Genomic DNA, 143,352 nt, shown 5'->3' with positions numbered 1-143,352 from the left:
TATCAAGGATAGGAATCCTGTCAGCATCGCTGTCCTAGCTATGGCAATCCTAGCTTTCCCACTTATGTTGAAGGTGTTTGGATTTGCTTGGATCGCTTCAGCACTCCGTCTATTTTCGACGTGGCTAAGGGGAGAGGAACAGAGTTTCAGCTCTCGCTTATTCCTTCTGTCTGGGAGTCGCATGCATATGCATGGACCTAGGGAATGCGCGGACTTACCACTCCCCCTTGCGGGGTTAGGGTTTTGTACCTTGCGCTTCCTCTGATCTGGGGCAAGCCCTGAATCTTGACATTGACATGCTAAAATGAAAAATTCATGTTGAATGCTCACAATGTTCAGTGTCAGAATGTTGTGAGTGTGTCCATTATAATTTGAAATATAATCATCTCTTGTCAATCTGACATGCCTTTTTTGGGCGGAAAGCCCATGTTGTTTGCCATCTATACATACTTTATTATCTCTACTTATTTAGTGTCCATCATCAGAGACAGACGGTAGCAAAAGCAGAACAAAAATAAAGGGGAGAATCTGTAGCTTCTCAAAGGTAGTTGGGAGACATTTTTTGTTTTCTGGGGGATGTGGAGGGTCCCAGAAATCAAGGAGCAGAGAGCGGGGAGGGAGCCTTATGCGAGGGTCTGACCAAGCTGCCGAAGACCTTGACATTCAAGGGTCTTCCGGCGTGGTCGGTAAGGACTTGGATGCACTGGAAGATTTTGGGGGCGAGGAGGGTCTAGAGCAGGTTGTCAAGGAAGATGGAACCCTGGACGGGCAGTGGAGCAAAGGAGAGCGGAGAGCCAGCTGGGTTGGTGGTCGGGAGCATGTTGCGCCAGCCGTCCAGCGGCAGGAACATACCTGCAGTGTCTTAAACGTTCACCGTCTGCCCCAACGTCCTGTGCGCCAAATTAGAAGATGTCTTCCGATACCGGGATCTGGGCACAGGCCTGCGGGTATCTGGCAAAGAAGTTGGCAAGGGTGAGGCCGGGGTTGATGTTTGCGTACAAATGGAGCGCCATTGAAAATCAAGGGTCATTCCTCAATCCACCAAAGCCCTGACCAAAAAAGAAAAAGATATCAGGGTTTGGCAAGATGTTTTTTTAATCCACGGTAAGAACTTACAATCTCCTAACAAGTTTCGTAGGGTGGGGTTAACTTGTTGAGGGAAACTGGTGCTGGACATACAAGGGCTGGTTGAGCCAATCGACAATCTCGGCGTAGGTCATGTTGGCCAGCTTGCCCAGCAGGCCATCCTTCATGGCAATCCAGGGCTTCTGGAAGTCCGCGTTGGGCCGCTTGACGACTTACTCCTTGTGCGCCTCGAGCCAGGCCGTCTGTTTCCCGCCAAGAAGCGCAAACATTGTCCAAGGCATTCTTCATCTGTGGTGTTCAAAATTGATTTTCAAACTAATTTCTACATAAAATCATAAGAACTGCATGTCCAATGTTTTGATGGGGTGAAAGTTGAGGGTTCTCTTCATTTCAAACACCTCTGAAAACTTTGATAAATCTTATGATTTTATGTAAAATGATATTCAGAAATAAATTTTGAACACCCTAATCAGCCTGAGGAATTGGAGACCAAAGAAGTATGCAAGGTACGAGTGCTTGCACTTACTTGTCTAACTAGTTCCACAGCTTGATCCCGCGAGTCGCGATCTTGTACATGGGCTCGCCAAGCTTGTAGATGACGGTGATGATCCCGCCTGCCTTTCAACTGTAGGTATCTTCCACAGCTTGTTGGGGAAGGTGGGGGCCTGTAAATGTACAACAAGTTCTTCATGAACATTGTGCGGGTGGTGAAGAGGACGCTTTCAACTGGCATGGGCTAGAGCTTGAATACAGCAGTGCTATTATCTGCTGATAGGTGCTTCTGAATTTGTGGTGTTGAATTTTGGTTCCATGTTGCTGAAGTGGAGGCCAGAAACTAATCAGGTCAGCAAAAAAACAATGATCCGTGTTTGTGCTGGAGCAAAGGTGGGTCAGGAATCACTTGCGTGGCTCCAGGTTGCTTGTGGTGGTGAATTACAAACAACACAATACATAGTCAGGGTCGCAGTGGTTGTCTCGGGGCAGCGGCGTGGCGGTGGCATGTTGTTGTCAACAGTTGCATAGTAGGGTACACGGAGTCAAGGAGCATGCCAGCGGGGTGGAACATATAAAGAGGTTGTGTTGTGTTTTCTTTACCCCCAGGGCGTCCTCTGCCGCTGTACTTCCAGCGTGTGGTTTGTCCTCAACCCCCTCCGCTGTTGCACTTGCGCAGTTTGAGGGGCTCTCTTCGGTGGCCCCCCTTTGCATAATGCCTTTAATGCGCGCGCTGGGGGCCATCCACCCACTATTTAAAACCCTGCTAGACAGGGATGGATAGTGGGTCCAGTTTGTGGTGTTTGGAGCTTGTTTCTGTGATTTTTTTTTCCCTCCAAAAGGGGGAACCCTTGCATATTTTTGTGTAATTTGGTTAATTTGTAGGGGGAACCCTTGATCATTGTTTCTGTATTTCTATGTCTTTAATAAACTTGGATTACATATGTATATCATTAGATACAAGCTTAGGAATGTACCCTTGTTATACATTACTTTATAGATAACCATATTTAAATACAGTTACAATAATTTACTGTTGTTATAAGAGTTAAGTTAGGTGCAAACAGTAAGATTAAAATACATTGTAATATTACTGTTGTCAGCGGGCGTCTCTAAAGTGACGCACCAATGAATAGAACTGAAAACAATTAGTAGAAGATATCTAACTAAATCTAACTACTAAAAGGTGGAACAACGGACAAAGGAGAAGTGCGCAAGGGACGGGAGGGAGAGTTGTTCAAAGAATGGGAATGGAAGAGAGGAATAGAGAGACGAAGAGAGAGAGAGGAAAGATATAAAAGCCCCAATCACAACCTGTAGTCGTAATTGCTTTGGCTTGGTAGGCGAGTGGATCTTTGATTCTTAGTAATTTAAGTCTATCAATAATCTGGGGATCTCTTCGTAGCAAAATCCCTTGGGTTTTAACTTCTTAGTTTTGCGTACTACGCGCAGGGACAATTATTGCCGTAGACACTAGTTGATATATGTTTTAAGGGTACTAATCCCTTATTAGGGAATGATTTCCTGTTTTGAGTTGAGGTCCGTGAATCATTGCGGACTTTCTGATCTCTTAGCCCGTTTAAAGGTTAGTTTTACTTTCTTTAAGCGCTTCTTTGTTTGCGCTCTGTTTCGCGTTCTGGTTCGCGCTCTGTTTCGCGTTCTGGTTTGCACTCTTGTTCTGGTCTGCTCTCTTTGTGGCGCTCTTTCTGGCGCAGTAAGGTGTTACATTCTGCGCAGGGGTTAGTGAAGTAGCCTTTTGGCGTATTGAAGTATCTTCTTCATGCGCTCGAGGCTGACAACTGTAGACATGAAAAACCCCCAAGACAGGTATCACTCATTTATGCCCTGTTACGCCTCAGTCCCTATTTACATAACATATTGGTTATGTAAATACATAAACAATACATGATGTAATCCAATTCAAAGAGCACTGGATGGAATCACTGATTGGTTATGATCAGCTAGTGTACACAGCTACTGATCTAGGATCAGTACTGATCATTACTTTCCCCTCTATATAAACACACCCCCCAGGACTGTTTATCCCTCAGAATATTCTTATCACAGCAAAGTTTAACCCATACTATAGTTAAACAGTGCTTTCATTCTCACCCATCTTTTAATTCAGGAAAAACTTCAACTCTTGATTACCCTTACCTTTCTGCAGGTAAAACCACGAACCCAAGTTGAGTTATTCCTTGGATGCCTATTAACACCCTGCGTTGATCTGAATGCGCCTTCATTGAGCAAGCCTCTTGGTCAAGATTACTGATAGAGTGAAACCTTTTACAGGTCTTACCACAAACCCATTGGCCCATCCTTGGCACTTTACACCATCATCTTTCTAGTAACAACCCTCTCAGACACAGTTAGTTACCTACAGGCTGACACCCCCACTCCTCCCAAACTTCCAGCTAGAACACCTACTCCAGATCTCCCACTTCTGGACATCCAACTTGAACCATGCTTTGAAAGACGCCTTACGGCATCCATTCACGCACCTCAACTGGCCCTGCCGCAAAGTCCCCCACCTCCTCCCAATCCTCCTCCTGCTTCCCCAGTTCTCCCTCCTCGCATTCAGGAACCATCTGCGCTGTTGCAACTTTGCCAGCCAGAACCCACCAAACCTTTGATCCCACCGCGCAAGTCTTCAAGAACTATACACCTGCTACGAGGACTGGACCAAATCTGCGGATGCCACAGACAATGTCAACACCCCCAAGACTTGGAAACAGTTGATGAAGTCTCCCCATAAACGGCAATGGCTGAAAGCAGCCAATGAGGAGTTCTCCTCTTTGCTTGGTATGTCCACGTGGCAACTAGTTCCTTTTCCGCAGAAAAGGAAGATCATAAAGTCTAAATGGGTCTTCAAGGTCAAGTGGTGCGCTGACAAAACCATCCAAAAGCTAAAGTTGCACCTTGTGGCAATGGGATACGTGCAGATACAAGGAGTAGATTATGAAGAGATCTTTGCCCCCACTCTGCCTTTGGTCCTCTTGTTGATGGCAGTAAAAGGTTGGAAAGGTCGTCAAGTGGATTTCAAAATGGCTTTCCTCAACGGCAAGCTCTCAGAACCCGTCTACATGGAACAACCTAGGATCCGGCGCATCCCGACTGGGTCTGTGAAGTGCACAGATCCATCTACGGTTTGAAAAAAATTCCAAAGGAATGGAACATCAAATTGCATTGCAGTCTCACACAATCAAAATATGATCCATCTTTATACTTCAAACTGGACAACAACACATTAGTTGGAGCTGTGACGGTCCACGTGGATGATTTGGCAATAGTAGGTGAACCGTCTTTTGTGGACCCACCAATCACGGCCTATCACAGCTCTTTGAAAAAACTTCAAGGTTGGGGCAGACAAGGATCTACACCACTTCCTGTCAATGAAAATCACACACAACCAAAGTGCCACATCTATATTTCACAATCTCACTACATTGACGATCTACATCAATGTTTTCTTCAAAATCAACACATTCCCGTATCCACTCCAACCAACTCCGTGTTTGAGGCCCTGGTCCCTTGTGCGCAAGTGGAATTATCCTTGCCGGTTCCATACAACCAACTAATCAGATCTTTACTGTGGGTGGTGCAATGCACCAGGCCAGAAATTGGTTTTGCTGCCAATCAATTATCTCAATTCCTCAGGACTCCCACTGGAAGGCAGCGGTTCAAATTGTACTTGATGGCAACAAAGGGTCTCCGGCTTTGCCTGGGTGGTGCACTAAACTGCTCTGGATACAGCAATTCACATTGGGCAGAAGATCGCCCCAACAGGTGCTCAACCTTGGCGTACACTTTTTTGCATTGTAGACGGGGCAATCTTTTTTTTTTTTTTAAAGTGTAATTTTGCCTTTGGCATTGCACACTATGAATATCATGATATCTACCTACAAGCATTTTTGTTATATATGTTTTTATTTTTTTCCAGTATGAACTTGTTTCTATGGTCTCAGCCTTAGAGTCAACACAGTTGACCTAAAACTGCCTTTTATCTGCATTTTATACCTAAATGTGTTCATATCTTTTTAACCTTAAGACATAAGGTTTTTTAGACTTCATATTTTGTTTTTTCATGCAATTTCAACCCTAGTTACAACTTATCATTTCTTTGTAACTCTACTCTTTCTCTAAGTTCCTCCGATTGGATCCCGCGACTCAATGAATTACGATTGAGTCCCGCGACTCAATGAATTACGATTGAGTCCCGCGACTCAATGAGATTTATGGCGCGCATGCGCAGTTGTGACGTGGCAGCGCTACCAGGCGCGCCAACCACTTGTACATGTGTAATTATGTAAGCAAACTGTGAAAATCTTTGAAGTCAGGATCTCCCTTGCCTGGGGAGGATTGACAGACTTCAGACACCCAGAACCACACCCCCAGATAGCCCAGGATCACCACCAAAGAGGATACCACGCTCCCAGTATACCTACCGTCACAGGCGCCTAGGATATTGACAGTAAGTATCACTCTTTCACTGAACCTTGACTATCTCAGAGGTAGAACTCTGTGTCTCTTGATTGCTCTCTCCTTCTGCTTGCTTTTGCCCAATCTTTGATCACAGGTCTGCACCTATCTTGACATCATCAACCAAAGGATTCTGCTGCATCATATCCTTCTTTTTCTGTGGTTTTTGTAAGAAACAAACCACATAGGTTTCCCTTTAAAGAACCTTGACTATCCAGAAGGAAGCTAAAAAATTGTGGCTGGATTAAACTTATCTAATCCAGAAGCCCTCCACGTTTCTTTGGTGAGAGGAGGCTGTTGCACTCTCTAGCACAGCTTGGCAGCACTCTTCTAAAGAGGTATCATTGCCAGTGGACGTGCATTCCCACCAAAATAACCTTGAATATCTGCTTATCTTGATCCCGCTCAGTTTCTCTCTCTTTTTCTCTCTCTCTTTTATATTTGTATTTTCTTTATCCAAAGAAATCCAAATATTCCTCCCCTACTTTCTTGTGTCCTGCTGTCACTATAGAGACTCAGGCTCACATATGGGGCCAAGTTCTGTAGAGGATGTGGTAATCTTAACAACTAGGGACAATAATGATTTGTGATGTGGGTTTGTGGGGTGGATGGGGTGCAACCATTTGTCAGGTTGATTCAATAGCAAGCTTAACAAAGCCTCCCAGTGAGGCAGCCCCGCAGGGTCTCTGTCTCACAGAGAGGCTTACCTGCAAAAACCTGTATCTGGCCTGAGAGCCCCAGGAATATCAGCCTGTATCAGGCTTTTTCACTTTTTCCTTTTTTGTAAATCAATTGTCAGCCCACTGAGGCTGCCCCTCAAGACTTAAGAAGTGCTTTGGAGTGCGCTTCTTCTGGTGTAATTTAGGCCTTGTAGCTGTCAATATAAGGCCTGATCCTTGCATTTGAAGTTTTCAAACACCAAGAAAAGCGGACCATATTGAGAGATTTTTTCTTTTGTAAATGCATTTGGCTTTGTATCAAAAGCTGTTTCAATCTATTGAAACTGTTTCAATCTATTGAAAGGCAGTTGAAGACTGCATTCTTGCTTACATCAGCAGGAATGCGCCTCAAAAAGAGGCCTTTTTCAAACTGATCTCCAGGCCATGAACCAAGTGCTATCAGCCTGTGACTGCCACCAAATTAAAGAGGAGAAGAAGGCCTTTCTTTGGTGTCCGGGGCGGGGCTCAGTTCTTTTGGGAAGTGGGGTTTTTGGGGGCAAAAAGTTAGAGATTGCCCAGAGGTCCAGATGGCCTAGCGGTAACCATCACCTGCGGAAGCTCGGTGTCTCCCCTGTGACAACATAGTATAATCATTTCGAAGAGAGTGACAAGTCCGTTGTTTGAATCCCGGTGGACCCAACCCCTGGCTGCTACCCCTTCTGTGCTTGGACAACTACACACCACCCATTCTAGCTTAACTAAGCCTCTTGAACGGAGGGTCCGGGGTACCCCGCCCGGAGGGCTCTCCGCAGGAGAGGCTTACGCCTAATGTCTGAAGTCTGGCAGGGAAAGAAAGGATATCCAACCCCAAAATCACTAAATAATTGTTTAAAAATCAGCAAAATATGTACAAAAAAAACTGAATAGACAGTTTCATTTAGGGTTCTCAAAGTTGAAAAAATAAAAAACATATCATATTGTGGCATACTGCCATAAACACCTTTTTTGCCAAGGCTTGTTTGACAGCTTTTTACAGTCCCTGCAAAAATGTTTTTATGTCATCATGGCATATGCCGGTATGTCTCAACTTTGAGAACCCTAATTGGCAGTGCTGATGTGCACCCTCACCCAAAATTTTGAGCAAAAAGCTCCAAAACTGATTGAAGGAATCTGTTTTGAAGGTCAAAGGAACCCTGAAGGATATTAAAATGCTGTGAATATCCATTTTTGGATTTTCTGATAATATGCACAATTGAATTTCCTATGGGTCAGCCTAAATGCACTCCAAAAAAATCCCAAAAGCACTCCAAAAGTGAGTGTATGGAGTGTGCACTCCAATGATTGTTGGAGTACAGACTAGAGTACTCCAAGTCAATTGGAGTGCGGAACCGGGGACTCACGACTCTTTGGAGTGCACCACAAAGAACTCCAGTGGCCAGGAAATGTAATGAGTGCCCATGAGTCTCACTCCATCAGATTGGAGTGCATTCCCCCAGCACTCCATTCCTGATATTTTTCTCCTCCTCAAAAGGGGAGTGCCTACAACTTCAACCGGGCTATGTACAAACACACCCCACTTGATCCTCCTGATATCCATGACCGGTACAGACCGGCATTGAGCGGATTAACATCTCCTCTCAATGACCAGTCTGTACCGGACCGCCGGTCATTGAGGGAAATCACCGCAGACCGGTCATCGAGGGGAGTAACATCTCCTCTCGATGACCGGTCTGTGCCGGTCACCGACCTCTCGATGACCAGCGCGGACCGGTCACACCTCCCGATGACCAGCACAGACCGGTCATCGAGGGGACTCACACCTCGATGATTGGTCACACCGGTCATCGAGCCTAATAACACCTCCTCTCGATGACCGGTGATGACCGGTCATCGAGAGGGCTCCCACCTCTCGATGATCGGTCAGTCCGGTCATCGAGGGTAATAACACCTCTCGATGACCGGTCATCACCGGTCATCGAGGTGAGTCACATCTCTCGATGACCGGTCAGACCGGTCATCGAGGGTAATAACACCTCTCGATAGGGGAATAACACCTCCTCTGGATGACCGGTGTGTACCGGCCATCGAGGGGAGGTGCTACTCTCGATGACCGGTCGGTCTGACCGGTCATCGAGAGGAGGTGCTACTCCCCTCGGTGACCGGCACAGACCGGTCATCGAGGGGACTCACACCTCTCGATGACCGGTGATGACCGGTCATCGAGAGGACTCACACCTCCCGATGACCGGCACAGACTGGTCATCAAGAGGACTCACACCTCCCGATGACCGGCACAGACCGGTCATTGAGGGGACTCACACCTCTCGATGACCGGTGATGACCGGTCATCGAGGGGAATAACACCTCCTCTGGATGACCGGTGTGTACCAGTCATCGAGGGGAGGTGCTACTTTCGATGACCGGTCGGTCTGGCCGGTCATCGAGAGGAGATGTTACTCCCCTCGATGACCGGCACAGACCGGTCATCGAGAGATGTGACTCAACTCGATGACCGGTCACCACCGGTCATCGAGAGGTGTGAGCTGGTGTGAGTCCTCTCGATGACCGGTGGTGACCGGTCATCGAGAGGTGTGAGTCCTCTCGATGACCGGTCTGTGCCGGTCATCGGGAGGTGTGAGTCCTCTCGATGACCGGTCATCACCGGTCATCGAGAGGTGTGAGTCCCCTCGATGACCGGTCTGTGCCGGTCATCGAGGGGAGTAACATCTCCTCTTGATGACCGGCCAGACCGACCGGTCATCGAGAGTAGCACCTCCCCTCGATGGCTGGTACACACCGGTCATCCAGAGGAGGGGTTATTCCCCTCGATGACCGGTCATCACCGGTCATCGAGAGGTGTTATTACCCTCGATGACCGGTCTGACCGGTCATCGAGAGATGTGACTCACCTCGATGACCGGTGATGACCGGTCATCGAGAGGTGTTATTACCCTTGATGACCGGACTGACCAATCATCGAGAGGTGTGAGTCCCCTCGATGACCGGTCTGACCAATCATCGAGAGGTGTGAGTCCTCTGGATGACCGGTAAAGACCGGTCATCGGGAGGTGTGACTGATGACCGGTCCGCGCCGGTCATCGAGAGGTGGGAGTCCCCTCGATGACCGGTAAAGACCGGTCATCGAGAGTAGCACCTCCCCTCGATGGCCGGTACACACCGGTCATCGAGAGGTGTGACTGACTGTTGACCGGTCCGCGCGGGTCATCGAGAGGTATGAGTCCTCTGGATGACCGGTCGTGTAAGCCCCCTCGATGACCGGTCCAGACCGGTCATCGAGGGGTGCGATTACTGTGGGCACTCCAAAAAAAAGGAGACTTGGAGTGCACCCCAATGCACTCCATTTGGTATTTGCCAGCTGGAGTGCAAAGCCAAATCCTTCACTGAAAAGGTGGAGTGCTTGGGCTTGCACTCCATTTTTTTTGGAGTGCATCTAGCTGCACTCCCCTATTGTGGTCAATTTTGGAGTACCCAGTTGTGTACTCCAATAAACATGGAGTGCCCATCTGGGGACTCCATGTTTTGGGAGTACAAAATCAAGGCACTCCAACTTTTTTGGAGTGCTGGCCCCCCAAAGCCAAAAATGTGGAGTGCACAAAGTAAAAGTTTGGAGTGCATTTAGGCTGACCCTTTCCTATCTGCAGCAAAATGAAACACTACATGTGTCACATCAACAATTCTGGCGCTGAAGCTCTACAAAAAACCCCGAACATCACTCTTGGACTATAAGCATCTCCACCGCGGGCCCTATATTGGGGGACTATACCAAATTTAGTCACCCGGGCCCAGTTTAGTCCCTCCACCGGAGGGAGTAAAGAAGGTCCTAAACTTGGAAAAACCCTTCCGGGCCCTATACCAGTCCCAGCTTTGAGACCGTATAGCTCCCCAGATAGTCCCCCTCATCCACGTATCACACAGAAAACCTCCTGGTGTCGTGATACTGCACTACATTGCGTACACAACCCCCGATATCTCCACCCCACACCTTGACCCAAATCAGCAAATCCAGGTCATCTCTCCATTTGACTGAAATGCCAAGAAGAAAAAACCACCCCAGCAACATCAATACAGGCGATGAAGATGATGATGAAGGGCAAATTAACAACAATGGCGTGTTGAAGTGTCAATCTAGCACTGCTTAACACATTGTTGCTTACACATCCAATCACCATTGGAGGCAACACCACACATCATCATAAGCATGCATCTACTGTATTCAACTGCAACATAGCAATGTTTACTTAGCTCAATGGTTAGAGCATCCCTCATGAATGCTGAGTATGTGAGTTTGACTCTCACAGTACATGAGGTTGTGGGTTCAATACCCACTTCACTCGGAAAATACTTTTCACTTGTTCAATAGGTTATGAGCCCAGGTAGCGCTTGCTGCTTCAAAATTGAACTTGGAAAGATTGGTGCATTGCGCGCAACCCTGTATCAAGCACAGGGGAATGTTGAAGTGTCAATCTAGCACTGCTTAACACATTGTTGCTTACACATCCAATCACCATTGAAGGCAACACCACACATCATCATAAGCATACATCTACTGTATTCAACTGCAACATAGCAATGTGTACTTAGATCAATGGTTAGAGCATCACTCATGAATGTTGAGTATGTGAGTTTGACTCTCACAGTACACAAGGTTGTGGGTTCAACACCCACTTCACTCGGACCTTTCATTTCACTTGTTCAATTAGTTATGAGCCCACATAGCGTTATGCTGCTATTCAAATGAACTTGGAAAAGATAGGTGCATTGTTTCTACCCCTGCAACTAGCAAGGGGGAGTATTGAGAGTAGATTGTCTGCCCAGTTGCAGCATACCACAATGCCAATGTTAAATGCACTTAGTTTGCAACCTCTCGCATATTATGTGTGTCATCACCTCAAACTCATTTCTATGCAATGTGTGTACTTTAACTTAGCTCACACCACCTGCAAATGGGTGTGGTTTTCTCCGCAGCCACAGCCAGTGGTTTTCCCTTGGAACTCGCGCGGCCCCCGGAAAACTCGTGCGGCCCCCGGAAACCATCATTCGGGATGATGATACACATAACTCACCCGGGCCGTTCATCTGGCTGGTCAAATGACGACCAGCCAAGTTGTGCAACTTGATGACCGGCGAGCCGCGGGTCATCAGGACACACCAATGACCGGACAGCCGCGGGTCATCAGGACACACCGATGACCGGACAGCTGGCCGGTCATCGAGCTATACATGCCTCAATGACTGGTCAGACGGCTGGTCATCAAGGCAGACAGCTCGATGACCGGAGCCGGCCGGTCATCAAGAAGGCAGACACTGATCAATGACCGGTCATCAAGGATACACCTCAATCACCTCAGACCGGCCAGCTGGCTGGTCATTGAAGTGTCCTTGATGACCGGCTGGCTCCGGTCATTGAGGTACATGTATACCTCGATGGCCAGCCGTCTGACCAGTCATCAATGTATACACCTCAATGACCGGCCAACTGGCTGGCCATCAAAATTGTACCTCGATGACCGGTCAGCTGGCTGGTCGTCAAGGTATACAGGCACCTTGATGACCGGAGCAGGCTGGTCGTCAAGGCATACACCTTGATCATCCCTGTCATCAAGGCTGGATCATTGATGACCAGAGCCGGCCGGTCATCAAGGCCTTGATCATTGATGACCGGAGCCGGCCGGTCATCAAGGCCTTGATCATTGATGACCGGAGCCAACTGGCCATTAAGGCATACACCTTGATGACCGGCCAGCTCGGGTCGGTTCATCAAGCTACATTCATACCTCGAAGACCAGCCGGCTGGCTGGTCATCGAGGTACATATGTTGATGGCCAGCCAGTTGGCCGGTCATTGAGGTGTATATCTTGATGACTGCTCAGATGGCTGGTCATCAAGGTACATGTACCTTGACATCAAGGACACCTCGATGACCAGCCAGCTGGCCGGTGATCGAGTTGTATCTGTGCCTTAATGACCGATTAGATGGCCGGTCATCAAGTGTCTACCGTCTTGATGACCGGCCAGCTCCAGTCATTGAGCTGTCTGCCTTGACGACCAGCCGTCTGACCAGTCATCGAGGCATGTATACCTTGATGACCGCCCAGCTGTCCGGTCATCGGTGCGTCCTGATGACCCGCGGCTCGCCGTTCATCAAGCTGTACAACTTGGCTGGTCGTCATGTGACCAGCCAGATGACCGGCCCGGGCGAGTTATGTTTACCCCGAATGATGGTTCCCGGGGGCCGCGCGAGTTCAGTTGGAAAACCACTGGGTGTGGCTGCGGAGAAAACCACACCCATTTGCAGGTGGTGTCAATGGTTAGAGCATCACTCATGAACGCTGAGTATGTGGGTTTGACTCTCACAGTACACAAGGTTGTGGGTTCAATACCCACTTCACTCGGACCATACTTTTCACCAGTTCAATATGGCAACGGTGGGTTTTTTTATTTTCAAATGTTCATCATTTATGGTGTTCAAAGTTGGTTTGCATAATTTTATGCATGCATGAATCATAAAATCATAAAAATATTTTGGTGTGGAAATTTTGTATTACATAATCAGATAGTCATATCCCCTGCAAAAAAGATTTTATGATTTTATGATTTATGCATGCATAAAATTATGCAAACCAACTTTGAACACCATAATTGTTTGTCATGACTAAGGCCCCGTTTGGCACCAATATAATCAGTGATAGGGCTGGACCCCGGGTGATACCTGAGAGCCTCCAGCCCTGCCGTGGTAATACCCGTTGGGAATACCCGAGGAGTAGACCAGAGGTTTTGATCCCATGGAAATACCCGCAGATAACGGGTTGGGTAGACGGGTAAATGCGGGTATTTTTTGCGGCGGGTACCCGCGGATATACCTCAGAACTATAGGGTATACCCGCGGGTACCCGGTCTCTCACGCCTATTTATTGGACTTCGGGTTGTTTATGCCTGAGACAACTTCCCCAGGGCTTTGGCATCAGGTGTAAGCACCCAGATGCCCATTCATGCCGCGCCTTGGGCGGCCAGATGGTGCAAAAAGTTGAGCACACCGGCCTTGCGCCGCTGCAAGGCACAAGGCCAGTGTGCTCAACGCCTGAGACCAAATACCCGTTGGTCCCCGTGAAATCAGCAGAGTGTCCCGGCTTTTATACCCAAGAATACCCGATGGGTATTTTTTGAAGAGAGCACTGCCGGCCCCCGACCTGTTGGGTTGGATATCCGGGTATACCCGTCCACCCCGTCTTTGGGGTCCAGCCCTAATCAGTGATATATTTCACAAATATTTCACAATTATATTGGTAAAATGCCAATGGTGTTTGGCAAACCAGCATATTCAAAACATGAAATAATTTATAATTACAGTTCCTACATGCCAATATATTGGCAGCAAAATCAGACCCACCCTTGCAACTCCCAACCTTGATTATTGACCTCATCGAGTGGATACATCATACAACACTCCACTAGCTTGATGTATCCACTCAATGAGTGGACTCATATATCCACTCAATGGCCCGGTTGGTCATTGAGTGGATTATATAACACTCCACTTGCTTGATGACCCTTGATGACCAACCGGGTCATCGAATGGACTTATCCACTTGATAGCCTGGTTGGTCATTGAGTGGATAAATATTCCACTTGATGGCCCGGTTGGTCATCAAGTGGAGTAGGTATCCACTCAGTGACCTGGTTGGTCGTCAAGTGGAACATACTCCACTCAATGACAAATTGGGTCATTGAGTGGATATAAGTCCCCTCAAACCGTCCTGTTCATCAGGTGGACTACACACCAGGGGGGAATGTGTGGCACTCTTCAGAGAGTGCCAGACCGTAATTTCTTTCAGTAACCTTGGCTGATGTCAACTGTAACTTGATGTTGGTCCCATGTTAATGTTGTGAAGAAGCAAGGCCAATCTCATGTGTTGGCTAAAACCATGTGAATTTGAAGTTCACATCAAGCGTTGGGGAACTCCATTTCAACTCAGGTTGAACAGATTTCACAACTAGTTTGGAATCCACATTGAACTCATCAGCTGCTGTCACCATGAATTTCATATATGGAATTTGGGCCTTGCAGGGCTTGACTCTTATGTTTGACAAGTGACATGATTTCTTGTACCGTTTCCCAGTGGCTTGTTCAGCAACTGTGGGAGGATCAACCACCATGTTTGGTCCCACACCTTCAGGGCAGCAGGGATGCAATGGCCACCAGAGAAGGCTCAGAAGTCTTGAGCCAGCGTTCATGATGACCCATGACATGTTTCAATGGCACATTCACCACCTGAGCTGCACCGTCTCTGAGAACTGTGTAATCATCAGATGTTGCACATCTGGCACATCTTACAGCCCAACATCCTGAATCCCTCCCCACTGACACATCCATATCATTCTTGCATGTATGTGGATCCATGGTGTGTTATTTTTGAACAGTAAATTATGCTAGCTCCTGTTGTGTTATACATGAACCCACCTCAAAGGTTCCCCGGAGTAGTACCTGGTCCCTTGGCCTCCGGAAAAAAATGAGATCAGCCATGCTGAGTGGCTGAGATATGGATGGGTCTGTTTCTCCTTGCAAAAAAAGCATGTCATCTCCCTCCACAAAGGACTGCTCAATCACCATCTACCAAATGCTGGCCCAACTTCAGGCCAGTGCCAGATACACAACTTATTCCCAGAAAACAGTGGGTCTGTAACCAACCACATGGGTCAGTTGGGAAAATTTTGGTCTGCATGGGTCCATTTCACTGCTCTGTGTTTGAGCATGAAACTCGTGAGAATGCACTTCACCTCACTGAAATTGTTAATATTGTTCTTTCAAAATTCCCACCCGCAAATCTCCATGTCATTCATGCTATGGGTTAGGGCTTCCTTGACCCAACTATGATAGGATACACCCACATACCTATTCTGCAGGATGAAGAGCACTGCTGTCACTCCTCAGATACCTGCATTACAGCCACCACTATTGTGGTGAAACAGTGTAGGAGAGCCTGGCTACAACACATCACCTGAAGGCCCAGCAGATCTCCCCTCCAAGTTCCCAAGCCAACCAAACTGACACAATGAGTGTCACACTACCTCCCCAAGATTTTAACCCTCGCCATGGGCGCTATGTTGTGATCTTCAGCTAGCTCCACATCCCATGCACCGTCCAGCCCCAATGAGCCACTCCACTGTACATCACAAAGCTAACATTAGATCTGTCTTTCTTGTGAAGTAGATTGGGTTTAAATGCTGTATTCCATGAGCCATCCTCCCTCCAATCTCATTTCCATGGACACCAGGAGCCCCATGCACCATGCAGACCATGAATGAGCTGTGCTGGTTTATTGAGAGAATCAATAGATGGAATTTGATTTTGCTCCTTGGACTGGCTGTTAGTTTTGTGTATTGCTGCCACATGAGCTCACTGGATTGTCATTATTTGCTCCTCCAATGTTTCCCGCTGTCCCACGGAGTGTCAAAGAGACTTCTGGCAGATTCAAGCCTGCCGACAATCCCATATATCCTGACACCCATGGATGTGTCTGTTATATTCATGCTGTCTCCTTCCCATACCACAAGATCCTGTGAGAGCTGACAGTCTCCTCAGCGCCTCATAGGCTGAATGCAGTGTGGTAAATATTGCGCTTTGTGTGAGTCATCTGCGGCCCTTATAAAAGCCCTTGAGTGACAAGCAACCTTGAGACACTCATGATCAATTAATTGGCAGGATGGCCACCGCCAAACACAGTGTCCTTTTGCCCGCCCCCCCCCCCCCCCCCCCTGTGACGTGCACACCAGGTTCCGCATAACGTGTGAGACTTTTGGGGTCAGGTTCTGCTCCAAAGGGGGGATCTTGTAGTGGTCCCTCATCAAAGTTGGGGTTGCGGGAACCCCAGTGTGATAGATGAATTTTGCATTACAATCTCGATGTCATGTGATAGTCCACGTGCCCGCCACAGGAGGTGCCGGGTGGCTCTCGCGAGCACGAATGAAAGAAGCAACCCACAGAGGACAACTGTGATGTCCAATTTAACAATACCCGCCGGGGTATTTTGAAAGACCCACTGGGTGAGGCGTCGATATCTCTGCGCCGGGAAATGTATCACACAACCTTGATCCCACTGTGCCCGCGCAGAATATGTGCAGCAAGCATTGCCAGTGATGTCAAATGGTGAGGGAAGGTAATTGGCCAACTGCGGTTGTCTTTTGAGACGTTGGAGTAGAGAGGGGTTTAGGGTCCGATGAGCCCACAAGAAAGAACACCTCCTTTTTGGGACACCAGGTGCAGATAAGGCAAGCTGGGGAACAGCCTGTGTACTACAACAGGCTGTTCCCCAGTTTCTGTTGTTATTGGACTTGAGTTCGTGGCTGGGTAGCCCAGTGTGATGGTGCAGCAAGAAGCTATCAGAAGTTTGCCGCCATGTGGAAAACTGCTGGCAGCCGCACCTGCGTTTCACATCTGCACTGGAGCCTGATTTCGAGATGCGGTTGGCCATCCCAGGCAAGGTGGGATGTCCACCACGATGAACGGCCGTACAATTGGGTGGACATGTAGATCTGGAGTACAAAGGCCAACGGTACGTCACCGCTCCAAAGGTGAAAGGGTGTGGGGCCCCGGCAAGAAGCCATCACAACCCCACCATCAACCAAATTCGGGCCTACAAGAGCCAAAGCATTAGTCAGGGGGTGATGTGATGTGACGCAGGACCATGACCAGTGAAAGGGAAATGCAGAAGGGCCAGGATTTCCCCATGCAATCATTCATCCACCTGTTCAGTGACGTACATCAAGGACAGCTAATATGTGGATCTGACCCTTTCTTACCAGGTCAAAGGCACACTTGGCGAGGCTCGGGCATGGGCACAATTTGGTCAGTCTAACCACAAGAGAGAGGTGGGTGACTTATGCCCAACATAAATATTTCGAGGACTGAAGGTCCCACTAATCCCTGATTCTCATCAAGATGATTGAAGTCGCCGGGAATATTCATCTCGCCAACACCGATTGCACCCGGATAGAATGTGTTGGAGACGAGTTACACATCCGAACTTGCCTTGTGTCTCATCAGCTCCCTCCTGAATCCTCATTCGCAGCCTACCAAGAGTATGAGGTTGTCCTCAAGTCTTCAGGGGCAACGGTTCCACCCATACTATACGACTTCTGCACTCAATTATTTTTTTCTGGCCAACTATTTGTTCGATCTGGAGCCAGTCACCCAGTCATTCGTGTGGAGCGGCTCAACTGGCAGGTTCACCGGGGACACTTTCCTCTTGCTCACGAATTTCAACATGCACACGCTGTTGGCACGGTCTATGTTGTCAAGGTCCACATCAATCCAATTGTTGGCTGTGTGGGGTCTGTGGAAGTTGTGGATCAGGCCAAGAGTCAGGTCAGCATTTTCAAGCAGCATATTTCTGGTTATTCCGGAGCTACTGAAGTGAACATGTGCTGACGGTGATTGGGCTAGTCTAAACTTGGTCGAATCATGCTTGCGGCAACCAGCGCACAAGCCCACGGGATCTTTCAGACTACTAGACGAGGTGATTACATCAGGTTTGGCGGTGTGGCAGGTCAAGCATCACTGTCGGGAAGCAGCTTACTTGCGTTGGGTGTGAGTGCAGTCAGCTTTTGTCTCAGAGTCTGTTGGCTGACAGTGCGTTGTTGGCAGGTGGAGCACGCTTCAAAGATAACCCGCTCCCAGAAGAGCCCCTACAACTTGAGGAACCATCCCAGCACACGATTCAAGCTCAAATTCAAAGATTGGCAGAAACCGTCGAGGATCAGGCAAAAGAGGGAGAAGAGGGCGTAAGACTTGGTTGGGATAGGGTTTTTCAGTGGAGGAGTCTTACCCTGCCCGGGTCATTATAATATCTATTCCTACTATCACCCCCTGTTATTGTCTGTTCAAGCTCGACGGCGGGTAATTCAGGCCATGCACTGCAGTTCTGGTTGCATGCGGTGCTCAGACACACATCCAAGGGCTGAAACTACCAGACCATGATTTTATGAAATGGAATCCTCACAGTTCCTTTCGTCTGGCAGAGGCTTACCGTAATCCTGAGCATAGGGCATGTGCCTTGATAGGAAGCGCAAGGACCACTAAGGGTCAGAGGATTTAGTGCGCTGCTGCATTTTGTGACGGCACAGGCACACATATGTGATAAGGGTGGCAGTGGAAAACCAGAAGGTACAGGTCTTGAGAGTATGTACAACGGGAAGCAAATGAGTGAGATAACTGGCAAATACACAACACATGGCCCATCGTGGAACCTTTACTTAGACTGAGTAGCATGCGGGAGAAGAAAAGGGGAACTCGGTTTCCAGGTCTCCCACTGATTGAGGAAATCATTCAATATCACCTCTGCGAGCTCAATTCGTGTAGGCAATTTGATGTGAGCAAGGGGGCAGATCTTGTCCGGTGACTGGAATATTGGAGAGAAGATCTTGACCAGATATGCAGAGGTATTCTTCCAAATAGGTTCTCTGGGCACGTGGATGGTTGTTGAGTGCTGTTTGATGATTGACATCGCTTGGATGAATGACATACATGCCGAAGTTCCTGCAATCCGGTGGTCCCTCGATGTCACAAACAGACCCCGTACTCCCGCAAGGACGAAATAGATAAGTGGCTGATAATTTTGTTTTTTTTGATATAGTTGGAGGTGGTGGGCGGCGTCTTCGGGGAGGCAAGCTACGTCTGAAGGATTGTCGGAAGTGCTAGCAACAGTTGTTTGGGGTGTGTCCTGAGGGGGCTGTTGATTGGCGCGGTTGTTTGCCTTCTTCTGAGCTGAGGTCAAGGGCGCCTCGCGAAGGTAGTGAGTTTGGTATATGATGTAAGCCATGATAACATCTATGATGACATTGTGGAATTTGTGCAGCACATCAACCAAGTGGAGACGCTGCTTGCTTGGAGGCAAAGGGTTATCACTCTCAATCGATGAGGTAAAGGTGGATGAGGAGTTCTTGACAGTGTTGAGATAGCAGAGGGCATCTACAGCCTGAGTGACGTGATCGGTGCTGGGATTGGAGGTGACTAGAGGTGGTTTGAAGAGGTTGTCCGCCATCAACTCCACAGAAGCGGCAATAATCCTGGCCCATTCAATTTGCACGTATTGTGGCGGGTGCAGGAGGCGGAACAGGCAGCAAACAAGGACTGATTCTGGATGATTAGTCTTGGTAACCGTTGAGATGAAGGAGCCTGGTGGGAGATTTTTCTCCTTGTCGCCAAAACTGGTCAGCTTGGGAAAGTCAATCTGATCTGGGCAATACCATTGCTCATGTTGTGACGGCGCTAAAAACTGTGCGGCTGAGAAAAAACGGAGGGTTGTTTAAATGACTGGGCAGAAGGGACCTTGAATCAACTATAAACTCACCCAGTGATGTGATACTCTCAATCCATGAAGTGTACGAGCTGGCTGTGCGTTGCAAGTGGTGGATTGATGGCGCGATGGGACTTTGAGGTTGGATGGCGTGTGCGCAATTGATAAGCAAGGGCGCTAGTGATTCCCAAGTAGTGCGATATTTCGCCCAAGAAGGTTTGGTGCCTTCAAAGGTATTGTGGATGCTGATGATGTGCGCGCGGATTGTGTCGAACTTGATGATTGTAAGCTTTCCCGCAGCCGTGTCTGGGGTGGCATCGTGTGGCTGACCGGCGATAGCGCTGGTGGTTGCGGTGGAGGTTTGTACTGGACGCTGCTCCGAGGCAAGAGGACTAGCTTCGCGACTCGCGGGGTTGAACAAAGCAGGAGATGCACGTTGCCCGCTTTGATTGTCATTTGGTTGCAAAGGTGAATTGGGAGAAGTTTGATTGGGTGATGTCACAGTTCCGATTTGCGGTACCGCATTCCGGGTGGAATTGCTTGAAGCAGGCGACGTGAGAGGAGACCATGGCTCAAAAGTTCTGGCACCTGAAAGTACCGTAGTGCTTGGCGTTTCACCGATGTTCATGTCCGGGAGCGGCGTGCTGGTCTGGGGTGTAGAGGTCAGAGGTTGTCTCACTCCAGCCAAAGATTGGTAGCCAGTCGCGGAAGCTGGGGCCATGCGATCAGGAGGAAGGTTGGAACTGTCACGTGTGCCCGTGTCCGACGCAATCGATGGGTTATTTGGGTTGCTGGCGAGCAGATTCACGGCCTTGGTGGATGTGGAGCGTGGCTTACGGCTTGAACGAGGTTTTTGGCGCGATTTGGAAGTCTTGTTGGCGGTTGAGGGGCCGGCTCGGGAGAGGTCGGTGATTTTGATGTCCTCATCGTCAGAAACAACACCTGTGGCTTCCCATCCTATTGTAGAGAGGTGTCAGTGAACAGCGAACAGCAATGATGCAAGGGGGGATGTTGAAGGGGCTGACGGTGTTTTCTTTTGGAGAGAGAAGCTGCAAGTTCTTCTGCCATACGTTTACAGCTGCGGAGAAGCTTAAGGGAAAGGATCTCTTTGGTTGAGCGGGCGGCAGCTTCAATAGAACGACTGAATTCTTCCGGGGTAATTTCTTGGATTTCAGTGCGAAGGATGGATTCCTCAGGATTTAACAAACGCTGGGGTGCACCAAAGGCCGACTGGAGTGCAAATTGCGTGAAAGACGGTGCGGGGAGTGGTTTGGGCGGGAGGTTCTGCTCAACTTCATATTCGGCTATGACAAACATAGACACAAGACAATCAGGATCGAGTGGCTAGCTAGACAGGAAAAAGTCTCCTTACTCGGAGGTGGAGTGGATGACATTGCGCGAGGAGGGTCTTCAGCAGGAGATCTTGAGGTTGGTAGGCCTGGCTGCTCGGAATCATCCATGGTTGGGTGTGAGAGGTTGGTCGTGTGAAGTTGGTGTGTGCGGTGTCAGGCGTTGGGAAGGCGAGTCGGAGCAGAATGAGACGAAGCGATGGGGGACAGGAGAGGCCAGCGTGATTGGGAGTGGGGCTTTTATAGACAGCACCGGTCCTTTGTGATGTGGCCAAGAGTTTTGTGCGCACATGCAGCCTACCTTTCATTGAGGGTGCAGCCATTGCCACTCTACCCGCCGCTGACGCAATCTCACATGAATATGTTTGGTGGACATTAGAGAAAGGCCTGTTTGGGAGTTGATGACACAGGGCTGACGTGAGCAGCTACGATCTACTGTGTGTAGCTCACAGAATGGATCATCATGAGTGGGTCAGCGCTGGTCCCACATGCGTCGCACGGCTGAGGGATTCACTGGATGTGGTGGGCCAAAGGCCACAGCAGATATGCTCAACATCTCCTCCAGGATTGGGCATGCTGATGGGGATTGATGGGAAGCAAGGCGCTTGATTCCAACCTCTCTACCACACATGTCTACCGCAACGTACGGCCGTACATGACGGTGGACAACACGTGAGTTTCACCAGATACCCGCTCCCACTCACGTCAACGAGGTCCCCTGTGCCACGCAGAGGGGAACCCGTCGGGTCTGGACCGGGAGGTGCTACAGTGAATCGATGCCTCTGTATGCGGCGCAGCTGGCACCACCTATGCAAGGGAGCCTGGCCACCTGCGGTCCGTGGAGAGCCTGGCAAAGTACCGCACGTGCGCGGCAACTGCTGCGCGTATGGGTCCGTCGCGCACGACACGCCCTGTGCACTTGTCCACCGTCATGCACGGCCGTACGTTGCGGTAGACATGTGTGACATGTCTGCACATGTCCACCGCAACGTACGGCCGTACATGACGGTGGACAAGTGCACAGGTACCTCCCAGATGGTCTTCCATCCACAACAGTGACACTCGCGACTCACGGGTTAGCTGCAACTCATGGAAGCCATAACCCAGGCCAGCATGATTGTGCCACTGTAGCAAGCTACAGCCATGGCGAAAGGGAGGTAGACACAAAAGGTGGCAGGCATTCTGAACCTTCCCACTGGTCCTCACTTGTCCACCGTGATGTTCGGCCGAACGTCGCGGTGGACATCCGACTGCGTGCAGGCCTGCTTGTATGATCGTCTTCCACCAGAAGGTTGGAGCCCGACATGGAGCCAGCCAACCAGATCTCACTCTTGACTTAGGGGACAGGGTACATGCTCCTAACATCACATGCATTCAAGCTCAGAGGCACATGTCAGGGCTCCACAGGCAATCGGCCACGGGGGAGCTGGGGACCAGAATTTCACTGTTTCTGTCATCAACCATGAGCGAGCTAACAAGGGACAAGGGGGCATAAGTTGTAACACTGTGATAATCATCAAGACATGTAAGGTTATGGCATTCAGAACACGGAATCAACTATGGCAGTCAGTCATGCATCCATTTGCATGGAGCCGCCAGGTGCGTCGGTCGAATCTCCGCCTGCCCCCCCTCCCCCAGAATGGCGGGGTCCAGCGTTGGATAGATCGGGGTTGTGAGGCGCGCTACCCGGTGGATTACTGGGGCCAACTTGACGGGAGCACTTTTGTTGCATGCTCCTAGCAATCACATTTAGACCGATGGCTGGGACCTTAGAGATGGTCTCTTGTTTGAATGAACCTAGCTTATTCCAGTAGATTGGGCTGTAACAGTCGAGAGGCAGACCGCGTGGGACGCCAACGATCCCTTTAGTAGTTTTGAAGTTCCGTGCGGAGCGTCGGTAGATTTTGTTGTTTGCAGCAATCGTTTTGGGGTGTTCTGCGCGAGCCATAACCATCTTGTCAAGATGGTGTAAGATTGTGGTAAGGTCGTCGCTACGCCAGTCCGGGATGAGTGTAATCGGTGCGCCTTTGTCCGGCCCATCTTCAATATCAGATCCGCACTCTCTCTGCTCCACGATATGCGCCAGTTGGATGTTCTTTTCAAAGACTCTTGCCGCGATAGCACATCGGTTATCCTTAATCTGTCAAAACACCGACATTTAGCTTAACCACCATTTGAGGGGAGCAAGGAAAATGATTGCAAGTCATTATTTACCTTCTTCCGCCATCGCATGTATTGCTCCTTGGTGGATTTAGCGCTCTTCAACTTGTTGTATTCCTCGACATTCATGTTCTGAAAATCTCGCATTTTGCGTGATTTGGTTGCAAGCCACCGGCCAAGGATTCCAGGCGCCTGACCTGCTTGGGTGTCTGTGATGGGTGCCGTGCGCCGCATCCACTCAACGGCCTTTGATGCTAAGACCTCAATGACAGCTGAGTTCCATGACAAAGTATTGCCGGTGTGGCCGACATCCCATTGAAATGTGACTCTGGAGATACCCGACAAGGCCATTGCCCTCTCGACTTCGGATTTAGTGTGAGGACTGATGGGACGAACGCTTTTGCCCGTAGCTTTTGAGACCGCAGGAGTGAATGGCGGTAACGGAATGTTGCGCCGGATTTCCTTCTCAGCGACCCCGACATAATAATTGATCTCGGCTGCTGGTCTGCCAACGAGAGCTTTGCGCACCCTGTTGAGTTGCTTGTTGATGACCGCACTCCTCTTCTCCACCCAATGTTGGCCGGCCAGTTCCTCGGGAGTTGGCGCTTGAGGGTAGTCTTGAGGTTTCTCCGGCTGACCAAGAAAGAACTTGACAAAATTTTGGATACTTCTCGAGAACTTGTCGTAGTGCTCCGGGAGAGGTGCCTTTGCTGCAATTCCCCTCACACGCCGGGATGATCGCCGCTTGCTCTCATGCTCTTCAGCCTGATTGCGAGCTTTCCTGGCGTTGGCAACAACAAACTCGGGATCCAAGCGCAAGGGGTCGTCAAGGTCAGCGGGAAGCTGAGCCGCAGCGGTGGCATTGGGGTCTGCACACAAATAATGAGGAAGTCAGTCACTTTATCCAAGTTTTCTGAACAGTAGAACTCCACAAGCCTTGCTGATCGGTCTGCATCACTGTTTCACCCGGGGCGGCGGTGCTCCGCTGTTGAAATTCAGGGACAAGCCGATCCAACCCTTGTCATGCCCAGGAAGAGAGTCTCCATTGGCATTGCTTCCAGGTTGTTCGGCCGAAGTAGCATCGTTGGTACTCATATTTGAAGGGTCAAAATGGTTGCTGGTGGGCAAGTGCAAAGACACACTCAAAGCAAAGTAGAAGGACTGATCACGTTGGTGTAGACAAATAGGCAGGGGGTGTATAAGTCTACATGTACAATTCGAGTGCGAGGAAAGGATGGAGCATCAGGATGGGGGACGGTGTGTCTGAAGTGGGTCTGAATTTCTACATCTATCGAGATTTCAGACACACGTCAAGCAGGCATGCAATACAACTTGGAGGCCGTTTGGTCTTTGTTGGAGATAAGCTGGGTGCGGGGAACGGGATCCCGTCAAAAACATCACAAAGGGTTGTACCGAATGGCTTGCCTGCATTGCCCAACTGATGAGCCATGTGTGGACACTGCGTAGTTCAACTATCCACTAAGCTGACTCATCACCGAGGCCTTCCCACCCCTAGACCAGGCAAATATGGACCAAACAGCCACAATCAGGATGAGTGCATATCTCTTTGGAAGAATGCACATGCCGAGTGACTTACCAAGGTCCCTAGACCAACAGCACTGATGGTTTCTTGGGCCAGTCCAAATGTTCCGGCAGCGTGCCTCATAATCGCAACATGACCAATGAGAAGGTCACTGTGAATCACCGCGCTTGCCTCCTTGTCAGCCTCAATTAAGCGGCAGTTGAGATCGGGATAGTCGCGATATGGGTCCTGACTCCTATGTAGTTCCCTGATTGGCTTCACTACAAGCCATGTTACGTCTGGTGATTGGTTGGAGCGGAAGATATTCACGACCTCACCAAAACGTTGATCTTTGCCAAGGTAGAACTCCACTAAGGAGTTTCCCTCGTGAACCTCCTTTGTGGTGACTGTCTTCCTGTTGACTCGAACAGTTTTAACTTTCTCCACTGTGGGGACCAATCTGACGTGTGCCGGTTTCATTCCTGGCGGAGTGCGTGCCATAAGTTGTGCAGCAACCATCCTTTTCCATTTGACAAACACCACCTGCTCAAGGTCAAACATCTTCGGGAGCCCTAGTTCTACCTCCTCTGCCACCAACGTGTTTACATAGCTTGGGTCTTGCTGGAGAGAATGGAGGGTTGAGTTGAGATGCCACTTTGTAAGCAGTGTCTTAGGGATGTCTTCTGCAAGAATATAGGATTGTGTGGTTAGCAAAACGGGGGAATCGTCAAGTCAGAGACCAACATAAAAAACAACTGACCAAGATGGTGGTTGGTTGGCAACCTCTGTAGCATGCCATTCATACGCTCTTGAGCCCATGCTGCAGTCGACCGAGGCGGACCAAACCTTTGGATAACGTCGGAGAAATGCTGGGTCATATGCAAATTAGGTTTGCTTGGTTTTGAGGGCCACCCGCTCCGTAAACATTTGCGGTACTGACAGATGAGGCTTTCAAGCTCATTCAAGTCCTGCGCTCGTATTCTGGGCAGGGTTATGAAATGAGCCACCTGAGAAAGGGTGGTGGTCGATTCTAACAGCAGAGAGACTCTGCGGCTGCTTTCTGTGGTCGCAGCACCTTCCAGTGCTTGTACCCAAAGAGGTATTAGGGCGATGGTGTAGTAGACCTTGTAAAGGAGCAGCCATTCTGCCGCCTTCAAGGAGCCATGATTAGCCGATCCCAAGTTTTGGGGCACTCTGTCAATCCAGGTGGGCAACACGGTGTGAAGGATAGTTCGACAAACAATATCCAGTTCTTCTGGCAACAATCGGGGACAATCATTGTTTTCTTCACAAGGAGGCCTCTGTGTGCAGTTTCCCCCCTTCACCGTACTATCGCTTCCTCCTCCTTCTTCTGATTCAGGGTCTTCATCCTCCTCACACTCGGTGTATAGAGTCTTCTTCCTCAGCCGTAGCGAATAGGAATGACTAGATGAGGTGTCTGAGTTTGCGCCACTGCCACGAGTCTCCGCGTGAGCTGAGGGACATTGATCCTTTGCGCTTCCACCATGCACCTCAACAAGAGTTCTACGGGTCCTCTTAGTAGGTCGTTTGTGTTCAGGTGTATAATTGATTTCGCTTGCATTGTCTGCCATTTTTCTTTTCCCCTTGGAACGCTTTCCAGATCGCAGCTTCTCAGCAAAAGGCGGCTCCTTATACACGTCGTCATTCTGCCATGCTTGGTCTAGCTCCTGAATCTTGTTCAGTTGCGCTCCAGCTGCAGGCAGATTCAGGAATCGCATGCTGTGATCTTTCAGGTCACCCAGCACCAACGCGTGCATCAATTTGATTGAACAGTGCTGAACCGGTCGCCAATAGGGGAGCTCGTTGAGTACACTCCATCTTGCACCATTCGCCTTGGCAAATGCCTTCCTCTCTGTGAAGTTTTGGATCTGCAACCACGCGTCTGCGAGTTGCCGGTGGAACTCGTCAGTCCGTGAAGGAAATTTGGCGGGATCTGTCTTGTCTAGGTCGTTTTTATTGAGAAGACAAAAAGAACAGAAGAGAGTGGCGGCATGACTTCCAAATCCAGCCGTCTTGCGCAGGGCAGGTAGGTCCGCAATCAGTGGGAAAATTACAGCACGAACATTTCTACCGGTTGGATGAAGGGGAGTTGATTCAAACCAGACCCCCTTCCAAAATTGCTGCAGCTCCGTGACTAGAGGGCGAAGTATGTGGTTGATCTGTTCCAGTTTAGGCTCCACCGGGCCTGGGATGATCCCGAAGAGAAAGATATTCTCCAACCTGTATCAATGAGTCAGAGGTAGGTTCAGGCAAACTAACGTAATGGCGCCAATTGTCGTGTGCTTTCCAAGATTGGAGCTTCCTTCTGGGATGAACCAGTCGAGATAGAGACTGAACACAAGGTTACCAGAATGTTCCGTATATCTTCCTGTACCATCATTACTATCCTCAAATTCTTGCCAAACCCGGCCATGCCACACATCCTCCATTGGTTCGTCGTTGCGCCGGTGGTTTGCGGCCAAAGACGAATCCAGCAAGGCTTCAAACGGAGGGTGCAGCAGCCGGCTCTTCAGCCACGATTGCAGTGAGACGTAGGAGAATTTCCGGACTGGGACGACAGCTCCGCTCTTGTTGATGTTGACCTTGAAGAGTGCTTCATCACATTTTGGCGTGATATTCTCGGACTTGGCCCACTTGCAAAAACCCTGCTTAGGCGATAGAAAAGGCTGAGTGCATCGTGGCGGGTTGCTCCCAGGCTTTGCATCTGTGGAGTACAGTGCAAAGCATTTTGGGCAGCATATACAGCTCGTGAGGATTGGATTCAACCCCAGGCGGTGGAAAACGGCTTCCTGAGTCTTGGGGATCTGCTGGAGAATTTTGTGTGGATTGATGATAGTTGAAGTTTTCCCACTCCAGATTTGCGCGAGAAGGATCACGTTTGCCCGGACAGCCTTCAAGAAATCCACCGCGGCACCTTTACTGAGCTTGTTTGCAAACACAGAGGACACCAATTGAAGCATCACCTGTTTGCAAAAAGCTTCATTCAGAACAATGGTGGTGACTGCACTGCCAGTCGGTTCGGTTGAGGCAGGCGCAGATTCAACAGGAACGCGCTATGAAGAGGGTAGATCAGTATCTCCTGCCAACAGGAACACCTGACTGTTCAGACTTACAACACTTTCATTTGAAGGTCCCGCGTCTCCGCATGCAGAAGCAGAGCGCTTGGATTCCTCGAAGGACATCTTTGACTGATGGACTTGAAACACCCAATGCGTCAAAACTCGTCCAGGCACAATGCCTTGTCCGTCCTCTTTGTGCTGAGTCTTGTCACAGCCATACTGCGTGCAGAGACAGACGTACACACCTCGGTTGCCCATCGGCCTTGTCGATTCCACTGATCACGTGTCAGATGTCTGGCTATCTTTGTTAGCAATTGAGCAGGTTGATGGAGGGACAGGAGTCTGTGGCTGCACAACCTAACCGAAGTGCTGCAGGCAAGGCAGGGAAGTCTGCACTTCTTGCACGACCACCTCAACTCAACTGTTCTCCCATCACTGTATATCCATGGATCAACCCCGCCACACGCGTGGACGGTGAGGCTTGGCGCAGCTGTGACAACTCTCCCTCTCAATTGCCATTCTTCTCTTGTCTTCTAACACCACAATTCTTTTTCAGACGCCGAACTACATTGGACTTACAAAGTAGGCCGCTGAATTAGTTGCGTGAAGTCAGATCTAGAGCCAGCTTTGCTTTCCCCGCTGTATCCCCAACAGCTCCTCCGCACTCAACTGAGCGGCAAGCATGGTGGTGACGTTCAGGGTTAAAATGTGAGCCACAATTCTGACAAACATCAGCTGAGGACAATCTGGTGTCCGCAAGCCTCCCTGATACCTCTATAAAATCTGCCCCACTGAGCATCATCTATCCTCCTGTCATTTCCACCTCATTTTCCAGCTGCTAAGTCATGCAAGATCATAGCTTTACTCCTCTACAACTACTGTGGCTGCAAGAAAAGCAAACACTTGTTGATGTCGAAATGCAGCGTACTGTGGACGGGTCACATGCTGTTTCGAACTGTGGGATCCATCTTGACCAGGCCTTCCTGTTTCAGCAGAAGTTGTATGCCAACGCCGGTGACATGAAGCTCCCTCGATGGGCCGTGCCAGATGTCTTTGCAACCTGGAACGCCATAAGAAATCGAGAGGGCAAGGGTATGTCTAATCCATAAATTCATCGGTCTCTCCCGTCATCAAGAAGGTCTGATGTTCCGATTCACAGGTCCTGTGAAGCGTCAGACAAGCGTATCTGAGAGTACCAACAGCGCAAACGGTGGCCTCTTGTAGCCGTCGGCTGCGGCCAAATTGTGAGTTCCTTGTGGCATTTTGGTCTCTGGCAAGTCACTGCCCCTGACAGTTTACTCCCCCTGCCACAGTCACAGGGAACACTACATTGGCCTTTCGCGCTCACCCGCTCTGTGTCTGAAGCTATCTCCATAATATCCTATGCCCATATGTAGAACACTGTGACCAGTGGGCTTTGGTTTCCCTGCAACACATATCAGGTGGCGTGGAGTGTATGTAATATGGAAAAGGTGTCTTACAAGACACAGATCTGTCTTCTCCCTGCTCATCTCTCTTCAAGATGATGTCAGGTCCTCCTTCAGGATGTTGGCTGAGCTGGGTGAGAACCATGAGTTTGGGGAGACCACATCCGGTGTGTCACAAGGACTCGGACACTGTGCCTTCATACTTATGGCTGATAACACACCTGCGCTGCAGCTCGAAAGAGGCTTTATGATGGGCCTGCGTGGCTCTTCAGTTGATTTCTGGGAGGCAGCTGCGTTTGTGCATACAGCATCAGGCCAGGCAGAGCTTGATTGGGTGCCCATCTACTAGCAGAGCTGCTTGTGCGCAAGCTATGCATGTGTAATGCCGCCCTTCCACAGGGAGGGATCTGTGAGAATGTCCTCATGCTCGGTCAATGTGGACAATGTCCACCGTGACGTTCGGCCGAACGTCACGGTGGACATTGGCCGCATCACAGCTGCGCCATCTGTCTTGCTTGTGACACTGTGTGGATGCAGCGGTTGATTTCGCCTGTGACGTAGGTCCCCATGTGCAAGATGTCCACCCTGATGTTCGGCCGAACGTCACGGTGGACATGCTTGCTACTCCCTGTCTGCAACGTGCCCAGCCCGCTCTAGCAGCCCAAACAATCCCTCTCCAGTGCCCCTTGTCTTACGTGCACCTTGCGTCCCTTTGACATGGTTGCCCCACAAACTCCTTTGTCATTCCGGACCCTCAAGCGTCGACTGCACTACTTAAGGTGTGCCCCTGCTCTTCCTGCTTCGGGCACAGATCTGCTCCCATCTTTCTCGCCCTATGTCATCATCCACAGCTACCTTGTGGGATGGCAAACCGCCATCCCAGGCAGCAAAGATCAACGCTATCTACTTCACAATTCTGCCAAACTCCCAGTCATCTTCTGCCCGGAGCATGGCAGCTTTTGTACGAACTCTGCTCCAGTTGGTTTTTTCCCCCAAGAAACCTCCTTTGGATGATTGGAAGATCCGTCCGCCGGCCCACAACTTCCATGTTGGCTCAAATCTCCCCGACTCCATCTTGATCCATCCAATAGATGCTATTCCCCCAGAGGCGCTGCTCGCCAAAGCTCAAACAATTCACTCAATATTCAGAACCATCTTCCTTCAAGACCTCTAGAACTCCCATTTCCCAGGTACGACGTTTGCGTGGGATCACCCGTGGGACGCCCACTGGAACCAACTCTTTGCGAAGTTCATCATTAAGCACTGGTTGAATGCCTACGGTGCTGGAGCGTTCAAATTATTCTTCATTGATCCTGTGGAAGCTCACAACTCGTCAATCCTCCTTGGGTTGCTCCATCAATGGTTCATCGGAAGGCAGGAAGGCCTTCGATTGGGTCATTTCTCAGGCGAGTGGCAATCTCAGAAGAAGAAATCCAAAAGCAAAACCAAGATCCGGATGCAGGTATGCTCTTTTGGTACACATCTAATCATGATTGCACACTTATGTTACTCCTGCTCAACACAAGGTTCAGCAACACCGTCAAGAGACACTTTCCACACTTCCGGTGTGGAACTACTCTGAGGGAAGAATAGAGCTTGAGAGGGATTTGGTGCTTGAAGGGCTGCCTCTCAGGGGAACAAGAAAAAGAATATAAGAGTATGGACTCTTAAGGAAAGGTGTGGCTATGGAGATTCTTGAGGTATGTCTAAGGGTTTACTTTCTACTAATCTAATAGCAAGGTAAAGGTAATGTAAAGTCTGTCCAACCTGATATATTTGGCATAGACTTATCAAGCTTGTCCACTCTGATTTAATGGCATAAGCTAGGCTAGTGAATGGTGACCAGTGATCTGGATTGCTGGGACAGGATCTGATGGGGAACAAAAGGTAGGGCCAAAGAGGGCAGACTATATACAAAATATTATGGGGCTGAGTTGTGGTTGGAAGAAAAGATGAAACAGTGAAAATTCTCAATCAAGGGGCTGAGGCTGAAACTACTATGGAGATGGGAAGTTCTGAGAAGAGGCTGAAATGTGGAGAGACAATGAAACATCACAACAAGGGTTTACATATCACATGAGAGTCTGAAAAGGGAAGGGCTGAAACCAAAGGGGACAAGGGGTAACCAAGATGGGATCTCTATGGTTATTACATGTGTGGCTAATCCTAATTGGGGTTGTTATGCTGGTTTGGGAAGGGAAGAAAAGATGGTCAATGTCCAGGGTCTTTCCTAATAGTCTGGCTCTGTCTGATGGGTGACTTTCTCCCACTTGTGCCTAGCTGGGAGCCTGAGAAATACTGAGTTGGTGTAGGTGGGTATCCAGAAGGTGGGGAAAAAGGGTGAAGAGAGAAAGGGGGGCCTGTTGATGGGTATGAGTTGTCCTGGCCTTGATCCTTAAGGGAGGTGGGTGCTTGAGTATTCCAGAGAGGGTTATATTGAGGGGAAAAGACTTTGATTTTGGTGCCATATTCAGGATTGGCTTACCACACCGGTTTCGCCAGCCCTCCGCACAGCGTTTGACAATATCAAGGCCACATCTGAGACTGAGACCACACCTCCCAGAGCTCTATCCAAGCTGCCATTGTCCTGGCGATCAGACGAGTTCACCCGGTTTGCTCAACAGTTGGATACCATCTACACACAGAAAAAGATCAATACCAACGGACGGACCTTTTTCCACGAGTACATTCTTGAAGCGCGCAGAATACCCTCACACATAACACAATCCAACAGCTTCAAAAACGTACCGCGCAACTTGCCGATCAACTGCTACGCTGCAAGTTACTTATCAACTCTATCGAATTCACAGCGGGCACTGTTGAACCCATCTGACGCGGTTGTCTGGCCTAATCTTGTGACATTGTGCTGAAGGTACATATATTCAAGGTAAGGATTTGCCTATGATCCTGTGAGGTTTGTCATCAAGAGCTTAGCACATTCATATTGTTTGTTTCCACCGGTAGGTACACTCAGCCTAGATGGTGAATCCCATCAGCGACTCCTCAACTTGCTCTCATGTACATAAGATAGACAAGAAACCCGCTCACAATGCCAATTCGCACTTGCGTCTTTGTACTTGAAAAATGTTCATCTCCAAGCTGCCTTTTATGTAGTACCGATACACCCAAACTGAGTTTCTCTGGCCCAAGCGGTAGAGTCGATCAATTGCTTGGAACTCCATTGCAGGGTTCCAACTAGGCTCCTAAGTTTTAATGAGGCTGATCAGCCTGGGTCTTGCTCAAAAAAAAAATATGTGGACTTGCCATCAAGTACACATTCTGAGCACATCGCAAGTCAATCCCCACCCCCGCTGCCTGCAGGGACGCAAGCAGGACCTTGCAATTACTGTTGCCTCGAAATGTGTTGAGGTTCTCATCACGCTTTTGCACCTTTAAGTTCCCGGTTAGCCAAGTGAATCCAATGTGGCTTTCTTGCAGAGCGCGCTCAACACTATGAATAGAGGAATCACCATGAGTTATTTATGCACAGTAGGACTTGGCTTGTATGCTCACATCTCCAAAAAACCAACAAAACTTGAGAAGACAACTGCCTTTGGACGCTCGATCTCTCGGCCTCCGCTGAAAAAGACCAAAAGACTGTCAATCAGGTGGACGATCTTTCCAGAATCCTGCCATCGCCATGTTGGTTGGATGGGTAGTACCGCACGTGCAAAGACTGGATGATTGCAGAATTGACGCAGCATTGTCAACTGGCGGAAAAATTCGGTCCCGTCCCATTGCTCTTCGGAGGTTCGAAGTCTTCCAAAGTTTTGGATGAAGCTTTCATGCAAATCTCGTGAGTGTCTTTCCCACTGCGCGCTATATTGCACCACCACTGCCTGCTCGACCTTCTGTGGTAGCTGCAACAGAACATCTTTTGTCCTTCTCAAGCAGAGTGATCGCATCAGCAACGACAGAGTCCTAATAGCTTCAGGTGCCCCCACATTCATTCTGGGAATAAGGTAACTCTTCCAGATGAGATCGTTATCCCACGGCGGCATCTTCAATGTGGTGATCAAGCTTTGGAGGTCCGTCAGGCGATTCTGGACCGGTGTTCCAGTTAGACACAACAAAAACTGGTAGTTGAGTTGCTGGATGTTGAGCGTGTGGTTCGCTGCTGGATTCCTCATCAGGCTGTCAAAATGAAAATCAATCAGATTGTGTGGCGTCTGAGGTACAACGGACATTTTTGACTCACTGTGCTTCGTCCAGGACAATCCTGTACCAGCAGAGATCAAGGGATTCAATGGTGTACTGGTTTGGGTGTCTGTTCCCACTAGTGCCAATCATTTCATACGTTGTAAGAACTATGTGAGCCGATTGAAAGTCCTTCCGAGTAAGTTGGTTCCGATGGGGTCCGTGGAACACATGGTAGGTGATTGCCTGATCTTCAAAGTGAATGTTGATTTCACTTTCCCAGTTGGTCAGTGTTGCTAGTGGGCAGATAACCAATGTTGCAGATGACCGGTGGGACCAACTTTCCCACATAAATTGCACAGCGGAATCAAAGGTCGAAAGGATGAATGCTAACGCCGTCAAAGTCTTCCCTAAGCCCATGTTTTCTGCCAGGATGGATCCTCGGGCTCTTGGTGATGTTGAGTCGCCGAGCGGATTGAAACCGGTTTGATCCACGCAACTGCGAATCCATGCGTTTGTAGGGTGGTTCCAGAGCACCATTGGATCTGCGTCGGCCGTCTCGTTATTGCGGAGGAACGAGAGGGCGGTCAGCTGATGGGGTTTCAAGGTTGTGCGGCATTGGCAGAGAGCTCTTGTGACCCAGGGTTGTCGAGCTGTGACCTCGTGCGCTTCTGTTCTGACAAACTCAACCTGCGGGATGTCAAAGAAGACACTTGGGTTGTAGTTCCATATTGGGGTCAGATCTATGTTGGCAGCCCTAAAGGCCATCTGGACACGGTGAATATCTTTGGCACGGCTGAAGACACAACCTCGCAGCTCAGGTGGAACACCACGACAGCTCACTACGAAGGCGCGCACCTTCATGATCCCGGGATCGCTTGATGAGAATTTGTTACTTGTGACTGGGGTCGAACACAAAGATATCGGTCCGAGCAAGGGACCAAGGTGCTCACTCGCCAGAGAGCTGAGGCGACCAATTTTCTGCCGCGGTGCACGATACACATGCAATTCTTGATGACCTCGTTGGAGGAAGCCCACCTGGGGGTGATGGTCTGTGTTAGAAGAGGGCGGAGACGGCGACACCGGTGCGATGAATTGTCCAAGACAATATGCACTTCTCATGGCTACGGATGGATTGAGGATCGGGCAGGTGATTTGGTTGGACTAGGCCTCTGGGGAAGTTATCTGAAAGTCCGAGTCGTTGTGGGTGGCAGATGTTAGTTCCCACACTCGGCCAGGTCGGGCATATGTGAGTTGGGGGCACTTGAAAATTGTGTGAAGTTTGCTCAACTCCGTAGCCCGAAAACTTCACCTCAGTCAGTGCAAATCTGGGCCAAGGAGAAAAACAAACCTGAGGATCATATCGGTTCCTGTTTGGCCAACAGCACATACATCACCAAACACCAGGCAGTGCTGTGACCGTGCCAGGAGCAAACTTTGATAATACATGCTCACACCCATATTTTTGTCATTTTCTTCAGATTCATTTTTCACAGTGGCTCCACTCCCACCTGCAAGATTCTCCTGCTGTTGAAACATGTGCTGGACAAGGTTGTAGCTCGTGTATCATTTTGGATGACTGCTGTGGTGGTGGAAGTCACCCCAAGTGTCAGTGGGGGCACACAACTCACTGTTGACAGGGAATCCCAATGACCTGTTCATTGTGGTGCACATCTTCCCCATCACCTCTCAGGTGGCACAAGCAAACACTTCTTCAGAAGATGACAAATATGTTGGAGCTGCCAGACATCTGGTCAACCAGGCCGCCTCAGGGGCAATTAACTGATCCACCTTTGGCCACAGTTCACAGAGGCTTTGTCGGTTTTCACATTGCTGAGACACACTCATCAAACCATAGAGCTACCAGGGTACATTACATTATCAACTGTTGCACTGTGATCTGGAGGTGAATGCAAGCCAAATAGCCTAATTACAGTGGATTGTGTGGTGAAAGCTGTCCTAAACCTGCCAAGAATTGTCCCTAATTACCTGCCAGTAATACATTCAGACACTTCAAGTGTGAGTGGTCAATCATGGTATCCACCCAACCATCTCAAGGAGTACACTGAACCACGTAACCGCCACACCACAAAAGAGCAATGTATGGCAGAATGGGGTGATGTGGATGAAGCAAACAATGCACTGGAATTAAAATGACATTGGGTTAAACCTACATCTCATGTCAGCACAAAATCTTCATGAGTTCAGACTGATTTCAGATCAACATATACTCACATTGCTCCTGCCTTTGGCAATGTTTGAACATGAATATAGAAGTTACTTCTTGCTGATCCCGGGCAGACATCAGACTGACTTCAGACATCGTGACAGACAGAATTACGGTCCGGCACTCTCTGAAGAGTGCCACACATCCCCCCCTGGTGACAATACATCCACTCAATGACCGACTGGTTCATCGAGTGGGTGAAGTGGGTCAGCTATAGCCACTCGATGACTGGGTGGGTGGACATCAAGTGGAGGGCGAGTTTGTCCATTTGCTTTCTTGGTTGATCGAGAGGTGGGTGGTTGGCTGGCTGGGTTTATACCAATGTACTGACAAACGCCAGCGATATATTCAATTACATTTTATTTTGGGTGAAATAATCAAAATGTCACAGATTATTTCACCAATTATATCGGCGCCAAACGGGGCCTAATTAACAATTACTGCCGGCTGGACCTTCTTTTTTACCTACATAGATGACATTGATCCAAATCTCACCCTCAACAAGAGCCAAGCCTTGCAGCCCTCAAACCAAAATCGCCTCTGAATCCGAGCGATTCAACAACATCATAAACAATGATTTGCTTTCCCTTGAACGCATTGCGCAAAATGGAGAAACTGCTGCCAAGCTTGCCATCATGAATAAGGATCTTGCCGGTCTTGACAACGAGCAACAGGAATACTTCAAGCTCAAGATGAGGGAGATTCTCTGATCTCTCCACGAGAAAGAAAAATCTACATGAATCTCTCTACCTGTTGCTCTCAATCACTGTTGTGTTTTCTCTCTATCACGCATGATTGATTGTTTTTCTTTTGCTCTTGATCACTTGTCTTTGTTGTCTATCAAACTGTTGCTCTTGATCACTAGTTTTTGGCCTCGATAAAACTCTATTGACCTTGGTAACTCTCTATCAGCCTTGATAACTTGTCTTTCCTATATTGATTGCTCTCAATCACTTACTCAATCAATGTTAATTGCTCTCAATCACTCAATCAATCAAATGGTGCAACCTGAGTTTGTTTTATTGCAATTTTTTTAGGATTAAAGCAAGAAAACTAGCTAAAGAGAAAAACCTAGCTAGCTGAGATTAAATAGCTAATGAGAAATGAATATATAACTGAGATGGATAAAAATTCAAGATAATATTGATAAGGAACTTATTGATAGAGTCAAGGTTCTTCTTCAAGTCAACCTTTGATCTCCCATTGCTGTTTTACTAGATCGCTGCGGAGCTGAAAATGTGTGTTCTTGTAAGATTCATTGTCATTGAGCAGCATTGGCATGACCTGAAGAGCCACATTTGCTGTTGTTCTGAACCTTGCCACTATTTGCCTTTGTCGGATCAATATCTGCAGTATGGCGGGGTCAATGATTTTGCCTGGGTCGTGCAAGTTGTTCTCGATTGTGTCTGGGTTGTTTGGCATCTTGGTTGGTTGCTACTTATTGGATGGTGGGGTAGAGCCTTTCACAAAGCTGGGGTACGGTGGGGTAGAGCCTTTCACAAAGCTGGGGTGCTACTTTTAGGACCTCGCGGTGTGAAACGTTTTTTTGGTGGGGGGCTAAAGCTGCGGCGCAGTCGTGCAAGCTGGGGATTTAGTCCCTCAGATAGTCCCGCGCGGTGGAGATGCTCTAAACACATTGATGCCTGTTTCCATTTTGTTTGTGACTGTGTCAAAGCCAACAGAGTAGTAGTTCTGCACGTATCAACTAAGGGCCTGTACCATAGGGCATGAAAATTGTAATTTTCCAAATTTGTTTGCCTCAAAATTTCTTGGGACAAAAACTGAGCCTGGCCAAAATGTAGGCTGGAGCCCAAATGTGAATAGTTTCAACATTTGAACCCTCCGCTAGTTTTCAATTTTTGTGTACAGGGCAAAAAAAGTTGAAATTTTTCAAAATTGAGGCCCATGGTACAGGCCCTAAAGATATGTTGGCCGACATGCTAATCAAACCCCTTCCCAGGACGGGCCGGAGAATCCTGAAACGTGGAAAGACCCAAGCCCGTTGGGAGGGCGAGGGTCGGGTGAACCACGGAGCCGGTGTCCGGATGTCACGGGCACGGCTACACAGGGCCAGCGGAAACTGCCGTTTGGTAGGCCCATTGTTGCTCGTTACGTCGGCTGGTGTGCGGAGAATCCCTTCGATACGCGGGGTCCCCCCCCTGGTCCCCCCCACATCCGTTTTAGAGGCTTCTGCATATTAGATGTCAGAGCCCATCCCGTACAAGGCAAGAGTCCTCCGTCTAGTCTTTACAGCAGCTGAGGCCCTGTAACACAACTTTGTGTGTGGGCGTGCCAGGGGGACATTTATGTAGTATCTGCATAATCTGGTCAAGTTTATAACCTGGGCTGATGTGACGTTGCTCTATCTAGTCCCTGATTGTTAGTTTTTCGGACGGGCCGGACGGTGAGGCAAGTAACTCGCTCGACGATGCACTTCGGCAGAGACATTCTGTTGCTCAGTATCCTCACGTTAATCGTCCTCATCGGCGAGCTTTCATGCTTGGAGGGATCGCCGAGGGACTTCAGTTGGGTACCACACACCCCCGAGCTCGACGCCACCTTCCGTCCCCCTGCTTCATCGGCGGCCGCGGCGACTGAACACGACGATTACGGTCAACCATTCCCGGCCGATCATTTTCACCGTTTTCCCGCCCAGGTTGCTGCTGGAGAGCATCCCGCTGATTCCCTGGCTTATCGGCAGGAAATACCGTTTGACTTCCACGAGATACATGGATCAGGGTTCGTTGGTGGAGAACCACGCACGTCCGAGCTCGACCTTGACGCCATCTTCCGCCCCCCTGGTACATCGGCGGCCGCGGCGACGGGACAAGCTGATCACGGTCATCCATTCTCGGCCGATGATTTCCGTCCTATACATTTTCCAGCCGGGCCATCATGTGACCACAATTACCTCCCACCAGAATATTATCCTACCACGACTGCTGCTGAAGAACATTCTGCTAAACCCCTAGTTCAGGACGTGCCGGATGAGTTCGCCGAAACATTTCAATCAGCGTTCGGGGGAGCACAAAACTTCGCCGACCTTTTAAAGCTTCTCGCAGGCGGAACAACAGGACCGGATGGCCTCGTGGCGGCAGGGGCTTCACAGGCACATTCTGGTGTGCCGCATTTATTGGATAGTCGTAATCATCCAATCGCAGGCCCCAGTACGTCATACGTGCCCGCCGTCTCGGAGAATACCTCCCCGTCCTCATCCACCTTCGGACCCGATCGAACGCGGAAGCAAAGAGCCGATCTTTTGGCGAACAACCACAAACCTGAGCCTCGTCGTGTCTCCAGCCAGAAGAATCCACAGCGCGGCAGAACCCACTTGCACACCTCATTCCCTCTCCCTGATGTGCCGCATGTATTGGATAATCAAAGTAATACAATTGCAGACCCTGGTCCGTCGCACGTACCCGCCCTCCCGGGTTATCCTTTCCCGGCCTCATCCGACAGAACACCCGCACTCAATCAAAGACCTTCTCGTAAGCGGAAGCAAAATGTTAAGCCTTTGGCGGAAAGTCTCAAACCTCAGCCTCCTCATGTTAACAACCAGACCAAGCGAAGACGCCCCCCAACCACATTGGTCATCCCTCTTCCTGACAGCCAACGGCCGGACCTCTCTGAAAGGTTGATTCGTCAGGGAGGACTAGCGTTTTATTTGACTGACTTTGCCCCTAATGATCCATCGGATGAGATACAAAAGATAGAAGTAGGTCGGATCGTGAAACAGCTCAAACTTGACGCGATCCCGAACAATCAACTCGTCATCCCTGAGGACGACTTCTTAAGGAAGCATCGCTTGTATCTCGGGTTTGTCAAACCACCTCGGTCCGTCACGGCGCTCGCTATCAAGCCACCGGGGTATGTCAAGGGGTCTTCGAAGCCACCCGGGTCTTTCTTGTCGCGCAGCGATAACAAAGTTCAAGAACATCCATATACAAGAGTGCGTAGATTATCGGAAAAACTGCACGACTTCGCGCCTCATTATCTGCATTGGTATCAACATTGGTTTGACGAAACTGGGATAGACTTCGAAAAAAATCTCCTCCAACCTCACTTTATCAGTTTCCAGGACGCCGGTGTCCTCTTCCCCCTCTATCTCTTTTACGTTGAGATGATATCTTCGATTGTCCCGAGAAATAAAGAAGTCACCCTAGAAGATGAACTCTACTGGGCCCAAAATTTCTTCAACGAATGGACAAAGATTTGCAATGACCCAAAATATCAAACTGATCCTCGGTTCAAAAAGACCATCGAATTGTTCATCAGACAGAGAAAGCGTCCAGGACCAAAAAAAATTCTTCCACTCCTGTGGAGTTATTTGGAGCTTTGGATGAAGACCCATAGGAATGGCATTTTCGAAAAGAAGTCGCGCGCTATTTCGAAGGTGGTCAAAGAATTCTTCAACAATGTCTTCACTTATGCCTATTCAGCTCAGCATGAAAGATACATTGCTAGAATAATCACTCAGAATCCTGGAAAAATTGGTATGTTGAATTGATTTGTGGTGTGGTTATATTAATATCAGCATGCTAATTGTATCTTTGCTTGTTGATTCATTCAATAGACTATATTCACAGCTTGACACATAGATTTCATTTTACCTTGTTGGACAGTCAATCACTCCCATCTCCAATTAGACAGTCAATCACTCCCATCTTAACGTTGGACCATCAATCACTCCCACGTCATAAGAATTGACTTTGAATTGCAATTTTGTTTCTTTTGCTCAATTAGTTTCTGCATATGAAGCATATTTTTGTCAGCCTGTCAGTCAACATAAAATAAACTAGACATGCTCATCCAAGTTTATTAGAATCACAGTTTTGTGGAAAAGATATCAAGGATTTCATCCCACATCAAAAGCAACCAAAATGACAAGGTATTCGTGGTTGGTGACCAGACTGTTAGTTGAGGTCACTGTTGTAGCTGAAGATGTCCCCGGCAAACCTGTTGCAGGTACCCAATACCCACAAACACTGTCTGGTACCCATCAGCGGGTGTGGGTACGGGTGTGGATGTTTAGGATTCTGGGAAAAATCCAGCGGGTACCTGGGTATTTGCATGCCCACACACACCCACCTTGTCAACCGGAAGGCCAGATGACTTCCGTTTTCCAAGGTTGTGCAGACTTGGTGGCCCAAAAAACCCTCCTTGTCATTGAGGTCATACAACCTCTTTGACCAGGAGGAACTCCTTCCAGTTTCTGGGGCTGTATTTTGAAGACCACAAGGAAACTCTCCCGGTCACAGAGGTCAAAAAACCTTGGCAACCAGAAGGAAATCCTCCTGGTGGGAGTGGATTTAAACATTGGCAACATCACAGAGGTTAAACAACCTTGGCGTGCAACCAGAGGGCAACCTCCTGGTCACAGAGGTTATACAACCTCAAAGACCAGAAGGAAGCCCTCCTGGTTGCAGAAGGCATCTTGCAACCATAAGGGGTCCTTCTGGTTGCTGATGTTAGACTACACAACCTCTTCAATTGGAAGGGAAGGGAAGGGAAGGGAAGGGAAGGGAAGGGAAGGGAAGGGAAGGGAAGGGAAGGGAAGGGAAGGGAAGGGAAGGGAAGGGAAGGGAAGGGATGGGATGGGAAGGGAAGGAAAGGGAAGGGAAGGGAAGGGAAGGGAAGGGAAGAAGGGAAGGGAAGGGAAGAAGGGAAGGGAAGGGAAGGGAAGGGAAGGGAAGGGAAGGGAATGGAAGGGGAGGGGCTGACTTAACTAAGCCTCCTGGGACTGGGGTGCGGAGCACCCCAATGCAAAGCATCTCCTGTTCCTAATGAGAGGCTTATGAGTTATTCTCCTTTTCCTAATGAGAGGCTTATGAGTTATTCCTATTTTTCTGCGTGAGAGATTTGGCAAATTTTTGGCATTTGGCCAACTTTTTGAATCAAAGTGAAATTGCACAGTGCACACCAACTTTTTGAATCAAAGTGAAATTGCACAGTGCACACTCATTGTGAGACAGCAATCTGAAATGCAGAGGATAGCTGAACATCTCAGCTTCAATTTACTCCGCATATGATCAATAGAAGGTACACCAGAAGGGAATTCTTGCCCTTTCCCAGCAGTTGAGGTGGGTTGAGGGTAGAATCCTGTATCTCAATTGAATCCACATGGAACTTTGTGGAATTTACATACACAGTTCTGGGTATAGATGGCTGTTTTGCACACATAGCGGTTATCCGCTACCCACTGCCGGGTATCTGCTCAGGCCAGCGGGCATCTGCCAGCAGATTAGAGATGGCCACGGGTACCCATTGGCGGGTACCTGACACCCGTGGGCGGGTACCCGACACCCGTGGGCGGGTACCCAACACCCGTGGGCGGATACCCGATACCCGTGGGTGGGTACCCGCTCGGCGGGTGCGGGTGTTGTGTTTTGCCAGGAAAAAATTAGTGGGTACCCGTCCGGGTACCTGCCTGTCTCAGAGTTTGTGAGCTTGTGACTGATGTTTTGTCCTTTCTGTTTGCGTGCAAACGCACAGGACACCAATGTTTTGTCCTGTCCGTTTGCGTGCAAACGGACAGGACGGAGCCAATGTTTTGTTTTGTCCTGTCCGTTTGCGTGCGACCAGACAGGACAGAGCCGCTCTTTTGTTTTGTCCTGTCCGTTTGCGTGCAAACGGACAGGACGGAGCCAATGTTTTGTTTTGTCCTGTCCGTTTGCGTGAAAACAGACAGGACGGAGCCGATGTTTTGTTTTGTCCTGTCCGTTTGCGTGTGAACGGACAGGACAGAGACACTGTTTTGTCCTCGTGCAAACGGACAGGACAAAACACAAAACATTGGCTCCGTCCTGTCCGTTTGCACGCAAAAGGACAGGACAAAACAAAACATTGGCTCCGTCCTGTCCGTTTGCACACAAACAGACAGGTTGCCCCTCCCGTGGTACCGGGCTGGCTGGTGCCAGGTACCAATGATCATCCTTACACCACATACATACATATTCTTCTGAGCAAAAATGGGCCACACCCGCGAGTACCCGCCTTCTGCACCCGGGTACCCGCCTGGCGGGTGCGGGTGCGGGTGTGGGTGTGGGAGTTTACTGAAAATATGTCCTGGGTACCCGCACCCGTACGGGTACCCGGGTGCGCGTGGCCATCTCTACAGCGGATGTGGATGTCTGAAATTTTGGGAAAATCCAGTGGGTATCCGGATATTTGCTGGCCACATCCGCCCACCTCTAGCTTTTGGCCAGAAGGGAACCCCCACCAGTCCTGGGGGTTGTTTGGCCTCAAAGACAAGAATAATTGTTTCCTTCAGGTTTTTGAGGTTTTCTTACCTCTGAAACCAGAGGGGGTTCCTGTTGGTTGCAGAGGTTATGCAACCTTGGTCACCGGAATGAATTCCCTCCAGTTACTATGACCTATGCAACCTGAATGGAATTCCTTCCGGTTATAAAGTTTATATCTACAACTTATGCAGCCATACATGCAACCGGAAGGAATCCCCTCTGGGAGCAAAGGTAATAAATACTACCTTGAAAACCGCAAGGAATTACTTCTGGTTGCAGGGGTCATACCAACTAATTGGGAACTGAAGGGAGTCCTTCTGGCTACCAATTTTGAATAACCTCTGCAACCAGAAGCAACCCCTGAAGGGATTCCTTCAGGTTTTGGAGGTTGGTTGCAGAGAGTGTGAAAAACCTCTGCCAGCAGACCCCCCTCTCAATTGCCAAGTATTAAGGGGCGGGTATCTGCTCAGACACAAGGCATCTGCCAGCGGATGCAGATTTCAAGAATTAGGGGAAAAGGGCCTTGGATACCCAAATATGCGCGGGTATACGGATGCAAAACAGCCATCTCTAGTTCTGGTCAAAAACCCAAAAATGAGAAACTTTGAAAGGGGAAAGGGAGGGCAGTGTGAGGAGGTATAATGTTCTGATTGGCACCAAAAGGAAGAGAAATTTTAGCTCTTTAATCTGGTACCACAGGCATGAAGAAACAGTGGGCAGTTTTTGTTACAGTAACGTGTAATGTAACAATATTATAATGATTTTTGAGTGTTATTGTTATTGTTAACCAATGGGAGAAAAAAATCTAGTGGCTCTATGCTACTTTTTTTTATGTCTTTTTAGAGAGATAAAAACATAATTTTTTATAAGAAATGGCTATTAAGTACTCTAAGAGGTTCTTGCATTGGCAAAACTCAAGTCTTTAAGCCATTTTCTATAGAAGGCACTACCTAGTTTGCCCAGTAACTAACTTCATTGGCTCATCAATTTTATTTCAGCCTTAATAACCTTACACTGCAAGAAAAATTCAAGCAACTGCAATCAGTTGACATGTGAGAGCTCCAATCAGGCTTGTGGTATTACGCAAGCCTTCTTCAAGGCTTACTGTTGACCAAGCCCCAATGCACAGTGACTGTGCAGAAAAAGCTTATGTGTGTTTGGTGGAGCTAGAACAGCATTAACCTGCATTTCAACTGCGGTCTGTTGCTTGACTTTTTCTTGCAGTGTTAAACCTCTGTTTATTTCTCTATTTGCATGTGAACTGCTTGGAGGCAGCAACTGTTTCAGATACAGCAAAAGCATTGGCTTTGTTTTTGTCAGGCCTGAGGATAGCAAGGTGGAGGTCATCAACAGCTGGGGATGTGCCAATGTACAAACACAAAAAATTGGCTTTTATTTCTACCCAAGCTTGGCTCCTTCAATCCTTCAGGAATTTTGCTCCTAACTTCTCCCCATTCCTTTTGGTCTTGCAAGTGCCACACTGCAAAGGCTCTATACTAAGATTTGCCATTGCATATCTGGACCAAGAATGTGCTTGGTAAGGGGGATGCAGAGTTCAGGCAAGGAGAATGAATTGGAAAAACTGGCTCCCTTTGTAGGATCTGACCTTGAAGACAAAAACATCTTCTTTTCTACATAGGGCAGGTAACCAAGACACCTAAGTAGATAGATGATGGGCTGGGCCCTGGGTGCTACTTGAGGCCTAGAGGGAATCCCCCGCTGGTCCCATGTGGGTATAACCTAAAAGAAATGAATCAACTGAAATTTATTGCTGTATCAGATTCATATCCTAATCACAATGTTAGTAATGCAAAGCGTGAGTGGAGAGTGTGGTCCAGTATGCACCTGAAAGCAGTGCAGGAAGCTCCCTGGGTCTATTCTGTCTGGAGATGAGAAGCAGAGAAAGTTTTGGCTTGTGCGCCAGCTTTGCTAGTTGTGTGATCTGCGGCAAAAGCTTCCTGTGCGCCAAACAACAGCCATGCTCTTGGCTTCAGCTATTGTGCTCTCTTTTTTTTTCTCTTTTGTTATTTCTTTCTACTCGCGGTTATAAGCCAAGTTAAAATATTGACTTTTTCTTATCCTGTCTGAAGGGCTCTGACAGGTCTTGCACTGATTGAACAAAGTTCATCTGTGTTAGCTGTTTTTGTCTGCGCTCTATGTGGGCTGGGTTTACTGACGGGTAGCAGGAGCTTCCAATAGTCTGGCTAGTAGGTCTGCTTGTTTCTTGAATCAAAGGTTTTCTGCAAGAGTTCTTTGGAAAGAACACAATAAGGTCAGTCTTATAACTAAAACCAGGGGAGATATTTTCCCACTCCCCAGGGAGTGCCCTACTGTAATGTTTTTGCATAACTGTGCTATAGGCCTTTGTTAAATAAAAATTGGATAGGTATGAAAAAGACTGGAAGTTGGCTGTGGAAATCAGTTGGAAATCATCCTGAAATGAACCATAACTTGCCAAAAAAATCATCCAGAACTCATCTAGAATTCATCCAGAACTCATCCAGAATATAGGCCTTTCTTGGCTCCATGACCAGTGTGTCCTTTTCATGGAGATGTGAAAGGCCCAGCCTGTGATATTGTCCCCCTCATGTACTTGCGTACATCAGGGGGACAATTGGTGTCTCAACACAAAGATTTTACTTTTCATGTGGCCATGAAAGGCCCATCCTGTGATGTTTCCACATCAAAGTACACGCATACATCAGGGTGACTATTAGCAAAGTGCAAAATAATTCAGGCAGCAATTATAAACGCAAATTCGAGATTTTTTTGAAAAGTAACTGAAAAGATTTTCAAAAGAAATTACAATTTTATTTTATTTTCTTTTCTTTCAAATATCTTTTGATTGAATTTCAGATCATTGGGTGCAGTTATAAACACCCAATGCCACGCGTCCACAAAGCGTGTACATAAGACTCAAGAGCCTGTAGCCAGTGTACCACGCAAGCCACCTCCGTTATTGGAACGGACATGGCTTAATCGTGGAGCCTCTCCACCACACTGCAATACATAGCCAGCCTCCTGGGGTTTCTGCAGCGCCAGTATCCTCCTGGGTGGAACAAGACAATTTCTGAGTCGTCTGCCAAAGCCACACCGCTCACAATGCTACCTCCCCCGCTCCTCAACATCAACACCTCGAATCAGTTGATGGCCTTTTGGTTCTCCAATCAGCACCCGCACGAAGAGGTTTATATACGAGCAACCCGGCAGGCGTTTAAGAGACCCCCCCGATGGGAGCCATGGAACGATCCCCTCATGCCACACACGAGATTTGTTGAATATTTCCGGATGTCCTTGGCCAATTTCCACTGGCTAGCCAACAGCTTACGAGATAATTTGCAGCTCGATCCCTTGCGGCGTGGAGATCCGCTATCCGTGGAGGCTCAGGTTGCCGTTGGCCTTTATCGGCTTGGCCACGGGTCCTGTTATGTTAAGATTGGCCACGTTTTTAGCATTGGCAAGGAAACGGCTGATAAAGCGTCTGTGCGGTTTGTTACTGCCGTCCTGCAGACGTTCAGGTTGAATACCGTCAGGTGTGTGCTTCTGTAATCCTCTCCCAACGTCTATGACTGATCCCTCCCATTGATGCCAGCTTTCCTCGTCTGGACAATCATGAACAATGGGATGAGATCAAAGCATCTTTTGAAGAGAAGCATGGAATCCCGGACATTGTTGGTGCGATTGACGGGACGCACATCCCGTTGGCCATGCCGGCAGAGGATCGCTGGAAAGGGTATGTCAATAGGAAAAGTTGGTCGTCCATTGTGTTCCAATGCGTCGTGGACGGTGACGGTAACTTCCGTAATGTACATTCATTAGCTCTATTTTCCCTGCCCTTTGGCTGTTCAGCTTGGGTCACTGATACTTTTGGTTCAGGTCAGCGGGGGTGCCCCGGGCTCCATGCACGATAGCCGACTGTTTCGGCGTTCACAACTGGGTCATAGTCTTTCACCAGCCTCGCCAGTTGCGCCGATGATACCTGAGGGCTCTTACCTCATAGGCGACGCCGGCTATCCATCTAACGTCAGGATACTGGTACCGTATCCTTCACTGGCGCGCGAAGACAATGTGGATTTCAACTTCATCCACTCTTCAACCAGGATGGTTGTCAAACGGGCCTTTGGTCAGCTGAAGAATCGATTCCGGATCCTCCTGACGGCACAAAAGGCCAAGCCCCTTTGAGCCAGAAATAACACGTTTGCCTGTATGATTCTTCATAATCTCTTACAAAGACGAGGCTCTCTCTACCTTCAAGTATGGGACGAAAGGAGCTCTAATGAGGATCTTTTTAACAAGGTACCCGCGGCCGATGCGCGCGCTGGGGACAGAGCTGGCTATCAGCCTAATCCTCCAGTTGAACACATGAACTCAATTAGGGATAGGCTCCGGTCTTATTTAGTGTAGTTAGCTTCTTGTGATTAAAGTAATCCATCAAATCATATGGCGATGCTATTCTTCCAGTGGCGGCTGAGCCGCTGCTTCCAATGCCTCCGCGGCGTCCATGGATCTGATTAAGATCTTATTGCTATTCATCCTGTGGCCGCTGAGCCGCTGCGTCCAATGCCTCTGCGGCTTCCCAAGCCGCCACTTCGTCTAATGCCACCCCCGTTTGACATCCCGCGGCGTCCATGGCTTGGCGGATCCGGGCCATCGCATCACGTGATGCCCTCTGCACGTCATCTGGGGAGTCGTATTCCTCCGATGATATCGTTGAATGACAGGATGACATGGGCTCACGGATGCCCCATGCCGTTTCGGAGGAGTATACCGCCGTGCTCTCATCAGTCCGCTCCGATGACACAAGGACGGGGCTGCTGACGGGTTGGTGATTCTAGCAGTGTTTACCATGGTCAGTGATAGGATCATTGGTGCCCAGCGCCTGAAGATGGTTGCTAACCTGTTCGGATATGGATACATATTCATACCCCTGCTGGGGACGGGTACCATTGCATTGGTCTGCTGATGGGGCTAGCCCGGTCGTGCCAAGGAATCGCGTGTGAAGGGCTATTGTCTCCTGCTCGTTTGAATCCGGGATGCTAGGGTTGTGGGCTGGGTCAAATTGCTGGGAGCTAGAGGCCTCGGGAACACTGGCGGCGTCTTTTGTGTCGCCCATGTCTATGGATGATCCCTTGGCGGTGTCCTTGGGAGTTGGGGGCTGCGCGTCAAACCTAGTAGAAGCCCATGAAACTAGGGATGAAGCGTGGCCCACAGTCCGGGTGGATCCGGACCCCCCCAGCCAGAAGACCTCATCCGGCATCTCCCTGATCAGCCTATTCCGATCCGTCCGGTCAATCCTCTGCCATTGTTCACCCACACAACACATCATCATCAACATTCAAATGACACCAGTCCAAGGAATCTCGTGGAGCTCTGACGGGGTCAACGGTGGGCCTCCTTCAATGACCATACTCATTGATTGGATGTCCACTGGAGACAATTATCAGCGGTGGCATGGATTAGGGTCGCAGGCTGCAAAGCGCGCAATGTCCCAGGAGATACTCAGGGAGTTGGCCGTCTACGGGATTAACAATTGCAAGGCAACAGGTCAGCCCTCCGGCTTATCTGATCATTTGCATGTTCCTCCACTGACGCACCAACCACCATTGTAGAGATATGCCTTTGGATTTTCTTCCTTGAGCAATCCTACAAGGAAGCCGCGGCGTTCCGCCGCGCCTCAGTGGGCTCCCAATGGGGCATTGATCCAACAGGTCGCCGAGTATCCGTGGAATGTCAGTGAATGCCAGTGATCTCGGCTGTCATCATTTTCATGGCAATAAAATCCTGACAATGCCTCTGATCCTCCACACAGCTCATACCCGGCGCATTTGCAGGCACTGGGATCGACTTAACCCAATTTTGGCCCCGTACGAGGCCATCTCAATGGAAGATTGAATCAGAACTTAGATCCCATATTAGAGCTTTTACCAACTTCTTCTGATTAGAGACATGTTCCGAGACACTTAAAAGCAAATAGATAACAGCTATTTTGCCAACAGTATAATGCTTTTCTGATAGAGAAAACAAGGAGAAACCTCGAGAATAATCAGCCAAAGCTACTGGAGAGTTGCAAGGAAAAGCATATGGAAAAGAATATGGTCCATAAGTAATTCTGATGGGGATAAAATAGAGAATGATCTGTAATAATCTGCAGAAGCCACAGGAGGGTGATAAATCTAGTGATTGACAGCATGCGAGGCAGCGCGTAACATGAGGTACTAATTCCTGTTGGCCAGATTGCCAAGCATGGTCAACATGGCAGTCTCAAATAGTTGCCGGGATTTCTCCTGTGCGGCCCGATCGGATGCCATGCGCTCCTGGTTGGCCTCATATCTTTGTGCCTCTTCTTTGCGGGCCTCTTCACGCGCCCGACGATCATCCTCTTGAACCTGAGCTCGTTGTTCGGCATTCTCGCGTTCCAACTTGAGATGGCCCTCGGCAATCGCCCGTGCGGCCTCTGCATCCTTGAAGGCCGCCGCCCGCGTGGCTTCTTTCTGATCCTCGCGCTTCTCGGCGTGTGCACGTTCATCCGCCCGCAACTGGTCCTGTCGCCGGCGATCCTCGTCCTGTCGCCGGCGATCCTCCATCATCCATAGGCTTGACGTCTCCTGGGCCTTTTGCATCATCACGAGCATCCCGGCCGCAGTGGTATCTTCCGGCTTGACAACCTCAGTACGACCGCGGCGTTGTGCAGACAACTCGACAACCCTTGGGGGCTGCGGGGCCGGCGGCATCGGCAAGCTAGTTGGAGGGCGGTTCAATGGCTGAGATGAAGGGATTGGCGGGAGAATTCCCGCGGGCTGAGTCAATGGCTGCAGCAAAGGTAGAACGACAGGGTTTGTGTCAACCCCAGCCGCCTCTGCCGCCTCAGGTTCTGGGTCGGATGGAGGATCGAGGGCTAATTCTGCCGCGGTCAAGCCGGCCTTGCCTTGGTGGTCCCGGGCGGCGGTTGTGGCATCCGAGTTGCTGATTGGGTCCTCCCCACCCCCCTCTGGGCCAATGTCAGCGACCAAGGCCGCCAAGTTGTTTGAGATCTCTTCATGCCCGTAAGCTACCGTGGCCGCGTTGTCACCATGCATCGAGGAGATGTAATGCCAATACTGGAAGAGAGCAGATGGATTGGCCACGCATCCCATAGAGATAATGAGCACGAAGGGAAACTTACCGATGCAGGAAAGCTCTTCTGAGTGAGTACTACATATAGCCCACCACTGCCCAAATGGGATAGCATTCGTACACCTCCTAGGTGCGCATCATGGCAGAGAGTGCATCAGTTTCCATGTGCACGGATCCAGTAAGAGCTGCCTACTTACTTTCCAAACTCCCATAACCACTCGGTAACGCCGGGCCAGGCTGTCCTTAACCCGGTCCGCTATCAAGGGGTAAGCCTCGCGCGCTGGATTGCATTGGTTATAGTAAGTCACCCAGTTCATGTAGCCTGGGCGGACATGATCGAGCTCGTCAAACTCCGTTTTGACCTTGTTGTACCACTGCAATAGTTCCAGAGTGGCTTCCTCCGTCCACAGCGAGCGAGGCGTCGGCGGAGGCGTTTCTGCGGCTATGATGGCCGCGCGAACACCCTTGTGTAGGTTCTTGAGGCGCACCGCTTCAAGCCGCTTGGCCGTGATCCTGGCGCGATCCGCCTGCTTTTGAGCCTTGAGGGCCTCAGCAGCGTCGATTTCCGCCCGGGTTCTGTTCTGCCGGCGAGTCGACGATGATGCCACTCGGGCTCGAGTCGACGATGATGCCACTCGGGCTCTGCCTCTAGATCCCCCGCCACGAGATCCACCGCCACGAGATCCGCCACCACGAGATCCACCGCCACGAGTGGTGCAGGGGCCCCTTGCAAAAGCATTAGTAGGGCTGATACCTGCTTGCAAACCTGTGATTGCCTGCGCAGATTGGCCAACGGTATTGTCATTCGAAGACCCCAAAGAACCTGGGGTCTGGAGCAATCCGGCCGGGGTGTTGGAATTGACAGGTGTGCGCTGTCCACGGTTAGGCAAGACCGGTTCGTGGTCCTGAGGTGAGTTGGGATTGTCGACGTGGGCTGACCCTGATAATAGGGCAGGATCAAGGCCAAAAGAGGCAGAGCCTTCAATATCTTGATGCTGCTGAGTGGACATTGTGTCAGATGGCAGTGGATGGATGATGGATTGTGGGGTGAGCAGATATGGGAGTCGGATGACTGTTGGTGGTGCAGAGGGTATGATGGATGGCGGATGGGGGAACTATGTGAAGATGGCTTGGTTGGGCGGTTTCATAGCTCTGCCGACCTCCGCCGCCCCAAAATACAGGAAATAGTATTGGGCACGGCACCAATGACCTGCAAACGGTACAGATGTACAATTCATCTATACTCATAAATGACTTTCGGAAATTTGAAAGTTTCAATCCCGCCTCCTGCGGTTCTGAAGATTTTTTGTAGTATTTTTGAAATAAAATACATTTCAAAAAAAGTTGAATAGAACTTTGGGAAAAGTTCAAATACTTCTCAAAAATATTTCAAAAAGGTGTTTATAATTGCTGCCTCACTTGCATGTGCACATGTGAATTTTGAAAAGCAAATTTCACCAGATCATTTTTGTGAGGAGCCGAGGATATCTGGCCAAACTGGGGTGGCACCGCAGTCCAACCTTGACTTAACTCAGACTTTCACCCTTTTAGAAAAAAACTAGAGGTCAAGGCGGCTTTGCCGCTGCACATTTATGGGCCCTCCTCATGACTGAGTAATGCATATGATTGCATATGGTATGTTGTGTGTGTGGACAATCAATCTAAAAGTTCCACCTTAATCAAACACATCTTGTCAGCCGGGCTACCATTCTAGAATAGAGCCCCGCCTGCAGCTCCAGTAGCGTAGCCAAGAGCACCGTAAACTGGGTGCAGAGCAGACCGCAGCGCGGACCTCTGCGCAGTATAGATTAGTTTTAATTGTTTTAAATATTGCAAATAGCTTCCTAGAGAAGCTAGACACCAAAAGGACCGCCGCGCGGTCCAGAACCTCTTCTGTTCAATATATTTAAACTAGATACAAGTAACTAAGGGCCCAATTATAAACAGTTATTGGAATTTTATTCAAAAAAAATCCAAATTCATTCAAAAAAAATTTTGTCTGGATTTTTTTTATGTACATATTCAAAAATAGCCCAAATGACCTCGAGGAGGTCATTTGGGATCAAAAATTTTCAAATTTTTGTTATCAAAGCAATTTACAGGCATACAGTACAAGTATGCAACACTGTACCACACTAATCCAGCGGTAGAACTTAGTTGTACCGTTGGTCAGCAATACACAGCCGCAGGCAGTTGATTTGGCAACAACCCAGCCGCCAGAAGCATTTCCAAATTCCGTGTGCCAAATGCCGTGTATTAAAGGTCTCTGCCTCGGGTACACAGGAGATCTATGATCTGGTCCCGTCAAGTCCACATCAAGGGGATGTGTTCACCGGGCGCCCGAGTATCATCTGCAACGTTCCCCAGATTGCAAGGGATCCTCTGACCATACAACTGTTCAAGTGTCAATCAATTGTACCAGTCCTGGAGGTAAAGGGCCCCTTGGCAATTGAGAAGGTTGTGTAGAATCATACACACAAAAGTGTTTGACCGCGCGCCTATTGGCCATGCAGCCTCAGCCGTCAGGAGGATACGGAAGCGGTTCTTCAACTGCCAAAATGTACGCTCCACGGGCGGGGGGGGGGGGGGGGGGGGTGGAAGAGGTGGTGTTGGCCAGGAATTTGGAATTCCTGTTGTGTGGCCCGCAGGTTTATAATTGTACATATTATCCAGGCTTTTTTGAAACATATTTGGGCCTGTATTTGCCACAAAAATTTAAGAGATTTTGTTTTGAATCAAGGTTGGAATATATTACAATAAAACTTTGATAACTGTTTATAATTGGGCCCTAAAACAAGGGAGCCTGTATAAAAAGACCCCCTCAGATGACCCATGTAATACTCAGCAAACAGCCACTGGTTGCGCGAAAACTATTTGGGCTTGGTAGCGACTAAATCACTCAGCCACGCGATACAGAGTACTGTAGTACCTGGTCGCATGGAAACAACAGCCGCCTGTAGGCGGCTAAATAACCAAGCCACGCGACTCAGAGAACTACAGTACCTGGTCGCGTGGTAACAATCTTCTTCCGAGCTCCGTCGCAGCAACGGTAGCGGAAAGACTTGGACACGAATCGCCGAAGAGCTCCGCATAGGAACCGACTCCTAGTGATCCTCCACTCGAGAGCAGAAAATCTCTAGCGTGTCATTTCGAGTAGAACTTATTAAACAAGTTCTGAGAAGAAGGAATCTTCCTTGTGACCAGTATCCAAGAGATACGGGTCTTACGAGTAGCAAGACCAGTAAAGAGGCTGTGCCTTCCAACAAAATGTATTGGAAGGCCATCCAGGAGAATAGCGAGCCGACGAGCCTCCCAGAAACAGCATAAAAAGCCGGTGTTGGGAGGACTCTGGCTCCCCAGAATTGTAAACTGTCTTAAACCGCACATCAGCGCACACCCTTGCCAACCAATTGTTTGCCAACCTGTTCGCTGTCTTGCTAGTGTTAGAACCGTTCTTGATTCACTGTTTTTTTTTTGCTGGACTCTCAGTAAGTCTAGCCCCTTTTCTCTTTATCACCTTGGGAATTATTCCCTATCTATCTTATTGGGAATCTGTCAAACTACCCCCGCTTGTTGGACCCCAGACAACACAGGATCCACTACCCCTGCTCATCAGGCCCTGTAAGAACCGCCCCGGAGGGCACCATAACCATTCCGCTGCTCTTGCGGCCCCTCCGTTACATCCCATTAGGGATATAAAACTTTAACACCATCATCCTACCGCATCTACAGACGCGCTCACTCACCGCAGTCACTCGTGTAGCTAGAGGACTTCGTGTCTTGGCATCACCAAGCCTGAAACATCTTTTGTAAATCAGTTTTCATATCAACTTTTTTGATGCTTTGTTATTTGGCTAGTCTCACACAAAATACAAAATTCTTCCTGACAGAGGGATTGCAAGGTCAAATTTGGAATTTGTCCTGAGAGCTGAGGCAAATGTAAAATCACTTTTAAATAAATTCAACATGGCAGATCACGACATTTTGCCTCAACCTAAAACTGTGCCACCTCCACCATAATTGAACTCATTATTAGTACCAATTTTTTGGCCCAGTCCTCATTTAAGGTCCTCAAAGTTGGAATTCATGCATGCATAAATGCATAAATCATAAATTCATAAAAATTCTTTGGCTGGGAAAGCCAAAGATTACTTGAGCAGATTGGTGAGATCCCCTGCAAACAAAGTTTTATGAATTTATGATTTATGCATTTATACATGCATGAAATATAACTTTGAGGACCATAATTCTTCACTCCCTAATGATATATTGTCCTCTTCAGTGATTCAAGACAATGGATTTGCACCCAGGTACCTGAGTGTATCCACTTTCCAGGTACCACAGAAAACTCTTATCTTCACTTAAAACACTTTCATTGGTTCTATCAGAGCATGTATTCAATCAATGAGCAACATGAATGACATAAAATAATAATTGCAAAGGTTCTAATTCATCTTTTTGTTAAGTTGAAGAGAAGGAAATAAAACCTCTTTCATGATTCTCACAATTCTGGGAAGCCCATCCCAAATCAAGGAAGATTGTGGGCTTGCTGTCAGCTCCACCACTTTCTGACTTTCCTCAACCTACACACTTGACATGCTAAAATGAAAAATTCATATTGAATGCTCACAATGTTCAGTGTCAGAATGTTGTGAGTGTGTCCATTATAATTTGAATAATCATCTCTTGTAAATCTGAAATGCCTTTTTTGGGCGGACAGCCCATGGTGTTTGCCATCTATACATACTTTATTATCTCTACTTATTTAGTGTCCATCATCAGAGACGGACGGTAGCAAAAGCAGAACAAGAATAAGGGGGAGAATCTGTAGCTTCTCAAAGGTAGTTGGGAGACATTTTTGGTTTTCTGGGGGATGTGGAGGGTCCCGGAAATCGGGGAGCAGAGAGCAGGGAGGGAGCCTAATGCGAGGGTCAGACCAAGCTGCCGAAGACCTTGACATTCAAGGGTCTTCCGGCGTGGTCAGTAAGGACCTGAATGCACTGGAAGATTTTTGGGGCAAGGAGGGTCTGGAGCAGTTTTTCAAGGAAGATGGAACCCTGGACGGGCGGAGAGCCAGCTGGGTTGGTGGTTGGGAGCATGTTGCGCCAGCCGTCCGGCGGCAGGAACGTACCTGCAGTGTCTTAAACGTTCACCGTCTTCCCCAACGTTCTGTGCGCCAAATTAGAAAATGTCTTCCGAGACCGGGATCTGGGCACAGGCCTGCGGGTATCTGGCAAAGAAGTTGGCAAGGGTGAGGCCGGGGTTGATGTTTGCGTACAAATGGAGCGCCGTTGACAATCAAGGGTTGTTCCTCAATCCACTAAAGCCCTGACCAAAAAAGAAAAAGAGATCAGGCTTTGGCAAGATGTTTTTTAATCCACGGTAAGAACTTACAATCTCCTACCAAGATTTGCAGGGTGGGCTTAACTTGTTGAGGGAAACTGGTGCTGGAAATACAAGGGCTGGTTGAACCAATCGACGATCTTGGCGTAGGTCATGTTGGCCAGCTTGCCCAGCAGGCCATCCTTCATGGCAATCCAGGGCTTCTGGAAGTCCGCGTTGGGCCGCTTGACGACTTACTCCTTGTGCGCCTCGAGCCAGGCCGTCTGTTTCCCGCCAAGAAGCGCAAACATTGTCCAAGGCATTCTTCATCAGCCTGAGGAATTGGAGACCAAAGAAGTATGCAAGGTACGAGTGCTTGCACTGGCTGGTTGAGCCAGTCAACAATCTCGGCGTAGGTCATGTTGGCCAGCTTGCCCAGCAGGCCGTTCTTCATGGCAATCCAGGGCTTCTGTAAGTCCGCGTTGGGCCACTTGAAAACTTACTCCTTGTGCGCCTCAAGCCAGGCCGTCTGTTTCCCGCCAAGAAGCTGGATAGCGAGGCCAGGCAGTTGGTCGTGGCAGTTGCCATTCGGACAGCTTTGCCCCACCATTGCGGTGCCATGCCGGATTGCATGATCATGCAGTGTGTCATCTTGATGAGCGTACGGTTTGCACGTTCCGCTAACCCGTTATTTTGAGGCGTGTAAGGCGGCGCTATGTTGTGTTGCACTCCCGCATCCTTCAATATCGCTCCAAGAGTTTTGTTGCAGAACTCGCCGCCGCCATCGGTTAGCAGTTTCTTCATGGAGTGGCCGGTCTGTTTCTCAAAAAGTCCGCAAAAGTCGTCAATGGCCGTCGCAGCTTGACTTTTCTCCTTCAGAATGACCGAGTGGATGTAACCGGTAAACTGGTCAACCAGCGTCAGAAAGTATCTGGTGTTGCCATTGGTGGGCGGGCTGATAGGTCCTACTAGGTCCGCGTGGACGACTTCCAGTGGTTTGTTTGTTGGCTTGAAGTGGCTTTTGCAAGGAAGGCGAGTGGCCTTGCCTTGCATACAGGCATCACACGCGTGGGTTTTCGTCAGATCTAGTGGTTGGTTCACAGCAGTGGCTATTCTAGACGCGCTTGCGTGACCTAGCCTGTTGTGCCATTTCACGAAATCAGAGGGTGGCTTGGCAGTTTCCGTTAGCAGCCCGACAATCAGGTTGACAGGGTCTAGGACACCCTTTATTTCTAGCAGGTCGTTGCTTATGTCTACGGCGAAAGGTTGTCCGTCGTCAATCTTGACTGCATATCCGTCGGCTCCTTCCTGGATGAGCGCCTTCGATTTCATTAGCTGAACAAATGAAATCAAGTTACGAGTAAGGTTTGGCACATAGAGTGCGTCCTTAAGTGTGAGAGTTCCCCCATTCGCCAGAGGTAAGGTTGCATCACCTTGAGCCGTAGCAACTAGCTGTCCCGGTCCGCTGCCGGTGACGATGTCAATGTTCACTGGACTGGTTTGCTTGAAGTATCCGAGCGTCGTCAGCATGTGATTGCTGGCGCCGGAGTCAAGGATGGTAGTTTGGTGTTGGGCCGAGTTAGAGTTGGACAGATAGCTAAACAAGGGCCTTATGTTGTCGCTTGACGAGTCAGTTGTTTGCTGGATGGTTGTGTGGTACGAGGATCCTTTCCCTTTCTAGGCCTTCTTTTTCTCCATAGCCTCCTGAAATTTTAAGGGGTGCAAGGTCCAGCAGTCTTCCTCCGAGTGATTTGAGGCGGGGTTCCTCTTATTTGATCTCTCAAAACGGCCAACTTCCTGTAAGCGATTAATGATGAATTTGGGTTTGCCAAGTGAGTTCAAGTCGCCAAACAAACTCTGCATGAGAAACGGTCTCTTCTTTGTGATGCGGCTTATAATGCTGCAGCAAATCACAAAGTCGGGTACTACCATGGCTAGAGATTCAAACTTAGCTAAGCACTCCTTGATGCCTGCAATGTATGCAGCCATGTCGTCTTTGAATTGGGTGTCCTCCCACTGTGCCCAGACCTCGTAGCTTGCCAGGATAGAATCTGACGCGTATACCGATTTGAACATCTGCCATAGTTCGTAGGGGTTACTTGAGTTAGTCTTCTTCACAATAGTATTGAAGACCCCGTCCGTGAGATTAGCGCATAGGAGATTAGCCGCTTTTTTGCGCTTTCTTCTTTGTTCTCCTGGTCATGTCCGGCAGTGGTGGTTTGTCAATGAAATGTTCCAGATTGAATTCAGCTAGAACCATGCAAATCTTCTTCTCCCAGATTTCGAAGTTTTCGCCGGTGAATTTAGGAACTTTCATTGTTGGTTTTCCTCCGATGCTTGAATCGCTTGATTTGTTATTGGAGTCGGCCATTGTTTCCTCCTGCTCCTAGTTGATAGAAATTTTTTGAGGTGATGTTCGATAGTCAAGACTGTAAATCTGAAAGATTTCAGATGACTAAGATTTATTTCTTAGAGTCAGACTCTGACATAATAACTATCACAACTTATGATAACTGAATAGAAGTGAGAGATGTTTGGTCTATTTACCTAAGAGCAGGCGGTGGGCCGCTCTCTAAAGAGAAGAGTTATAGAAAGAAAACTTGGGATTGATTGTTGTTTCAAAGATTATCTTCAGACGGTCTGCCTATCTTTGATAGCCGTCAGTCTCAGTTCCTTTCTTGTGTCTCTAGCTGCATTAGGGACCTTACACTCAATGCGCCTCTGGCCCCTAGGGTCCACTCTATTTGTATTCGGCAAAACGGCGAAGAAGTGACGCGACGTTCTCTACAGAATGAGCGCACTTCTATTTAGCCTTTAGTTTCTTAATTGCCAATTTGGTTGCGAACACTCACCGTCCGTTTCCGCTTCTCTTTGAGAGGGGTCGGTTTGGTTGGTCTTTTCCTCTTCGACTTTGTCTGCAGGATTTATGAGATGTTGTGTTAGCAAATTCATCGTTGTCGTTCAGAGTTCGAATCGTCAGTGTCTCACCTGTGGTGATCTTTGAGATTCTCGCTCTTAGTGACTGAGGGCCGGGATTGTCCACAAGCCTAACTTTGTTGCTCGCTTGCTCCGGACCTGCATGCATCAAAATTGATGAGTCAGTTTTACGGCGCTGTGCTGCTAGTTTGGACTGAAGACTTGGTTCGCTTTGCTTACCAAGTTCCGCAGCTGTTGGAGCTCCCGGCCACTTTCTCAATTTATGAGAGCTGCACCGTTCGCCTTGGCTAGATTTCTCACACATTGTCCAAGGCATTCTTCATCGGCCTGAGGAATTGGAGACCAAAGAAGTATGCAAGGTACGAGTGCTTGCACTTACTTGTCTAACTATTTCCACAGCTTGATCCCGCGAGTCGCGATCTTGTAGATGGGCTCGCCAAGCTTGGAGATGATGGTGATGATCCCGCCGGCCTTTTGACTGGAGTTATCTTCCACAGCTTGTTGGGGAAGGTGGGGGCCTGTAAATGTACAACAAGTTCTTCATGAACATTGTGCGGGTGGTGAAGAGGACGCTTTCAACTGGCATGGGCTAGAGCTTGAATACAGCAGTGCTATTATCTGCTGATAGGTGCTTCTGAATTTGTGGTGTTGCATTGTGGTTCCATGTAGCTGAAGTGGAGGCCAGAAACTAATCAGGTCAGAAAAACAACAATGATCCATGTTTGGGCTGGAGCAACGGTGGGTCAGGACTCACTTGCGTGGCTCCAGGTTGCTTGTGGTGGTGAAGTACAAAAAACACAATAGATAGTCAGGGTCGCAGTGGTTGTCTTGGGGCAGCGGCGTGGCGGTGGCATGTTGTTGTCAACAGTTGCATAGTAGGGTACACGGAGTCAAGGAGCATGCCAGTGGGGTGGAACATATAAAGAGGTCGTCTCTGCCGCTGTACTTCCAGCGTGTGGTTCGCCCTCAACCCCCTCCGCTGTTGCACTTGCGCAGTTTGAGGGGCTCTCTTTGGTGGCCCCCCTTTGCATAATGCCTTTAATGCGCGCGCTGGGGGCCATCCACCCACTATTTTAAACCCTGCTAGACAGGGATGGATAGTGGGTCCAGTTTGTGGTGTTTGGATCTTGTTTCTGTGATTTGTTTTCCCCCCAAAAGGGGGAACCCTTGCATTTTTTTTTTTTTTTGTAATTTGGTTAATTTGTAGGGGGAACCCTTGATCATTGTTTCTGTATTTCTCTGTCTTTAATAAACTTGGATTTAACCATTTTTTTTAGCCAAATTCAAATTAATTCCTGCATTTCCAAGAAAATGGGTTTTGCTAATTTTACTGCAACATAAAACCACATTTCAAAATTCCAAACCCAATAGTATTGAGTTGAATTTTACTTTAATTTTGTACATGAGGGCATATGATGTGAATTACAAGAAACCCATTTTTTCAGAGGAATTCAATTTGAGAATGTCAATTTTGCTTTGCTATCCTTCAACATCAGTAAAAAGGAGCAATTGATGAGTTGAATTTGTGTGAAATATCATTTCATCATATTTTCTCCTACAGTTGTACCTAGAAAACAAGAGAATTCTACGCAACATCTTGTTGAGTCCCAAATTAATTCTGGCTGACTTTTGAATCACTTCTCCATCCACTTTACAATTCATTTAGGGATTAGTTACTAATCCACATCTGACCAAAACTCACATAAAATTCAGCTCTGGCACTCCCTGGGGAGTGGAAACATATCTCCCCTGGTGTAATCCTGCTTCTTTTTTGGTCTTGGGACATACAAGGTTCTTGGGTTTTTGTGTTCTTGTCTATGGGCTTTGACCATTAAGGTTCTGGCTGGTTGCGCTTCTGTAATTGGCAAGGCAATACTTTGTTTTAGCTTTGCCATGGTTAGGGCTTGGTTCTGGAATGCAAAAGAGGGTTAACCTTTCTTTGCAGCTACTGCCAGCTGCGCTTGAGCCTTGGTCTGGCCGCGCGCCGCGCGAGCTTCCTGAAAGGTTGCTGCGGGCTTTGGTCTGGATTCCTACATAACCAAGCTTGGGTCACCAGGGGAGAATTTGGCGCACTCTCCAGAGAGTGCCAGAGTCTAATTTTATGTTGTTCTGGGTCTGATGTGAGTCAGATGTGGATTAGTAAATGATTGAGAAATTCTTCAGAAGTCAATGGGAAGTGTGTCAGAAGTGATGCGGAATTATCACAGGACCTTGTGCAATGTTGTATAGAACCATTTAATTTTCTAAGGATAACTTGATTACAATCTACAATGCAATCATAGTTAATCAATGCCCAATTATTACTCATTTATGGTGAATTTCTGTTGATCAATTTTCTATGTCAAAGGGGTTACAAACAAAGTAAATGTGACTTGTGGGGGCTTTCATGGCTTTCTGACCAGTTTTTACTTGTAATGAAGCTGTGAAAGGCGCCTCCAGTGATCTGTCACCCTAATTTACGCGCGTACACAAAGGTGACATTGGCAAAGTGGAAAAAAACTGACATGCATGTGCATGGAGACATTGGAAAACAAACAAACACAAAAACAACTCACAAGCTTATATATGTTAAGAAGCCAGGATGTCTATCTGAAATCTGGGACCACACACCTCCAAGCTTGACTTGACTCATATTTTCACCCTACTTTCATCCTTTTTTGGCTCAATTCTAGATGATACTGGCCTTCTTTAGGGAAATATGCCAATTCAGATGGGCCTTTCACATCATTCTAACAGGGGTGTACATGTTGCTGATCTGCGGGAGGCCCAACCTGCAATTTGTAACAGACTTACACACGGCACACGCGCACATGACAGTTACATTAGCAAAGTGAAAACAATGACCACCTTCATGCGCACATAAATAATATGGATTGAACCCCAACAATTCATCTCAATTACCAAACAGTTCAAATTGAATTATGATTTGATTGTGGCCATTGTGTCTTAGTGTTTTCAACAGGATTCCAGTTTTGTTCCAGTTGACTTCTGGATGGTTTATGGATGAATCCAGGATCAGTTTCAGATCATTTGTGGATTAGTTCCAGAATTTTTCATTAATTCTTACACTACTTTCATCAAAGGCATCCAGCACAGTTATAGAAAAAGGGTACAGTATGGCACTCTCTGGAGAGTGCGTTGAAATCTCCCCTGGTGGGTATCAATTAAATTAGCTACTCCCGGTGTGGAACTCCGCCCAGTGCACTCCGGTGGCAGTTAGTTGGAGAGGAATGTGGTATTTGATGAAAGGTTCCCTCCACGTGATTGGTCGGATTGAGCTCTTATTGTGACGCAGGAGCAAACAATTGGTAGATTCCATGCAGAACTCCTCTTGGCCCGGGATTGTCCCGGGACAAGGAGTGTGGTTTGTGCTGCGGCAAGTCAGAGAGATGACTGTGACATGTATGTCACAACAGCTCTGAGGATTGAGATGCAATGAGATGAGGGGAAGATTTTACAACGGTGTTGAGCGCGCGTCGGCGGTTTTATTTTGTAGAACAAGGGATACAAGTATAGAAGCCGGGGTGATTATTTAGTGGAAGAAGGAAACAGAAAGAAGCTCAGCGCCAAAGGAAGGTGGGGAGAACTGGCCACTGGGAGATTGGGAAGAGGCCTGAGGGTTTGCTGCCAAGCACGGCTTCAAACTTTGCTTGAACTGGAAATTGGCAGTGCGGCACGAATACCAAGGTTTGGTGCTTGCATAACCATATTAAAGGACAGCCAAGCATCAATTGATAGGCTGAAGAATCCAAGAGCCCCCAAACCAGGCCAATACAAACTCAAATCCAGGAAGCCGCTGACTCCTTCTCATCCTCAACGCAGATCACAACACAAGTTTGTTTGAATATCTGCAGAACTCAAAATATGCTCCGCACTATTTTAGTGGGAAATTTGGCGACCTCAAATTCCCATTCCCATTAAAAAATGTAACGACTCGAACTTAACTAAGTCCCTCTCTCGCCTGTGGCTTTGCTGGAGGGACTTATGACTAATCAGGGATTCTCACATGAGAGATATTTTTGTTTTGGTGGTGTTTTCCTTTGAGCCACCAGAACTCAACTCTGACCATTGCACCAGGAAAAAAAAATAGTCACTTGATGGCAAGTGACATGATGCAGCTTTGGTTTCTGCTCCAGAGCTACTCCAGTGCTGCTCCAAGTCTGCTCCACCAGCACTTGTAGAGCTTGCAGGACTGCACCAGAGCACTCAATGTGGCACAGTCAGCTGATCCTAAATTTTTCCCAGGAACAGCTGATGCTCATCATAAGCTGAGCAGTAGGCATTGAATGGGCCTGGGCCAAAGCTGAGCATTGGCTGAGCCTGGGCCACAGCTGAGCATTGGATACTCCAAGCCTGAAACAAATCCAAGTGTCAGCTGGACCAAGAATATTCCAAATCTGAGCATCAGCTTAGCCAACAATGGTCCAAAGCTGAGCATCATCTTGGAAAAGGCTTGTGCAGAGCTTAGGATCAGCTGGGACAATACTGTTCCAAAGATTAACACCAGCTGGGCCAAAATTTTTCAAAAGCTGAGCATTGGCTGAGCCAATGCTGGTACAAAACTGAGCATTGGCTGAGCCAAGGCTGTTCCAAAGCTGAGTATCAGATTTTTTGAGACTATTCAAAAGATTAATATCACCTGAGCCAAGGCTGTTCCACAGCTGAGCATCAGCTGAGCCAAGGCTGGTCCACAGCTGAGCATCAGCTGAGCCAAGGCTGGTCCACAGCTGAGCATCAGCTGAGCCAAGGCTGGTCCACAGCTGAGCATCAGCTGAGCCAAGGCTGGTCCACAGCTGAGCATCAGCTGAGCCAAGGCTGGTCCACAGCTGAGCATCAGCTGAGCCAAGGCTGGTCCACAGCTGAGCATCAGCTGAGCCAAGGCTGGTCCACAGCTGAGCATCAGCTGAGCCAAGGCTGGTCCACAGCTGAGCATTGTCTTAGCCAAGGTTGGCGCACAGCTGAGCATCAGATGAGCCAAGGCTGGTCCACAGATGAGCATAAGCTGTTACAGGAGTTGTCAGACTCAGAATCTGAGCATTGGCTGGGCCAAGTTTTATCCAAAGCTGAAAATCAGCTGAGCCAATACTGGTCCAAAGCTGAGCATTGGCTGGGCCAATGATAGTCCTAATCTGAGTCTAAGCTGAGCCATGACTGGAATAAAGCTGAAAATAAGCTGGGCCAGGACTGGTTCTGATCTGGGCAACAAAGCTGAGCATGAGCTGGGCACCAAAGCTGAGCATAAGCTGGGAGCTAAAGCTGAGTATCAGCTGACCAGAAATGGGGATCAGTGGTGCCCAGCAAAAACGGAGGATCTCCTGTGTAAATTCTTAAACTGGTTAGATGGTGGGTAGATGATGGGTAGATGGTGGGTAGATGGTGGGTAGCCCGCTGGAGCTGGCATGATGTCACTTGTCATCAAGTGACTATTTTTTTTTTTTCCTGGTGTTGCAAACCTTATAAGTTTTTGGTGGATGGTACGCCTGCATCTGCCCCTCCTTCTTATGTAATATCAGACTCCCTTGCCTCAATCTTCATCCATTTTTTATTTTTTGAAAAGTCACATTTTTGAAGAAATTGACCGGATCACACAGAAAAGGTCCGAGCGCGCTCAGCCAAAGTGCTGTACTTTGATTGAATAACTAGAGGCCAAGGCGGCTTTGCCACTGTAAATTCAATGGCCATACCACCACTTTCAATCACCCTTTCCCTTAACAGGCTAGCCATATTAGATAGGCAAAAATGATGTTAAAACTGGCTAAGTAGACTGTTGTGAAGTATCCCCCATTCCCTGCTAAGGAAAACAAACTCCATTGTATCCCATGCATGCAAAAAAACCAAATTTCTCATTCAAATCAATTTCATGCAAAAAAAATGGATTGCACAAGTATTAATCTGAATAATTCAAGCCCTGATGTTTCTGTGAGACTGATCAATATATAGCAAAAATGATCAAAGAATCCAATGACAATTTGATTATGATTCATCTAATCACTTCATACTCCTCCATATTCAAGCAATCTCTATCCATGAGCTCCGCTGTCTGATTGTGTGACCCAGTCTGTCTGGAGTTTGATCAATGTTGCCGGGAGGAGGGCCCCAGGGAGAAGCATCTGGAGCGGGTGCAGCACTGATTGCCATTGACACTTTCCAGTTGCTCTGCACAAGTGCCACCTGCGCAGGGGCAAGGGTTTTTGGTCAGAGGGGGCTGGAATTAACTAAGTCCCTCCTGGGTGCAAAGCGCCCCCCTCCAAATGAGGAACTAACTTTTTTTTTTTGGCATGACAGGTTTTCTCAATGTACATGAACAGGCAAAAAGCCTGCAAATCTATCAGTATTTTTTTGTTACATATCACCCCACCTTAATGGTCAAGGAATCAGCTACCAAGAAGGCCTCATAATGGGTAAGACGCGGGTCCCTAGGGGCATTGTCTCACAGATTACAATCCATTTGATGTCAGTGTCATCAAAAAAAGCAAAATTGCTTCTGCTTTTCATCCTTTTTTCATACACCTGTCAGAACTATGGAAAAAAAGAAGACCAATGTGTCACTTTTTTGCCTCAAATGAACTGTATTCACTTCACTGTTTCAGGGTACCCGGTGGAGTGTCTCACAGGTCAACTTCTGATGCTGATTTTTTGTTGAAGGAGGGGTGGTACGGCCCCAAAATTTTGTGAGGTTGTAGGCCAAGTGTAGACCTTCATCATGTTTGTTAGGGTGCCACAATAGCTATTGTTTTGCAAAAGTTATTGCAGACTTGGGATTTTCTCTGCAAAATCTGAAAATGTCCACTGATTCACAAGTCCCTCCTTTGGAGGCGGGCGCGAACTGAATTAACTAAGACTCCCGGGACTGGGGGTGCGGAGCACCCCGATGCGAAGCATCTCCCATTCCCAATGGGAGGCTTATGAGTTATTGGCTTTTTTCCATGTGAGAGCTTCAGGAAATTTGTGGCTTTTGGCCAACTTTTTGAATCAAATTTACATTACACAGCGCGCACTCATTCTGAGTCAGCAAGCTGAAGTACACGGGATAGCTGAGCATCTCACCTTCAATGTAGTGTCAATTTTGTGATATCTACACTTGAAGGAGAGTGTTGCCCTTGCTCAGCAGTCAAGGTGGATGGATGATGGAGTTCTGTATTTAAATTGAATCCAAATGGATCTTCTCGGAATTTGCATACACACTTCTGGCCAAACACAAAAAAATTGCAAACTTCAAACGGGGATGGAAGGAGTTTGTCAAGGGGGAAAAAATGGTGATTGACACCAAAAGAAAGAGAAAAATCAGGCCTTTAATCTGGCACCACAGGCGATAGGAATACACAAGGAGAAGACCCCTGAAAGGGGAGCGGGAAAAAACTCCCACAAAAACACTGAAAGCTCTCAAGCCAAATTCTTGGCTTTACCTGCAAGTCCCTCCTTCGGAGATCGCGCTTCGCGCGAGGGCGTGCGCCAGCCCAGGCTGTACCAGGGCCCTCTGAAGCGAGGGACTTGTGATAAGTCAGGGCGCGACTTAGCTCAGTTTGGGAGGGGGCCTTTGATTTGCAAGCGGTACGGCAGGGGAAGGGACGGTGGGGGAGTCACATTATCTTATCTAATCTTGATGACCAGTCTGACTGGTCATCGAGAGTTGGTGAGTCCCCTCAATGACCTGTCTGACCGGTCATCAAGAGGAGATGTGAGTCCCCTTGATGACTGGCAAAGACCGGTCATTGACATCTGCTAGTCCCCACGGTGACCGGCACAAACCAGTCATCAAGAGCTGTGAGTCCTCTCAATGACTGGTCTGTGCCAGTCATTGAGAGATGGTGAGTCCTCTCAATGACCGGTCTAACCGGCCATTGAGAGGTGGTGAGTCCTCTCAATGACCAGTCTAACCGGCCATTGAGAGGTGGTGAGTCCTCTCAATGACCGGTCTAACCGGTCATTGAGAGGTGGTGAGTCCTCTCAATGACCAGTCCAACTGGTCATTGAGAGGTGGTGAGTCCTCTCAATGACCAGTCTAACCAGCCATCAAGAGGTGGTGAGTCCTCTCAATGACCGGTCTAACCGGTCATCAAGAGGTGGTGAGTCCTATCAATGACCGGTCTGACCAGTCATCAAGAGAAGATGTGAGCCCCCTCGATTACCGGCAAAGACCGGTCATTGAGAGGAGATGTGAGTCCCCTCAGCTGTCAGTTCTCCCAATCAGTGGTCTTTGCCGGTCATTGAGAGGTGGTGAGAGGTGGTGAGTCCTCTTGATGACCGGTAGAAGAGTCGATGTGAGTCCCAATGACCAGTACAGACCGGTGGTCCAGATTGGTCATAGACCATCTGTACTACATAATACATACTGAGTCCCCTCTTTAGGCCCTCAATCTGACCTGTAACCGCTCGGATGAGTGTGTACAGGCCAGCATTGTTCCTGCCCAGGCGCAGGGCCCTGGCAACCTTCAGGGTGCAAAGCATGAAGGCCCAGGTTGTGTGCAGCTGGGTCGGATACTTAAAGGGTGTGGGGGAAGCTGTTTGTCCCCCCAGGGGATGTGGTTTTGTCCCACCCCCTCCCTGGAGCCCACTAATCACTTGATTAGGGCCTCCTTGATGACATTTTTGACCGACCTTCTTTTGCCTGTTGCTCCAGTGTGATGAACAAAAGTGGTCACTGCGTAGAAATGTCAGGACCCCGCCGCTCCAAGATGATTCCCAGGTAAAGTCGGGTGATCTGGAGAAACTCCGCTCCACAGCTCTGCCGCGTTGTAGGGCTCTGAGTGGGATAAATAAAGTAAAGCACGTAAAAATAATCTAGCTCCGCAAAGTAAACAGTAAAATAAAGCTCATCCACATAAAGAAGATAACTCCGCCACAAATATCCACAACAATTGCAAGAAAACAGCCATAAAGCAAGCACAAAACTCCGCAAAGCAAAACCGTAACACATAAAGCAAGTCCACAACGTACGCAAAGTAAAAGAAGCACAACCATCCGCAAAGTAAATTATAACCGTAAAAAGAGAGTCTGTGTGGAGTATGATGCAGAATCCTCCCTCCCTCACTGTGGTTTTATAGAGAAAAAGGAAGAGAACTAAAAGATATCCTCCGCCCGCCTCCCACGCACGCCATCCGCTAACTCCGTTCACACAGGCACACTTGTCATCCGCCAAGCGCTATACACATGCATGTCATCCGCCAAGCTCTGCTCTCACACCAACTCCTGTTGTCTCTGCCGCTTGCCTTCAACCGCCGTCAACCTCCTCTCTCTAGCTTCCACGCCCCTGTCTAGCCTATGATGTCAGGATCCCACATGCTGCCCTTCTGGCTGCCACAGCTTCCCCCAATCACCACCTCCGCTATCCAGTCCGCGCTGGCCTGCTTGGTCTGAGTCCAGTTCCGCCGTCGAGCTCTGCGCGCCGCCGCCTTCAGTTGTGCGCTCCGCTCTGCTCCATTCCGCACCGTTTCTGCACCGTTTCCGCACCACCTGTGAGCCACACTGATTGCTCCATGGACAATTTGACATGAGTTCCAGAATTGATCACCACACCGGCACGGGCTGGAGGGTCAATCAGAGGTGCCCTCCGGGGTGTTTGGGGATTAATTTCAACTTTTATGGGATTTTTGCTAATGAGCACAGGCAAAAACTTTGATCTTGCCTTCTGTGTTTCTGTGATTTTAATAAACTTGGATTATTTTCTCAATCAAATGTTTAAAAACTTTGAGTGAAGAAATAGAGAATCTGAAAAATGTGTAAAATATGAGAAAAAGCATGCAATGCATAAAAAGTTGGTCTTGTGAATGATGGTTGAGAATTACATGAGATACAGCGGATGTAAGAAAATTAGGGCTGCACTAGAATTCCTGATAAGTCATAAGTCCCTCCGGCAAAGCCTCAGAGCATCTCCACCCGGGGAGGTAAACTCGGGTTGCTAAAACACCGCGATGGCAACTCATGTTTTGCATATAGCAACCCGCGCGGCTCTGGCACGCACCCGTGGTTGCTATAATATTTACATACAGAAGCACCCCAACACACTCCTTCATGACCCATTAAAAGCCCTATCTATGTAGATGGTGATTGATAGCTTGCAAAGCCGTCCATGGCCATTATAACCGGTTGTCAATAGCTTGCAAAGCTATTGATGATATGACCAATCGTTGAGTGAAAACTATTGACAACCATTATAATCGGTCCTCGATAGCTTGCAAAACTATTGATTACCGTTAAAACCAGTCGTCAATGGCTTGCAAACCTATTGATGACCGTTATATCCAGCCATTGATAGCTTGCAAAGCTATGGAACCAGTATAACTGGTTGTCCATAGCTTTGCAAGCTCTTGATGACCGGTATAACTGGTTGTCCATAGCTTTGCAAGCTCTCAATGACTGGTATAACTGGTTGTCCATAGCTTTGCAAGCTCTCAATGACTGGTATAACTGGTTGTCCATAGCTTTGCAAGCTCTCAAACCGGTCATTGATAGCTTGCAAAGCTATGGACAACCGGTTATACCGGTGTGGTGCGCCATTTGGTACACGCAGGGACAACACTCATTTTGCGGCGCGACGCGTGGAAGGACGGCAAGATCAAATCTTCAAGGCATCAAGATCTCTGGAGGTGCGGCGGGCATTGGGCATCTCCTTCAAGATGTCTCAGGAGCTTTCCAATCTTCTGTTATTTTTCTTTTTTTTTTTTTTTCCTTTTCTTGTGGTGTTTTGTTTCTTAAAGACTTTGATTTTTTTTCCTTTTCTTTACTGCGCGCGTTGGATGGTGACAGTGGGGAGGGTTTGGCTTTATTTCTTTTGTTTCTTTTTTTGTTTTGTCTGGTTGTGTTGTGTGGCAGTGTGTGCGCGTGCAGGGCGTGATGACGGGTCCGCACTGCGCGGCGCCTCCCGGAGTCTGAGTTCAACCCCGAAATCAGATGAGGGGAGGCATGGAACCTAGCTGATCCCAATTAGGAATCCATCAGAATCTTATCGCTCATTATCTGGCGCCCTCCAGAGCGCCATACTGAATCTTATTGATCTCAAGAGTCTCTCCCCTGATCCAGGTTTTCTTCTTCCCTGAGTAACAACAAACTGCCAACGCGCGCTCACCGCCGTTGTAAAATCTCCCCCCAAACCTCATCGCTTAACCAATCCTCATTGCTCATCCCGACCATCACCCCGGAGGGCATACAATTTCTTCTCCCCCAATTCCCCTCCAACTAACTGCCGCCAGCCTGCACCGGTCATCAAGAGCTTTACAAAGCTCTTAGTGAGCGGTATAGCTGGCAAAGCTTTCGATGACCTGTAAAGCCAGTTGTTGATAGTCAAGCTCTCAATGACTGGAATACAGTCATTGATAGCTCTCATAGGTTGATTTTTGTTTTTTTTTTATTACTTCACCATGAAAAAACTGAGGGTACTAGGTGGTAGGTGATGTGAAGCCAACTCCAGCCTTAACTTTAACCATAAACTTATGGACAAGGGGTAGAACCCCCTGATGATGACAAAGGGGCCATTGTCATTTAAGGGGAGTAATGTTGGATTACCACTGGAATTTCAGCATATGTTACTGAATGTCACCTGACACCTATTCACATGAATTTTTTCATGGTGCTTGTTGATGTAAAGCTTACCTTATGGGTTGTTGCATGACATGTCTATGCACTTGAGTTGATGAGTGTTGAGGGGGGATGAGCCAGGAGGAGTTGCTATTGAGTTGCTATTGGGTTGCCATATGTAGCAACCTGATGCCGATTTTTACCTCTGGAGGCAAAATAGAAACTCATTTGCCACCCCGGGTGGGTGGTGTTTTTTGGGTTCGGGTTGGTAAACGCGGGATAGCAACCTGGCGGGTGGAGATGCTCTCAGGCAAGAGAGGGACTTAAACGACTGTAAGTCCGTTGGTTTTTTGGCCAAAATTCCATACATTTTACATTACCCACATCTATAGGGGGTTTCCAGGGTCCTCTTCCGACACCAGGGGGTGTCGGAGCTCACCCGGGTGGGACACTCCTGGGATGTAGAGGAAGAAGGAGGAAGAGTATCCTATCCATCCTCTACAGCAGCTGAAGTCCTGTAACACAATTTTGTGCATCGGTGTGCCATGGGAAACGCGTGTATTTACCAAATCTCGAGAAACTCAAAAAGTCGTTGGCGTATTTTCTAGTCGCCAATTCGTTTCTCGGACGGGGATGGTGAAGCAATTCACGCACATCGACGATGGCTCTGATCAACAACTTGGGCAGAGACATTCCGTTGCTCAGTCTCCTCATGCTAATCTTCCTCCTTGGCGAGCTTTCAGGTTCGGAAGGATTATCGGCGTGGAGTTGGGACAGACGCGCTCCCGAGCTGGGATATGATTTCTTTGCCCCCTCTCCTTCATCGGCGGCCAGGGCGGCTGGACAAGCGGACCAACATCAACCATCCTCGGCCAACTTTTTATACCCACTAGGGAACCGCGCGGCTTTGCCGCGGCCGGAAATTTTTCCCCGCGCAACACCGTAGGATATACGCTTGCAAGTAACACAGTACAGTAACATCTATATTGCATTTACTAAAAAAACATCACAGCACAGTATCAAGAACTTTTCCCATCACTCCACCAACGAAACACCCGACCGGATGACCTCCAAATTTACCACGTTCATTGTCTCAACCGGTCCTCGAGTCTGGCCTCCAGCAACTATTCCGACCATCGTCCCCTCCGGAGTTGTAACTCTTGACAAGGCCACGTACAGTTGTCCATGAGCAAACACCGGCCGCGGCAAAAAGACAACCACCTTTTCCAATGTTTGGCCTTGGGCTTTGTTAACTGTCATCGCAAACGCAGGCACCACCGGGAACTGGAATCTTTGAAATTTCGTCGCAAACTCTTGATCCGGCTCGTGGATTAAAGGTAAGTAAGAAGGGACAGGTCGTGTAAAATGGAATGGAAGCGGGAGGGCCGGTTGTGCGCTAGTTCGGTCGTACACCGAAAAAAACGGGGGTGCGTTGTGCTCAAATAAAAAAGTGGAGGGGGAGGGAAGTGTGGCGAACGTGGGAAGGGAAATGGTTGTGGGAAAGACAGCAAAAAGGTGACACACAAATGGGCGGTGAAGTCAAGCTTTTGGTCTATTCCTATCCAGGCTGGAGCGGTGGCGGTGGTATTGCTGAGCATAAACAAGAAGCAACGGGCATCGTAAAGATGTTAGTTATAGGAGGATGGAGCCTACGCCGAAGAAAAGTGGGAGGAGATGTTTGAAGGAACAGGGAAATTAAACTGGAAGCGGTGGGCCGGTTGTGAGCCAATTCGGTCGTACACCGAAAATAAATGGAGGGAGGGAGTCGTGCACAAAGGGAGATGAGGGAAGTGGGGCGAAGGTGGGAAGGGGAGTGGTTGTGTGAAAGACAGCAAAAATAAAGAAACGGGGGCCCGGTCGTGCGCCAATTCGGTCGTACACCGAAAAAACATGAGGGAGCAAAGTCGTGCACAGATGAAAAGTGGAGTGGGGAGGGAAGTGTGGCGAAGGTGGGAACGGGAGTGGTTGTGAGGCAGACAGCAAAAAAAATGACGAACAAATGGACAATGGAGTCAAGCTTTTGGTCTACTCCTCTCCAGACGGGAGCGGTGGCGGTGGTATTCCTGAGCTTAAACAAGAAGCGAGGGGCACAGTTATGATGTTAGTCAAATGAGGACGGGGCGTACGGCGAAAAAGCTGAGAAGAGACGCTTGAGAAGAACAGGAAACATAAACTGGAATCGGGGGGACCGGTTGTGCGCCAAGTCGGTCGTACACCGAAAAAAATGGGGAGCGGCGTCGCGCACAAATAAAAATTGGGGATGGGGGGGGGGGGGGGGAGGAAAGTGTGACAAAGGTGGGAAGGGAAGTGGTTGTGAGAGAGACAGCAAAAAAAATGACGGACAAATAAGCGATGGGGCCAAGCTTTGTGTCTGCTCCTCTCCAGACGGTAGCGGTGGCGGTGGTATTGCTGAGCATAAACAAGAAGCAAGGGGCACATTTAAGATGTTAGTCAAATGAGTACGAGGCGTACCGCGAAAAAAGCGGGACAAACATTTGAGAAGAACAGGGAATTGCATAACGGACTAATGGAGCGACGCGCGTTTGGAGGATAGGAAATGAAAGTAAGGACGCTCGAAAGATGCCTGAGACCGACGTAGTTGTGGCCTGTGCGCAATGGTAACAACTGCTTATGGAAACAGTGAGTTGGTGACTTTGGTAGGTTGGGTTTGACTGGTCGAATTGACACCTGGAATAGTGGTGTCACTATTGCAGGCGGAGGGTAATCATGACTGGTGATTGCGTCATTGTGGCTGTTGGAAGCCGGGAATAGGAATGTGGTGCTCGTATGATGAGATAGGTACGATTGCATATGGAAGTTTGGGATGCTTGGAATGTCGAGAATTGAGGTAATGCATTAAAAAAGGTAATGTAAGTCGATCAGGCAAAAGCTCGGGCGGTGAAAGCGTGTGTGTCAATGGCAATGGGCGTGGCTGACCGAAAGGTATAAAGAGGAGGGGGAATGTGTTTGGTTTGGAGTCAAGGATCGTGAGGTGGTATTGATGCCTCTTTGGGCCTAATTATCGTGCACCTCGCGTATACCTTTTTTTAAACTCCACAAATTCTTCGGTTCTGTAACTGGTACAAGTTGTGGGTGCCCCATTATCCCCGGTACAGGGGGAAGCGCTGCCCAAAATTTGTACCTGTCACAGGGCCGGTGAATTTAAGGAGTTTAATCAGCTAGCCCCCACCCCCTCCTCCCAGACTACTATCCTCCCGAAACTGCTAGTGAAGAACGTCCCGCCCAGCCTCATGCTCTGGACATGTCGATTGACTCTAGCGAACTATTTGAACTCGGATTCTCCCCCCACGACTTCGACGTCCTTGCGGAGTTCCTCGGACATGGAGCACCAGGCCCGGATGGCCTCGCGGAGGGAGGGGCTGCGCAGGCACATCATGGCGTGCCGCATGGATTGGAGAGGCAAAGTCATGGCGTGCCGCATGGATTGGACAGTCAAAATCAAGGAATCGCAGGCGCTGGTCCACCATTCGTCCCCGCCGTCTCGGAGCATACCTTCCCACCCGCCTCGGCCGCAACGTCCGGACCCAATCAAAGACGTAACAAGCGGAAGCACGGCAGTTCCCCCTTGCACATCCCAAATTCTTTGCCGGTAAAGCGACAGCGCGGCAGGCCCCGTTTGATCAACGTCCCACGTCTTCCTCAAGCGGAATCGATCGTTCGGGACTCACTTCCAGCCGGGCCGTCAGCTCACTCCTCCCTATCAGACTATTTTCCAGCCCAAACTGCTGCTGCAGAACGTCCCACTGACTCTGGGCAGGACGTATCGTCTGACCCCGGCCAATTCTATGGAACCGAGTTCCGCAACATTCACGACCTTGATCACGACCTTCTAGCGCGCATCGGAGGCGGAAGACCAGGCCCGGATGACCTCGCGGCGTCACGAGCTGCGGAGACACATTCTAGTGTGCCGCATGTATTAGATACTAATGGACATATAATCGCAGGCCTGGGTCAGTCAGACGTACCCGCCCTCTCGAAGGATACCTTCCCGCTCCCCTCCGGCACCACCTCCCCACCAAAGCACAGCCTTGCTTATGAGCGGCAGCAAAGAGTCGAGGCTGTGGTGAAAAGCCTGGATCCTCAGCCTCGTCGTGCTAGCCCTGAGATACGCTGGCCCAAATTGCACATCCCACTTCCTTCGCCAGCGGACCCAGAGCTCTCTCAAAAGTTCCGTCGACATGGAGGACTAGTGTTTTATTCGACTGACTTTACACCCAATGAGCCATTGGATCCCGTGCAACTGAGGGAAATAGATCGGATCCGCACACGACTCGCAGCGACCCGGAGCCAACAACTCGTTATCCCCGAGAGTGAATTTCCAGACACTCATCGCTTGTATCTCGGATTTCTCAAGCCACCCGGTCCTGTCGTGCCACCTGGGTCTGTCAAGTCACCTGGGTCTGTCAAGTCACAACGTGGATCTGTCAAGTCACAACGTGGGTTTGTCAAGTCACAACGTGGGTCTGTCAAGTCACAACGTGGGTCTGTCAAGCCACGCTGGTCGACCAAGATAACTGCGCATTACAAGCCAGACAACAACGACCAAGTTGAAAACAATCGAGATCTAAGAAGGAGAAGATTGACGCTAAAACTAGCCGACTTTCTGCCTCATTACAAGCAATGGTATCAACGTTGGTTCGATGAGACTGAGATAGACTTCGAAAAAACTCTTCTTGAACCTTCCTTCATCAATGTAAAGCACGTTGGGCTCCTCTTCCCACTCTATCTCTTTCACGTTGAAATGATATGTTCGATTGTCCCAAGAAAAGAGGAACTCACCCTAAAAACTGAACTCTACCAGGCCCAAGAAGCCTTCAAATACTGGGTAACAATCTACCATGACCCATCTTCTTGCAGTAATCAACAGCTCAAATCGGCCCTCAAACCGCTGCTCCGCTGTGGGAGAGACAAGAGTAAAGCCCTGGCTATTCTTCCACTCCTCTGGAGTTTTTTGGAGTATTGGATTTTTGCTTACAGAAATGGAGTTTTCAAAAAGAAGAAGAAGGGTGTTCCAAAGACGGTCAAAGAATTCTTCAATAACATCTTCACTTATTCCTATTCAGCTCGTCATCGAAGTTACATTGCTAGGATAAAATTGGAACGGCCTGAACAAATAGGTATGTTGCATTGTGTGGATATAAAAACATCAGCATGCTAATTGTTACATTGTTTCTGAATGTATTTAACAGGCTTTATTGACAGCTTGATAAGATAATCAGCATGTTATTTTAATCGTTAAAGTTGCTGTATACTACAATCATCCACCAGGCACTCATTTTTACTTGCTTGTCTAGGCTAGTTGCACATTCTTCTTCATTTTGATTGCGCATCAAGTCTTGAGGAAGGGCATATTTCCTCCTGCCTTGTTTGATAATTCATCCCTTCCATTTTAAAAAAGTTGTTTTTGAATCACTATTTCATTTTATTTACTCATTCAGTTTCTGCATCTAGAACATTACCCAGTCTGTAATTCAACACAAGCTAACCATTATACTAGCCTTTATATGTTAATATTGTATTGGCCACAAGCTGCATTACTATCCCTTCTTAAGAGTACTGGTTCTAATTAAATCAACATGTCACTACTCAGAAAAAACAGTGTTGTATTTTTTACATTAGCAACCTTCCTGTTTCCACCCAAGCTCTGGGTTAGCAGCTTAAACTTACTTGAAGGCTGACAATTTCCCTTCATAATGATCCTACATTTGCTTTATTGGTCATTGAAAGTAAGGATCTTTCAGCAAAACAAGCTTTTCAAGCATACATCACCACAAGAAAAAGTTGCTCGACCTCCACCAGTTGACATATTATGAGATAAATCCCTGTGTGACTGCTGTTGTACCTTCACCCAAGCACAAAACAAATGGGGTTTTTGCAGTGATTGTGTATCGTCAATTCAATATAATAACCCGCATTTTCCCCTGAACAGACATTCTCCGATCCCAAACCAAGGAGGAGTGTGGTCCTGAACCGAGTAGATGACATCGGGAAGATCAGGTTTGTCTCTAAGACTAGGGGGCAAGCTCCAGTTACACCACCGATCCTCGCCGATATATATATATCTTCCTCCGAGTACTTTGTACCTTGCAGGTCACCAGCAAAAAGCGTAATACTTCACCCGTCGTTCTTGATCGCTTAAGTTCTCGGGGTCCAACTTGGAAAAAAGAAAACTATGAGGTGTATTTTCTCACAAGCTGATCCGTTGCCTCAAGGCGTTGAGGGGGAAGCTATGGGGATCAAGTCGACGCCCGAGGAAGAACATGCCTATTCTCAAAGGACTATGGGCTGTCCCTGCCCGGCAATGTCCGCCATGATCAACCATTCATATCTGCAAGTCGACCGCTCTCAGTGTCCCCTAGTATTTCTGTGGACGCCCAGAGAAGACTGACGTCCAAAGGTATCATTGATATAGGAAGCCGTGCGACGACGAGGACTCACTCCCGTTTTTTCAGGTCGTTCAGGCGTTGCGTAAATGCTACAACTTCAGCTTTCCCTTCGCTTTCATCTTCGTCCTGGCCACAAACGTGCGTCTGGGAACCATACTCACTTGGAGGTTCACACTCAAGCAGATCAAAAAACATGGGGTGATTGAGCATGACGCCAGCATCAGCAGGTATAATTCCAGGTAAATTTCTCGTCGATCTTGACGCGGGGGAAAACGCACTTGTGAGATTCTGATCCAGCCGGGGAGAATGTATTCTGTTTGATTGTTTGTTCGTTTTTTTAGCGAGGGCGACTACCTCAATCCACAGGGCGAGTTGGTGGACAATTTCATCGATGGGATCCATTATCCCCCAGGGCTGGAGTCGGCGGAGAAAATGATAACCCTGGAGGATTTTGCGAAGAAAAGAGTGGAGCTGGAAGACAGACTGACCTCTTTCCTCTTCCTACAACCCAAGTTCTGGATCCATCTGGTAAAGCAGCCTCCTGCACATAGATCCAAAATGTGAGAGCTCACAGGCTTTTCCTCAATCTTTTTAGTTAGGAATCGGAGAAGCGGCGATGACTCTCCGCGCATTTGCGGACAAGAGTTCGCCCTTGTATGCCCGAGATATGTGTGTAAGAGCTGACTGGCTCAGAATATGGTGCGCAAGTTACAAACAAAACAATGGTGTTTGGAAGAGGGAAATCATGTGCGCCCACACATTGGTTCGTCTGATTTTGTAGGTTGAAGGAGGAACGGTTCCCGTTGGAATTAGGCTGGGAAAACCGCCGGGATGGGTACAAGATTACCTTGTTTGGGATTTTCAGGACCATCTGGAAACTGTATAGGGCAACGAATGCGATCAAAAATGAAAAGTCAATCAATCAATAGTTGGAGGAGAAGGGAAAAAAGGAGGTTGCATATGCATGTCTACACACAACGGTGAAACCATTACATTTTAGTTGTTGTAATCAGTAAAGAATCACGTATTTTTGGAAATTTGTAGCGCATTGCTGTGCCAATGCGCTACTGCTGCAATAGGGGGGTTCAGAATTGAATATTACAAAACTTTGGGGCCAATTTTGAGGTGTTTATGACCAAAATAAATAAGTTTTGGGAATCTGTCCACATGGAAGTGCTTCTGATAAATCAGTGCATTTCATCAATTTTTATACAAGTTGTTCAGAAACACCTTAAAATCTGCTCTAAAGTTAAGCAAATTTCAATTGTGAACCCCCTTAATGGCTGTGTGCTAATGCCATATGGTTCATTCTGGGCCAACAGTATTCTGTATTTTATTTGTTTACATATTGGCATGTTGTACTGTATTTACTCAGTACTCATTTTACCGCCAATACATAAAAATGTAACAGCAATACAAAATAATTACGCTACATGTAGCGTAATGGTTTCAGTGTTGGTGCAATCAAGCAATCTGTCTGAGTTTCTCCCGTCTTGCGTATTCGTCTACCTCGTACCGCTTGCCTCGGATTCCCCAAATAGCATAGTTTGATTTGACAGCAACCCTCTAGATAGAAAGTAAAAAAATGCAGATGAAGATGAGTCAGGATAAGAGGAATGAGTTCCTTCCTCGGGGAAAACCGATCAAGAAAAGAGGGAGAAAATGACGGACGGGATCGAATTCGGCGACCTCCCATTTCTGACTAGCAAACACGTTTTCGCCGGGGTTGAGCAGCCAGTCGAACTGGTCCTTGATCTCCTCGACCGATTCGAGCGCGTCAACGTCGCGCTGGACGTCGGCGGGACTGAAGCCGGCGCCGAAGAGGGCGCATTTCTCTTCGAGGATGAGCTTGACGTCTTGGTTCCAATTAGTTTGCAGCTGGATCGACTGGCAGTCCAGTAATGCTTGCGACTCCCTCTTCTCTGCTGCCCCTCCTCCTGGTCCGGGGACTATAGGCACGGTGGGGAAGCCGAAGCCGGGCGAAAAGGCGAAATAGACGTCCGTGTACGGGTCGAACGGGCCCAAGGCCCCATGCACTTCCCGATACGCACCCTGGATCATATGCAACGTTAAGGTCGGAGAGACGGGAACGCTGAATGCGGGCACGCCAAAGGACATGTTCGGCCGGCCTCGTTTGTAGACATCCTGGCTCTCCGTCGGGCCCTCCGGTCCAGTGATCTGTTGCTGCGGAAGAATCACCTCCGGCCCGATAAAATACACCTGGAATGACACGTCCGGCGACGGGAATAGGTACGGTAGTTGCGACCATACCGCCGGTGGTAACGATGACTCCGCGCGCGCTCCTAGGATAAATATCCGGATTGGGTTGATCGTCCGGCCTAATACTTGCGCTGTGTTTGTTCCTAGAGGTGGATGTAGTGACTGGCGTAATGCTGTTGGTTATTTGCGAAATGGACTATCATTAGTTTTGATCAGTTACTCTAAACAGATCTCCAGAGTTCATCTCCTCTCTTCGAAAAAAAAACCCTCTGATGCAAAGCATGAAGAAGAAGCAGGAAATGGCATGTACCTGTTAGAGATCGATAACCTTCGAGAGTGAGTCGTTGATTGCGAGTAGAGTAAGGGCTAAATTCATGTAAGATAGCGCCGATCGTCATCGGGTAGGTCAGCAATTTAGAGACATGACGTCTCGAGCGATCCTCATCGATTGAGCGAAAACCACGGGTGTAGAGGAGCAAGTCCCAATTAGCGAGGGTGATAGTTTCTTCGTAGGGCTGGCAGTCGGGGAGGTCGAACTCGAGCATCGGACGCTGAGACCTGAGGTCGTGTTCGTCCTCGTTAGCCTCTCTGAGTCTTGGCCAATACTTCGCCTTCTCGCCGTCGCTCTCCCAGGCCTCTCGAGAAGAATGGGTGGGGTATCCACATTCGGGACAGTCGTAGCCCACCAACTGGTCGGGATAGACCGGACAGCGTGCGATCGCCCGGATCCGCGCCGCCTTCTCCCGCATCGCTGCGATCGGCGAGCTCGTCAGCGGGTGGAAGAGGTTGTCTGATTCGAGAAGCCGTGTCGGGGGGGATGGCGCATTCTTGCGGCCTGCCATAGCCTCGCCCGTCGGGGGCTTCTTCTTGCCCAGCGGCCATCCGAGGCCGAAGATCGATCGAGACGAGCTTGGCTGGTGGGGATGGTAGGATGATATCTGTCGTGTCAACCAGCGATGGTGCGTCCTTGTTGAGCTTTGCAGGAAAGACATCTTCTGCCCGGATTCCAGGGAATTGCGATGGCTGTCTGGGATATTTCTCGCCATCCTTGACTCGGGGGCTGGGACTGTCTGGTGACAGGCGATTGATTACATCATCACACTCTCAAATGGGGAGAAAATAAATGCGAGTGACACCTCTCCCTCAAAAAGAGTGACATGTTGCCAAGCTTGACCGCCGTGCAGATCAACAGAAGCTACAAGTTGACCGAGGACACTTCAGGACCGTGTGCTGACTACATACTGTGTTGCGAGGCGCGAGCAAGAGTCTTTATCTTTCGTGCTCCTGGTGACTGAACAGGCCGGAAACGGTAGTTTAACTCGCTAGAGCAACAAGCAAGCTCCTCCGCATCGGAGCCACCGAACGAGGATCGGAGCTAGAGCCAGCCGGACATGGGCAGGCCAGCAGAGCACCGAGTGGTGTTTGTTGAACAGAAATCCGTATTTCGTTATGCAGGCACAAGGCGGGAACGACGGCCGGCCAGAGTTAGAAGCCCGGCTGTCTATCCTGGCTACGTAATAGCTTGCAAACATGGGTAAGGGCGAGTTTCCTCGTGGCCGAACTTGGGGAGCCTGGAAGCAAGAGAACAAGAGAGCTGGCCTATCGGATGCGGGTCGACGCGGTGGGTGTGCCATGACAAGCTCGGCCGACGCAGAGGGCTGTACCAGAGGCCCACTGCAGGCTACACCTAACCAGGTTTCAAAAAAAATTTTAGAAGGTCCAACCAGGGTCTTTGAACAAGTGAAATACAAAATCGGAAACCGAATGCGATGTCAGACATCAAGTTCGATGGCAGATACCGCTGGCGCCGGTCCACTGCTTCCGTAAGAATGGGAGTGGGGCACACGGATGCAGACTGTAGTTTCTTGGATCACGACGAGGTCGAAGAGGCTAGTAAATCAAGCGCATCAAAATGGCTCTGAATATCAACCCCGGCAGAGGCATCCGGTTGCCCACTCTTCTCCTGATAACCCTCCTCGTCGGCGGGTGCAAGCCGATAGATATTCTCGACCCGGAACCATGGACGAGGGGCTTTGGTTGGGACCCGCGCACGTCCGAGCTCGCCGCCATCCTCGCTCCCCCTGCTTCATCGACGGCTGCGGCGGCGCGACAAGCTGGTCCGGATGATCTCCACCCTATCGACTTTCCAGCCTGGCCATCAGCTAGCCACGACTCCCCCCTACCAGACTATCGCCCTGCCGAGACTTCGACCGGGGAACGTCCCGCTGACTCCCTGGCTCATGGGCAGGACATGTCGTCTGACCCCGGCGATTTTTTTGGAACCGGGTTCCGGAACATTGAGAACCTCGACGACCTTGTAGCGCGCCTCGCAGGCGGAACACCAGGCTCGAATGGCCTCGCGGCGGCAGGGGCTTCACAGGCACATTCTGATATCCCGCATGCACTGGATAGTCATAGTCTTCCAGACGCACCCGCCCTTTTAGAGCATAGCTTTCCGCCCTCTTCCGACATACACTCCGCAGCCGATGAAAGAGCTCCCCATAAGCGGCAGCGTGTCGGACCCAGCTTGCCCATCCCAAATCATTTGCCGCTCAAGCACAACTACCTCCTACCAGACTATCAGTATCATCCTGCCGAAACTTCTACTGAAGAACGTCCCGCTGACTCCCTGGCTCATGGGCAGGACATGCCGTCTGACCCCGGCGATTTTTTTGGAACCGGGTTCCGGAACATTGAGAACCTCGACGACCTTGTAGCGCGCCTCGCAGGCGGAACACCAGGCTCGAATGGCCTCGTGGTGGCAGGGGCTTCACAGGCACATTCTGATATCCCGCATGCGCTGGATAGTCATAGTCATACCATCGCGGGCGCTGGTCAGTCAGACGCACCCGCCCTGTCGGGCCATACCTTGCCGCCCCACTCTGACGTAACGTCCGGGCCCAAACAAAGACCTTCTCGTAAGCGGAATCGAAAACCCAATCTTTGGGTAAAAACCCTCCGATCACAGTCCGGTCGTGTTACAAGCCAGAAGCAACCACAACCCCCACGCAGCTTGTACGTTCCACGTCCTTCAAAAACGGACCCAGGGCTCTCTCGGAAGTTTCTTCCACAAGGAAGACTAGTGTTTCATTCAAATCTCTTTGCACCTGACAATTCATCGGATGGCGTCCAACGGCGGGAAATAGGTCCGATTCAGCTAGCGCTTCAACAACTCCGAAAGGACGTACTCGTTATCCCCGAGAGCGAATTCACCAAGACCTATCAGATGTATCTCGGGTCTATCGACGCGCGTGAGTCCACCAAGCGGGGCGAGCCCAAGATTGATCATACCGGAGCAGACCGATCGAAAAGATTGTTGGATACACTACACGAATTTGCGCCTCATTGTGAGCATTGGTATCAACGTTGGTTCGATGAAACTGGGATAGACTTCAAACATAATCTCCTCGAATCCCAATTTGACGGTTTGAAGGACGTCGGGTTCATCTTCCCCCTCTATCTATTTTATGTTGAGATGATACTTTCGATCGTCCCTAGGAAGAAGGAAGTCCCTCTTGACGTTGAACTTGTCCAGGCCCAAGAATCCTTTAACCGCTTGACAAAGATTTACAAAGACCCGAAATCCCGCAGTGATCCAAAGCTCAATGACATCGTCGAAACGCTCCGCATACGAAGAGCACGTCGTGGAGAAACTAAATATCATCCACTCCTCTGGAACTATTTAGATTTTTGGATAGTCACTTATAGGAATGGAATTTTCCCCACCCAGGGAGAGGATGTTTCATGTTTAGTTAAAGAATTCTTTAATAATGTCTTCTTTTATTCCTATTCAGCTCTTCATAAAAGATACGTCTCAAAGAGAACACTTCAACCACATGATAAAATAGGTATGATGGATTGATTTGTGGCGCGGCTATGATGATTTCAGCAAGCTAATTGACTCATTGTTTCTGAATGTGTTCAGCAGGCCATGTTACCAGCTTGGCGAGATAATCAACTTGTTCCTATATAATTCAAACAATTTTGCTTGCATTTTAATCATCCGCCAGGTATTCATCTTGACCAATTTGTCTATGGTAATTACATTCTCTTCTTCATTTCTGCGCATCAAGTATTGAATAAGGGTAGATTTCCTCTCACCTTGCCCTTTATTGCTTATCATCTTATAAGACTCGTTTTGAAATTTTCATGAATTAGCTTCTGCATCTGAAATAAATCTCCCTTTCTTCAACACTTGTCTTGTTTGTTGCTCTTGAAAGAGATGACCTCTCAGTAGCGGGAGTGTTTATTGCAGGGGATCGAGGAGGGAACCGACGAGTTCCCCCCTGTCCATGGAGGCGGCTAAGCGTAGGGCACCTGGGTGATCGAGCCGGAGCTTCGCGCTATGCGCATGCTTCGCCAGCAAGGCAGGATTCCCTATATGAACCCCGACAAGGGAGTAGCCATGGAGCACTCCGCTGCAGGCTCCTCCCCCCACCTCAGATCACCAGTGTGACGCTCGCTTCAGAGTTGCGAACTTTTAGACATCATAATCTGAACCGAGCTGCTTATTCACTCGTCTTTTCATAATCACTCGTCTCCAACAACACTTCACCACTCTTCCTTTATTTCCACTCCTCTCGCTTCCTTCCGACGACCCTCGCTTTCTTCTTAGCACTTACCCTCATAGCCCACTTACAATCGATTCACGCGCGTCAAAGGGTGATAGTCCCCATATCCGCAGATTGTCTGATTAACCATCCTTCAGATACATCGTCCGCGAGTCAAAGGGTCTTACTCCCCAAATCCGCAGGTGTCCCCAGGCGATTTGCCCCAAGACGAGCGACTCAAAAGAGTTCAATAAGACGATCAAGTCATAGATCAGAGCACCCCCAGGCATTTTAAGCCCCCAGGCAGCTATATTTTTGGTGAATTAGGCGTCTTTCGATTGACATGATAAAGAGCCAACCCACTTCGGGGTCGCTCTCGCATTTTTCGGACCGTCCAGATTATTCATTTGACAAACAAGTAAATTTCATAGCCTAACTTTCCTCGTACTATCAAACATTATTTACGCTCCCAGTCAGGTGTCGCATCAGACCCGAGACCATAAGCTAGATAGTTCTTATCCATTTACACGCTCCTAGTCCAGTGTCGTATTGGACCTGAGACCCAGAACCACATATTACGCTTCAAGTCAAGTACCATATCGGACTTGAGACCCTAAGCTTCTGTCTCCAGGTTGTTACCCCAAGAGACTTTAAACCCCACGTACATCTACTCTCCGTATTTTATTCTTTGTTCTACAAACACGTCCTACATCATCCATAACAAGTTGTGTTTTCAATCTTTTAGCTCCCAGTCAGGTGTCGCATCGGACCCAAGACCCAAAGCCACATACATCTTTGTGTGCTCCTAGTCAGGTGTTGTTTTAGACCCAATACCCAAAGCCAACAATGATTGTTTCACTCTAAATATCACATTTGCGCTTCCAGCCAAGTACCATATTGGACTTCAGACCCTAGGCATCAGCTCAAAGCACGTCCCTTGGTTTCTAACCCAAGATGAAGAGATTGATATACCAGCTGACAAGCTCGTATGTTTCCTTTGACCTTCGCTTCTTTTGCTTTGCTACATAATGAGCAAGCTGACATCAATGACACACATTTGCACGCTCTACTACATAATGAGCAAGGTGACACCAATGACACACATTTGCACGCTCTACCACGGGTTTGTTACGCAATCGCATCTACATGTCACATCATTTTTGGACACAGGGTCTCATTTAAGGAGTCATTGGCTGAACTCAGCATTTAGCTATCAAATTTCGAATCTCCTCGTGATAAAGCTCACAGTCAGGTGTCGTATCAGACCAGAGACCCCAAGCTATTCTACTCCGAGTCAGTTGCATCATAATTTTGGATTCAGTCGCATCAGACTAATTCAAACCCCAGACCGTACCAATATTGACCAGTATCATATTGTCTTTAGGCTCCCAATAGACCGATTACGTTTGATTATCAATCAAATTTGCTGCGATATATCGTGATTAGAATATGTTGTTAAACTTGATAAAAATGGTAGAAAATGAGCGTCACTAGAGCAGTTGCCGCGAGACGCAAAGAAACCACGCGCCGCAACGATAATGCAACACCAGAATCTTTTACCGCGGCATGGTAGCCAAATCAGGAGGTACCAATGTGCTGGTGAAGCAAAGTAAAACATGGCAGAAGAGTTTGTGTTGCCTGATGAGGGGGAATATTTGACTCAGCAAGGTGAGATTGAGAGTCAATGCCAAACTGTTCGTTTACTATCATTCTAGGTAATAGTAAATTATTCTTGGTTTTGTACCGTTACGGGGGTCAACCCAAAGACACTCTAGATTTAGAATCCTTTGTCTCGGTTGCAAAGCAGTCAAGAAACACGATTGATGAGGTTCTCAAGGTCACGAGCATACCACCACCGGTGATAGAAGCCTCTGACAATTTGTATGAAGAGAAAACACATGTCTAGAAAATAAAAGCGGCTCAAGTGGATTCTCATGAAGCACTTGACCAATGTGCTAGCGTCAATGGAATAGGCGGTTTCAAAACCCATCAGGCTGAGAACGGTTTTCAGCAACCCCGATACTCCCAAAGGTGGAACCAAATGTTTCTGGCTGTCTTCACAGGCCATTTCATGTTTCACATGATTTGACCTGTTGTTCCGTATATCTCTCTTGACCTCGTCCTTAATAAGAAGCCAGTGGACTATGCAGGTAACTTGTTGCCCTTCGCTGCCAATCTCCTAGTCTATCAGTGATTTCTTGTCGAAACGGGTCCAAACCCGGCAACTTGCTGCCCTTCGCTGCCAATCTCCTAGTCTATCAGTGATCTCTTGTCAAACGGGTCCAAACCCGGCACACCCTCCATACCCGACTTAGTGATGCTAGCGGCCTGGAAAATTAGCACTTTGCAAGGCTACAACTGTGCAGTCAATGGTTCTTAAAATTTTACGAACTCTTGGAAGAGAAAGTCGGCGCCCTCACCATCACGGGGCAAAGCCTCAAAGGGTTCTGCGTATGGGCTGGCCGCAATTCGTGCACAAAGAACGCCGGGAGGAGATACATATCAGGGCTCAGAGCATGGCATCACTTCCACTCGGCGACTTCCCCTGCGGGACATGATGTTTGCCTAGAGCTGATGCTATAATCGTCGGCAACAGTCAACGCGACCCTACCAAAGAAGTTGTCGAAACCTTTGGTCATTCGGTGGCAACTCATCGCCGTGATTAACATACATTTTGGGGGGGCCATATTTCAACCACACCGTGGCGGTCCTCGCGCTTGGGCGAACTCACATAACCCTTTTATCCGCTGCACTCTAACGACGCCTGCCGGAAGCTGGCTCTGAGAGGCCTTCCCTGTTCCCATAATGCTGAAAAATGCTTCCACCTCACAAAACGGGAGGGGGTTTCACGAATTCAAGCCGTCCTCACACAAACAGGTTACCCAAGCGTGCTCGGACACAGTTTTTGTGTGGCGCCTCGATGAGGGCCACTTTTAAGGGTGGAGACAGAAGATGCATATCTACACCTTGGGGAGGTGGACCTATCCATAGGACCGTATCAGCCACTCCGGTTCTCTTGACGGTAGAGTCAAGAATGTTTGTGAAGTCGGTTAAGGCCGAGAAAGAGCTAGGACTGGTCCACGCGATAGGCGCGGTTTCCGGCCATCACGATGTGGGACTTACTCCCTTTTTTGATGAGAACATAAAAGCTTTGAGGGCACCTTGCCTCTGACCAGATTTAATAATGAATGGGAGAAGAGAGCGATTTAGGTCAACCGAGTCAGAGGAGGCTTGGCGTACCCATCAGAGTGGACACAGACGCACTCCGATTGGACCAACAACCACCGTAACTTCTACTCGACGCTTTGAGACGTATATGGCATGGAGCTCTTCGCTGCCAGGTTGCTAGTTCATAAGGAGCATTGCGATGTGAAACACCAGACTTGCAGCTGTGAGCTAGAAGGGCCGATTATGGGAGGCCGAGACGATGAGAAAAGAGAATGGGACGACTTATGCACCTGTGAAACACCAGACTTGCAGCTGTGAGCTAGAAGGGCCGATTATGGGAGGCCGAGACGATGAGAAAAGAGAATGGGACGACTTATGCACCTATTGAGGTGCGTGAGGAGTGAGGCAAGAAAACGGATGAGTGAATGGATTGCATGGTGAGCACAGAAGGAAAAGAGACAGAGAAGGAAAACAATGAAAAGGAACGGAGAGATACCTGTGAAACACCAGACTTGCAGCTGTGAGCTAGAAGGGCCGATTATGGGAGGCCGAGACGATGAGAAAAGAGAATGGGACGACTTATGCACCTATTGAGGTGCGTGAGGAGTGAGGCAAGAAAACGGATGAGTGAATGAAGAAAAGAGAAGCGGAGCCGATACAACTGTAGAACTAAATACAACTGCTAAACCTAAACAGAAGATAAATACAGTTGACGGATCCGCATGCTCGCCCGCCTTGCCGCAGTAGCCCCTAAAACCCTTCTCTGGCCTGTACCGCCACAGCCCCCCCTGCTCACTAGGCACAGGAAGACTCGTTAGTTTTCATGTTCCCCAGAGTGACTTGAGAGATAGCTGCCCGGGTTTTCTTGGGATTTAACGCTTTGGTGAGGAAATCGGCGTAGTTGACACTGGTTGGCACATATTGAACCTCGAAATTCTTCGCCTTCTCGATGTGAAAACGCAGCCAATGATGCCGCACATTTACATGCCGAGTGCGGTGTTGATAGACAGAGTCCTGGAGGAGCGCCAGGGCGCCTTGGTTGTCACAGAAGAGCCGAACATTTGACGGAGTGACATTGATGAGCGGATAAACTTGCTTGAGGAGTTGTTGAGCCCAACGGATATCTTGTCCGGCGGAGGTACAGGCTCGGTATTCTGCCTCGATCGTGGAGAGGGATGGCGCGTCTTCATCTTCCTTTTGACACCGCCAGCCAAACACGCCGTTATGCTGCAGCAGACTCCCAGCGAACGAGGCGGCATTTAGACCAGAAGCGTAGCTGGCGTCTGCGTACCCTACAAGCTGATGTGACTTGCCCCCGACGTTCCCTAGCGTGAGTCCAAAGTCCTTCGAACGCTGGAGATACCTCATCGTACACATGAGCTGGCCTTGATGAGTCTTCTTCGGATTGTTCAGAAATTGGGACAGGTAACTAACTGCAAACGCCAAGTCCGGTCGAGTGCACTGCACAAGATATTGCAGCAGACCCACACCCCGGCGATAGTTGAAGCCCGGGTCGACCGGTTCATCCTTGACTGGACAGGTCAGAGCATTACCGGGTAATGGAGTGGAGGCCGGCTTGCATTTGAGCATACCGAATTCCTCCAGGATTTCTCGCGCATACCGGTCTTGACTCAGCGTGATCGTCCTGGCAGTCCGGTCCCTTGCAACCCGCATGCCGAGGACATACTTGCAGGCTCCCAGGTCCTCCATCTCGAAGCGCTCCTTGATTTTCTTCTTGAGAAAAGAGACGTCGGGTCCCATGATAACCAAATCGTCGACATGAACAAAAACAAAGCACGGCTTGGACGCGTCCTGATGGCAGAAAAGACAGGGATCCACCACAGCGGGTGTGAAGTTGATGGACTCAAAGAAGTCCTTGAGGGCCTTGTACCAACACCGGGGACTTTGCTTTAAACCGTAAAGCGACTTCTGGAGCTTTAGACCGTGACCCGGCGGAAGTTCAATTCCCAAGCCTTCTGGGACCTTGATGAAAATCTCCTCTTCCGGAATTCCGTTGAGAAACGCGCATTTTACGTCCATCTGTTGAACATCCCAGTCAAGAGTCGCCGCGATACCTAGCATGATTCTGAGAGTGGCCGTTCTTCCGGTCGGAGCAAAGGTTCGGTTATAATTTACACCCTCGACTTGGCGAAAACCGCGGACACAAAGGCGAGCCTTATATTTCAGGAGCTCGCCGTCCGCGTCAAACTTGCGCTTGAAGACCCACGTCGTGTCCAGTTCCCTACAGCCAGGAGTTTTGGGAACCACCACCCACACCTTGTGTCTTTTGATGTTGTTGAGTTCAACCTCAACTGCCATGAGCCACTCATTCTCGTCGATCCTACCAAGGATCTCCCCATAAGTCTTCGGGTCCGAAAGAGAGGACGGCTTGTCGACAATGACCAGGGCCCGGTGACGTCTGGACCCCAATATGATGTTGCCCTCGTCGATGTCTGAGGAGATGTTCTTTGGGGCCACATCATAATGAGGAACGTAGGCATAGCCCTTCACCGCAGGGGTCAGTCCAGGAGCCGCAGGTGGAGCCAGATCCTCCAATGGTTCAGGCGGCGTCGGAGGTCGTGAATTGGGGACTGGCGCCGGAGGAGGAGTGTGAGGTCGCTCGGGTTCAGAATCAGGACCAATTTGGGATCCTTCAGAGCCAACGACAGGTAAACCCAGAACTTCTTCAATCACATTGCCAAAGTCAAAGAGAACCGGTGGACACATAGGGGAATCGGAGGTCGAGAGGAGAGGGAAAGTCGATGGGAAGAGCCTCACGTGATGTGAGGTAATCAGCTTGTTTGTGCCTGGCACCCACACTCGAAACGACTGATGATGTCCGTTGTATCCCACAAAGACAGCCTCAACCCCGGATGGAGAGAACTTGGAGTCTCTCCATTTGCGCTCCTTGAATAACACGGCCCTGCAGCCAAACGGGACCAGAGTGCTCAAGTCCGGTTTCTTCCCGTGCCACATCTCATAGGGAGACAAGAAGTTGATGGAGCTGTCAGGGGACCGATTCTCAAGGAAAACCGACAGAGTTACGGCTTCCCCCCACCATTCCAGGGGTAGGCCACAAGTCATGAGAAGCGCTCGCGTCTTTTCGATCGTGGTCCGATTTCCCCGCTCAGCCATTGGATTTTGTTGAGGAGTGTACGGAGCCGTCGTGAGGTGCTGGATTCCGCGCTTGGCAAAAAGTGTGCCAAACTTGTGATTACAGAATTCGCCTCCATTATCGGAGACTACTAATTTTAATTTTCGGCTGAGATAGGTTTCGGCCTGATTAAGAAATATTTGAAAGAATTGAAAGGTATCAGACTTACACTTCATTGGGTAGATAAATCGATACTTGGTATAGCCATCGATAATCTTGAGGAAATAACGATTTCCTCCCCGAGAAGTGGGGGTGATAGGGCCGCACAGATCCATATGGATACAGTCCAGAGGGGCGGAAAAGGTGGGGAACGTGCCCCCAAACGGTTGTCAATGCATTTTGGCTCGGTCGCAAACGTCGCAATCCAGGGCCTTGAGATGAAGGTTTGGGTACGCTTTATTTAAATACGCCAAACTTGGATGTCCGAGCAATCGATGGAGATCGAGCGGGGTTGGCAATGAGATAGATAATGCTTTCAAGGGATTCATGTCGATTAATAGGACATTCTCCCCGGTGGAGCCCGTAAAAATAACCTCAGAACCCTTACGACACTTGAATCGAGTGCCCCGAGAAACCGGAACCAGGGAGTATCCGAGTCAAACATAGTGGGTGAGTGAGATGAGGGAGTTGGAGAGTTTGGGCGCGAAATACGCCAGAGGAAGATTGAGAGGACCGAGCGCAGTTTGGATGATTGCTGGCCCAAACCCAACGATAGGAATTGCTGCACCGTTGGCCCCAAAAACGGAGGTAGCGGTGCTGGAGAGGTTTGAGAAGTAGGAGCGGTCTTTGAGATAGTGTCCGGATGCCCCGCTGTCGAGTACAATGGCGTCCTGGAAACCAGACTTTGTCCCTAGATTGGCCTTTGGGAGTAGCTTGGTCATCCGGTCAATTGCCGCTTGGTGATAGGCAATGGCCTTGTCCTTGTGCAGATGGAAACACTCGGACTCGGGATGGGCGGCGTCGGGATTGTGCTTTCCCCCAGTGCACTGGACTTTCTTCTTCTTCTTGGAGGCCTCACTCGATTGCTGTTGTTGAGTGACAGCCAGAGCGGTAGCTGCCGAGATGAGTTCAAGTTCCGAGTCCTTATTTCGGCGAACCTCCATTTCCAGAGCGCTAAGGAAAGGTTCCATCTCAATGACCTCGTCTTCCTTAAACTCCTTAAACTGGAGCGTTTGAAAGGTGCTGAAGGACGGCGGAAGCTTTCGTAACGCAAAAACTACGGCCATTGCGGTGAGACCATCCTTTCCAAACTTCTTGGCCCCGATTTCACAGAGATGTCAATAAGCGTGTCTGATCTCGGATATTGACTTGTCCATGTCCGATTCATCAAAGTGTATATTGAAATACTTGTCCATGGCGCTGGCGGCGTTTTCCATAGTCTTGGCCATGAAATGAGCTTCAATGGCGTCCCACAGCTTCTTAGCATCATAGTCAGTGAAGCTGGTGACGAAACGTTCCAGGTTGGCAGTCGTCATATGCATCCGAATGAAGTTAGTTGTCATTTTGTTGTGGAGCTGATAGTCGGTCTTCTTCTTCATCTCATCGGTTTGTTCGAGCAGAATATAGTCATCTAGACCCTTATAACCGAGAGTGGTGATGATCGCCCAACGCCAACTTGTGAAGTTGTCTTTATCAAGCTTGTCAGTGACAAGCTTGATGTTCGATGTGTCAATAGAGCTCATGATTGGGAGAGATGGCTGAGAGAGTGGTTTGAGGGAGGATGACGAAGACGGGATTAGGAGATTGCTGATTTTGGATTCGGATTCAGAATCGGCGGATTTAAACGATTGGCGACTGGATGCAAGAGGAGTTTTCTCTTCCGACTCAGAGGAAGAGTCCGCCAGACGGGTGTTGAACGGATCCTGAACAACGGGATTGAAGTCTTCGTTGTCGGAGTCCGCCACGGTGCAAAGTGAGATAGTTCTCTATTCGTTATCGTTCGGATTTCCTACGGACCTAAGAGCTCTTTATGCTGGGCTCATAAGCGCCCTCCATGTTACTGTTCAAGTTTTGTGACTTCTTCACCAACGGCTCCGTGGCGCGCACACCCTCCTTGGCCGACCTCGTTTTGCTTGGGGGTTGGAAAGAATCCACCCTGCAAAGTTACAACTGTGCCGTGAAGAAATTTAAGTCTTTCTGCGCGCTCACGGGCGAGCCACTGACAGAGATGCCCGTGTCGTCTAACGCCCTCGAACGGTTCTGTGTTTGGGCCGGCCGCAACGCATACTCGGCGAGTAAAGGGCAAATCAACTCTTCGACGGTAAAGAAATACCTCTGCGGGCTAAAGGCGTGGCACACTTTCCACGCAGCAACCTTCCCCACTGGTTCTAGCGACAGGATCGACCTGATTCCGAAATCGTCCGCTCGCTTGGACGCCTCGCTGTCCAAGACTCCGCCCAAACCCGCGGTGATGTTGTGGCAACTCGTCGCGGTGGCGAATTTACGCCTCGGGGGCAACAATTTCGATAGAGCGGTGGCGGGTTTGGCCATTGTCGTGTTCTGGGGTCTGGCACGCTTGACAGAACTCACATACTCTGCGAGATCTGGTGCCCTCCCCTACGCCTCCTCCTTGTTGACTTCGGATGTGGCTTTCTCTACCGACCCCTCTCTGGGGGAGGTGGCGACGCTGACGGTCAGGTCGGCAAAGACAGCAGCGCCGGGTCACCCTCAATTGATCGTCTCGACCGCACAGAAGGGGATCCTATATCCGGTGAAGGCCATAAGACGACGCCTGCCGGAAGTCGGCACGGCCAGGACTTCCCTTTTCGGGTATCAGTCCGGCGGCTGCAGGTTTCACCTGACAAGGCGCGAGGTCGTCTCACGCATACAAGGAACGCTAACGACCAACGGGCACGCTAGCGGTTTGGGACACAGCTTCCGCGTGGGAGGGGGCCTCGCTCCGATTCGCCCTGGTAATGTCGACGGGTGACATCCGCATTTTGGGCCGTTGGTCTTCAGCGTGTTACAAGCTGTACATACGCCCATACAGTCCAGCCGACGTGCGGCGGTCCGAGGCAATTTTGCTAAACGCAGGGAAGGACAGGGAAGAGTTAGAATGAAGTGTTTCTGTGGTTTCCGGGTTTTTTCTTCGGTTTCCTTTTTTTTTTCTCCGGTTTTTCTGAGAGTGTAGGGTGTTCACGCGCGGCTCAGGCTCTCCCAAAACCCTGAGTTTGTGGGCTTGCGCCTGAACCCCCACTTTCTGATGTTTGCCGGGAATAGAAACCTTCAGACCTCTTTCTCTTCCCTGGTCGGGGTCAGCAAAGGAATCATCCTTGCTGGCTCACTTCCCACACTTGCTGCGGGAAACTGCCGCACAGTGGCCCGCAGCAAGTACCAGGTGAGAGCAACAGCCGAAGTGGATAGTGTAGAACTCCTTTCCTTTTGGGCACTCTTTTCAGTAAACCCCAACTCACAAGCCCTTGGCTACAACAAAGCAATGGAGAGATAAGCCTGTTGATTACACAAACATATGTACTGGATGATTTACAACCGAGATTTTCAGTGACAGTCACACACAGACATCAAGGCTACAAATACATTACAGTGCATCATTCTCCTTTCTTTGCCATGTTCCTGAGACAAAAAACTGGGATAACTGTGCGGGTTATAGGCCTGCTTGGAGGGACTTGAGTCAAGTTCCCCTAATCGTAGCACTGGAACTCGCAAAGGACCCGGCCACTTTGACCCATTCCGGCTCCTGCCCAGCGGTCTGAACTTCCAAACCCTCCCTGGGAGTATCCGGAATCCAGCCGGGTTTTACCGGATCCTTGCTGGAATCGACCTTTACCGGGAGGAGTCGGAGCTCACCCAGGGCCAGGGGAAGATGATTTGCAGTTACAGTAGTTTGCTAAAGTCCTGAAACGCAATTTTGTCTGTGGGGTGCATTGAGGAGATTTGTGAGAGTTTGCTTCAGAGGAACTTGGGCTGCTGACGAGTCCATACCGTCTTTGGTCCCCGATCAGTTTCTAGGAACACGACGAGGTTGAAGCGGCTAGTCATCCACATCGACCATGGCTCTGAAAATCCACTCTGGCAGAGGCATTCAGCTGCTCAGTCTTCTCGTGGCGATATTCTTCCTCAGCGGGTGCGAGCCGATGGAAGCACTAAACTCGGAAACACGCGGCGAGGGGGCCGAAGACTTGTTCGACCTCGGCCGTATCATCCCTGCCGCTGGTTCATCGACGGCCGGGGCGGCTAGACAAGCTGATCACTATCAACCATCCTCAGCCAATCTTTTACACCCGGTCGGCCTTCCAGCCGGCCCTTCAGCTAGCCACGACTCCCCCCTAACAAACTGTCACCTTGCCGAAACTGCTACTGAAGAACGTCCCGCTGAGTCCCTAGCTCATGGGCAGGGCATGCCGCCGTCTGACCCCGGCGATTTTTTTGGGACCGGGTTCCGGAACATTCTGAACCTCGACGACCTTGTAGCGCGCCTGGCAGGCGGAACAGCAGGCTGGAATGGCCTCGCGGCGGAAGGGGCTTCACAGGCACATTCTGGTGTGCCGCATGGACTGGATAGCCATAGTCATACCATCGCGGGCGCTGGTCAGTCAGACGCACCCGCCCTTTCAGAACATAGCTTTCCGCCCTCTTCCGACATAAACTCCGGAGCCGATCAAAGACATCATCATAAGCGGAAGCGTGTCGGACCCAGCTTGCTCATCCCAAATCCTTTGCCGCTCAAGCACAACTACCTCCTACCAGACTATCAGTACCATCCTGCCGAAACTGCTACTGAAGAACGTCCCGCTGAGTCCCTGGCTCATGGGCAGGACATGTCGTCTGACCCCGGCGATTTTTTTGGAACCGGGTTCCGGGACATTTGGAACCTCGACGACCTTGTAGAGCGCCTCGTAGGCGGAACACCAGGCTGGAATGGCCTCGCGGCGGCAGGGGCTTCACAGGCACATTCTGGTGTGCCACATGTATTGGAAAGTCATACTCATACCATCGCGGGCGCTGGTCAGTCATACGTACCCGCCGTCTCAGACCATAGCTTCCTGCCCTCCTCGGACATAACCTCCGCAGCCGATGAAAGAGCTCCTCATAAGCGGCAGCGCGTCGAACCCAGCTTACAACCCAGCCTACTCACCCCATCTCCTTTGTCGGTCAAGCCACAGCACGACAGAATCCGTTCGCACGTATTAAATCCTTTCCCGCTCGTTCGGAACTCCGTCATCCAACGACCACAGCTCTCTGAACCGTTACCTCCAACGGGAAGACTAGTGATTGATTGGACACTCTTTGCCCCTGTTGATCCAACAGATCTCATCCAACAGAATGAGATACATAAGCTCCTGGGAGAGCTCGCAAAGAAGACCCTCAACCTCCGGCTCGTCATCCCTCAGAAAGAATTCATCCATACCCATTCCATGTACCTCCTGGGTCGCAATGGCAGCGGCAAGGACCTTCGCAAGATAAGGAAAAAAAAGATTTTTAAACAAAAAGGATGAGTTTTCGGCTCGTCGTCAGTATTGGTATCAACGTTGGTTAGACGAAACTGGGATAGACTTCACAGAAGATCTCAATCAACTCCACTTTGCAGGTTTCAATCACATCAAGACCCTCTTCCCTCTCTACCTATTTTATGTTGAGATCATATGCTCGATTGTCCCGAGAGAGGAGGAAGTCACCCTGACAATTGAACTAGACAAGGCTCGCGAATGCTTCAACAAATTGACAAAGATGGTCAATGGCGAGAAGTTTGGAAGACATCCACAGTACAAAGAGTACAAAAAGATCTACGAACGGATCGTGGGACAGAGACTTCGTGGTCACGATACATTTCCTCAACTCCTCTGGAGCTATGTGGGGCATTGGATGGTCAAGTGTAGGGGAGGAATTTTCCACGATTCGTTTGATGTCAACACAGTGCCTTCAAGGACTGTCAAAGAATTATTCAATAATGTCTTTGCCTTTGCCTACTCAGCTCTTGATGAAAGATACATTTCTTGGAAGACACTTCCATCACATGACCAAATAGGTATGTTGTATTGATTGGTAGCGTGGGTACGATGATCCCAACAGACTGATTACCACATTGTTTCTTGACGTAGTTAGCAGGCCAGACTACCAGGTTGACAAGATAATCAGCTAATGCAGTTTCATGTAATCCAATCAATATTTCTTGTATTTCAATTATTGTCTAGGGGTCACGCATTATTCTCCTTTTCTCTTACCCATCAGGTATTTAGGATTGTAGATTTCATCTTGCCTTGTTGAATATGTAGTCCAAAGACTAAAGATTAATGACACACTTTTCAGTCATCATGAAGAGAGTATCTGAGAGGATCTTCCCGTAACAGGAGTGTTTAGAGTGTACATGTAGTTGCACATTGGGAAACTATTACCAAACTCACAAACCCTCCAGTATAACAAAGCGATGAAAAGGTAGGACTGTGGATTACATGAACATGCTTGGTGATTTACAACAAAGATTTTGAGTGGCAGACACACGCTTGCATCAAGGCTACAAACGCAGTGTTTCTTTTTTTTGCGAAGTTCTTACAAAAAACTGGGATAAATGTGCTGCATGGGAAAAGATGAAAAAATGACGTGCAAGACGGAGTGGAAAGACTGATGGATGGTATCGAAGTCCTCGACTGCTGAATCTTTGAAGTTGATTATGCGGCGGAGGTGGCCGCCGGAACTTGGCGCATCGGACCCGTGAGACCGGACGAGTGAGATTTGGCCCGGAATGCCACGGTGGTGATGTATATCAACGCAGCCGAGAAGAGGAGCCCTAATGGAGAAAAAAATAGAGTTGATTAGATTGGTGCTACGAGACACTCGTGACGCAGTGCGAATGACTCACATAGCATCCAGGCGAATGCCTGAACAGCTCTCGAAGCCCCGCAGTACGGCACGCTGATGTCGATGACTTGATTGTTGAGGAACAGATCGCCGCATTGTACGGTGCCACCCAAGACGTCGGTCCAGGAGGCAGCAGCGCACAACCAAAAGAGCCAGGTTAACGCGATGAACCCGAGGTTGGAGGCGACGGACGAAAGGACATGGCCGAGAAGTCTCAAGTTGGCGAAAAGGTAGATCGGTAAGAAGAGCAAGGACCAGCACGAGGTGAACAGGAGGAAACGGAGCCTATGAAGACGAACAAGAAACAGTCAGCATGAGGGTCACGCACTGCAGCTGACCGTAGCTTGGAGAGTGGAAGTAGGGTTACCTGTCACGGTGGCTGCCGCTAGGATAGCCATGGTCGTCGTAATCATGGACGAGGACGGCAGTGATTATGAACTGGATGACCGAGAATAACAGCGCAAGCGAAAAGAGGATAGGAAGAATGATCCTGTGCAGAGTACTCTGGTGGTGAGCGGGGGTAGCAGTAGTAGACATGGTCAACAGGCTGTCGGGTGTCTGGAAAACTGGCGACTGCTTGGCAATGGGGAGGGAGGGGGATGCCGCTAAGTGGGCGGTATGGAGGCGGGATGGATTATTATTGTTTTGGTTGTTGATGGTTGGGGAGGGCGAGGGCGAGGGCAGCGGTGAAGAAAGAGGAGGGGAGACTTAAAGAGTAGTACAAAAAGGATCGGAGATCTGCTTGTGTTGATCAAGAGCAGACCACTTTATCATTTTCAGTCTTACTGTTCTCGATCGAATTTGGCTGACGTATGCTCCAACGATTGATTGGATATATGCATAGCCCTTCTGGGCAATTCAACACCGGCCAGCCGGAAAAGAGCAGAGATGCCCAGGAAAGTTCCCTGCGATTTGTGCCTTGGCCGTTTATGGAGTTCTCGATCAGGCGACCGGGCAGCTGCATGTGACGGAACCGGCGGGTTGCCCGGGTTGGACTTGCCAAAGCCGGGCGCGGCGGGAGAGCAAAGTCCTATGAATTCAACTTCACCATACTTTGTAACAACCTTTGCGGACACTCTCAGTGCTGTCCTGGTCCATAATGGACTTGCTTTGATACTATGTATTCGGCGCGAGTGACCGGGCGGAGTCACCCGCCGGGGCTTCGCTCGGAATAGTCATTTGGTATGAGTGATACAAACACCGCTCGGGGATTAAAGACCCAGAGTCCAGATCATGGGGCTGGAATCCTATCTGGTCAAGGCAGTTCTCAATGGGCAGCCGTCGACCTCGCCCTGCGGTCAGAGCAAGACTGCCTCTCCTGAACACCTCCTGATAGCTTCACCCCTCTCTTAAGGAACTGATAGGCGGAGCACACCCACTGAGATGAGCGATTAAAAAAAAGACCACATAGCCTGTCCTTTCGTGGGACTGAGAGGCGCTCTCTGAGGTTAGACCGGTACGGGAAACGAAGCTTGCCGACCCGCTCGCCCAAGAAGGCTGTTGGCCTGTTCGTGAACAGGAAATCCTCGCGGTAGAAAGGCTGTTGGCCTGCTTAGCGAGAGGGGATCCTCTGGCCGAGCAGGCCCGTGACTTGTTTGCCGGACTCGGGACTCGGCAGGCATTCCCCTGGCTGAGCCGGTCTGGCAGTTCTTCGGGAGCAATCCTCCCCGGAGAGCAGGTCCTGGCGCCTGAGCATAGGGCCATGCTGCAAAGTGTTGTCCTTCGGGGCTTGCTTTTTATTTCAGAAAATATGACCCACGCACGAGCCACGGTGTTTATTGCGGCGGGGATTTTTCCAGCCATTCATTTGTTTACACACAATTCATCTTTCCCATGTGCAGATTATCTAGCCATCTTAATCCACTCGAGAGGAGTATCTCATGTACACTCCTTGATGCTTCTGTTCACAGACGCATTCCTCCGGCTTGAGACTGAGGCCACTTTTTAACCTCATTGACAATGGACATGGCCTCGAAAATATTGACTTATCACACGTTCATTAATCAATGATCAGTTCAACAAAAGATTCTATGTACAATATCTAGGTAGTTTATTGATTTTCTTCAGTCTAAATAACAAAATGCGATGTATATTCTGAAAAACGAGTAAGGACCAAACTGTGTGTTTCTTCACGTTTGTTTTTGGACTTTTGTTATCTTTACAAAACGAGATGAGTCAGTTGTATTCAGTCAGTCCATTGACTATCACTCACAATAACTAGGCACAGTACAGAGATACTAAATCTTGATAAAGCTGCCGGATTCTATATATTTGAGGTAACTCTCTTTCTACGGATAGGATGATATTAACAGTGGCAACCATGATTAGGGTTTGGGCGTTCGCCAGTGTGGACGTCTAAGCTTCCTCGACGACTCCTGTGACTCGGTATGCTATTGTGATGGGGCTGTTGATTATAGATGCAAGAGGTTGAGCGCTGACCACTGGGGCGGGTTATGGAATCGTAAGCTTCGTCGAGATAGTAACCAATGCCTGTCGATGGGCGGGTGGGTGGTCGAGTAGGTGGCCCAACAATTGTGTTCGAGCAGGAGGAGACAGGCCTGATCGGCGTGGACGGCTTTAAGATTCCCTTCAGAGGTTGATCATTACCGCTACCTGAAAGAGAATTGCGACGACTGACGCCTCTAGAGCCGGGATTTGAGCGAGAAGACCGCGGGCGAGCTTCTTCGCAGACGTTCGAGGCCACGGAGAGAGGGCGCAAGGGATGGAGCACGTTTTGGGAGTGTGCTAGCTTTTGTTGTCGGTCGGCTAATCGCAAACGTTGAAGGAGCAAGGCTGGGTCGGGCGCACACGTCGCTGGGGGACCGGCACTGCTGAACGAAGGTCGGCGGGACATAGGTCGAGACATAGGCGGCGGAGCATGAGAAGCTGGAACGGCAAGGCTTGCTGAACTCGCGTTGCGAGAGTGACGTGATCGTGGCGAGAGTGAGCTAGGCGTGGTCGGTCCACCTGAGGAGGCCCATGGGTGAGAAGAACATGAAGAGCCAGAGCAGGTGGGTGAATTCGAGCTGAGCGAGTGAAGAGAATCTCGCAGGTCCGCATTTGGATGCGAGCGCGATCGGCTGAATGAAGGCCTTGAGGACTGTTAGGCAAATACAATAATGGGTAGAAGAAAAGCAATACTCGATCAGTTGGATTGGATAACAAGTTGAATGAAGGAGAGATCATCCACTGACGGGGTCTGCCCTTTTCGATTCTCCCATACCATGGACATTGGGCTGATGTTGTAAACAGAGCTCCCTCTCCAAGCGCAGGTTTTGAGCCACCAAAAACGCCTTTTCTTCTTTTAGCTCACGGGCTTCTTGTTTGATGAGGGCTAGCTGCATTTGATGACGGTGCTGCAACTCTTGAAGTTGTTTGGTAGTGATGACCCCTGGGGGTGCTCCGTGGGAGCCAATAGAGTTCGCAGGTCGATGGGTAGCATGGGCGCTGGAGGTGATTTGATCAAGATCGTCGATCAGCTATATTGATCACTTGAAACGAGATATCCCCTGGCAGAGAGGGGGCATACGCCAAGAGTTACTTACGAGGACCTGAGGGCGGGGTCATTCTGCGCCGGGGCCAGGGAGTTAAGACGTGGCATAGCTTTATTTTTTGAGGGTGCAGTTTCCATGGATAGTTTGTGCGGCAAAGTCGCTGGGCGGGAGTCCTGACGGATTCTGGGGGATGGCAGCATAACGGATGAGATAATTGAGGAGTTGCAGACGAGATGAAAGGCTAGTCAGCGTTAACTGTGTGGTTCAAGCGATGTAAATTGAACTGCTTGGATAAACTGAAACAGTGATTGGAAACCAGGAAGAGAGAGATACGATTACGAGCAGAGCCAAGAGGGGAGTGAAGATATCTGTTTTGAAAAGAGCCGTATGCCAAGATATCTATCTCGAGATTTCGAAGAGCTAAATCTTGCCAAGTTGCTCCAATAAAGTCCGACCAATCCACATCAATAGAATGCAAGTGCGTAAACGGGTGAGAACGAAGTTGAGAGACAAATGATGCTTTGGAAACAGAATATAACTGAGGTGAAAATCAGTAGAGAAACTATAACCACTTGGATCAGCCAGTTAAAAGATATTTGTGTCTTCAGTGGCATCCGAGTCGGCGAAAGGGCATCAAACTCAGCACTCGGCTTCAAACTCAGCAATCAATTGACTGGCGTGATTTCTCGAGGGCACTCGCACCGATCATGGAGTATTCTGGGGACCCTTGCCAGTGGCACATCAAAGTCTGAGAGGTTGCGGAAGTAGAATGGTCGGCCGGGTCCAAGTCAGATAAATGACACTGATACATACTCGAATCAAGATTACGAGAAGGCAATATCCATTCAAAGATTAAAAGAATGCAGCGTATTTGACCTAAAGCTGGGAGTGGTAGAGACTTTAACTGACAACCGGAACTCGACATACAAACCACGACCACGATGCTCAAGTTCACAAATCTGAGCCGGTTAATAAGAACGACAAGTCGAGGAAAGGGAAGGATTAATGGAACTCACGCAAGGTCGACCAAGTCAATCGCTGGTCCAGCTCGAGCTGTTAAAGGATGGATGAGGTGAGTCTTGGGGGTGACCAATCAGAGGGAGTTTGTTTCAGTTGCGGTCATTAACCACCTTTTTACGGCAAGCCAGGGTCTCGAATTTCCAGGGACCCCCAACTTCCAAGCTTTCAGAGCTCTCGGGAAATAAGGCCACCGAAAAATAGAAATGTCGAAACGGATGGACGCAAAGAAGGGGCCCCAGAAACGACACATAACGTCAAGGCGATACCCACACACATGAATAGCTTGTGCATAGCGATGAGGATGATAGACAAATTTGAACATGGTTTGTCTCAACAAGTACATAATATGCATTTGTGTCCAAGACTGGAAAGTAGAAAGTGAAGCTTCCATACAAACTCATTCTCCAGTCTCTCCCGAGTCCGGACCAACTGATGCCGATTGATCTGAAGGTTTTGTAGACAGCTCGGCTGATGGGTGTTTGTCTCAAAAGACGTGGGAGGATGCGGTAGGATGCGGTATTGTTCAAGAAGTTGAAAATTCGGTTGTCGACCCTTGAGTGAGTACATTCTACATAAATGCCGAAGCTGAGACTGAAGCAAGGTTGGTGTGATTTCTCAACAAATGGGCAACTCCTGGCAACCTCTCAGGCCAAAAGGGCTTTTTTTTTTTTTTTTAGTGCAGTATTCCAAAAGGGCTTCTGGGATGGACTCGCCAACCGATGTATGTATGTATGTATAACATAGACAGCCTACATACATAATTCATATGCTTTGGCAAGTCAAAGTACAAACTCGAGCCTTCTTAAGTCAAAAAGCCAATGGGATTTGCTCGGCGTGAGGAAAACCAAACATCGAAACCGCAAGTGAAGGAACACGCACAGTTATTTCAAATTTCAAACCCTTGGCTCCGAGCCTCGCAAACCCGAAGTCGATAACAAGGTCGCTCGAATCGCTGTCGCGAAGATGTAGAGATGTGTGAGGAGTGATGGCCCGGCTATGCTGGAGACTGTTGCGATAGGTCGTGATTTTTTGTTGATTCGCGACTTGATCCTTTGGGGCGACTTGTCTATCTTGCGGATTTCCGATTCAGCAGGTGTTTCGTGTGCATGTTTAAAGCTTGAAGCAGGCCAGGATGATCGGAGAGGCAAACACTGCGGGAGTAGATCTGGACAAAAAGGCAAAAACGATACAGAGTAGATGTTCGTCGCCAATGCTTTTAAGGAGTTCTGCTCCTGCAGACCTGCCAGGAGCTGCCTCAGAGCAGACTTGATCATTAGTAGCTGTAGCGAGATATGCTGCAGTCGATTCTGACGACGGATGTACCACACACCACTTGCTCGTGAGTCGTCAGGGTGCTACATACAAAACAAGTGGGCTAAGGGAAAGAGTATCCTCTTGGCGACCTGGTTGCTTGCGCTTGCTTGTGTTGATCGTTGACAGTAAGCTCCGCCCAACAGAGATCTATATGTACGCTGGACTCCGTGTACCCGTTGGACAATCAGGTTTGTTAACCCGGGTCCGGGACCAACGTGATTACCGGCTAGTTTAAGTTGCCCATGCTCGGCAGATTAACCCGACAAATGCGATTGCTCTCGACTAAGCCTCTTCGGGCCGAAGCGTCTCCTGCAGAGAAGATTAACAGCAAACTGCAGCAAATTGACACTGGTGGTCAGAGGCTGACGGGGCATTGTAGAGAAAACGATGAATTTTGGGCTTTGCATCTCTCGTGCAGCTTGTTCTCAATTCTTGCTTCAAATCCGAATAGTAGTCCTTGTTGCAGACCTCATTCTGATATGTAAGACAAACGGAGCAAAGTTGATACATTCCCAAAGTGATTGTGTATATTCTGTTTTCATTTTTTCAATTTTGCCATTTCAACTCCAACAAGAACGGAGGATGCCCTTCTTATGAATCTGCAAATCAGCGCAGTGGAGGGTCATATGGATGCATCCGACTAGCAGACTAGCCGATATTTAAAGGTGGAGGAGGTTCCTGGAAGGTGGTGTGATAGCATTCATCACAGTCTGCGAAGGTGCGACAAGACAACTTTAGCACAACAACCTTCCTATTGCTGATTATTTGAAGCTTGGACTCACATGGTCTGAAGTTGTTGTTTGACTCGGGTAAGCTCCATGTGCATCCATACCGACGTACTATTGGATCGTCGGAATCACTGTCCACACCTACGGCCACTACATGAAGCACAAAGGTTTCCAACCAGGGGGGATAAGCTTCATAGTTACTAATATAGCCAAAGAAAGAGCTACATGGAATACGCACCTAACAATCCATCGAGATTTTTGGCCCAGATTTGGAGTGGTCGCATGAATTTTACTGGTGTGAATCCCCCTGCCTCGCCAGGATTAGGGGCTCGTACGCAATCTACAAATTGTATAAGTTGGACTGATGGGTGAGGAGAGAAGGAAATTATCAAGAGGAGATGGTTGATAGTCTCAGTTAGTCACTGTCAACGATTTGACCAGGGTCTATTAAACAATCGAACTTGCGAGGTATTACTCCGTTTTTCTTCTTCGCTTTGCATGAGGACCAGACGCAATTGTAACCCTTCGCATCGTAGCCTCTGCACGCTGTAGGCAAAACCATTGTTATATTTCGAGAGTTAGAGCTTATACGGCTTCCTTTTACAATACGATCTCAGGATTGGTGAACTTACAGGCGCGCTGAAGATTAATCTCAACTTGTTTAGTAAATGCTCCTAACGGGACCCTCTGTTGAGTAGCCCAGCTGTCACCACATTCTATGGAACCCTTCACCCGGACTCCATCATCTGGCATCGGGGCTCTTCGGGAAAGGGCTTGTCGCTGGATTTCGGCAAGCTCAACGGCTGGTAGGCCGACCAGAGCAATCGCGGCAGAAACAAAGTATAGCTTCCAGATTGAACCGGCTGGAAACATATTGATGGTGGAGATTTCAAGGTAGTTAAATAAAGATGCCGGGTTGTAGAGGCCAAAGAAAACTGCGAACGGCGGTTATCTAGTCAAAATGTCTTGGTTTCGAGGCAGGAAGTGAGTAGTGGTGGGCAGGATGAAAGCCTGCTAAAATGTTCAGCTTTTATGCTCAAAAGGAAGTGCATTGCCCAATGCGGCGCGGGGAATTCAACAAGGGCGCATGCCAACTGAAGAACTCCGTCAACGCCACATGTTTGTGGCTCCACATGTATTTGCACCCCCCCGGACGCCCTTGTTTGTGCGAGCGCCTCGCCTGCGCCACAGGTCACAAGCTGTCACAAGGCAGCACAAGGCTGGTCCTTTTTTTTTTTTAAAAAAAAAAGTGCAGTTTGGCTCACCTATGAAACTGGAGAGCTGACATCTAATAGGCGGGCTCCCAGATGTCTGGGAAGGCGCCTTTTAGATGCCCTTCTCCGAATTGGCGGGCGGCTTAGAGCCGCTCGACTGCACGGAGCGCGCCTGCGAAATCCCGGCTGCCCCTCCAGACTCCATTCCTGCGCTAACTTAACACAAGTCCCCCCTGGTGGGAGGCTCGCTGTGGCTGGCCGCGAAGCGGCCCCTCCCGCAGGGAGGGACTTGCGCGTAATGTCAAAATTTTGGCTGGGAAAGAAATCACAAATGGCTGGAGGGAAAATATTAAGCCTCAGCCAGCCTCCCCCTCAGGTCCTGTGGACCTGCCCCAGAGCCAAAAGATACTTCTGGACCTCAGCTTTCATTTGGCACTGGTCTCATCTCCTCAATCCAAACCATTTGCACTGTACTAATGGTTTAAAAATAAAAAAACATGAAGAAATGTAAACTAAGGATGCGCAACCATCATGCCTGGTGGATCCTGGATCCGCAAACCCACAGATCCTACACATGTAGTGTTGCATTTTGTTGCATATAGGAAACTCAATTGTGCATATTATCAGAAAATCCGAAAATGGATCTTCAGAGCAATGAGATATCCTTCAGGGTTTCTTTGACCTTCAAAACGGATTCCTTCAATCAGTTTTGGAGCTTTTTGCTCAAAATTTTGGGTGAGGGTGCGCATCAGCACTGCCAATGTAACTGTCTATTCAGTTTTTTTTGTACATATTTTGCTGATTTTTAAATAATTATTTAGTGGTTTTGGGGTTGAATATCCTTCCTTTCCCTGCCAGACTTCAGACATTAGGCGTAAGCCTCTCCTGCGGAGAGCCCTCCGGGCGGGGTCCCCCGGACCCTCCGTTCGAGAGGCTTAGTTAAGCTAGATTCCTGCGCCACCAGCCCGAACTTAACGCAGTCCCTCCTGCGGAGGTCGCGCTGCGCGCGACCTCCGCAGGAGGGACTTGCCCGCAAGGGGTGAATGTTGGCACAGGAGGAACTTGATTTTTTGCCAAATTCCCAAAATTTTCAGTAATCTGCCGGTCCCTGCCTCAACTTAGCAAATTCTTTCCTTTTTTTTTGACCAAATGAAAGATCTCCATGTTGCGGAGAGGACTACATTTTCAAAAAATTTATTATCCAATTTCTTCAAACTGTAATTGGAGCAGTAAATCATCCAACTCCCTTCTTAGGTGGAGGGTTGAGTAAATCTATAAAGTGCCCTTGGATAGGCTTGAATCCTTTTTTTACCTTCAAGGTTATCCCTCCTGGGGAGGGCCCTTTGGGCCCCCCTTGGAGGGACTTTGATAAGTTTGCACCAGCCCCTTCCCCACCGGACACCTGACACTCCAAATCTAGTATTGTGTTTTGAAGAATCCTTGGACGGATTTGCAGGATTTTCCTGGATTTTCTCCCAAGGTTCAAAGGCTCTCCACAATTGCTGTCCTTTGGCTTTTACCTCTCCAAGGCCATGATGTTCTCATTGACAATCATCTTGGCCACAGCAGCCAGTAGACCATGCACCCGCAGAGCGCAGAGCGGTCAACTGGCATCCGCCCTCATCCGCCCCTCCACCACGGTCAAACAGACCATACCCTTGAAGACTCAGCGGAACACATGTCACGATTCAGAATTGATCTGTTTGGTAGGAAGGACCCACCCCCAGGGCACCTCTCTGCTAGTGAGCTCTGGCGCATTTGCCAAATTGGCCCGCCACCGGCTCAAATCACTGTAATTCCGGAGCAATCTAGCCTTTTCCGAATCATCCATGTGTATGGAGGCCCTGAGCCGCCATTCTGGCCAAAAAAACAAAAATTATGGTGAGATCACGCCAAAAAGGACAGCTCACCTGCCAAACTCGCCATGGTGGCGGCAAATGGCCACCCATACAGGCCAATGCTTTGTCCACGCCACCCATCAGCAAAATGGACACCTGGCTTGCATTGGAAGAACTGGGTGAGAAGCCATGTAATCTGTATCAGACCAGCTCTCTTGTATCACTATCATTGAGACAGCTTCAATGGGTCCGGTGATCATATGCATTTATGTTCAAGCCTTCCAAATTAGCGGTCATCCACGGTTGTTGAGAGGATCAACCTTGCAATGAATGGTTTGTACCGGTAGTTGAGTGGCCTCAACCCTCTTCAATGACCGGTACCACCCGGTCATTGAGTGGACTCAAACCCTCTTGATGACCGGTACAAGCCAATCATTGAGTCAACTCAACTCTCCCAATGACCGGTACAAACTGGTCATTGAGAGGGTTGAGTCCACCCGATGATTGGTTTGTACCGCTCATTGAGAGGACATACAACCTCTCAATGACCGGTCACACTTGATGACCGGTACAAACCGTTCATTGCAAGAGTTGATCCCTCTCAATCACCGGTTTGTACCGGTCATTGGGAGGACATAAAACCTCTTGATGGCCGGTCAGACCGTTCATCAAGAGGAAATTCAACCTCTTGATGACCGGTCAGACCGTTCATCGAGAGGACATACAACCTCTCTATGAACAGTCCAACCGGTCATTGAGAGGACTAGTACACTACTTAAGCCTCTCGATGACTGGTACATACCAGTCATCAAGAGGAATTGGCACTACTCAAGCACTCAATAACCGGTACATACTGGGCATTGAGAAGGATTAACCCTTGCAATGTGTTTTCTACCGGTCATCAAGTGTGATCCCTCTTGATGACCGGTGTGTACCGGTCATTGAATATTAAATATGCATTGGAAGTTTATCTGAGGCATTCTGTGGCACACATACAGCAGCTGTCACATAACTGCAGTATGGCTTGTATGGCGTAGGGATTCACCTATTTGCTCGGCCAATTCACCTAATCTGGCCTGTTTGGCGGAGGGATTCAATATCCGGAATTGTCAAAAATACCTGGCCAGACTGGCGGTTCAGGGCCTCCATACATGTGGATTTTAATTTTTATTCGTTTTTCTGCATGCAGAAGCAGGTAATCCACTACACCACGTCCTTTAAGCTGTTATTCTGCAAGCCGGATCAGAAGGACGCATGGAATACAATTCAGCCACGTTGAAAGTCTTTTGAGGTCACCGTTGTGATGAACAAAAGTGGTCACTGCGTAGAAATGTCAGGACCCCGCTGCTCCAAGATGATTCCCAGGTGAAGTCGGGTGATCTGGAGAAACTCCGCTCCAAAGCTCCGCCGCGTTGTAGGGCTCTGAGTGGGATAAATAAAGTAAAGCATGTAAAATAATCTAGCGCCGCAAAGTAAACAGTAAAGTAAAGCTCCGCAGCATAAAAAAAAGATAACTCCGCCACAAAAATCCGCAAGAACCGCAAGAAACAGCCGTAAAGCAAACACAAAACTCCGCAAAGCACAACCGTAACACATAAAGCAAGTCCGCAACGTAAAACTCCGCTCTGCAACGTACGCAAAGTAAAAGAAGCACAACAATCTACAAAGTAAAGTAAACCATAAAAAGAGAGTCTGTGGGGAGTATGATGATACAGAATCCTCCCTCCACCACTGTGGTTTTATAGAGAAAAGGAAGAGAACTAAAAAAATATCCTCCGCCCGCCTCCCACACACGCCATCCGCTAACTCCGTTCACACACAAGCACACTTGTCATCCGCCAAGCGCTATACACACGCACATCATCCGCCAACTCCTGTCGTCTCCGCCGCTCGCCTTTGAACGCCGTCAAACTCCTCTCTCTAGCTTCCACGCCCCTGTCTAGCCTATGATGTCAGGATCCCACACGCCGCCCTTCTGGCTGCCACGGCTTCCCCCAATCACCACCTCCTCTATCCAGTCCGCGCTGGCCTGCTTAGTCTGAGTCCAGTTCCACCTTTGAGCTCCACGCGCCGCCGCCTTCAGTTGTGCGCTCCGCTCTGCTCCGTTCCGCACTGTTTCCGCACTGTTTCCGCACCGTTTCCGCACCGCCTGTGCGCCCCACTGATTGCTCTGTGGAAAATTTGACACAAGTTCCAGAACTGATCACCACACCGTCTTGGCTGGATCGATGAGTTGCGAGGAATTTTGAACTCTTGTTGCAGTGGAGTGCAACACAGATTCTGCCGGCGCCGGTGTAAGACTCAAAAGGTGTCGTGAGACCCTTTTGCTGAATGGCGAAAGGTATGGATGAGGTGCAAGCTCTGCCTTTCTGTATATCAGAAAACAAGACCACCAAGGTAAGCTTGGCAATTTATTTTGTGATGGGATATGTTCAAAGATGAGATTGTTGTCAATGTCTGAGGTTGATTGAGTTTTGATGTATGAGATAGGTGACGGTGACTTGATGTCTTGAGTGGGGCTTGTACCTAGGTCCTTGGCCTGGGGGTATATAAGTTCAAAAAGGTGAGAGGTGATGAGGGTGAGAGGGAGCTACGCTCAACCAGGAGTGGAACCAGGGACTGGTTACTGGTGACAGGTGTGTGAACTGAGTAGTGATATAAATGTCAATAAAATTGTGAAAGGTATGTGAACTGAGTGGTGATATGTACTGATAACTGTGATATGGATAGAGGATAATATGAGTGGTGATAAGTGAGTAGAGAATATAGACTGCCGGATGGCATGATGATCTGAGGGGGAATGTCCCCTGATGGGATGAGGAGAAAACAACTGGCAGGCAGAGGCCTCCTTATATAGAAAATGATGAGGGAATTTAGCTCCAGGGGAGCAGCTTTGAGGGAATTTGGCTGGTGAGAAAGTACAACTGAGGGAATTTAGCTAGACTACCTACAATGCGTCCCTTTGATATGCAAACAGGATCATATATATATTATTCACACAAGGATTTTCCAAGACCATAGGTATGCAAATGAGAAACAAACATATGCAAAGAGAAAATAGGAGGTGAGGACTGATAAAACGAAGGAAGAAAAGTAATTCATGTGCCATATGCATTATGCCAAGTATGTTAGCCAAGAGTTGAGTCTGTGTGTGAACCCGCCCGGACTGGTGCGTGAAAGGGATGATTTGCATATCTTCTGATCCGGTAGAGATATGAGAGTGGTTTCAGTGGGTGACTAGGGGTTATTTTGGTCCTAAATTTCACTTCTGATGTCCATTTGGCTGTATCTTGAGGCGTTTTGTGAGTACACATAAAAGTTTGAATTTTTCTCCTACAAACACAGGAATAATGACCACACCGGGGATCTCATCCTCAATCCCGCAGCTTCAGGAGTTTTGGATTCAGAGGTTGATTGGAAAATATTTATGGGTCTGAAGGTCACCCCTGAATATAAAAAATTGGCTAAACAGACTCTGAACAACAATGAAAAGTTTGAAAAATGGATGAGGTATGTGGTGGACCTTGGCCTCGACCACACACCGGCAACATTGGAGATTGTTATGGAAAATCCGGGGACAAAAGCAAAACAAGAGAAGGTTGCTGTTGCTTTCCAAAATCATATTTTAACTCAGCGGGCTGCAATCAAGGCAAGTGGATCAAACCCACAAGGCTCGAGTGATGTCCCTCCGGTCCGAGATCTTGCACCAACCAATTTTCAAGCCCAAAATGTTGTGATGAACCAGATCTATGCAAGCCACCTGCCAACCAAAAAGTACAAAACCCGGATGCCTGTCTATATTGATCCAGTGGACCCGACTCGCTACATTCCATTGACCGGCGGGGTGGTCACAAAGTGGGCTCAAGCCATTGTGAGTATCTTCAAAGCTATTAGTTGATGTATCAACTCCGGAATTTAAATCTTGAATTGGTTTTAGATCCAAAAAGTTGAGGGAGTGAACATCCGTGCACCCCCAGCCGACATCAAGTTTGAGAAACTCTTATTGGCTAAAAAAAGAATGCTAAACAATCTTGAGGTCAACAATGATGGCCGTCGCCAACGCAGCCCATCAGCCGAATCTACCACTTCTGTCATTGAACCCAATGAACAGTTGCTCTGTGATTATGTCAAATTTGTGAAAATACATCCAATAAACAAGATCAAGTCCTGGCAGTCCTTGATGAAAAAGACATCACACATCCAAAGATGTTCCGTTCAAAGAGCATCACAGTGGAAAAGATGAGTCAATGGGGCTTAAGTGATGGGATCATTGCTCAATTACGCAACAATTTCTCCAAATTTTAACACCACTTAGCTGCTCAATAGTTTCCCCGGACTCTTATTCTATTCAATTTGATTTTTCCCATAAAGCATAATAATTATCCCCAGATGTAGGCCAACTGCCCAATTATTTTATAATCTTAACCTTTTCCACTCATTCCATTGTCCAATCTGATCACTGTAACCTCATATGTTGTAATATGACCATACCCAGCACCATTGTATTCTTACCTTCTTGATTCAATGCTGATTTGCAGCAGCTGTATTACCCAGATTTCTATGCACCTCTTGACACAATACTTAGCCTTAAAATTCATTGCAGATGTTTATTTTGCTGCCAAATGAGTATCTATCCTTTCTGGGGAAGCTATACTCAATCCATTGATCCAATCTGTCCCGCTCAGTCCGCATGTCTTTTTGAGAGGAGAAGAAATCAGCGACAGCATGCAAGATAGAAATCAGTAGAAATTTGTAGCGGTACTCAATGCCTGGATAAAAGGGCTCCAGTAGTTCGCCAGAAGCATATTCCGAGCGCGGCGGGTATTTGGCTGAGTCGTGGGGGCGGATAAAGATGTATATGACACATACATGCCGTGACAACTCCATCAGCAGGCCTGTCTTCCCACTCATTGATGCTCCAATGAGCAAAGTGTCAGGCGCAGAGTATTGGCCGGCTTCCAGTCGGAGGCGTATTGATTGAGAGTCTTGAGCATCGGATCCAATATATCATTGGACCTTAAATATGGATGTTTGTATCCTTCTGCCAAGGGTGAAAGCGCTGCGCTTCAAAAAGCGCAGCGCAGCGTGAAGCGCAGCGGTTTTGGTGGCCCTGCGCTGCGCTGAAAGTAGCGGCCCCGCCCGCTGCGCTACCGCTTTTTGGGTCTGGCAAGAAGCGGGGACCCGCTACTTTCAGCGGTAGCGCAGCGGAACCATTGCTGCGCTACCGCTTTTTGACCTGGCCGCGTAGCGCTCCCCCGCTGCCAGCCAAAAAAGCGCAGCGCAGCTGTTTTGGTGGCCGCTGCGCAGCGCTGAAAGGAGCGGCCCCGTCCGCTGCGCTACCGCTTTTTGGGTCGGGGAAAAAGCGGGCCCCCACTATTTTCAGCGGTAGCGCAGCGGGACTGGCGCTGCGCTACCGCTTTTTGGGCTGACCGCGCAGCGGTTCCCCGCTGCGCTGCGCTAAAAGACCGCTTTTTTGTAGCGCAGCGCAGCGTTTCAGCCTTGCTTCTGCAATGATTCTATCCCATCTAGGATTTCTGCCGTCTTCCAAAAGGGATTTGGCATGGTGGTGCCATCGGCAGTTGATGGTGTTGAATTTCTGCTCATGAGTGATCTTGAGATCTAGAGAGAGCTCTGGATGCTGGTGGGTAAACGTGATTCGGCAAAACTCCCTGACAGTCTCATCATTGTTGACGCCCAGAGCCGCTATTGCGAACGCAAAGGTCATTTGCCTATTGAGAAGAGTGCACCAAATCTCAATAAAATTTGTCTTGCTTCTACTCATGTTAGTATAGAGCTTGTCAAGGGCGTCAAGATACTCCTGGGCAGCTTTGACTATGGAATAGTCACATGAGTTAAGAATGGTATTGTGAATGCGCTTGAGTGCGTTAGAAATTTAATGATAAGGAATATGTTCAAGTTAGTACAGAATATTTCTAAAACTAAAAATTGATGTTAGAGTGTGGAATTTGGGACACAATATCCACAGTGCTTATTGAAAAGAATTCAGGAAACTAAGAGTTATGATTGCCGTTAGATATCTATTTTTAATCTAATTACAATCTCTTATTTAGAACTGAAAAGAACTGGAAAATGGGTTTTACCTAAGAGCAAGCAACAAGCTGCTTTCTACTTAAGTGAAGAGTTGAGATAAGAAAGAAAGAACCCAAAGCGGTCTTTTTCCTTCTTGATAGAGAATTCAAGTAGCTTGGTAGATCTGAGGACAACAGATTATATCTGTCAGTACTCTCGGCTTTCTTCCTCTTGAAACCTTTTAGGTTCTTACTTGAGTAGAGCGTTGCGTTCTCTTTCTCCAGTTTACTTTCTGAAACGGCGTAACAGTACGGCTACGTTGTCTGCTTTAACAAACAACTTGTAAGTCTTTTGCCTCTTGTTTCTGCTATAAGCTTTCGCCTAGCACTGAGTGCTTACCGATTTGGTTACCAGCAATTTGCTTGGAATCGGTTCCGTCCGAGTTATCCTTTTGGTTAACAACGTCTGATAGGTTCAAATGCAGCATTAGCTTTCATTCTGATCAACTCGACAGATTCAGACCCAGCCGCTTACCTTTGGCGCTTGCTGTGGTTATTCGATCTGCAAGAGACTTGTTGCTGAGGTTTTCCGCAACCTTAATCTTCCTGCTCGCGTGCGTGGCACCTGTTCGCATCAAAGAGATGTGATCAGTCTTTTCTGCCCCGCTGCGGCGGTTTTGGAGTGCGGTTCAAGGTTTGCTTTGCTCACCTATCTCCGCAGCTGATTGGGCTCCCGACCTCTTTCTCAATTTATGAGACTGAGGTCGTTCACTTAGGCATGTATCTTCACAGCCTCCTGTGCTTCAAGTTGAAAGATGCAAAGCAGCCGTTGAGACTTGGACCACGGACAGCTTAGCCAAGGATTTCCGGATGATTGTTCGCCCGGTTGGCTTGGTCAGGAAGTCGGCGGTGTTTTCTATTGTTCTGATGTAGTGAATCATGATCAGACCAACCGCAATGAGCTCGCGCACAAAATGCAATTGAATGGACATATGTTTTGTCCTGAAACCGTTCTGCAATGTTTCACTTTTAGCTAGATCAATTGCACCCCAATTGTCGATGAAAACCATGATGTTCCTCAAGTTTGGAAAGATTTCAGTTTCGTCCGCAAGATTGGCCACCCAAGCCAGATCCCTCCCCAAGTCTGAGAAGGCTTTGTATTCTGCTTCGGTTGTCAAGAGAGAAACAGTGGTTTGCTTGGTTGATTTCCAGTTGATTAAATGTTGGCCAACTTGCACCACGTACCCGGTCGTGGATCGCCTGGTATCTGGACAGTTTCCCCAATCTGAATCAACAAATGCTTGCACCCTGAGTGTTTCTTGTTTTCGATAAGTCAGGCCTATTTCCTTGGTTCCCTTCAAATATTGGAACACTTGAACCGCCGCTTGATACTGCTTGATGCCAGGCGTCTCTAGATATTGCAATAGCGTACTGACCGCAAAGGCAATGTCGGGCCTTGTCAGAATACTAAGGTAATTCAGAGAGCCCACTAAAGCCCTGTAATAACTCCCAGAGATTGAAATTCTTTTATTTCCGCTTGTGACACCTTTTTCAAATGTTCCCGAGGATTGAGCGGACATGAGGCCGGGTGCAGATCTTGCAGATGAAATTCATTCAGCTTTTGATCAATGTATTGAGTTTGATTAATCTGGAGACCATCCCCAAAGAGCTCGATGTTCATACCCAGCAGAAATTCCGCCTGTCCCATGTATTTGATTTCAAACTTGCGCTCCATTTCTTCCTTGAACACCTCAGGCTTATCACTGATGATAACTAGATCGTCGACGTGAGCAAAAATCCACGTAGCGGGCTTCCCACTCGAATCGGTTTGCCAAAATACACAAGGATCAGATATCGCCGTTTGGAAACCAAGCTTGTTCAGATATGAAGAAAGCTGCTTGTACCAGACCAGCGGAGCCTGTTTCAGGCCATATATGGCTTTGTTTAAGTCCAACACCAAATTGGGCGGACAGCCAAGACCGGGAGGAGGCAGAAGAGTAACCTTGTCCTTGGGTGGACAGGTCAAGAAGGCACTCCTCACATCTAGTTGATGTATCTTGAGCCCATTGTTGACCGCAAACGAGAGAAGAAACCGCAAAGATGCCGGTTTACCAGTTGGTGCGTACTTGGCTTCAAAGTTAAGGCCGTGCGTTTGACAAAAGCCTTGCGCACAAATGCGCGCTTTAAACTCCACTACTTGGTTTTCGGAGCCAAGCTTCTTCCTGTACGCCCAAGTTGCTGGAATTGGGTCGTCACTCTCTACCCGCACTCAAATTGTCCAGACTTTATGCTTGTTCATGTTGTCAATTTCCTTGAGCTCTGCTGCCTTCCAACTTTCACTTTCAGAACAAGCCATTGCTTGTTTGTGAGTTTTTGGTTCTATTGAGACTGTCACCATAAATACCTGCTTCCTTTCACGCTTCCCATCAACAATGTTTCGCACATCAATACCTCCTATGATTGCCTTTCCGGCTATTGGAGATTCGTCGCTGCCGGATTCAGGTTCTTGCGCATCCCTGCCCGAGCTGTTCGCCTTGATTTGATCCAGTATCCCTTCAATTTCGAGAATTTCATCTTGATTGTCCTCCTGCATCACCTCTTCACCACCTTCTGAGAGGGTTTCTTCTTCCTGGAATGGAAGCTCGGCCTCAGCATTGAAGTTCGGGAGACAATCACCACTCAAGCTGTTGTGACTTTGACAGAGCGCTCCTAATTGCGGGAAGGTGCTCTCATCGAAGTGAGCATGCTTCGCCGTAATCACTTGTTGATCTTCTAAACGGCAAATCTTGTACGAGGAGTAATCATTCTTGTAACCCAGAAGCACCCCTTCCCACGAGATTGGTACAAACTTATCCGTGCGGTTTGCCTTTGGTTTGACTACCCACACGCAACAGCCCAAAGGACGAAAGAATTGCATGTTTGGGGTTATCTTGAACAATAGTTCAACCGGGCTCTTCTTGCTTTTTGCCAACAACGGCAGGCAATTAGTTGTCGCAGTCGCTGTTCGTACGGCTTCACCCCACCACTCGGGGGCCAGATTAGCCTGCATGAGCATGCAACAAGTCATATCAATAATAGTCCGATTAGCACGCTCCGCCAGTCCATTATTCTGCGGATTACGGGGGCGCCACGTTGTGCTGGATTCCCGCGTCCTTGAGCAGTGCACCAAGAGCCTTATTGCAGAACTCTCCACCCCCGTCAGTGACGAGTTTCCTCAGCCTTTTTCCGGTTTGATTTTCAAAGAGCCGTATGAAGTCTTGAATGGCTGCAGCCGCTTGATTCTTTTCCTTGAGAATTACTGAGTGTATGTAGCCCGTGTGCTGGTCAACAAGAGTGAGAAAATATCTTGCGCCTCGGTTTGTGGTCGGCGAAATGGGGCCAACAAGATCTCCATGTACCACTTCTAGCGCATTGTTGACATTCTTGAAGTGACTGTTGCAAGGTGGTCAAGCAATTTTTCCTTGCATACATGCTCCACAGGCGCCGGTTTTTTTCAGATCTAAGGGTATTGGTAATGCTGTGGCAATTCGTTGCGCTGTGGTGCTCCATTCCAAACCATAAGTAGTATTTTATTGCTTCTTTTTACATATATTCATCATTACATAGCCCATCTCCCCTTCACCCTTCACAAATACCTCATTATTATTACATATTCAGGTTCTACATCAAATTTCACATATAGTCACTCATACATAGTACCCCCTTATCTTCAATGGTTCAGTAGTTATAGAGGATATAAGACTTACAGACAACCTACAGTCTTCATTAGTTACAATACTCAATTCATTAGTAACTTACTTGAATCATTACAGTACATTCCTTTTACATAATTAATTTCACATACTAAACCCTTTACATACATTTCTCATTATGTACTATGGCTATTGTATACATTACATCATTTGGATTTGTGCTTACCCTTTCCAGGAGTGCTCATCATTACAAGTTGTTACTATGTTCACATCACTTTTCCCTATTTGTACAACCTTTCTTCCCATAGCCAGAACTCTTCATTGTCTGTGCTCATCCTTCCTTCATATAAGAACTGTCTTTCCTCCCCTCACTTGTACCTTATGCAGAATTCTATATACAGAAATTATAAGTTAGAAATTACTCATCACCCATTGATATCAGTGCAGTTGCTCCTGAACCCATTGCTATTGAACCTTGCCATTGCATTCCCCACTCTCATCACTCCTCCAACTCTCTTACCCTCAGTAGTCAGTAGTTAAGCTCATAGTACTAGCTCCTAAGATCAAGCAGAAATCAGCCACACCTTTTCTTCTTTTTCTTAGTGTTACTCTCATCCCCTCAGCATTAGTCAGGAAGGCAGCCTCATCAGCACCCTTGCATAGCTTACATTAGTACTATTGTTGCTATCCATTTCCCTTCCAAGCTCTATTCTCCCCTTTGAGTAGTTCCACAGCGCACAGGCGTGTCCAAGTCTGTTGTGCCACTTCACAAAGTCAGATGGCGCAGTCGATGTTTCAGCTAGCAAGCTAACCTTGAGATTTACTGGGTCCAAAACTCCTTTGATCTCCAGCAGGTTGTTACTGACATCAACCGCAAAGGGCTTCCCGTCGTCTATTTTGACTGCGAAGCCATTGGCTCCTTCCTGGATGAGCGCTTTAGTTTTCAGCAGCTGCACAAAAGAAACTAGATTCCTAGTGAGTTTTGGTACGAATAGAGCATCCTTAAGGGTGAGCGTCCCTCCATTCTTGAGTGGCAACACAGCATTGCCTCTCGCCGTTGCTACTAGTTCTCCCGCCCCACTGCCTGTGACAATTCCAATGTTTACCGGCCATGTTTGTCGAAAATAGCCTAAGGAGTTCAGCATATGATTGCTGGCTCCCGAGTCCAGGATGGTTGTTTGCTGTTTGCCAACATCCGCGCTCGACAGATAGCTGAAGGAGGGTTGGATACTGCTTTGTGATCCGCTGTCAGACTGCTGGGTTTTCGTGTGGTAAGAGGATCCTTTTTCTTTCTCCTTCCTTTCCTTCTGCTTCTCTAGGTGTTCCTGGTAAAGCTTTGGATTTACCGTCCAGCAATTCTCCGCAGTGTGGTTAGATGCCGGATTGTGTTTGTTGTCATAACATCTTATTGGGTTGTACGGCTTTTTCTTCTTGTTCGGCACGTTGGTAATCAGAGCAGTGGTGGTTCCACTTCCAGAGCTTCCTTCGGTTGGTGCTTTTTGTTTGTTTGAGGCTTCAAATCGGCCCACTTCGCGCAGTCGGTTAATCACAAATTTTTGTTTTCCTAGAGAGTTCAGGTCACCAAATAGACTTTGCATAAGGAACGGTCACTTCTTAGTGATTCGACTGATAATGCTGCAACAAATAACGAAGTCGGGGACGATCATTCCAAGAGATTCAAACTTGGCTAGACATTCCTCAATTCCTACTATGTAGGTTGCCACGTTGTCATTGAATTGTGTGTCTTCCCATTTTGCCCACACTTCATAGCTCGCCAGTATTGAATCAGAGGCGTATACAGATTTTAACATGTTCCAGAGTTCGTAAGGGTTGTTGCAGTTATTTTTCTTGACTATGGTGTTGAACACCCCATTGGTAAGATTCACACATAATAGATTTGCTGCTCTCTGGGCTTTCCGTTTGACTCTGGCTGACATCTTGGGAAGAGGTGGATCATCGATAAAACGTTCAAGATTGTATTCGGAGAGGACCATTTGAATTTTCTTCTCCCAAATTTCGAAGTTTTCTCCGCTAAACTTGGGTACCTTCATCATAGGTCTTCCTCCGGCGCTAGAATCGCTTGATCCACTATCGTCAATTTTGGCCATGTTTTTGACTTGCTCCTAGTCTCGTGATTCTGAGGTAGCGGTTTAGCTTTGAGACTGTAAATCTGAAAAGAATTCAGGAAACTAAGAGTTATGATTGCCGTTAGATATCTATTTTTAATCTAATTACAATCTCTTATTTAGAACTGAAAAGAACTGGAAAATGGGTTTTACCTAAGAGCAAGCAACAAGCCGCTTTCTACTTAAGTGAAGAGTTGAGATAAGAAAGAAAGAACCCAAAGCGGTATTTTTCCTTCTTGATAGAGAATTCAAGTAGCTCGGTAGATCTGAGGACAACAGATTATATCTGTCAGTACTCTCGGCTTTCTTCCTCTTGAAACCTTTTAGGTTCTTACTTGAGTAGAGCGTTGCGCTCTCTTTCTCCAGTTTACTTTCTGAAACAGCGTAACAGTACGGCTACGTTGTCTGCTTTAACAAACAACTCGTAAGTATTTCGCCTCTTGTTTCTTCTATAATCTTTTGCCTAGCACTGAGTGCTTACCGATTTGGTTACCAGCAATTTGCTTGGAATTGGTTCTGTCCGAGTTATCCTTTTGGTTAACGACGTCTGATAGGTTCAAATGCAGCATTAGCTTTCATTCTGATCAACTCGACAGATTCAGACCCAGACCTTTGGCGCTTGCTGTGGTTATTCGATCTGCAAGAGACTTGTTGCTGAGGTTTTCCGCAACCTTAATCTTCCTGCTCGCGTGCGTGGCACCTGTTTGCATCAAAGAGATGTGATCAGTCTTTTCTGCCCTGCTGCGGCGGTTTTGGACTGCGGTTCAAGGTTTGCTTTGCTCACCTATCTCCGCAGCTGATTGGGCTCCCGACCTCTTTCTCAATTTATGAGACTGAGGTTGTTCACTTAGGCGTGTATCTTCACACTTATACCACTTATAGCAGTTCTGTGCATTCATTATTTCGGTGACAACTCAAACAATATCCCATTCTGGGCTGTCAGAGCGGGTCAAATCTGTGATGATTGCAGCTCTTGCTTGACTGCTCCAAATCCGAGCTCAATTGGATTCAACACCAGGAAGTATGTTGGCAGATACATCAGTCGGACTCCAGCGGCATCGCACAACGCTTGAACTCGATTGCCCCAATGGTACAAAGCATTATCGCATACAACAACAGAGTTCACGTTGGGGTAGCGGTTCATTCGAGGAAGCTGTAGATACGGAGATGGTCAGCGGACACCCAGATGACATTGGCAGCGGTGGGACTCACCAAGTCAAATTCCTAAAAATGCTCAAACCGGCGCCCTGTGAATGTCTCAAACGTTGTGGTAAGGGTCACCAGTCCTTCAATTGAGATCGCTGGCAGAAGGCTGAGCCGGTCTGCGTTCTGATTGATGAGGAATTGCTCCGAGGGGGTGCCTTGTGGCGACCTGGCAAGTGATTGGAGTAGATCCTTGTCGCAGAAGGCACTTTCATCTAGAAAGGATCCAACACTTTCAGCTTTGGGAGCAAAAAAAGACAGGCTGGGTGATATACACACCTGTAAACACCAAGAACTTGGCTGGATAAAATTCCATACGCTCGATGAATGAATACTTGGCAACCAGGCATTTGCAAATATTTTTTGTTTCCGGTTTTTTCAAAGTGATTGCCAAATGTTCAACAAGATTGCGGTGAACGCCTGCGGTACTGAGAAGGACTTCAGTGGAGTCGTAAAGCTTCTGTCAAATCTCATGCAGAAACAAGCCTGGTTCAAGTTGTACAAGCTTGATCATAAAGGCACATTTGTCTTGAGAGAGGGCTGCCAGTCGGCCGCGGGTTTTGTAAGAATCCAGGTCCCTGATCACACACCGAGTTTCTTGGTAAAGAGCCAGCCATCGAGCAAAAGACTGCCGCGAGATCGAACATCCAAGGAGTCGGCGAATTGCTGGAAAAGACAGGCCCTCAAGGTCCATTTGGACGGCATGAACCTTTGTGTTGGGAGCTTAGGGCCGGAACCCCATCGTGTGATTTGTATTTATGAGGCCGGTGTTGTTGAGAGAAGCAACCAAAGGCGCAGCGATGGTGGTCGGCGGTCATCAGATGGGATCGGACGCTTGCCGCTGCTTAATCACAGCAAGGCATATGATATCATGATTTGCCGCTGTGGGTGGCAAAAACCAAAGGAAAAAAATGCAGCTGTGCAGCATAAGCACATAACTCTAAGTAATTGGATGCCTCGGTTTGTCCAAGGATTTATCAAAACACAATACATGTAGAGCTATCCGCTCGGACAAGGTTGTCCGACAGGTTGTCGGACAGACTTTGTCCGATGAGTTCGGCAGCACAGGCCAAGCAGGTTGCTGGACTCATCAGACAAAATAAGTCGGACAGCTGCTCAGAAAAGGCTGTCCAAGCAGTTGTTGGACAGAGTTTTTCCGACAAGTTCCGCAATTTTCCAGGTCTGGCTTGCGGACCTCGTTGGACAGACTCTGTCCAACAACTGGTCACTGGTCGGGCAGTCTTGTCCAACCAGTTGGTTTATGCAGTGAGTGTAGCATATGGATGTAGCCTAAAAAAGCAATACCAAATCACAATTCAAAGAAACATGAAGCTAAGGATTAGATAGCAGCATACACCAGGGGAGATTTTGACGCACTCTCCAGAGAGTGCCATACTGTACCCTTTTTCCGCAACTGTGCTGGATGCCTTTGATGAAAGTAGTGCAAGAATTAATGAAAAATTCTGGAACTAATCCACAAATGATTTGAAACTGATCCTGGATTCAGGCATATACCATCCAGAAGTCATGCAGAAGTCAACTGGAAAACAACTGGAATGCGGTTGAAACCACTAAGACACAATGGCCACAATCAAAGCATAATTCCATTTGAAGTGTTTGGTAATTAAGATGAATGATTGGGTTTCAATTCATATTATTTATATGCGCATGAAGGTGGTAATTGTTTTCACTTTTCTAATGTAACTGTCATGTGCGCGTGTGTAAGTTTGTTAGAAATTACAGGTTGGGCCTCCTGCGGTTCAACAACATGTACATCCCTGTTAGAATGATGTGAAAGGCCCATCTGAATTTGCATATTTCCCTAAATAAGGCCAGTATGCTCTAGAATTGAGCCAAAAAAGGATGAAAGTAGGGTGAAAATATGAGTCAAGTCAAGCTTGGAGGTGTGTGGTCCCAGATTTCAGATAGACATCCTGGCTTCTTAACATACATAAGGTTGTGAGTTGTTTTTGTGTTTGTTTGTTTTCCAATGTCTCCATGCACATGCATGTGAGTTTTTTCCCACTTTGCCAATGTCACCTTCGTGTACGCGCGTACATTAGGGTGACAGATCACTGGAGGCGCCTTTCACAGCTCCATTACAAGTAAAAACTGGTCAGAAAGCCATGAAAGCTCCCGCAGGTCACCTTTACGTTGTTTGGAACCCCTTTGACATAGAGAAATTGATTGACAGAAATTCACCATAAATGAGTAATAGTTGGGCATTGATTAACTATGATTTCATGAAATATTGTAATTAAATTATACTTAGAAAATTAAGTGGTTCTATAAAACATTGCACAAGGTCCTGTGATAATTCCGCATCACTTCTGACACACTTCCCATTGACTTCTGGAGAATTTATCAATCATTTCCTAATCCACATCAGACTCACATCAGACCCAGAACAACATAAAATTAGACTCTGGCACTCCCTGGAGAGTGCGTCAAAGTCTCCCCTGGTGATATCATGCGGACAACACTTGAGGATGAGATGGCAGCATTGCAGATACTTAAAGTTGATGGTCTAACAAGCAGGGTGCAAAACCCAAGATCTGAATCTGCCCAATGTTTCTGAGTACTATCTGGCTACAGCTCATTCTAATTGGATGATGTAGAATAAATATTGATCAGTATCAGGAGACAGAACTGAGATAGCTTTGTGATGTCAGGGGTTGATTCTGATTCCCTGAGACCTTTTGGCATTTGGCACTTGGAATTTGTGGTCTTGGCCAATGTCAGGATTGGAAAATAATTTAGTTTATTTCTTTTTTAATAAAAATTGGGTTTCCTCAGCCTTTTTCAAGTTTTTGAATATGCATCATGTGAGATGTTGGTATAGATTTGTAGGCAAAATAAATATGTAGCACATGAAATAATATGAACCCATGTGTGGGAGTGATACAAATAGCTGAGAGATTAAAAAGCAATGAATTTTCATTTGTGTAGCTATAAAACATTCAAACATTATATTTCAAATGACTAATTCACTGTACTTGAATTGGCCTTATTTGACAGTGAACCAACAAAGATGAGAAATATAGAAGAGATTATTTATTAGGGGGGTTCACGATTGGATTTTAACAGCAACTTTTTATCACCTCACCAGTAGAGATGTGCACACTGCAAAATTAAATTTTTAGCCTCACGCCAGGAGGATTTTATGCTGGCTGAGCAAAGGAAATGTACTGGTGCTCATCACACCATGAACCTGGGTGGGTCAAGACTGTTGTCGCATAGACAAGGACCAGGTGCAAAAGCGTAATAGTATTGATGATTATTGCCCATACCTTGGACCTGAGTCCAAGGTATGGTTGGTACCGTGACTGCGGCGAGGCTCAGACTGTGTAGCCCCTCTGGGCTACAACACCCCCCCTCTCGCCGTAGACCCGGTACCGCCAGTACAACACTTAAGCAACAATCGTAGATAAAAAAAACAAGTTGAAAAGATAACAGTTGAAAAATTTATGGTTGCATAATTTTGTCCCTTAGGACACCAAAACTTTCCGGTCCCATACATTTTGTAAATATGTCTGCAAGTTGGTCCTTTGTTCCTATCCACTCTAGCAAAGTTTTCTTTTGAAATAGAGACTCATTAGTTATATAAAAGTCCCGATCAGTGTAGCGTGTCCTCTTATTGGACGCGTCATCGGTGGAGACTTTGATAGAGGACTGGTTATCACAGAACAGAAAACCTACGTAATTCTTTTTTAGCACGTCCCGAAGCAGATGTCTCACCCACAAAAGTTGCCTTGTTGCCACTCCTAGCGCCATATACTCCGCGTGGCACGTCGAGGACGCCACTGAAAGCTGTCTCCGTGAAACCCAGAGCACTGGACAATTCAGAAAAGTTATCAGTACTCCGTATGACGAGCGCGAGAACTCGCCCCCCCACGACGCATCTGTGAAACACTTCAGAGGTTTAATATCAGTGGTCGGGTACAGGGATAGTTTCCTGTTTCTGCTCCCTGCCAAATAGTTCACGAGATGCCGGACTCCCTTCCAGTGTGCTACACCAGGTTTCGCAGCAAAAAGGGCCAGATAATTAACCGCAAAACAGATATCTGGCCTGGTACCTACCGCCAGATAGCTAAACGACCCAATGACCGATAGGTATCGCCCTGAGTCTTCTGCCACACCATTTAAGTCTGTTGTTGCATTGAAACCCAAAGGTAGAGGTGTAGCAGCCGTCGTCACTCCGTCCCAGTGTTTGTCTAAAATGCCGTCCACCAGTTCCTTTTGGTATAGTCGGAACCCCTGCTTCAGACGCTCCACATTCAGACCAAAAATCAAGTCCAGGCCGCTTGACCACTTAATTTTCAGAATGTCTTTGAGGTCTGATTCCAGCTTCTTCAGCAGCGCCATACTCGACACGTAGTTACCACTCCATCATCGACGTGTAACCACACGACTCCCAACTCCTCCGGGTGCCTAAGAATGTATAAACTGTTATCATACTGGGAAGGTGAGTATCCGAAACGGTCAAGAACATTTTTTAGGTGTAACCACCAGCACCTTGCTGCCTGTTTGGTGCCGTACAGTGCTTTCTTCAGTAGCATCGCATGACCTGCCGGGACGTCCATCCCTTCTGGTGGTTTTACCCAAACCTCCTCATTGATAGGGGAGTTGAGGTAAGCAGCTACAAAATCAAAACTCTGTACCGGCCAGTCATAAGCGGCGGCTACGGTCAGTAGTAGTCTCAGTGAAAAAAATGTAGCCGTAGGCGCAAAGGTCGCATTGAAATCTTGTCCTTCAACTTGCGTGAATCCTTTCGCTACGTATCTCGCCTTGAAACGCACTCCTTCCCCGTTTACTGCCGGCTTGGTCGCAAACAACCATCGACCCCCTGAAGCCTTCTTGTTGTCCGGCTTCAGTCGCAGTACCCAGACACGCATTTGTTCCAGATTAGAAAGTTCCACAGCTATAGCTTTTGACCACGCTTCCTTGTAGGAGGAATTCATTGCCTGTCTGAAAGTTTTGGGAACTGTAATGGCATAGAACTGACAAAGGTCAATAATCTTGTCAACAATCAGCTCTTGGTTGGTAAACTCTATCTCATTTGAGAAATCCCCAAGCTGAAGTAGATTCATGACATAGTCAACCGACAGTTTTGACATAGCCGGCAACAATTCTGCCTGCTTTGCTGGTTGAGTAATCATATTGTTTTTCAGTGTCTTGAGTGTCATTGTATCATCAGGAAAACGGGCCATGGCTGATGACACGAAAGTCTTATCATCAGGTAGCCAAAAAAGCCAGCCTTTGCTGGATTCCAGATGCGCAATGGCATGACCTCTTACTGCACGATTGTCCAGCTTTTTTCGCTTCTCTTGTGGGATATGGACATACCCCAGACTGCCAAATACCCTGAAATGATCGTACTGCGGTTTTCTGCCAAACATGGCTTCATAAGGCGTCACTTCTCCACTTGCCTTGTTCGGTATCCTGTTGAGGACATGTCCCACCCACACAAAACTGTAGCTCCAAAACTCCTTTGGTAGAGGGCTATCAATCAGCATCGTCCGGCCCATGTCGGCCAACGTTTGGTTGAAACGCTCAATCACTCCGTTCTGGTAGTGATGATAAGGTAGCGACTTTTCTGCTGCAATGCCCTTGTGTGACAAGAAATCACTAAGGGTTTTGTTAGCAAATTCACCTCCATTGTCACTTCTCAGCGTACCCAGGCATTTTCTGGTTATCTGTTCCATTCTCGTGATTATGGAGATAATGTGATTGTTAGCCTCATTTTTTGCCTTAAGAACTTTCACAAAAGCATATCCCGTAGCCACATCCCTCATTGTTAGAAGGTACTTGCCGCCATCTATGGAGTTAACCTGAAAAGGACCCATCAAGTCTACTGCCATAACATCTAGGCGCTCCACTTTCCTCAGAGTTGATGCCAACGGATTTAGTTGTGTGCTCTTGCTGATTGCGCACACCGGGCAATGGATCTTTCCCACAGGAATCTCTGTCGGCAGTCCAAAACCCATTTGAAGTTTGACTATCCGCCAAATATGCCGTAGGCTGGCATGGCCAAACATCCTGTGTAAATGCAAAAGCTTTAACTCCTCCTTTGTCAGTGTTTCCGGCTTCCACACAAAACCCGACGCTTGGCACAATGGCTCCCTGAAAACTTCATCAGATTCGGTCAACTTGGATCTCAAAGCAAAAAAGGTTAACAAATTCATTTCATTTATGGAAGAAGATTTGAGAGTCACAGATTTAGAAACGCTGGAACAAGGAAGGGGAACAGGAGGTAGGGCAGGGATATCAGAGGAAACAAGCAAGGAAGAAGAGTTTTCGGTAATGGGTTTTTTGGCAGTCGATAGCAATATGCTGCAGGATGGTGAAGTTCGCATAGCTGAATCGGCTCTTATCATTGGATAAGGCATACACCATTGGTTCTTTATGGGTTCAAAAGGACAGGAAAACAGTCTGTCGCCGTTGGGGCCGGAGATGTGGAATGTATCTGTTACGTTATCATATGTAACCAAAGCTTTAGCTTTCCGCAGAGCAGCCATTGATATCAGGGTAGTTTTGGCATGCTCACAGTAAAGAACTTGTTGTAAGATAATGACATGCCCGTCAGGCGCTTGGAATTTCAAATTCCCCAGTCCGGTGATCTGCGCCCCTGCTCTGCTGGTAGCTACAGAAACCCCAATGGGTTTCGACAATAGACGGAAATCATGCAACAGATGCTTAGAACCCGTGAAGCCATGGGAAGCACCTGTGTCGAAAACAGCAACCTCACTCACTAGATCTTCTCCCAAAGCCATCGAATGGAAGTCCAGCTGGTCAAGATCATCAGGCAGATCGTTGACTTCCACGATGTGGGCTGACACCCCCCCTTTCTCTTGCACCGGTTGCATTGACTCGGTCTTCACGGGTTGGGATTTGATCTGTCGATTTGAGGTGGAGTATCTCGGGCGATAGTAGTCAGCTAGGCTCCTCGCATGTTCTTGGTTCCGCGTGGGGGGTGTCATTGGCTTGCGACCATTCATTCTTGGAAAACGACCCGAATGTACCAAAAGCCCGCTGGGAAGTTGTCCATAGATTGTGCCGACAAGTTCACCTATCGGTTGGCCATATTGATGATTGCTTGACTGCCCTTTTGGTTTGTTGGGACAGTTCCTGGCATAGTGCCCGCTCCCTCCACACTGCCAGCACGTCAAAGCAGTCAGTGCATAGAAATCAAGAGCGTTGACCCACTCTGACTGATTGATTTCCGACAAAAAGGCCGAGACGTCGAAAGTATCTTCAGTGATAGCCGTGGTGAGGAGTGCCAATGGGGCCTGCGACGATGCAAAAGCCGGTCCAGAGGTTTCCATCTCCCTGATGTTCCGGTGTTGTTCCTTACAGATGTCAAGTGCATTCATGACCGATTCAAAAGTCGGACAACCGCCCTTCTTGTCAGATTGCACAAGATCTTCAACACACCGTTCAAAAGCCGACCTGTACTGCGCCTCCGACTCCATGACTGCCGCCTGAACAATGAAACCTAGAAGAGCATCTGTGCCAAAATTTACGCCGACCAAGACCCATTCGCTGAGCAAGTCCTTCAGCCCCAACGAGATTCCGGCATTGTGTCCGTCGGGATTGATTTTAAAGTTGCGGAACTTGTACCATATATTCATCTGCGCAGCACGCGAGGCTGTCTTGAACTTGACAAAGAGCGCCTCAAACATCTCGTAGCAGGTGGTAAACTTTTGCATTTCTGCCACCAGGGACCTGTCGATGCTGCCAATCAAAACCGCCCAACCGATTTTTTCAAAGGTGGTGTTGTTGCACTTCTCAAAAAAGAAACGCCCACTCGTCAGACATGCTCGACCCACTTCGGATAGATTTCTGTACCAGTCCCCGAAGTTCTTGCCGTCGGGTCGCAGGACGTTTTCCAATCGAAAAAGGCTTTTTGCTGATTGTATTGACCCAGCAACGAGTTTGCTTTGTCGGAGGAGAAATTCTGCCTCTTCAAAACCTTGAAGCTCCTTACGTCGCTGCGATTCACAAGCCGAAATCCTGGGGTCTTCTGCTAGGGGGGGGGGTTCATACTGTCAGTTCTAAGTGTAGCACAAAAACTGGGTTTTGGCAGACGAGGATCCATATGAGTGGGAACCTCTTTGCCAGCTTGAACATCAAGCCGGTTGCTCTGCGGCCGTTTTCCTTTGTCCTGGATCGTATCCCCGCTCGACTCCGGGCTCGGTGGATGATTGTCGAGTTGCTGATTTAAGACTGCAATGTCTTCGGCCAGGCGATCTTGGTGAGATAGGTCTTCAAGCTGCCAGTTGGTCGCCGTCGAGGAGGTCGAGTCTCATTTCTGTTTAGATCCAGACATTTGACAAGGTGGACTGGTACGGGAAGAAAGTTTACGGAAAGGGAAAGAATTGAAAGGGAAAGATTCAAAGGGAAAGAATTGGAAGGGAAGGGGAAAGACTTAGAGTAGGGGTTGTGTCAGCCTTAGAGATACAACAAGTATCCAAAAGACTGCAATAACTTAGTAAATAATTATTATTATTAAATTATTATTGCAGAATCAGATTCCGCATCATAAATTAAGGGGGGTAACCCACTTAAAGTACCCCCTTATTCCTATTCCTTCATGTACTAATTATATAAATAAGAATTGGCCCCAGAAAGCGCCCAAAAATAGTATTACATACATCCAACTATCTTAAATACACAAAACCCTAGACATTTAGATCTAAGTTTTGGCGTGTTTAAGTCTCAAAAATAATTAACTAGCTACATTACAAAACAATTACACAAGCAAAAACACGTTGAAATATCCCCAAAGACCCAAAGGCCCTATGGATGACCCTCCAGCTGTGCCGGAGCAACAAGCAAAAAAGGGCCGGTTGGTAAACTTTCCAGGGAGGGCCTAACCAAGCAGTTAGGGGCCTCCCAGGGAGGGGGTAGGACGAAACCGGATCCCCTGCGGTTCACTCGACCCCACAACCCCCCCTTTAAATACCCCACAGTTGACCAGTAGCCACGCACTCACCACGCTGTCTTTGTTTGCCCCGCCCTCAGCGCCATGGCCGCCCCTGTTCCTACGCCAACAGTTCCCATCTCAGTGGTGCCACTGCTTACCTACTCTTTGAGCTCAATCCGCTTGGCACACCAACAACTGACCTCGCCTGCCAATACACACCTCAACTGCAGCTTGGTTACAATCACTCCTTCGGCAGTCACACTGGAAACGGGTTGACGCCACGCTCACAGACTAACCTTGCATTCCACCTGCTATCAGCCAAAACACGCTCCTGCCACTCCATCGGGCTTACCTGGTCAAACCATGCACATCCAACAGCCCAATCTAGCCCACCACTGCCCGGTCCTGACCAGGTACTCTTACGCAACCCGTCATCCTGACCTTATTGACTCCTGGCATGCACAGTTACTCGCTTTTGCGCTCGGAGGTAATCGCTATCCACTCCTTGGCCTTTAAACAGATGAAGTTCGCCGGTCACCAATCGCAAATGATAAAATGACCAGCAAATGCAGCAGCTTGCGGCTCGACGCTGGACTACGCTAAAACAGATGTCTCGGATCACCGGGCTAAGCTTCTTTTCCAGCGGCCTAAAACAGACCGTTCGCTGGAGCGCGGCAGTTTTGGCCGTTGTCCTGCCTCTACTTTGTCTGGTTGGGTATGTCAATATTTCTCTATCTCAACCTCTGTATCCTTTATGATATCTTATAGAGACCTCCATCTCACTTCATGAAGATCAAAGCTGATCTAACCAAAACTTAGGACCAGACTTTTGAAGAGCACCACAGCTGCTTATTGGAAGGCACACTTTGAGTTTTCTGGCGAAGATATTTTCTGACGGATTGCAAGAGCTCCCGCGGACTCTAGACACGAAGGACGGCGGTGATTTAGCTGAGGGGAACGAAGTTCTGGTCGGCAAGAGTGGACACCCCGCTGCCCGGGCCTCCTGGAAGGCGCTGTCCATCTTGCGTCACTGTCCTTCCACAGCACGCTGTCCAGCTGTTCAGGCTCTTACTCATTTTATCAAGATGAATTCTCAGGAGAAGCCGTTTGACAATCACATTGATGCACTGGTACTTCAGGTTTGTACAAGTCTCTCCTGACCTGGCTATCTTTGATTCATCTTTTTTCTCCCCTTTTTGTGTGGTTTGGATTAGGATGACAGGAGGGAGACAATCGGAGACGTGGATCTCATTCTTGTTGCGAAAGAGAGCTCAATAACCACTACTTCGTGGCAAATCCAGAGTCTAACAGGATCTGCTAGCCCACATAACGCCGTGACAGATCCGAGTTCCCATAAAACAAGTGCTGTACAAGAACCACTGGCGCCGACGAGCGCACGGAGCCGGGTCGGAAAGGGTGACCGGATGATGGTAAACCCGGCGGGGTGGCCGCTGGTTGAGCAACAAGACGATGGCCCCCATACATGATGTCGACAACAATGAAGGCCAACCAACACATCCTGCAGATTGCCTGGCTCTTGGATCAGGCCCCTCAGGCGGCCGGAATCTATGCTCGACGCAGGCGGGCATTGGCGCGGCGGTGTCGATTTTCTCGCTGAAGCCACTCGAGGAGCTGCCCCATCTCCACGTCCGCCAGTCACTTGAGGAGCTGCCCCATCTCCACGTCTCTCAGTCCAAGCCTGATGCCGACGAGGTGGTAGAAAGCCCGATCCTGGACAGCGCCGCAGAAGCCCGACGGTCAACCGGCAACATCCTCAGCCACGCTGTGGTGGAGCTCAACTACAAAATCAAGAAGAGTGTAACCAGCAAAGCACTCACCTGAAGGAGGCTTGCTTCCCGAGGTCAGGCCCGAAGTCTCAGTAGACTTTGTTAAATTAGAGGTCAAGCTGAACCTGGTCCACCTGCTCTCTGTGCTTGCGTATCTTTTCTTGTTAGCCTTTACTTCAGCATTGTTTCAGTTTTTTGTTTCATTAACTATTATTCCTTGTCAAGTCGAAATGAATGAGATCATATAAAAAAGATGGAAAAGTGTAAGAATTTTTCTCTATTTGATCCATGCTTCCTATGCAACTTATGAGTGTTACATTCATGCTTTCCATGCTATTGTTAATTAGACATTGTTGAAATAAACAAGAGGGTGGAACTACACTTAAATTGAGTCCCAGCAAATAGCATGAAAGATTTACAAAACTATACCCTTAATAGTGCAGCGGTACAGCCGCCTTAAACTACAGGTGATGGCATTGGAAGCGGAAGATTGGTTGTTCAAGAGCGGCAAGCGCTGGCTTACCCTTGGTAGACCTTGGTAATCCAACTGGGATTGATTTTGGTCTCTCTTCTGTCCAACGCGGTACCTACTATTGAGACTCAAGGAAAGGAGAGCAAAAACTCTTAATTTTCATTGCTACCGCGGCTCCACCTCTTGAATCCCCTGGCACTCCAGGTTTGGAGTACAGTGCACCCACACACTCACATCTGCTTCCTCTCTCCCCCACTTGTCTATGAATAGATGGGTGACACTGAATCTGTCAGTTATCATAATAAACAAAATACAAGGAGCAAAGTATGATTAATCATTTGTAGTTTACATTTTGGCTTTCAGATCTTGCAAACAACTTGATTGGCGCAAATTCAATTGTTGCATTGAATTATGAAAAATGTCTTTGCAGTTGTAATATACTCTTGATTGGGCATATCATAGACATGCTAGGAAATCAAGCCATTTATAAAATAAACAATCCCCTTTGTATATAGGCATCTTCAACAAAATATTATTGATGTATGACTTAGGCATATTGAGCAGGGCTAGAATGACTGACAAGTGGATCAAAAGTAGTTGTAGAAAAACAGGGTCAGAGTCAGACCTATTTTTAAAAATCCACCATTTTCAAGGAAAACTGTTTTCTGGATGTCCCAAAAATCAGGTGCTGTGGTGTACTTTTTTTGGGGAAAACTGTTTTTTGCAGAAAAAATTGATTTCCACGGTTTTTCCGCCCGCTTTGGTACAGGCCCTATTAGCCTAACATAATTTTTTTCCAAAGACTTTGATCTTCCTGTTGATGTGACAGCAATTATTACCTGAAGCAACATTGTAACCACTGCGCTGCACTAAAAAAAGCGGTCATTTAGTGCAGCACAGCGGTCAAATTTAGCGGAAGCTGTTGAAAAAACCGCTGCGCTACTTGCTACGCTCAGCGTTTGAACGCTACCCACCCAGGGCAATTAGCAATAGCGCAGCGGAAGCGGAAATCTGCTATGCTATCCGCTAATTTAGCGGATTAGCGGATAGCGGCATTTTACTGTATGTTAAACCTCTTTTAACAGCATTTAAACCATTTTTCTTCTTCTTTTCCAAACCGCCGACGCGCAGCGGTTCAGCGCTACGTGAGCTCTTTTTTTAGCGAGCTAAAACCATCATTTTTTTCCAGGAAAAACAAAAAGCGGTTAGCACAGCGGCACAAAAGTCCGCTGCGCTAAACACAGCGGCACAAGAGTCTGCTGCGCTAAACACAGCGGCACAAAAGTCCGCTGCACTAAACACAGCGCAGCTGTTACAACATTGTGACTGAAGTTGCAGGACATGCTGCCCGAACTAATCAAATCATGTTTTCTGGGCTTGCAAACAGTGTTTTTGGGCCTGCACATGGGAGGAACTGGCATGGGCAGGCAAATTGTGGTCAAGGTGAGAATTACTGTTGATTGTGATGGGAGAATCACTGGCTGATTCAAATATTGTTGGAGGTGTGGTAGCGCGGCAGCAGCAAGGGTGGTCAAGAGCAGGTTGGCTTGCAACATTGTATTCAATAGAGGGTCATTACAAGGGATGTTGGACCAAAGAAGAGTTGTTTATGAAGAAGTGGGTTCTTGGAGTGGCTGGACTGCCTTTTGAGTCAGGGGTGAACTGGAGTAGTAGTTGTGCTGGCTTATGGCAGTTGGTTGTGGTGGCAAGTGTTATTGAGGTGGGAGGGCTGGCTGGGGTGAAGGACTGAGCATGCCCGGAGCGCAGTGCCATCACAACTGGGGAAATGGCGGGTATGCACGGTCGCAAGGATTGGGGGGGGGGGGGGGGGGGGACACAGGGGCAGGGGTTTCAACCCTGCAGCGGCGTAGCCGCTTTGGCCTCTAGTAAATTTAGTAAAACAAACAGTGTACATAAAATTAAACTGTAGTACATTAATGAGTAATATTACTCGTGTAAAAATACCCCGTGAAAGTATTATGTAGACTTCTACTGAAGCTCTTTCACATGACAATTGGTTATAAACATGTCATGTGACAGAGTCAGGGAAATTAGTCTATTAAAATACAATTAAATTACCCACAGCCAAGCCCTTTTCACGGCTATACCCCTGGATACTCCCAGAGGGAGAAAAGGACTCAGTGTTTACGCCCACTGAAGTCCCCTCTATAAATAGAGGCCTCTTTGGCCCTCAGGAAAAGATCCCCAGACCATTCACCGCCTACAAACTGTAAGTTACTGTGAATATTCTCCTCAGCTACTATTGTAGCCCCTTTTTCCTTTAAAACCATCCCCAGCACGTAAAATCCACTGGATTAAACCTTTAAATATCAAAACTCCCTTATTAGCATATTTACAAGCTCTATCCTTAAAAGTAGTTGCCGTAAGACCCCCGCCTCTGACAAGCAGCCAATCAGCTTAAGCACTTACCACCTACTTTTTACGCCAAATTTATTCCCTGTAATTAATAATTATATATTATTAATTACATAATAAATCTTCCTCTTTTTAAAAGAGTGTTTAAAACCCCTTTTAGTGGCCAAATTACCACAAAACAAGTTTAGTAATTTACATTACTAGTGTTTACATCAGCACAGTTATAGTGCTAGGGCCCAAAACCCTTAATTTGGACGGGTTTTTGCCCTAAGCTTCATAAACAGAGCTGTCATTTGGGGGCCTCATCGTGTTTTTTTACCCAGAGTACCTGTCAAGGATAAAACTGACTTTTTGCTGAGTTTTTTCCTTATTTTTAGCAATTATCCCCATAATTTTGCCGTCAGTACTTCAGTTTTTACATAAAAAACCATTAAAATCCACTAAACAAGTACGCATTATTTCCTTGTTTCTGACACATTGTGCAATAGAGATAAAAACAGTAAAATACATATAAAAATACATAAAACTAAACTATTAAAAACATATTTCTGCCATTTTATCTCATTACCCCGACTTTTAGTGTCTGCTCCCGTGCCAGCCGCTAAACTAGTTGATAACTACCCGGATACCACCAAATCCACCGATCCGAAAACCGCGGCCAAGAAGAAACAAGCCAAGCGCACCGAGTCTCTCCCGCCCGGCTTCTTCCTTAGCCCATACCAGGAGCGACGACGACCTCACCCGGCAACGTTGCCCGCTAGGATTAACGAAAAGCAATTCGACCCAAAAGCCGCGGCGCTCAAATTACTCAAAGGTAAACTCTTTCACTTACCAAACCGAGACATAAACTAAAAAGACAAAACCAATAACTAACTAAGTTCCCTCCCAATATGGTCGATACCAGATCAGGAAAAGACCACTCAGCAAACCCTCCCCCCACCAAAAGAGGTCGAGGAAGGCGAGGCCGAGGAGGACAAACTCGAGGTAGTAACCGAGGCACCCCCTCAAGGTTAGTCGATACACCATCTAAGTATACTAATGCCAAAGATTCAATACTAACATCGCTTGGTCCTAGTCCTCAACAAAGCGCAGGAGGACGCGATATCGATATTCAAAGCGGCAAAAGCCGCTTACTTGAACGCCAAGAACTACGACGAAATGGATCTCCTCAAGTCATACCTCGAGCAAGTCATCTCGTCGTTCAAGGTCGTCCAGAAATTTCTCCCGTGGAAGGAGATCCTAGCGAATCACTCGGACGGCTGGAACGCAAGCACATCAAAGTGCTTGAGAACAACAAACAGCCGACAAAGGAAAGCAAAGAGCGCGATCCAAAGAAACCTTACAAGATCCCGAAAATCGACCGATCCAAACCAGCGGCGTTGGGATCGAAGCCGAAAACCTACGAGCGAAAGCCGAAGAAGGGCAAGAACAAGTGGAAAGAGACCTTCCGCATGGCCCAAGTGCTCATGGAGGTCAAGGAAGCGATCGAGGAATAGGTAACAACCCTAATAACCCCATACCGGTACCCTCCACATCAGGATATAGTAAACCCGACACTATGCGTGACCAATCTCATCATATTTCCATTACCAAGCCTGTTCCTCCGTACTCTACATTATTGTCTAACACAGAAGTTTTTTCGTCATCCGCTAAAGATACCGTCTTACCTGTTAAAGAACCTGCCCTGTTGTCTGCTAAAGAAGCTGGTATTAACTCCGATCCACAAGTTCGAGAGAAACATAGTATTAATGTTAACAATCAAGAATCCAATGCTATAGCTCAAGAAATAAACAGTATGCCTAAACAAAAAAAGACTGTGAGACAGGAAGTCCAACGCTTAAACAAGCATGAACAAATTAGCAAACAACCAAAAGAGGTTAAAGAAATCAGTAAGAAAGACAAAACTGAGAAACTAGAAGAGCTGATTGACCCAAATGAGCCTCTAGCACGAGTGGAAGATTTTTTTAATCAAATCTTGATTAAAAACATAGAGCACATTGATAGTAAAATCAATGCAATCCACCAGAATCAACAGTGGGTCACTACTTTACGGTTATCGGTAAAGTAGCGTTATCGTAGCGATTTTTGGTCACTCTACGATAACCGGACTGGTCACCACTGTGAAATCTGGTGCGATATTGATAACGCACTCAGGGAGAGTTTTTTTTTCAAGGAAGCTACGATATCTATGTGCAGAGCAGCAGTTATCGAGCAAGATATTGAGCAATAAAAGGCCATATTAGGGCAAATTTGGCCTTTCATTGCTCATCAATGTGTTCATTTACCAGTAACAGCTGTATGAAAGGGCCATTCTAGGGCAAAATTGGCCTTTCATTACAATAACTCGTTAATTTACCAGTAACAGCCTTATGAAGAAAGGCCAGTTACGATAACCGTGACACTGCTATCTGCGCGCTAGCAATAACGATAACCGTGAAAAACATAACTGAAGGTCGCTCCTTTACTCTCCTGGCCTGGTTATCGTAGAGTAAAGTAGCGACCCACCGTTGCCAGAATGTACATGATAGTGCCTTTAAAATCAAAAATTTAACAGAACATGCGGTGGATAGCGCTAAAGACATTAAAATTATTGTACCAGAGGTTAAGAAAACCACAGGCATAATACAACAAATAAGCAACATAAAATTAGGACTTGTAGATTATAATAATAAATTACAAAAAGTTACAACAGAAATTCAGACAAATGCTAAGGAAGCTACAGTAATTGCCAAATTAAATGCAATACATACTGATATTAACAGATTGGATATTACCAGTAAATTGGACCAATTAAAAATAGATAGTGAGCATGAGTCAGAAAACCGTGAAACTCAAGATGAAAACATACTTGAAATAATGGACAAAGTTGATAAATTGGAACAACTTATTATACATAACAGTGACAGTATGGCAGATGAAATCATAAAAATTAACAATAAGTTTGATGAAATGCAGAGTAAACTTATGGCCAGCATGGACAACATAGCACAAAAAATTGGCAATAATATACAAGTGCAACTCCAAGTTCAGACACCATACAAACAAGGAATAAAAGATGTACCACCACATCAATCCAGTAATCCTTTCAGGAGAATGGCAGAGGAAGAGACACCTTTGAGAAAGGAGTACACAGTCCCACCAACACCATTCTTCAAAGAACAATCATACAATCCTAGTATCCAAACAATGAGAGACAACTCTAAAGATGTACCCAGAATTAAAGACTGGCCATCATTTAGAGGAGAAGGAGAATATGATCACTTGGACTTCATCAAAACAATTGATTTGTACCAAGAAGACTTTGAACTAAGTGATTCCTCAATTACTGGAAGACTTAACAGCCTCTTCAAAAGGTTGTGCCAAGCGCTGGTTCACAGACTTACGCTCAACCCATGGCAAACAATCTTGGGGATGGTGGAAAGAACAAATCAATAGCAAGTGGGGAAGCCCAGCATGGCGCTTCAAAATTGAGAATAAATTTGATGAGAGCACCTTTGATATTGAAAAAGACAATCCACTGAAATGGGTCATATCTCAGAAGGATAGATTGAAAGCCATTTGGCCCAATTTAACAGACAATGAAGTCCACGTGAGAATCCTCAAAAAATGTGGAGGAGATCTAGAGCATGCCATTAAAAGTAGGCTACCCTACAATGCAAGTACAGAAGATATTGTTAACACATTAGAAGATATAACTACACGTACACGCATTGGCAGAAGGTACAAGCCTAAATATCAAGGAGATAAAACTGAGAAAACAGAAGAGAAGAAACCTTCTACTTCAAAAGACCAGAGTTATCAGAAGGATAAGAAGTGCTATAACTGTGGTAAAATGGGCCACACTTCACCAAACTGCCCTCAAACAAAGAAAAACATTAACAATGTTGAAATAGAGGCAGAAGAAACAGATGAAGAGAAGACTCAATCTGACACAGAAGAAACACATGATGATGGGTCATCAGTCTCATCAGGGTCTTGTAATATGATCAACATAGACATAGAAATGGCTGAAGCTGAAACAGAGCACAATTTACCACAAGCATGGCATCCTGGACAACCTATAGGAAATATACAGGAAGCTAGACTGATGAAAACTAAACCTACAAGAGGAAAAGGCTACACAGCTGGTAAAACCAACATTACACATATACTGTTTAATGGTAGAGAAGCTGAAATGCTACTTGACAGTGGTGCATATTGCTCAGTAGTACCTGAGACATACTTGAGAAAATTATGCCCAGACTACAAAGATATTCTTCTACCACTAGGAAAAGTAAGAATAAACAGTGCCAGTAGTACCATGAAACCAATAGGAGTATTTGAATGCCCCATAATAATTCCTAACCCAACGGGATCAGTCAGAATGACAGTGGAATTCATTGTAATAGAGGATTCAGTAAGTAAACACTTCATCCTAGGAAATGACTACTTGAATATCTATGGATTTGACATAACCAATAGCAGAGAAAGATACTTCACTATTGGGAATGACAATAAAAAGAAGAAATTCCTATTTAAATCCAAAGAGCCTTTACCTGTAGAACAAATAGAAATACATGATGAGGAAAAAGAGAGATTTGGAAGAGAACAATTAGCAGAAGCTAATTTCAATGATAAACTGAGTGTAGATCAACTATTACAGTTATGCAATATGCTGTATAGGAACAAGACTGCATTTGCATCAGATAAAGAACCACTAGGAGCAGTTATAGGCCATGAAGTGGACATAACATTAAACATTGAGCGCCCCTACCCACCTTTAATAAGGAGACCAGCTTATCCAGCATGTCCCAGAGCAAGGGAAGAGCTTGCTAAACACCTGGATGAACTAGTAAGGCTCAATGTCCTCAGGAAGGTAGGGCATAATGAAGAAGTGGAAATAACCACACCAGTAATTATAACCTACCATAATGGTAAATCACGCATGGTAGGAGATTTCCGTGCACTGAACACCTACACAATCCCAGACAGATATCCTATACCAAGGATACAAGAGACACTGACAAATTTAGCCAAAGCAAAATACATTACAAGTATGGATGCTTTAAAAGGATTTCATCAGAATGTAGTAACAGAATGTGCAAGAAAATATCTGAGAATTATAACACACAAAGGTGTTTATGAATACCTAAGAATGCCCTTTGGAATCAAAAATGCCCCATCACATTTCCAAAGAATGATGAATACCATCTTCTGTGAAGAACTTGGACTAGGATGGCTAATTATATACATAGATGACATAATTATATGCTCTGAAACATGGGGAGACCATATGAGTAGAATAGAACGAGTTCTAACAAAAATAATTAATGTCAACATGAAAATTTCATTAAAGAAATGTGCATTTGGATTTGCAGAAATTAAAGCACTAGGACATGTAGTTTCAGGATTATCATTATGCATAGATCAGAATAAAGTAGCAGCAGTGTTACAGAAGCCAGCACCAACAAACAAGAAAGAAATGCAAAGCTTTCTTGGATTTGCCAGCTACTACAGACAACACCTAGAAGGCTATGCAGCTATGGCCAGAAGCTTGTATGAGATAGCTTCTAATGATACCGCCTTTGAAATGACCACAGAAAGACACATGGCATTTAATAAGATAAGAGAACACCTGACTAGAGCACCTCTACTATTAATGCCAGATTTCAAGAAACCTTTTGTGTTATATGTGGATGCCTCAATGGAAGGACTAGGAGCAGCCCTCCATCAATTACAAATCATCAATGATAAACCTGTATAAGGTCCCATTTGTTTCATATCCAGACAACTCAAGAAAACTGAAGCACGCTATGGAGCAAGTCAACTAGAGTGCCTATGTTTAGTTTGGGCACTAGAGAAACTTCACTACTATCTAGATGGAAGTGTGTTTGATGTCATTACAGACTGTATTGCACTAAAATCACTCATCAATATGAAAACCTCTAACAGACATATGCTTAGATGGCAGATATCTATTCAAGTGTACAGAGGTAACATGACAATAATTCATAAAGAAGGGAGATTGCATAAAAATGCAGATGGACTTTCTAGATGGTCATTACCAAATACACCAGATAATCCAGCCTGGGCACCTGAAGACCCAGAAGAATTACCAATCATGGGAATTAGCATTACTGAACTAGAAGATGAATTCTTTGAAGAAATCAGAAATAGTTACAAACAAGACAAGAACTGTACATTGTTAGTACAAATCTTATCCAAAACAGATTCAAAGGATGATGACCTGATTGCAGCACTAGATATAGCATGGAAGAAATCATACCAAGAAGGAAGATTTCACCTATTCAACGGAATCATCTACCACAGATCCAAACACACATGTGTACTAACAGTAATGGACAGAGTATTGATCAATACATTACTACATGAATGCCATGACAGTACATCATCTGGCCATCTATCTTCAGACAGAACAGAAGACAGAGTAAGGAACCTAGCATTGTGGCCAACATGGCAACAAGATGTAGAAACATACTGCACCACATGTGAAAGATGCCAGAGAGCAAACAAAGCAACAGGCAAAAGGTTTGGGCACATGATAAAAATAGAAGAACCCACTAGACCATGGGAAACAGTTAACATGGACTGGGTCACAGGATTACCACCTGGAGGAAAGAAAAACTATAATGCATGTCTAGTTATTGTAGACAGATTTAGTAAAACACCTATATTCTTACCATGTCACAAAGATGATACAGCTATGGACACAGCCATAATTATTTGGCAACAAGTGATTTCATGGACAGGTTTATTCAAAAACATCATCAGTGACAGGGATCCCAAATTTACATCAGATCTATGGAGAGGACTGTACCACCTATTTGGCACTAAACTCTCTTTCTCAACAGCATACCATCCACAAACAGATGGGCTAGCAGAGAGAATGATTCAAACTTTGGAAGACATGCTAAGGAGATTCTGTGCCTATGGATTAGAGTTCAAAGACTCTGATGGGTTTACTCATGACTGGGTCACACTATTACCAGCCCTAGAACTAGCCTACAGGACATCAACCCATGCATCAACAGGGAAAACACCAGCTATTCTAGAGAAAGGATGGAACCCCAGACTACCACAAGACAGCCTGAAAAAGGACTTGGTTGAAGTACACCCCACAGCAGCAAGCTTTAAGAACATGCTGGACAAAGCCAGAAAACACACCCAACAAAGCATGGATAATGCATTTGAATATAGCAAAGAAAAATGGGACAAAAAGCACAAAGTACCCAGCTTCAAAATAGGAGACTTAGTATTAATATCAACTACAAACTTTACTAATATTAAAGGACCTAAGAAGCTTAGGAATGCATTTGTAGGACCATTTGTAGTCAAAGCATTACATGGACCAAATGCAGTAGAAGTGGAACTATATGGAGAATTAGAAAAGAAACATCCCACATTCCCAGTAAGCTTACTCAAACACTATAATGAATCAGATGCTGAATTATTCCCTCTACGCAAGGAAATACCTGAAGCAGAAGTACCTCCACTTGAAGAGTCAGAGGAGAAGAAAATTCATAAGATCTTGAAAGACAAAAAGATTAGAGGAGAGAAAGATAAGTTATATCTTGTAAGATACAGGAACCCAATTCATGAAGATGAATGGCTAACAGAAAAGGACATTAAAGATGCGGATAAATATCTAAGAAGATTCAAGAACTCTAAACACAAAGATTAAATTATTTCAGAATTTAACCTTTTTAGAGGGGGCGAGTGTCAGCCTTAGAGATACAACAAGTATCCAAAAGACTGCAATAACTTAGTAAATAATTATTATTATTAAATTATTATTGCAGAATCAGATTCCTCATCATAAATTAAGGAGGGTCACCCACTTAAAGTACCCCCTTATTCCTATTCCTTCATGTACTAATTATATAAATAAGAATTGGCCCCAGAAAGCGCCCAAAAATAGTATTACATACATAAATTTAGTAAAACAAACAGTGTACATAAAATTAAACTGTAGTACATTAATGAGTAATATTACTCGTGTAAAAATACCCCGTGAAAGTATTATGTAGACTTCTACTGAAGCTCTTTCACATGACAATTGGTTATAAACATGTCATGTGACAGATTCAGGGAAATTAGTCTATTACAATACAATTAAATTACCCACAGCCAAGCCCTTTTCACGGCTATACCCCTGGATACTCCCAGAGGGAGAAAAGGACTCAGTGTTTACGCCCACTGAAGTCCCCTCTATAAATAGAGGCCTCTTTGGCCCTCAGGAAAAGATCCCCAGACCATTCACCGCCTACAAACTGTAAGTTACTGTGAATATTCTCCTCAGCTACTATTGTAGCCCCTTTTTCCTTTAAAACCATCCCCAGCACGTAAAATCCACTGGATTAAACCTTTAAATATCAAAACTCCCTTATTAGCATATTTATAAGCTCTATCCTTAAAAGTAGTTGCCGTAAGACCCCCGCCTCTGACAAGCAGCCAATCAGCTTAAGCACTTACCACCTACTTTTTACGCCAAATTTATTCCCTGTAATTAATAATTATATATTATTAATTACATAATAAATCTTCCTCTTTTTAAAAGAGTGTTTAAAACCCCTTGTAGTGGCCAAATTACCACGAAACAAGTTTAGTAATTTACATTACTAGTGTTTACATCAGCACAGTTATAGTGCTAGGGCCCAAAACCCTTAATTTGGACGGGTTTTTGCCCTAAGCTTCATAAACAGAGCTGTCAGGTTGATTGGAGACAAACGAGGTGTTGGAGGAAAAAAAATATCAATGTGAATTTTATGGTTTTTATTTTGTTAAGAGAAGAAGAAGAATAGGAGGAGTGCAATAGGGTTGGAAGGAAAAAAGGAACGAGAAAAGGAAGTTGTCGGGTGGGGTTTTCGAGAAATTGAGGAAAAAGGTGAAGGATTGGTTGAGTAGATTGGTCGGAAGGCGGTTACTAAAGTTGTAGGTCTACAACTACTTCTCAGCGGACAAGACTGGGCCACAGTCTTGCTTTCAAAAGGTGGCTAGCCCTTCTAGCCAATAATAGCTTTGAACTTTCCAACAATAGCCGGTGCCGTTGAGTCGTCCAAACGGAGAGTGATTAGTTCCCCAGATAAAAAAGATTGTTGATCTTGATGAACAATGTTTCCGGATATGCAAGGTGTGTCGGAGAGGGAGTGAGAGCCGTAAGGTTTAAAAACGGTGAGTGTTGTAACTAAGGTTAGTAGTATACAATGAGAATGATCTGAGTTTGAGCAATGATTAGGCGTCAAGGGCTCATAACCTGTTGTCGCATAGACAAGGACCAGGTGCAAAAGCGTAATAGTATTGATGATTATTGCCCATACCTCGGACCTGAGTCCAAGGTATGGTCGGTACCGTGACTGCGGCGAGGCTCAGACTGTGTAGCCCCTCTGGGCTACAACAAAGACCGGCCATTGATCTCACACACCTCAACCTATGAAAGGCCAATCATGGGGTCAACAAACACCCATACATGCACCCCACTCAATGACCAACCTGGTCTTCAGGTGGATACATACTCCACTTGATGACTTTGGGTCATTGAGTGGATCACCACTACCAGGTCATCGAGTGGGTACACACTCCACTGGATGACCGGACCGGTTCATTGAGTGGAGTAGTTATCCACTCAATGAGCAAGCCGGTCATTGAGTGGAGTAGTTATCCACTCAATGACCAAGCCGGTCATCAAGTGGGGTGTGTATCCACTCAATGGCCGGACCGGCTTATCAGTGTGGATCCCGGACCGGGTCATTGAGTGGATACACACTCCACTCGATGACCGGACCGGCTCATCGGTGTGGATCCCGGACCGGGTCATTGAGTGGATACACACTCCACTCAATGACCAGCTTGGTCATTGAGTGCACACACCCCACTTACTCCACTCAATGACCCGGTCCGGCCATTGAGTGGATACACACCCCACTCAATGACCGGCTTGGTCATCGAGTGGATAACTACTCCACTCAATGACCCAATCCGGTCCCCACTCAATGACCCAATCCGGTCCCCACTCAATGACCGGCTCAGTCATTGAGTGGATAACTACTCCACTCAATGGCCCGGTCTGGCTATCAAGTGGATACACACTCCACTCAATGGCCGGACCAGGACATCAAGTCAAGTAGTTATCCACTCAATGGCCAATCCAGTCATCAGGTGGATATACACTCCACTCAATTTCCCGTTTGGTTCATCGAGTGGAGCGGGTAGCCCACTTGATGACCAACCCGGTCATTGGTGGAGTAGTTACCCACTCAATGACCAACTTGGTCATTGGTGGAGTGTGTATCCACTGGATGACCTGGTCCGGCCATTGAGTGGAGTGTATGTGTCCACTTGATGACCTGGTCCGGCCATTGAGTCAGTATGGATGACCCAATCGGGTCATCAAGTGGAGTGTGTACCCACTCAATGACCCGGTCCAGTTATCAAGTCGAGTATGTAGTTACCCACTCGATGACCGGCTAGGTCATCAAGTGGAGTGTGTGCAGTTGATGGCCAACCCGGGTCATCGAGTGGAGTGTGTATCCACTCGATGACCAGGTTAGGGGTGTGTGCGTGTGTCCGATCACCGGTGTTGGGGAAGAGTTGAGTGTGTACCCAACCCAATGACCCGTGTTGACCAGCCATCAGATGGAGTTATGCATTCCAGGTGATGACTGGTATTGACTGGTCATCAGAAGGGGTGCCGTAAAATTTTGCTGGTCCCTGTTGGATGACCAGCAAAGTTTTACCATTTCTGGTGGTAATTTTATGGCCCA

The 143,352-nt window shown here is 47.8% G+C and overlaps 13 protein-coding genes across 13 annotated transcripts; 7 read left to right on the top strand and 6 right to left on the bottom strand.

Moving 5' to 3' along the window:
• Positions 1–595: 595 nt before the first annotated feature.
• PtA15_3A541 (uncharacterized protein) lies at positions 596–1,013 on the bottom strand (the record flags this gene model as incomplete). Its single annotated transcript, XM_053167519.1, has 2 exons — positions 596–730; positions 924–1,013. The coding sequence occupies 2 exons, from the start codon at positions 1,011–1,013 to the stop codon at positions 596–598; spliced, it is 225 nt and encodes a 74-aa protein (XP_053018727.1).
• A 17,743-nt stretch (positions 1,014–18,756) lies between these two features.
• Positions 18,757–21,489, bottom strand: PtA15_3A539 (uncharacterized protein; the record flags this gene model as incomplete). The annotated part of the gene is made up of 3 exons (XM_053167517.1): positions 18,757–18,809; positions 20,360–20,923; positions 21,402–21,489. The coding sequence occupies 3 exons, from the start codon at positions 21,487–21,489 to the stop codon at positions 18,757–18,759; spliced, it is 705 nt and encodes a 234-aa protein (XP_053018726.1).
• Positions 21,490–38,359: 16,870 nt separating this feature from the next.
• On the top strand, positions 38,360–75,294 carry PtA15_3A538 (uncharacterized protein; the record flags this gene model as incomplete). Its single annotated transcript, XM_053167516.1, has 3 exons — positions 38,360–40,424; positions 73,238–75,196; positions 75,269–75,294. The coding sequence occupies 3 exons, from the start codon at positions 38,360–38,362 to the stop codon at positions 75,292–75,294; spliced, it is 4,050 nt and encodes a 1,349-aa protein (XP_053018725.1).
• A 957-nt stretch (positions 75,295–76,251) lies between these two features.
• PtA15_3A537 (uncharacterized protein) lies at positions 76,252–77,394 on the top strand (the record flags this gene model as incomplete). The annotated part of the gene is made up of 5 exons (XM_053167515.1): positions 76,252–76,409; positions 76,492–76,704; positions 76,807–76,993; positions 77,061–77,164; positions 77,247–77,394. 5 exons carry the CDS (start codon positions 76,252–76,254, stop codon positions 77,392–77,394), a joined length of 810 nt encoding a protein of 269 aa, XP_053018724.1.
• A 535-nt stretch (positions 77,395–77,929) lies between these two features.
• PtA15_3A536 (uncharacterized protein) lies at positions 77,930–79,677 on the bottom strand (the record flags this gene model as incomplete). The annotated part of the gene is made up of 3 exons (XM_053167514.1): positions 77,930–78,031; positions 78,137–78,858; positions 78,996–79,677. 3 exons carry the CDS (start codon positions 79,675–79,677, stop codon positions 77,930–77,932), a joined length of 1,506 nt encoding a protein of 501 aa, XP_053018723.1.
• Positions 79,678–80,597: 920 nt separating this feature from the next.
• Positions 80,598–82,533, top strand: PtA15_3A535 (uncharacterized protein; the record flags this gene model as incomplete). The annotated part of the gene is made up of 2 exons (XM_053167513.1): positions 80,598–82,382; positions 82,480–82,533. 2 exons carry the CDS (start codon positions 80,598–80,600, stop codon positions 82,531–82,533), a joined length of 1,839 nt encoding a protein of 612 aa, XP_053018722.1.
• An 11,034-nt stretch (positions 82,534–93,567) lies between these two features.
• On the top strand, positions 93,568–95,013 carry PtA15_3A534 (uncharacterized protein; the record flags this gene model as incomplete). Its single annotated transcript, XM_053167512.1, has 1 exon — positions 93,568–95,013. One exon carries the CDS (start codon positions 93,568–93,570, stop codon positions 95,011–95,013), a length of 1,446 nt encoding a protein of 481 aa, XP_053018721.1.
• Positions 95,014–95,245: 232 nt separating this feature from the next.
• On the top strand, positions 95,246–95,657 carry PtA15_3A533 (uncharacterized protein; the record flags this gene model as incomplete). Its single annotated transcript, XM_053167511.1, has 2 exons — positions 95,246–95,543; positions 95,617–95,657. 2 exons carry the CDS (start codon positions 95,246–95,248, stop codon positions 95,655–95,657), a joined length of 339 nt encoding a protein of 112 aa, XP_053018720.1.
• Positions 95,658–96,183: 526 nt separating this feature from the next.
• On the bottom strand, positions 96,184–97,337 carry PtA15_3A532 (uncharacterized protein; the record flags this gene model as incomplete). The annotated part of the gene is made up of 4 exons (XM_053167510.1): positions 96,184–96,302; positions 96,375–96,658; positions 96,741–97,080; positions 97,160–97,337. 4 exons carry the CDS (start codon positions 97,335–97,337, stop codon positions 96,184–96,186), a joined length of 921 nt encoding a protein of 306 aa, XP_053018719.1.
• A 1,341-nt stretch (positions 97,338–98,678) lies between these two features.
• Positions 98,679–100,067, bottom strand: PtA15_3A531 (uncharacterized protein; the record flags this gene model as incomplete). Its single annotated transcript, XM_053167509.1, has 3 exons — positions 98,679–99,473; positions 99,568–99,820; positions 99,919–100,067. The coding sequence occupies 3 exons, from the start codon at positions 100,065–100,067 to the stop codon at positions 98,679–98,681; spliced, it is 1,197 nt and encodes a 398-aa protein (XP_053018718.1).
• Positions 100,068–102,849: 2,782 nt separating this feature from the next.
• On the bottom strand, positions 102,850–103,802 carry PtA15_3A530 (uncharacterized protein; the record flags this gene model as incomplete). The annotated part of the gene is made up of 5 exons (XM_053167508.1): positions 102,850–102,911; positions 102,984–103,079; positions 103,168–103,290; positions 103,395–103,475; positions 103,562–103,802. The coding sequence occupies 5 exons, from the start codon at positions 103,800–103,802 to the stop codon at positions 102,850–102,852; spliced, it is 603 nt and encodes a 200-aa protein (XP_053018717.1).
• Positions 103,803–128,523: 24,721 nt separating this feature from the next.
• PtA15_3A528 (uncharacterized protein) lies at positions 128,524–128,852 on the top strand (the record flags this gene model as incomplete). The annotated part of the gene is made up of 2 exons (XM_053167506.1): positions 128,524–128,672; positions 128,777–128,852. 2 exons carry the CDS (start codon positions 128,524–128,526, stop codon positions 128,850–128,852), a joined length of 225 nt encoding a protein of 74 aa, XP_053018716.1.
• Positions 128,853–129,427: 575 nt separating this feature from the next.
• Positions 129,428–130,286, top strand: PtA15_3A527 (uncharacterized protein; the record flags this gene model as incomplete). The annotated part of the gene is made up of 3 exons (XM_053167505.1): positions 129,428–129,745; positions 129,998–130,007; positions 130,183–130,286. The coding sequence occupies 3 exons, from the start codon at positions 129,428–129,430 to the stop codon at positions 130,284–130,286; spliced, it is 432 nt and encodes a 143-aa protein (XP_053018715.1).
• Between the last annotated feature and the right edge of the window lie 13,066 nt (positions 130,287–143,352).

The sequence above is a fragment of the Puccinia triticina genome, chromosome 3A (assembly GCF_026914185.1).
Source record: "Puccinia triticina chromosome 3A, complete sequence".
Lineage (NCBI taxonomy): Eukaryota > Fungi > Basidiomycota > Pucciniomycetes > Pucciniales > Pucciniaceae > Puccinia > Puccinia triticina.
Note: the sequence above shows the minus strand (reverse complement) of the source record. Positions and strands in the feature narration are given on the sequence as shown.